The sequence below is a fragment of the Rhipicephalus microplus genome, unplaced genomic scaffold, assembly GCF_043290135.1.
Source record: "Rhipicephalus microplus isolate Deutch F79 unplaced genomic scaffold, USDA_Rmic scaffold_42, whole genome shotgun sequence".
Lineage (NCBI taxonomy): Eukaryota > Metazoa > Arthropoda > Arachnida > Ixodida > Ixodidae > Rhipicephalus > Rhipicephalus microplus.
Genome location: NW_027464615.1, coordinates 3,228,277 through 3,372,455, shown reverse-complemented (window position 1 = coordinate 3,372,455; position 144,179 = coordinate 3,228,277). Strand labels below are relative to the sequence as shown.

The window sequence follows — 144,179 nt, the reverse complement described above, 5'->3', positions numbered from 1 at the left end:
CGAACGACATTGTTGTTCGACAATTTTTCACAATTTTGACGTTGCGAAAAGTGTATACGCGTTTATTCGTTCAGATATCCCTGTTGTGATCGCGCTGATGGAACCTGCAACATCTGAGTGGAGCAAATTGCGAACTTTTGGTGTCTGATCTTAACTGTGACGCAAGCGCTACTTAATGGGAAGGTAAATGATTGTGTTCCGTTGAAGAAGCAGCTGCATGATGCTTACAGCGCAAGTAATGACGACGGCATGGTGTTTGCAAACCATCGCTATGGTAAACTTTTGGTCCTGTGCAGCCGTGACGGTGCGGCACTCACTAGTGGCCGTTTACTGTGGAAAATTCACCACGCAGGCTCGGCACAAATTAATTCGGAGTGACGTTTAGGTTCATAGGTTCTCGTTACGCAATTTTCTGTAGCACGCACAGGATTACGCAAAGCATCGTTGACACACGCACGATCAGCTGACACCACTTCCCTTCACAATCCGGCAAAAAGTGAGGTAGCAGACACTCAGCAGTTCCTATAATTTATGAAAAGACTTAAGTTTGATATACATTCATTTGACGATCAAGAGTTTATCCAGTGAAAGCGGCACGGGGAGTATATCCGTGCGTCCTACCTTTTTCTATTGAGTTCATGGCTTAACCATACCTCCGCAGCCATTTTGAATTGCACGTCGCGCCACCTGTAGGCCGTGGGCATTGCAAATAGTCGCCGCATGGTGATGTGTTTTGGTAATTTTCTTAGCTTGTGCGTCCCTTTCTGGGAGCACTTCGGAAGTTGAGCGTTAGTACAAAAAAATTGAAAGCGAGACCTGTGAGCAGTGGATACTGCTGCGTCAGTAGCTTTTCCACATTGAAAGGCATTGCATCTAAAAGACCTCTAAGAAAGCAGTGATGCTATCACTCACACACTTGTGCTACTAAGTGGCTCTATTCAGTATACCATCGCAACATTCTTGCTTTGAAGAGTCAAGGTATATGCCTTAGCTCGAAGTTACGTTTTTTTATTGTGTGGCATATTTTGTCAAACTTTACCATTACCTAGGGGCAGTTAATACTGAAAGTATATTCTCAAAAACAACTTTGTAGAAGAACTGTGATAATAATGTATTTAAATTGTCGCATTAATAAATATGCGACTGAATAATTCAATAGCGGTGCTTGCGAATCAAGGATGGTGTCAGTGATTGAGCAGACACACAATTATACGTCAACAAAACAAGGCTATATAATGTTGACATGTTTATATCCTTCATAAATGATGCACTTGACGTGCCGCGAAAGTGGCCGCAATGTTTTACCAGAGGTAACAAGGCATGTTGGATAACAATGTGGTAGCAGTTACTTGTCGATTTGTATCATCATAAAATTCTGACAAATATGGGTCATGTTTCACGAGTGCAATTTTTACTTCTGGAAAACGGAGTGTGCAGAAATTCATTTAATTATCATCAGGCATAAATACTTGTAATCTCTACTTCAGGAGGTATTTGAAACTGCCATAATACACGCTTTTTTTCACAGCTAACGTTCATATCGACAAGATTTTATTACCACGTAAATGTAGCGCGAAAAGGTCACGGAAGAACAAACGTGCCTGTGTCTTTTTTGTGCTACATTTACGCCGTATACATCATGGATCAGTACCAACTCACTCGCGTCTTCATTCTGCGACAGGATGTGTTATACATATTCCTAATATTCTTTTCTTTAGATATCGTCTTAAACTGTTGAACACGATTGTTGTCTGGATGATCGACTGTGGTGTCTTTCACTCTGATGTCATAATAAGTTCCTGTAATAAAAAAAATGTCGAAGAATCAACCTCATTATAACCTCGGTTGTGCGATCGCAGCTGTTTCGCAGCATGTTTAAACACATGGTTGTAACTTCTTCTGTGAGATGACGAATCGCCCTAGTACCTCGTTAACATGCCCTTTGAAGAAGTTATTGTGTACTGAATTTAGATCTGGCCCGATATTTAAAACTTACGTTTGGCTCATAATCATATATTTATTTTGGTGATAACATGCCAGAAGTTCGTTCGTGCAATAAAACCACCACTTCTCAAAGCACGTGCAAGTGTATTTTTGTTGTAAACTGCCAAATGATTAGGCAAGCGTTTTGATATAATAGGCGCGGGTTCAATGTGCGATTTGAAGAGTCTGTATTCTCAAGTGATGTCTTCATGAAAACCGTCGACTAACTGTGTTAGCTATTGTGTCACTGTCTGAATTAGAGCACTACTCTAAGCCTCATTCTCGTACTTTAGGAGTGAGATCATTTGAGGGGCGAGTTGTGTGCACCTGAACAGACGCACTTCAGTAAAAACAATCGATGGTTACTGAATATTGCGAACCTCCACGCATCTACAGGCTCTCGAATATAGAATCAGTGGACAACGTGAAGTACCGCCTCCACATTGACCTTAGGTGTGAACACTTTGTTTACCTTGCACGGTTCGATCAGCGTATTAGTGGCGGGACAGTGGCAACGCTTCTTGCTACGTGTGTGTAGACGCTTTGTGAATAATTTTAAATGTGCAGTTCTTAATACGCGAATCCTCTATGTAACTTGACGTCGCGAATAATCACAAGGCCCCTTACTTGAAAGAACAAAGCCTTTCGTGAAAAGAGAAAGCAATATTTTAACAAAGCATAGCATGCGTACTTAGAATGAAAATTTCAATGCGAATTTTAGGACATGCACTCATACAAGAAAATTAATATCAAGGGATAGCAAACGGAGGCAAGGAAGCTGAATTGTTAAGTTGGGTACACTGAGGAAGAGAGAAATAAACATTCAATTACAAATAAAATTTTGAATGGGACCTGAGAACTCTGGAAGCCCAATAATGTTTGCGGGGCTAGCTTGACGAGAGCATGCAGTTATTCTGAGTCCTCGCTCGACAAGGTCGTTTTTAGCTATCAAACAGCGCACATGCGGAGAGAAGGGGAAGGTGAAGTGCCTTTTATTATTGGTTTAGCGTCGGAGCCGTGTACTATTGTTTTGTGTGGCTGTGGTAGACCATAATTGGTTCATTGGCTAGTACCAGTAAGACTAATATGTAACCTTCGTGTAGCATTGTCTTCACAGTGTTCTTCTGACGTCTTTAATTTCTGTGGTGTTCCGGTAGCAGTCTCAGAATAAAGAAAATCAATTTTTCGTCTGAGTTTCCTTATATTTATGAATTCAATCTCATTCTGTAATCAAAGTAACAAACACGGGGGGAGAAGAAACGGCTCTTTCACGTTATTCTAAGGGCTTGAGTGATGTCAAAAGCAGCTGCAACATAATCTTTAAAGCCCACGAGTTGGACGGTGCTCCCATTGTTTAGTGGTGCCTTATCCGGCATGTGGTTTTGATGTTTTTCGAGTAGTTTAGCAGGGTAGCTTCAGAGGAAATCGTTTTTGTCCAACGGAACAAGAGAACCATCATTATCATAAACGAATATATGCCACAAGATGAGTGAAAATGGCACCACACATGACTGCTTCGCTAATAATGGAGAAGGTAACAGTTCGCACTAATACAAATGACTACAAAGCAACAATGACGAGCCGCAGTTGCCGAGTACATACAAGAATATTGTACTACTTATGAGAAATAAAACTGCGTATGCGAAGAGACCTCAAAGTGATGGTAGGCCTGCGTCAACGAGACGGACCCGTAGTCCTATGAGACGTGTGAATGCTTAATTTCAGCGCGAGTGTGTGTCTATGCAGTTTCGACATTTGTGTTGTGTCTGTTGTATAACTCTAACCTCCCTGTGCTGAGAATTAACTCAAAAACTACTAAGCACCCACTAGCTGAAGCCTAGAAACTACCTCGAAGCATGCAATGAACCATCTGCATCACCGGTATAGGGGCAAGAGACAAGCTAGAAGCAACCAGATTAGTCTTCAAAACCGCCCACTTTCGCTGTTTTATGCTTTGCTAGACTTGTTGCAGCTCAGCAGTCGTTTTCTATAGAAATGAAATTTGAAACGTAAAACAAATCTTTTCGATACGCTGGACGTTGATAAACTGTATGTTTTCGAGAAGGGCCTAATAGGGTCGACGCTATAATGGTATTGTGGTGCCTTATCTCCTCATATTCCACCAATGAATTCACCATTACTCCGGCAATTGTTACGAGTAACCTCAGATGGCGAAGGTTGCATTGAAGCCATAGCGTGAATGTGCAGAGATTCTCCTGAGCGAGTATGCAAGGGTGAGTTATGTGACTGTTTCCCGACAGTTTATGGTAAAATTTGCCAGATGGGTTAGGTACAAAACCACCCTTTGCCTCAAATATCAAAACAGTAATGATGGAAATGAAAATTTTCTTCTTAAAAAACAAAAAACAGAGATAATGAACAAAAATAAACAAAATGAAGCAGAATTCATGATACTACGTCATGAATCAAATTAAAGGCAAGCGTAAGTGACGTTTAGAATTTCCATCACCGTCTTTTCCCTAGTTAGCAGCGTTTCAATGTGATACCTAAAGTTGGTAAAATACACCATGCTTGAGCTTTAAGATTACCACTATGCTCCTCCAAGTGTTGCTTGTAAAAAAAGGAGGAATTCACTGGACAAACGTTGCGTCAGATATACCTTTAGGAAGCATGAATGAACGAACCAGACTGGTACATGACATCTATTTGCCTAATAAGGAGTTGACATATGCAACTGACCATTATGTGTTGGTTATTTATCATGAAACATTAAAAGTTAAAACAATACGTCTCCTATACCTTTTATTCTCAATACATGTTGCCGGAGAAACGCAAGTGCCTTCACCACATCTTTTTTGGAGCATGGTTTGCGTGTTTACTTTTATTGAGACGTTTACAGCACATTCATAATAAGTACAAAAGGTGCATACTGCGCTCATTGGTGAACAGCGTTAACGTTGAATATACCACATGTATTATTTTTTTACGGGAAGAGTAGCTGGTCCATTGAGTCCAAAGATGTGCCTGGAATAAAAAAAAAGAAACATACCTGATAAAAAAACCGCTAATTTACGTATTCCGTATCCTAAGCTTGCTTTTGTACGCTTCTGGATAAATGGATCGTCCGGTAATCTCCTACTGTCTGGCGTGAATGGATTCACATATATGCTGCTAAATCTCCCAATTCAACTCCTCCACTTTATCCTTCACTGTCATTTGTTTGACCGCGATTGACATCTCTTGGTATCTGTAATACGTTCAAACAAGCCATTACCCATCTGTACACAATGATGCCCTACGTCAACGTCAATTTGTCTTTTTTTTCTTTTGTAAACGCCGTCTGCCAAAGAACGTCAGATTTTCTTTATGAAGTAGAAACCATTGAAAAGCACCCTTTCGCAAGGAGCGCCATATAAGATTGGTTAGTGCTCCTCGCCTTCGTCTTCTTCGCCTCTTCCAGCTCACCATAATGAGTGTTTACGACACAATTCTGCCATACCTAGGTTTGCTATCTATTTGCACACAAATGCGTAGAAGTAGCTGCAGTGCATGTAGCACTCGTCTCATAGCCACGCGCTCTGTTTTTTAAGAAAACTGCCAGATAGCGCTCATGTCTCCCGTGTGACGTGACTTGATGCGACTGTTCGCCTTCGCTGCACGCTGGGGGCACTCTAATGCATCACCTCCAGAATACTAATCACAGATTTCTCGTGGAGAACGTCAAATAAGTGTTTTGTTCACTCTCTTTACACGCAAGACTATCGTCTTTCAATGACATTTCAGATTAACATGCAAATACGGGGCCAATGTTTTCTTTCTAGCCTTCAGTGTACTCTTCTACGAGTCCTATGACCTCCTCACCATTGCTTTTTTTAAACACGTGGGAAGTTAGCCTTAAGCGTCGTCGAGTCATCTCAAGATTTCTATCTCTTTGAATACACGCTGCTATCTTGACCTGTGCAGACGCAAATGGACAAAACGAATTGAAATCAGTTTATCGCACACGATATTTATACCAGACAAAGCAGAATGAGCACAGACTGCATGACAAAGCATTGTAAGGGAAAATAAAAAACATATATTTTGTATACCGAGACCTTATTTCATCATGACGTAACGTGAACTAATGGCTGGTACCGTGAAGTGTACAGTCAAAGCAGGAAATGACTGGAGATAATAACGCGGTCGTTTTTTCTCATTTTTATTATTCCTCCCACCAGTGACAATTACTTCCTTCGTTTGATTTTCAATCTAAGGATTTTTCTTTGAAATATGACTCTTTACTTCAGCCTTGCCCAACCGCGGTGGTCTAGTGGCTAAAGTATTCGGCTGCTGACCCGCAGCTCACGGGTTCGAATCCCGGCAGCGGCGGCTGCATTTCCAATGGAGGCGGAAATGTTGTAGGCCCGTGTGTTTAAATTTGGGTGCACGTTAAAGAACCCCAGGTGGCCGAAATTTCCAGAGTCCTCCACTACGGCGTCTCTCATAATCTTATGGTGGTTTTGGGACGTTAAACCCCACATATCAATTATTCAGCCAAAACGTAATTGAATACCAGTTTGCCACAGCATCTATCAAAGCGCTGGTTGCATACCAACTTTTACAAACTATACGACTCCAATTTTTTTATTTATAACATAGCTCAGAACCCAGTCTGTCGTATACAACCCTTTTTTGAGCGTATTTCATCTATTTCAGTTTTTTGGCGTTCACCTTAGGTTTTGGGACAACCCTGAATGGCTCTTGACAGTGCAGTTCGAAAGACAGCAAAGAATGTAGCTCCGTGCTCGGGCCAATAAGTAATCAACTAGTTCTCATAACAAGCCCCTAGTATTAAGGCGGACTAGGCCCTTAATTAGTTGGCCGAGCGTTAGTTGTTTCAGGATTGTCTGTACCATATAAGATCAAGGCGAATGAACATGATAGGGTCAAAGAAGTTGTCTAGCAGAAACTCTGCGGTCGACGCTGGTGTCTCGTAGGTGTTCGTGATTGATAAATGGAGAAAAATGCAAATAAAATGCCTGATAGTAATTTTAGACTTGACTGTGAGTCGAAGCAAGGCCTGCGTGGCAATAAGTCGTTTATCACATGATGGTGTTTTTTTTTTTGCCTTCTACACAAACTAGATGTAAAAAAAAAAGATTGTCACATAATTGTGTTTTCGGAAATAGAAAAGAAACCATGGCTTAGTATGTACGTACCCACACAACCAGAAAGACTAGACACACCCACAGTAGTGCACTAGCCCCAACTTTTGGCAAAACAAAATTCTATAGATACAGCTTATTCCCAATAAGTGTGTCCGAACAGAATGCTCTGTTCTCCACTGCTGTTGATGCCCATAATTTTGTATGAGTACTAGAACATCTATATTATGAAGCATAATTGTACTTGACGTTTTCTTGTGTTCACGTTTCTGTCACTGTTTTTAAAATATTTTTGTTGTGATTGCCATGTTTTATTTTTTACTTCATTTTCGATTATTGTACATCCATATATATGACGGATTGCAGTATTTTGCAATATAAAAATGAAATTGTGTGCTATTGCTTCAGAAAAAAACGTCATATCAAGACCATGTAGTGGGAAGACTCCCTTTATCGCATCTTATATTATGTTGTGAAAGCATCGCATCGTGTCCTGCATAGAAACGTCGAAATTAAAGATGTGGTTGTTTGAAAGGCCTGCTCAAAGCGCTCAAACACGCTCCTCTGCAAAAGCATAAACAAATTTACCAGAGACGTAATTTCACGTGCTGTTTTGCGTACGTCTAATGGGTACTTTACAATGGCTTTTGCACTACGCGTTTCAGGAAAAGTTGAAAAAGACAGTACTAATCAGACGTTTTTTTTTTCCTCACGACACATATGATGCGTCAACTAACAACGTAAAGTAGGCTAGGAATCTAGAGGGCATGGGGTCCAATAACGTTATCACGTTTACTCCTTAAGGCACAGCTCAAGCCTTCCCCATTGTTTTTGAGCAGCTGATTGCTCACTTCTTATCTTACGTATAAGTAGTGGTTAGTTGGCTTAAGTGTTTGTAGTGACGTCAGAAAAAGGATCAAAGAAAGATCACGGTCATATATGACACTTTAACAATCATTCATGAAACACAGTCTCTGTTTGTAAACAATTGAAAGATAATAAGCAGTACTTCAGCAACTAATGAGTCAATGAAACTTTAGCTTCACTTTTTGTGCACGAAATGTAAATGTTTTTCGAGTAAACCTAAAAGATTGTGACAGTACGTTACCTTGTAATTGGGCTAACATTATTGTGTCATACACTCCGCAGGTACCAGTCTTCTTAAACTGTCCAAGTTTGGGCCTGTTTTTATTCTCACATCAGCACACGTGATCAAAAAGTTGAAGGAATTTCAAAAGATTACGTGGTGAAATTCCTAAAATAGCTCCGGTTGAAGAAGGTGTATTTCTGGCTTGTTAACCAAACGACATCCACTTCACAAAAGTTAGACGTGAGAATGGTTGTGTTTACTATCCATATGTTTGCGCCCTCGGCATGAAACTGCAAAAGAAGCAACCCTATTGCCTTGCATGGAGAACAGGTGAGCGCAGTGTCGTACTTGTGTACTAACCAAACACAGAACCGTGAATACATCACTGACAATGATAGATGGTATAACCAGTACATGGTAAAAATGTTTCCAAAACCCAACGTCACGTAAAACTACTACTCGTCACCACACTAATTAGGCTTAAGCTTGACTATGCGTCTTCTGTTTGGGGTCCTGTCAAAAAAATTTGACAGATCCCACGTGTCTCTGAATAGACGTTATGTGAAGTATGCAGAGGAAAAGTGAACGTGTTGCAATTTTTTTATTGAGCGACACGTCATGAAATGACGCTAAATATATGTACATATGTTGCACGCACAGACATATGTTGAATAGTTGCAGAGGTATATAAGACCAGTGGTTTGAACTTGCGCAACGATGCTAACTAGAACATGCGTATTAGCAACACAAGAAGCTTATACGAAGCACTGATGCTCACGAGGTAGCTGGCCCTGGAAATTGCTATATAAATAAACTTGATAGCATCGTAACTAACCACGATTCCCGTTAACCCGGCATGACACCTGTATCAAAAGTGATATCTCAGGTTTATGAAGTTCATTACGCAGCGGAGCGACCACTGTTGACGTTTCAAAAAATTAGCGTCTATTAGAAATGTAGCTCCGCGACCTCGTGTAAGCTCTGTGGTAAAATGTTTCAATGCTACGCCAAATGCTTAAGTTCGATTCCACCTGGAACTCCGACATTTTTATTCTTTGCATTCGTCCGGTTGACACTACCGATGTCTGGTATTTCTTAACGCTCGTGTGTTAAAATTACCCATGTGTGTTCTCGTCGTTCCTGGGTAGATACTAAGTGTTAAACACCTGTGGCACATACCCGCATACCAGTGGCACAAACGCCACCGTGGGTATGTGCCACTGTCTGGCGGGAAGTGCTTGAGGACGTACGCGACAGCAATGTGAAATTATTCACAATGCTGTCGCGTACACAATGTTCACAATGTTTAATTTTGAGTACAACATGCGTCTAAAGGCTCAACGGCGTGTTCCCGGTCATGAGAAATCGGCAGCATTTACGCGTTCTTCCAGATTCTATGCCACGCATCAAGTGCTGGGTGATGATGAGCGCGCAGCGATGACGTTGACAACTTTGGCGTCGTCATCATGATGTCTACTTAATGTACCTTCAAAGAGCGACGACGCCTGGCTGCCTGACAGCTGCTTTAGTGAAGCCGTTGCCAGGCAGCTAGGCGTCGCAGCCCGCAACAAAGCAATTCAAACCATTGCCTGGCAAACGGCTTCGCTTGCTTTGTTTTGCTTTGTTCGTGCGCTGCGTTCAAGGGAATTTCGCTTTTTTTGTTGTGGCTCCTGTGGTGATTTGTCATGAAGTCGTGAGCGCGAGTGTGAATATCTGAAGCTATGGTCATCGCGAACAAGTAACACGCATGCACTATTTGTATCTCTTACCAGCAAGCGTGCCCAAGCGGGCGTCTCCAGCTGCTTCTTCGTTGCGAGGTCAGGCGTTGATTTCAGGATCACTGCTCAGAAGAAGATCAAACCGAGAAGGATTTGCCATGCCACGAATTGGTGCAATTCCATATTCCTCAGCATTTACATCCTAAATTGTCCGACGCTGATGGTATCGGCGACGATAATGGTGGTGGCGAAGACATGACTCTTCACACGCACGCCGAGCAGACGGAATGTCAAGGGAAACTCCCGTCACTATTTCGTATGGCCCCGTTATCAGGTAGCTCGGGACCGCGGGAGGGCCCGAGCCATCTTTAGTAGACTTTGCACCCGTTTCAAGCAGCGTTCGGTACTGGTCATGCGAAACAATATTACAATTGGTACCTCCATTGCATTGTTGGCACCGAATCGTTTCTAAGAGATCGATAACTACGCGTTAACGCAAAAAAAATGTGATAAACATAAAGTATGTCACAGGCGTTTTAAGAAAAACCAACGTGGCCTCGCGTTTATAGACATTTCGTGCAATAAATATTTGAATCCTGTGCGGACTGCGGGTCTCCCTGCCTAATAGGAGTATCTTATCTCTCATTGTCCATAAGGATCGATTAGACATGTTCAAGTAAAAAACACCGGTCCATCGCTGCGTTGTTTGCGCAACCCCATGTTTCTCTCCTGCAATATGCTGAGTTGTGTGCCAGCGTCCACGGGGCCGCCAGTGTAAGAGTTAGCGCCCGCTGCTTCACATCTACCCATGGTTCCCAAAACGCGCCAACGGCTTCATCATGACTATCTGCGCAATATGCGAACGCTGAACAAGAAGCGTAAATGTTGCTTCGAAAAGTAAAGCATACCATGTGTATTATGTTTAGTTTGTCCAACATCACAACAAATCAGAGCGCAAGAACAAGGATGTTGGAAAAGCGCCGTAATATTTAGCTTACTTGCGTTCTTATAGGGTACTTGAAAACAATCACGACCCAAGCACTCCGTATATATGGGTAACGAGCGAACGAACGAAGCTGCAGAGTTTGGTCATAGGAGGTCAGAGACGTCGAAACCGATGACGCTTGAGCAACCCCCGCCGAAACGCTTCCCCGGGAAACGCATATCTGCCATTGCCACGTTGACGCTGCCCGGCATGCTACGCTGCTTCTTCGGCTGCCAGTTGAGTTTGCATTCGGCTCAGAAGCCTGCCGCAAATGATATAATGTTTCCGCGTAGTCACTGGTTCTTCAGGAAGCAAGTGTCGCGACTTCTCTTAAAATTTTTTAATGCTACAGACCTCGCATGTGACTGGCGATGAGTGAATTTTTTGCTTATATGGGGCAGAGAGATAAGGGCACCGGCACAATACTGAATGTGGAATTGCAAAGACGCCGCCGGCTTAAGCAGGTTTATGTCGCGCTAAGAGTGACCTTTTAAGAGCGTACCCATGTTTAGTTACAAAAATAAATGAAATACCGTTAGTTAAAACTAGCAAAGAAGAAACTGGGAGGGGCAATCGCCTGCCAATCACGCAAGGCTAATTGTGCCAGCTGCCTACAATATCCTAATCTTAATATTCAGGCAACAGTTACTGCTTATGCTTCGCCACTCGGGCCTCTTCATGTAACACCGCTGGGGTGCCACCTCTCTGCCGGGCTACACATATATGAAACAGTACATGCGGAAGGGCGTGTACAGATTCCAGAAGTTTGCGTGCCCTCTTTTGGCAAACATCACCTGAGATGACCGCAGTGGCCTACGCCTCGCCCGGGTATACGCATTGGTCCATCATTAGAGCCACAATTTCGTAGTTTTCTACGGGAATGATTCCGTGCCGCACCATGGTCGTTGGCACACCTCCGTGGTCGTCCATCAAAACACTGCATAAATGGACTCTCCTTCCACGGACATAATATGCACGCGGAGGAGATCTTCATCGCATTAGTCACCAATGACCAAGACTCTAAGGTGATATTACGGACTCAGGGGTGCTTGACACAATATTGAACAGGGTTACATTCTGTACTTGGCCTAACAAGTTCGTCAAAACAGTGAATACCTGTGTTTGCCCGCTTACTGAACGATTGTATGGGCTCCGGCTCACACAGGTGTCTGTGGTAATGAGGTGGCTGAGGCCGCTGCATGCGTGCTCACTCTCTGGGCCCTGTCATCATCCACTACCAAACCGGACCTTGATGTGAATCACACCTCCGTCTTTAAATAGATCATAAACTATTATTGCAATTTCACCATTGCATCAAATCGAAACGCTGTATACGCACCGAATGAACTCTTTCCCCTTTACAGCAAAACTATATTGAGTATAATAGTTCTAAAGCACTTCAACTTCGCTTGCATGGAGAATTGGCTACACTGTGACTAACATTGCTGGGACATTTTACACATTGTGTAAGCGTACCACAATCACACAACTTACAGACAGACGGATGGACGGATGGACAGACTTCTGTAACTTCTGTAACTGTGATTAACTGTCTGCTACTTCTGTAAATAAATGTTTGTCTTCTCACCATCATCACCTTAATCTCTTCGCAGTTGCATCCTAGTTACTCGAAATAATTCCCCTATGTCTCTTTGGCTCCCTTTTTTTGGTTTTCATGGACCTTCTGGCTAAGAAAAAATAAGCCCTCAAAATTCTCCTTTCTTTGTGCTGGCATCGTATATTCGAGTGTGTGCTTTTGTATGGCGGTGTTCTGGTCAGAGACTTGTTTCTTACACATTGGTATTAAGACTTACCTTGACATTTTGGAAGGGGTAATAATTTAGTTATTAGGCATTATTCTTATCAGTACATTCACTGGTATCATGCCCGCTAATAATGGGATTCATTTGAATGAGACATAATTTTTCAGAATAGTCAGTTGGTACTTGAGGGCAAAGTTGTAAATGGTTATTGCGGTGAGAGCTTCGAGTGCTTCATACGGGACGGCCTTCAAAAAACATGCCATGCAGTGAAGACACTTACTAGACCTGCTAAGCGTGACCAGCAGCAGTGGTAAGCAGTCTGGCCATGGCTGTCGCATTTCAATTGAGGCAAAATAATTGAGGGCCCTATGCCTACCTTTAGGAGTACCATAAAGAATTAATCAGATTACAGTTTCAGAGCCCTCCATTACAGCGTACAATTTGGTTAGATTGTGCTTTTGTAACGTCCAACGCCAACTAATATCAGTAATAAATTTCAAATGTGACTTTACAAAACAAGCCTCAGGAGAACACCAAGCTGCAATAGTGCGCCTTGCAGTGAAGCGTTCGACCAGTGCTTGGAAACTGTTCACAAGAAAAAACCTCGTCAATGCGTCATATTGGGCATAATATTACCCGCAATAATTGTAGGCAAAAGCATTGAACTAACCCGACGTCACCCTACGCGAAGCGCGCAAGGAATGCGTGGCATAAAATTTACAAGCCTTTAGAGAGGACTCAGCCCTTATTTATCATCATCGTCAACCACGTTGTCCGCAAAGCTATGAGGTATAATTTCTCCCTCTTGTGGTATAGGATCGAGACCTGCCAAATTTCTTTAGTGTGTATATGTGCAAAATATAATGCTATTAGGTAGATTATGAGTCACTAGCCTTACTGGTAAAAAGAGTGTAGATGTGAGACCACTAAACCACCGAAACGTAGAAACTGAATGTGAACAGGTCTCTGTCCTGTCCAGGTTCGACTGAGATTGACACCAGGATAGCATGCTGATCAAGTAAAGTTTCAGCGCCAGATGGTGCAGCGTGTACCCTCGTCACATTCTACAGAGTGTACAGACATATTGCCCGGAAATTAAGACGCGTCCTGGACGTTCCCGATAATTGCAAGGAAAGCGTCTTGCAGCAAGTCTGCAAATAGATAGCGGGCCGTTCATAGTGTCCCGGTATTTCAATGATACACACAAAGAACAGTCGTCTCCTTCGGATGACTGGGAGAAAGATAAGCGCTTAGCGTGTTCGTTCATTGAAATGTGATGTTTTATCTCGTCGTTTGTAAGGTTGTCTTCGTTTACTCACCTAATGCCGCTGACTCGGGTAAGATTCTGAGAAGCAGGAAAATCGGCACATCCTACACAGCACCTTAAGAGTGCAGATTTTCCAATTTCGTATAGTGTTTGACTCTAATAGATAATATGTTTAGAAGAATTACTTCAGGGAAGCCTCACGCGGTGGCTCCTGTCAGCAATTTGCCGTTGAAGGCAAATATACTTATTACCTAAATAAAAAGACACCGTTATTAGTAACGTTGGACTGGCTGCTGTGCTGAATAAAATACAGCAGCACAACATACGTTACACGATTGACATAATATAAGAAGTCAGTTTTGTATAAAAATTAAGACAAAAAATAGTGACAGCAATGACAACCAATCACAATGCCATGCAATTGCTAGTGCCGCAACAACACATCCCTTAGCTACTAATACTGCCATGGCTCTTATTCAAGTGTGCCGCGTATTACGGCGCCGTAATCAGCAAATGAAGCCACCATCACAGCCCTAACAATGTCAGTTATTATTATTTCTGTAATACAGATGTACTGTGAGTTTTCATTACATCACACACCATTTAGACCATCATGATATTTCGTACTAAAGAAACAAGAGAGGCTTCAAAGCAGACGACATAATTTCGTGTGATGCTGCCTTGCGTCATAGTGTCTTGTGCTTAGGCCTGCTTCAAAGATATTGTAAATACGCCTTGTTCTCTTGCGTGCCTTCAAATAGCATATTGGTGGAGGTGCGGTTAGCAACGCATGACGGATCAGCGGATCTGTGACCACTTCAAACTTTCGAGCAACCTTCCTTTTAAAACAGGTTATATCGTCAAAGAACTGAATACTACAGCAGTATATTTTGCACATTTTGTAACCGTGAAACTGATGGTAGAGTTGGTATTTGTAGTTGTTTTTGTGTATGGATATTCTACGTTGCCCGTTTCTGGATAACAATGGTTTGCCGAAGCTACCACCCGATCTTAACTTGGTGACGTCTGGGTCCTCTTTATTTGCCAAAGTATGAAAAAAGTCAAACTAAAGCACTATGATGACGGTGCATAGAAGAAAAGGAGTTATGATTTCCGTAGCCGCATTCTTCAATTTGCTTTTGATAAGCAGAGCTTCACTAAAATTTCAATAAGGATGTCACTTTTCTAAGCATCTTATACTGTGAAAGATTGTTTGATTGATTGATATCTGGGGTTTAACGTCCCAAAACCACCATATGAATATGAGAGACACCGTAGTGGAGAGCTTCGAAAATTTCGACCACCTGGGGTTCTTAGACGTGCACCCAAATCCGGGCACACGGGCCTACAACATTTCCGCCTCCATCAGAAATGCAGCCGTCGCAGCCGGGATTCAATCCCGCGACCTGCGGGTCAGCAGCCGAGTACCTTAGCCACTATAGACCACCGTGGTGGCGCTGTACTGTGAAAGAGCTATAAGTATACGTTACGTTGTGTTTAAAAGAAATAATGCAAATTTACAGCACCAAGTTTGTCCCCACTGTCTACGTCGGTGTATAATATAGATTCTAAGAATGTTCTACAAACAAAACCTAAATATTTTAGAAAAATGAACAATAATTTATGCTGGATAAGACACCTAAATAATGCTCGAGTACAGCATTCTAAGTGCACATACTACCTGAGCTTGTTCTCGTTATCCGTTTTGAGAGACCTGAGATTTCATAGACAGTGAGGGTAAGTTCATTTAACACATTTTCATCTTTTTCGACAGTGAAAGCTACATTAAATCTAAAGAAACACTGTCTGCAACTTCGTGAAAGTATGTAACACCAAATTAAATTCTGTAAATGTAATGCTATGTATTTACATGAAAATTTGTTATAGTGAGAGTTTTTTGTTATGCACTTCGATCAGGGCTTGGCGAACATACTGTAGAATAATATTGCGACACGATACAAGATACTCAGGCAAGATGTACTGGCGATACAAATACAAGATACGACCACGACAATAGTATCAGATATGCCTTTGCTAATCGTATCTTAAGATACTTTATTACAATCGCAAATTCGTTGTTATAGGCCCCATAATGTCGTACCGACCGCACATACAGAGACAGTGTGCTTAAAACTTTCTTAAATGTTGCCCATTTCTGTTGATTTGTATAATATTGTAACAGACTAGTAAAAGGTAGAGAAGAGAAGCAGAGGAAGACGAAGAGTCTTGGCACGATCGCAGTGCGCTGCCGCAAACGACTATCGTTCACCTCCTGTAAATAAAACCATTTTATCACAGCTTGCTGTCACAGTTGTGGTGGAGGTGCAGGGTAATCGACACCCGAAGACGGAGGGTGAACCGCATGTTCTTCGACGGAGCCGTCGCATTGCTGGCCTTCTGCCGAATCCATCTGGTCTGGACATGTCCCACAACGCAATTGAACACCGAACCCTCTCGACTTCTGCGCCGACCAGTTCGGCTCCACAACTGGGAGATGCTCGTCCCTTTGCCGGCAGACCAGATGAAGACGTCGAGGCTTGGCTCATCCATTACAAATGGGTGAGCACCGCTAACAAATGGGATGTTGCTTATCAGCTTTTGTGCGTCGCGTTCTTTCTGACGGATACTGCGTTAATGAGGTACAAGAATCGGGTGGAAACGCTAACGACGCGGGACAGATTTGTTTCTGAAATCAAAGAGCATTTCGGCGACCCAACAACGATAAGGAAAAGATCTGAACAGACGCTAATGCAACGCGCTCAAGTGCCAGGTAAAACTTGCACGACCTACATTGAGGAAGTCATAAAGCTATGTAGGACCATTGACTCCGGAATGTCTGAGGAAGACAAACTCGGGCACATTATAAAAGCAATCGCCGAGGATGTTTACAGTTTCCTCATCGCGAAAGACACCTTGACATCTGTCACCGATGTCATTCGTCATTGCCGCACATTTGAGCAACTAAAGACGAGGCTCATCACGCCGAAGTGTGGCAGGCTACCCAATGTGACGACGATCGCCGGTATAGACAGCAACAAGGCGCTTGATCTTGCGTCAACAATCCGGCAAATAGTACGTGAAGAATTCGGCCTGTACGCGCAAGTGGCAAACCACCAAAGCACTCATCCCCCTACCGGCTACCAGAGTTCGAGCGAAACGTTGCTTAATTCTCCTCGCACCGAGTGGTGGATGGCTTTGAGGATTCTGATGCCACACCTCAGTATCAGCCACGTCTATACGATAGAGGCCCTGCCTATGACGCACGATCAAGACGAGCAAAGCCACATTCTTATACTCAGGGCTCTCAGCCGGATTACGTCCCGGTGCGTCAAGTAGAGTACCCACCCTATTACCAAAATGTAACTTACGACGAATACAATGAATTCAAGAGAGTGGCGAAAACCAATTCTTCGCGTGATAACGAACTTCCTCGCTGACAGCAGCGGCCCAGGATTCGTTCCATTGAATATAGTATAAACCGTGACCCTCCCGTGTGCTACAACTGTGGTTTCACTGGACATATCGCTCGGTATTGCCGCCAAAAACGCCGCCAATCACGAAGGACACCAGCCATGTCGTCGCCACCAAGACCTGGTGCTTCATATGACCTGCGGACAACTGACTTGTTTCCAAGGGACCGTTTTCCGTGCGAGACCAGACGCAGTGATTCGCCAGCATCCGAGCGGAGTTTGACACCACCATCACCGTTCTCATCGCTCGCCGTCTTCTCTGCGTCGTTCTTCTTCGCCGCTGGGAAACTAGCATCCGCGGTCAATGGAGGTGAGGTCACCGGACGGTCTATTCAAGATATACCTCTGCCTATTGTTATGATCAAAACAAAGTGAATGTGTTGACTGATGGAATACCGACGATGGCGTTAGTTGACACTGGGGCGACTGTGTCTGTGATGAGCCTCCCCTTCAGAAACTGCTTAGGTCGCAAAGTTTTTGTTTTCATGGGACGATACAATCACCTTTCGTGGTGTAGGTGGCGAGTGGCTTAATCCTCTTGGTGTATGCGTTGTCAGTGTTTCATTAGCTGGAAAAGTATTTGTATCATATTTCTGGTTCTATCTCGTTGTTCGCGCGATGTCATTCTTGGTATCGACTTTCTGGAGCAATGCGGTGCTTCCGTTGACTGTGGTAGTGGGGAAATATCACTAAACAATTTGTTTCTACTGTCGCTTTTTGAAGAAGACGACCGTGGTGAAGACAGTAACACACTTAGTGTGATTGATCAAGTGATAGCATCATCTTGTTGCCTGACACCCGTTCGAGTCTCTTCCACAGCGATTGATGATGCTTGTGTTGACCTCGCAGTGGGGCCTCTACGCAAGAACTGTTTTAAGAAGGACATACTTGTGCCTTGTTCTGTTGTGTGCATGACAAAAGGAGTAGCAACATGTGGGCGCTGAACTGTTCTGCCACGCCAATTGTGCTTCCTCGCGGGATGAAGATAGCTCTCTTTGATGAATCCTCATGCAACTCGAAAGCAGCAATAGCTACGGACCTCCCCCCCTCTTCCTCTACTTGTGATATTCGCCATAATTAAGATCTAATGCTCGCTATGATCAGCAAGACTCTCAGTACGACGGAACGGCAAGCGCTGGTGCAAGTCCTTTCCCGGCATGTTGCTGCTTTCAACTTCAAACATAGAGATGCACCCCTTCAGTTACCCTCGTCCCGCGCTCGTCACAGAATAGACACTGGCTCTGCACACCCCATTCGCCAAAAGCTCTACCGAGTGTCATCCTCTGAGCGCAAAGTTATCGCTGAACAAGTAATGGACATGCTGAACAAAGGGGTCGTGCAAGAGTCGTCCAGCCCGTGGGCAGCCCCAGTAATTCTTGTCAGAAAAAAGGATGGTTCCTGGAGATTCTGCGTAGATTACAGGCGTCTAAACACTGTGACGAAGAAAGATGTATATCCCTTACCGCGAATATGACATCATAGATTGCTTGCATGCTGCTTCCTATTTTTCAACGCTTGATTTGCGGTCAGGTTATTGGCAAATACCTATGGAACCCGGCGACGAAGAAAAGACTGCTTTCATAACTTCGGATGGCTTATTTGAATTTAATGTCATGCCTTTTGGCCTTTGCAATGCTCCAGCCACATTTGAAAGATTTATGGACACAGTATTACGTGGTCTAAAATGAGAGATATGCATGTGCTACCTTGATGATGTTGTGATCTTTTGCCGTACGTTTGAGGAACATAACAACCGTCTCAGTCTTGTTCTCGACTGCATCGAAAAAGCTGGGCTGGTTCTGAATTCTAAAAAAATGTCGCTTTGGCGAACGTCAAACTCTCGTGCTAGGGCACTTGGTCGACAAGGATGGCGTCAGACCCGATCCTCGCAAGATAGAAGCAGTGAGCTCTTTTAAATCACCTTAGTCCGCACGAGAACCTTCCTCATTGGTCGGCTTATGCTCATATTTTTGTCGTTTCGTTCTACGATTTGTGGAGATCGTGTATTCGCTGACAAACGTCTTGCGACAGGATGCAACCTCCAACTGGACACCAGGGTGTGACGCCGCATTCTCACAACTTAAGTTTGTACTAACGTCAGCACCACTGTTGCATCACATCGATACATCTTGCCCGACTGAGGTTCACACGGACGCTAGTGGTATCGGTGTAGGCGCGGTGCTTGTAGAACGTCACAACGGCGCAGAGCATGTCGTGGCATATGCCAGCCGTTGCCTGAGCAAATCTGAACGCAATTACACAGTTACGGAACAGGAATGTCTGGCAGCTGTTTTCGCCGTACAGAAGTTTCGTTGTTATCTTTACGGGAGGCCATTTAAGATAGTTACCGATCACCATTCATTATGCTGGCTGGTCGGTTTGTGTGACCCCTCTGGCCGCCTCGCACGTTGGGCGCTGCGACTTCAGGAATACGACTTTACGGTGTCGTACAAGAGTGGCCGTCGTCACACTGACGCAGACTGCCTCTCCCGGATTCCTCTTGCGACTACTGACTGCGATGCTGAGAATTTTGACGACTGCCTCGCTGCTGTTACAAGCACGTTCCCCAACGCGGCTGATTTCCAGAGAGAACAACGCAACGATCTCAACTTGGATTCTCTTTTTGCCACCGCACGTGCCTCCCAACACAGCGGTCGCTTTACTGTCCGAGACAAGTTGCTCTATAAAACTAACTACTCCAGACCTGGAGCACGTTTTCTTCAAGTTGTCCCCGAGAGCCTTCGCTCCGATGTTCTACGTGCCATGCATGACGATGCGACGTCCGGTCACTTCGGCTTCATACGAACGCTGAACCGCACGCAGGAACGCTTTTACTGGCCCAAGATGTACGAAACGACGTAGCGTTACGTCGCTAGCTGCGAGACGTGCCAACGTCACAAGCGCCCGGCCACCGCTACACCAGGTCCTTTCAGCCGTTAACACCACCCAGCACACCTTTTGCACAAGTAGGAATTGACATTGTGGGTCCATTTCCGTTATCTAACAATAAGAAGCGTTGCATAATCGTTTGCGTAGATCATCTTATGCGGTATGCCGAAACCGCAGCTATTCCCTCTTCTACCGCTGCATACGTGGTGGACTTCTTGCTTCACTCCGTGGTCCTTCGCCATGGCGCACCGCGTGTTATTATCAGCGACCGTGGCCGCCAGTTCATTGCCAATGCCGTTAAAGAATTACTACGCATGTGCATGACACATTTCCACCATTCCAAACCGTAACACCCGCAGACGAATGACCTCGTTCAACGGACAGCCCCGCCGCGGTGGTCTAGTGGCTAAGGTACTCCGCTGCTGACCCGCAGGGCGCGAGTTCGAATCCCGGCTGCGGCGGCTGCATTTCCGATGGAGGCGGAAATGTTGTAGGCCCGTGTGCTCAGATTTGGGTGCACGTTAAAGAACCCCAGGTGGTCTAAATTTCCGGAGCCCTCCACTACGGCGTCTCTCATAATCATATAGTGGTTTTGGGACGTTAAACCCCACATGTCATCATCATCATCGTTCAACGGACAAACAAAACGCTGACCAACATGCTTGCCATGTACGTTTCTTCCAATCCCAAAACTGGGATGAAGTGCTGCCTTTTATCACGTATGCGTACAACACGGCAAAACATGAAAGAACGAACTTCAGGCCATTTTATCTGTTGTACGCCAGGTTGCCACTAAGCCCTCTAGACACTTTCTTACCCTTCATTCTACACAATGACGACTCTATATCAAACTCCCTGTGCCTCGCGGAAGAAGCCTGTCGAATCGCTCGTCTTCGTACTCTGGCCTCTCAACGTCGCTCGAAGGAACGATACGACGACCGTTACGAACCGGTTTTATTCAAAAAAGGTGACTTGGTGTTACTTTGGACACCGCAACGCAAGCGTAGATTGCGTCAAAAGCTTCTGTCAGGATATTCAGGCCCATTTATAGTTTTGGAGCGTCTAAGCCAGCTCACTTACGTAATAGCTCGTCTTTTGTCCAATGGTCGACGATCGAGCAGAACGCAGCTTACTCACGTTGCTCGCCTAAAACCTTTCTACCCTGCTTGTGTATCATAACTCGCCCTACGGGCTTCGTCTGCTTGCGGGGGAATGTAACAGACTAGTAAAAGGTAGAGAGGAGAAGCAGAGGAAGACGAAGAGTCTTGGAACGATCGCAGTGTGCTGCCGCAAACGACTGTCGTTCACCTCCTGTAAATAAAACCATCTTATCACAGCTCGCTGTTACAATGTATTTGTTGGTATCACAAAGGCTTTGTCCTTTTTTATGAAGCTCCACCAGTTTACTAAATCAAGATGACATTAGGATTTATTTTAGCCGCTTAATAGGACAGCTCTTAGATCCTTCGCCGACAATGGATCGGCATAAAATTTCTGTGACTGTGACACCTCTAACATGAGCACTCACCCACTCAAAGTTGGTAAACCTGCCTTCCTCGTTGGTCTTGTCTACATGACTGGATGCCTTTGGGTCCCCATCTGAGGGATTAGGGGGCCGCAACCGGACTGGGCAGGGTAGGTTGGTCTGAGCTGTTTGTCATGATGGGCAGAAGTGTTTTGTTTTGCCGCTTTAGGTGACCTATAACCTTTACATTTTGTTAGGATTCATAAAACGAAAATTAACAAATGAAATGGGAAAGAATATTCTAAGAACTTCCAGCTAAGGCATTCGGGTGACAGCGAAATAGCGGACTGTGCACCAGCAAAAAAAGTGTTGTATTGGTGATGGTTTCCTACGATGACTAGACAAATAAATACGGGAATACCACGCAGAGCACCGGTAAAAGGTGCCGGCGACCACCAGCTCAGCGATGCGAGCAATCTGAGAATATTTGAGAAAACCAAGCCAGCCGAGCGTTGGTGATAGTGCTAATCGAATGCTTGTGTTTTTGACCCCGGTGATTAAAATAATACTGAAAAAAGCGTAGTATGAATCATGGCTTCGGTAAATTCAGTACGTTTGATAGGCTGTAGATGAACTTGCTGCCAATAATATTCATTGAGATTGAAGAAATACGTCACTCAATAAAAAGCGCGTATTACATTACCTTGTCAATGTGGTGTGCATGTTAATTAATATTAGTAGCATACAAGGTATTTTTACGTACACATTTACTTATTTATTTAGTTATTTATTTATTGTTATGGTTTGGGCGCATACAGGGGTATCTGAGGGGTGCGAATAATAAAAAAAAATCCAGCTTATTCAAAGAGTGAGTGATGATAACTGGGGCGAGCATCTGTCCATCCATCCATCCGTCCGTCCATTTGTCTGTCTGTCTGTCTGTCTGTCTGTCTGTCTGTCTGTCTGTCTGTCTGTCTGTCTGTCTGCCTGCCTGCCTGCCTGTCTGCCTGCCTGCCTGCCTGTCTGCCTGTCTGTCTGTCTGTCTGTCTGTCTGTCTGTCTGTCTGTCTGTCCGTCCGTCCATCCGTCCATCTGTCCGTCCGCCCGTCCATCCGTCCGCACTTCAACTCTACGAAATAATCAAGTATAGGAAAACCACTAACGCAATCTAGTGATGTTATTTCCAAGGACACCTACACACAACGCCATTTGCTACAGCAATTATTAAAGCTAACTAGAAGTGGCCACATGCTACTACTACTACTACTACTACTACTACAGAGAAGGGAATGACACACATCCTAAGGAGCTTATCCCCTATAACGGACATTCGCAGTGAAATTCAAACATATACGGCGCGCAAAAAATGAATAAGAATGCATGTTCAATCATAACTAATTTATTACACCCTGAAAAAATAAAAGGTTAGTGGAGCCTTCACGTCTCCTCAATGCGAAGAAAAGGTAGTTATACTTGGCACTGGTTTTTGCTGTTTGGTAGAAATGAGTCTGAAAAAAAAAACGTTAGTGTGGCAGAGTGGAATAAAAACTCTATACTGATGACCTAGACGTGACATTATATATGGAAGTTCTGACAATAACTTCTGTTTAGGCGAATTATTTTGGTGACGGTGTTTGAAAAATACACATAAGAGAAATATTTTTAAGCTGCAAATATCCGATATCATTAGTGAAAGGCTTGCTGTGCTTCGATTGCATTAGTGAAAGGCTATAGCTGCGCAGTAACAGATGGAAATAATGGGACGTCGTGACTGATAATAGGCTAACTCATTTGTAGTTAATTTTTTTACTCGTGCCTTAGATATATTATGTTTCATTGTTGTTATGTACACTGATGCCAGTTACTCACGCAGCTCTTGCGATACCAGATGCAGGACACGCATAAAGGGAGGCCGTATGTGGCTACTTTGCGCCAAACTGACTACTTTTTTATTTGTTAGCGACAAAAGTTTCTATTTGTCGTCTTGGCTATTTTGCAGCTACATTCAATCTTCTTGTTTTGAATATTCAAAATGTTTTTATTCATTCAGCAAAAGTAACGCCTTTGCCAATTATACCACTCCTGTTCACTTTGTCTAAATTAGGCAATAATATGAAAGGATGTCACTATGTTGGCTACTTTTTCTTGAAGTCTGGCGCACTTTTAAGTGCGCCCCACGAAAACTCTGCTCACGTATACTGGTAAACATCCTTTCGGTATCACAGGCCACACTCTCGCACTGGCCGCCATACGTGACAAAGCTCGCACATAGCTTCTGTTTGAGCAAGCCGAGAGGCCAGTCTTAATTCATCATTCACAATGACTGCTCTGCGCTGCCTGCCAGGTAGTATTTTTAGCCTTGATTTATACGCTACTCCTGGTGTAAACGTTTGCCGCAGGCCTCGCGTTTACTGGCAATGTCTTTGAATGCATTTTTGACAATCACACAAGGGGTTTTACTACACTCTATCCCACACATTTCTAAATAGGCCAACACAAATCTGCCACAATGTGACTTTTTTGCTACACCATAAACACCATTCTGATTGTGATGTACCGCGAACCTGCAAAGCTCTAGACCTTAGCAGCAGTCGCAATCTACGGGCCATTCTTTAAATAGGCATGATATCCTTGTTTCATCGTTCCATCGCATCCATAACGTCTATTTATTTTGAGCGAAAATGCTGGTGTGCAAAGCATTTGTCAGGCTTTTACGTACCATAGGCGATGGCATTTCATCGCCGTATGCAGCCGTTGAAAACGCTGACGCACTGAGAAGCGAGTCTCTGAACACGTGGCTGCTCATTTCGGCACGTCTCAAAGGCGTTTCTGGTTAACCTCCCTGCCTTTCCCTCATTTTATTCTCTCTCTCTCTCTCTCTCTCTCTCTCTCTCTCTCTCAAAGGCGTTTCAGAGCCCTCCATATTGGTAGCGCTTGGCGCTCTTACTTGGTTTTATTTATAATTGTTTGGTGTCTTTTTTCAAAATGCCTGGAAGGGAACAACAGTTAGCATGTGCTTTACCAGAAAAGTGGAATCAGCTTTTTGGGAGCGCCGTCTACCATGTAACAAAAGGCTCTTGGTGCTAAAGTAACTACAAAAACTTAGCTTTATTGATTATAGTTAACTAGTAACACTCTATAAAGACACAACAAACCCTGCATAATGACAAACCACTAGTTGTTGACTTTATTCGATTGCGGTGACGTACTTTCCTTTAACGTTAAATTCCAGTTATATGACACAGCTTGTAAATTTTGTGCTGTTAGCGTGTGCCCTGACAAGAACGATTATATGTCGTTGTAATGGGGTCTCCTGCCGCCACACGTTGATATTGAATGACGCAACCTAGGTTTGGAGACTGAATCGTTGACTGCTTCACACGCATATCATAGTAGGGCCCTGAAAATGAAAAAGAAAGATGCGTCAAAATATATAAAAAACATTCAATCTCCTTTTAAGGCTTGTTCGAAGTTTTTGCCAAAAGGACCACAAAGCTTCGAGCGAAAAATCGTCCTGATCCTATAGATAGTGGCATTAGCCAGGAGACTTATGGATTCTCTGAAAGCACCACGACTAGGTGGGCTGCAACAATAAGTACATATACAGTTAAACATAATTTATTCACGCACGAATGAATGTTTGCGTTTCACAAATAGATTTTGTATCCTCAACTATAGTTGAGGATATATATATCATGAAGGCACAATATGTAGACAAGTTATGACAGCGTTCTTTTATAACAAATGCTCGCTCTTTTAGCACGCTTTGAAGAGCGGCGCGGGCCGCTATTACTCAGCGCCGTGCTTACACTGTGGTTTCACCGTTTGTGGACGCTTTGCGTACATTGTTCATCGGTAAACGGCATAATGGGAAACGGCGAGAGAAACAGAGTAACAGAGATCACGAGATACGCAAGGTAAAGTATCGAAAGATATATTCAAAAAAATGAAATGAAGTGAGAGCAAGAGAGAAAGTTGAAACGATGAAGCAACAAGTACAGGTATATAGATACAGAAATCGAAGATAGAGAAAGAAAGATACACCAGCGCCGCTGCTGCCTGTTGCCTTGCGGACTCATCTGGAGATGGGCTCCATGCTTCGTTACGTACAGTGCTGAAATTTCATGTCTATAACGACGAAGCGTCACACGCCGAACAGCACAAGCGACATCTGCAGTCGCAAATACTCCCCATCTGAGCATACGCGGCACCAGTGATGTGCCTGCCTTGCAATACTGATCTCTGTTTATCACCGCGGATGCAACAACCAATGCTTTGGCCGCCGAAAGTGCTCTGAATGATTTAGCGAAAAAAAAGCAAGCAATAGAAAATGAAGTGAACCCATCTTGCGCTGATGCTATATCACGAAGCGAAAATAAGCTTTGAGTAAAAAAGGCGCCTATCCGGAATGATGCTGGTTTCGCTTATTCCTTTAAATTCTATATTGTTGACAGCGCTTCGACGTCCAAAGCAGTCATCGCGACCACGGTGATAGTGAAGGGTAGAAACTGAAGTGCGGGCTCATCATTGACAACGCCCATTCTCAGATGTGGTGTATTTGCGACTGCAGTTGTCGCTCGCGCTGTTCTGAGCACGACGCTCCGTCGTTATAGACATGATAGTTGAGCACTCTACGTTTTTCAAGGCGATACTGAGACAGGCCTAGAGCGCAAGACGCCAATAAATACAGCAACAATGTGATGTAGTTCCCTGAAGTGTTTTCTAGCGCTCATCTGGAGCATGAAAACTTGCCCACTCAGTCAGAATTCTAGCGGAGGTGACATCCTAAAATATTGTGTTGAACTTGTTCTGGCGCTACCGAAGCAGACGAGGCAGCCGCTGTGACCGCGTGATCTTGCCTACGATGTCAAGCCGACGGTGACAACGTCTTTTACATTGGTGGGCTTCACGGCCAGTGTCCGTATCCCTGTCATGCCCGCAGCACTTACTTCACTTTGAGGTGACAGATAGCACAAAAAACGCTTAGTTTCCTAATGCGGCTGCGCTGCATTGTGCCAGAGTTTTGTAAGCTAACGTAAGATTGGATAAAAATAACTGTTAACCATCTTCCATAAAAACATCGAAATTGTTTTTATTTGCAGCATTGTTGCCCGCTCGACGCAAAACAGCGTTTCTCTCTCTCTCTCTTTCTGTGTGTGTGTGTGTGTGTGAATTGTTTCACATACTCTTTAACTATGGTGTCATGCCAGGTGGCTTTAGATGCACCTTGTTTGTTTGTTATTTGCACATGAGAGTGTTTCAGCCCCGTATCAACCTAGACTCTAGTGACCTGATTTATTTCACGCGAATGGCGTCTCTAAAGTGCGCATGAATCGATGTTAAAGAAAACCAGAATATGGTGTCGCTAATTAGGATGACCTGAAAGTCGAATCCATGACATGAAATTGCTTTGCGCTCAGTTTTGCATGAGCTCAAATTCACGAACTATGCGTCATATTATTTCAGAAAATAATTTTTCCGAAATACATTGGAACACGTTGCCGCGTTTTCTTCTTGGTGAAAATCTCGCACGCACACGCTGCCACGGAAACCAGCTGCTACCTTTACAAAACATTGCTTCTATGGACTCCTTTGTGCGGCTCTTTTGTATCGTTTGAAGCATCTGTCTCGCCCTTTAGTTTTTTTTTTAGTGTGAATACACTTTATAAGCGACCCCGAACCATCCACCGCCGTCGGTGGCGTCCGCAGTCTTCTCTCTACCTTTAAAAGAAAGAGGAGTTGGCGGGCCGCAGCGCGACGCTCTACCGAATAAGCCACGGACGCGACGCTGAAATCGGTGTCAGTAACGTGCCTTATATCTTTAACGCCGCTGCGCGCGTCACCCTCCCCCTTCGCTCGCTCCTCTGCCCTCCTCGATCGCTGCAGCTGCGCGCGCACCCCTTTCTCTCGCGCGCCCGCCTTCTCTCTCAGTCTCCCGTCGAGAGCGGGTCGTGCGATGGATGTCCCGGAGGCAACGCTACCATCAACAACGAATGCAGTAAAACCGAATGCCAGCACTGCACCCGTCGTTGGAGGTGACGGTACCACGGTGGTTTCGCCGACGTTGGAAGACGAGGCGGCGCTGCGAAGGGCTTGTGAGACCGAAAGTAAGCGAGCGAAGCGTTCAGCGGATGCCGAACTGCGTGCTCGCGAAGCCGAGTGCAAGCGAGCGAAGCGTGCAGAGGATGCCGAACTTCGCGCTCGCGAGGCCGAGGACAAGCGGGCGAAGCGTGCAGCGGATGATGAAGTGCGCGCTCGCGAGGCCGAGATGAGGCGTCAGCATCGAGCCGCGAACGCGGCCCAAGAAGCGGAACGACAACGCAAGCGTCAGGCGGAGAAGGGCGATGAAGGCCAGCGTCAAGACGCCGCTCGCAAACGCCAACGGCGAGTGGACGTTCCCGAAGCCGTTCGAGCCAGTGAACGTGCCGCGCGAGAGAGGGTGCGAGCCCTGGACTTTGCTTGTCTGGACGCGCGTTTCAAACGCGACTTTGTGGATCGCAGCTTCGGTCACAGCTGCGCCGTGTGTGACCGGCTGTGGTTCGATAACAACCTGAGCTGCATTTCCGGCGTGAGGAAGGAGACCAACAGGTTGAACGCGTTGCGGGTTCTTTGGAACGAGTTCGGAAGACGGTCGGGCAAACACCAATGCGACGACATGGATGCGCAAGACCCGCGGCTGGCTCCCTTCGGTGCGTTCTGTCTCTCGAGTTTCCGACCACTATCAACGGTGGCTTCATAGACTTGGCGTTCAGTAGGAACTGTACGGTCCGCTCCGTCTTGCCGGATCCGCTCACCGTACATTTCTCGGATCACAAAGCGCTGGTACTAACCGTGAGCTACAACGATAACTCGAATACGTGCTAATCTGTAGTTTAGTTTGTGTGTGTGTGTGTGTGTGTGTGTGACGCGCTCGCGATGTGTGCATTTAATGCATCGTACGAAAATCGTGAAGTGTAAATAAATAACACTTCGTATATAATGTATCTGTGTACAAATGCTTCATGACAAACAACACTTAAATTCATTAATTACACTTCAATCATCATCATCAGTAATAAAACTCGCAAGCATTTCCCCGAGGGTGAACATGGTTAAGTGCGAATGCTTGGGGTGATGCTTTGAGGTGGAGTAAAGTTAAAATCCGTTGGCGTTCGCCAGTGAGTTAACGTAAACTCCCCCGTGTGATCAAATTGCGATTCCCAGGAACCAATACACCATAAAGGCACCATAGTGTGAATTATAAATATAATAGTGCGAATTAATAAATACCCCTCATAGCATCACCCCGTGCATTCGCACTTAACTATGTTCACCCTCGGGGAAATGCATGGGAGTTTTTCTTTCTTGAATACGAGAATGCAACATGTTCGCCGGGACCTGCGCCATTGCTGAACCCTTTTCTTCTCTCCGAAGTAAATGTAGCTTCATTTCATCTTAATTTCACTCTGAAGCTCTCGATATGTGCGAAAAAGTATGGAAGTGATGAATTGCATATTTGACGTTTTAACACGCGCTCTGCTTTACATACTACTAGGATGGAGAAGTGTAGCTAAAAGTTATCATATAATGACGCAATAAGGAGGCAAGCTAGGGCAACACACACATCAATGAATTAAGAAAGTTTTGTAAGCCACAGATATTTATGACAGCAACCTAATTCTGCACGTTATAAGAGATGTCACCCTAAAAACATGTAACTACTTTCGCTCATTCGTATTTGTAGAAAGCGTATCTGTGTGCGTGTAGTAACACGTTCGCCGAACGCGTTTGTCAATGCATTAACGTGTTTGTTGAAGCAAGTTTTGAATTTTAAGAAACATTGTTTTGATTTCATACCTTGACCGCCAGGTAGCAGTATTACATAGAAGATGCCACAGGTGTAGTTTTGGAATGAATAGAGCAGTGTTTCAAGTGATGTATTCATTGTAGAGCGTGCTGGAAAAGAAGAGAACAGATTCTTGATGTGTAAACTATTGTTACGAAGTGAAAGGAGATGAAGGAAATAATCAGCTGACAGGCGCGCGAGTGTGCCGATCAGCCATTGTGATTCTCGCTTGAGGTTGTTACTCTCTAATTGCGTTTATACAGAAGTCACTGACCCCGTAACATATTGGTGGAGGTGCTGGGTAACGATCAGGCAACGGAGCTCCGCAGCGGACACCGCATCGGTTTTCCATCCATGGCCAATGTTGAGCCCTCCGCGTCAACGTCAGCATCTCCGACGAACACGGCGTCGCAACCATACGTTTTGACGCCACTCAAGGATCCCGGTACATTTTGCGGGACCGATGGCGTCGACTTGGACGATTAGTTGGCCATGTTCGAACGAGTGAGTGTGCCGAACAGATGGGATCCCACACTTCAGTTGGCTAATGTGCTGCTTCACTTGAGAGGCACGACGAATGTGTGGTACGAAAACAACGAAGAACTCACAAGCTGGGACCAATGCAAAGAAAAGATGCGAGAGGTGTTTGGCGAAACCGCCAGTTGTAAGATTGCCGCCAAAAATTCATTGGCCTGCCGTGCCCGATCCCCAACGGAATCATACCTCGCATACATTTAAGACGTGCTGGCCCTCTGCCGAAAGGCCTAAAGCGACATGACAGTGGACAAGGTAGGGCATTATTTGAAAGGAATTGCCGGCGACGCGTTCAATCTCCTGCTGTGCAAGAACTGTTCCACCGTGGACGCGATCATCAAAGAGTGTTACCAGTTTGAGCAAGTAAAACGTCGCTGCATTCTGCAAACATTCGCCCGACTTCCAAACACTGCTTCAACATCGACTTGCGAGCACCAGTCCGCACCACAACGACCGTCGCTGCCGGAAGACCTGACACGCATGGTTCGTCGTGAAATTGAAGCAATGGCGCCTCGGCGTTCGATTCGCGCAGTACCGATACCACTCCTGTTACTGTTCCTCTTGTTCAAGCCATCGTGCGCCAGGAGCTTGAAAACATCGGAGTGCGTTCTGTGTGCCATGTCACCACCCACAGAGTCCGCGAACGCCCTTTCGCGATGCCCTCCTCTGACCGACGGTTTTTTCCACGTACTCTAAACCCGGCTGAGTGGCGAACTGCAGATGACCACCCTATATGTTTCAAGTGCCAACACGGTGGACATATTGCTTGTTACTGCCGCAATATATGGTCCTCGGCATCTCGAACAACGATCAATATTACCCGTTTCCACGGTACCTCCACACATTTTCATATGCCGAAGAGTCTCATGCCATTGACCATTCTCGGAACACATGGTACAGCCGCTCGCCTTCACCACGTGGGTAGCAGTCTTGTTCGCCGCAAATACGTCGTCCATCGCCCCGTTCGCCGCAGCCACGGCGCTTCTCGTCCCCCGTGGCTTCCGGCCGCATTGTCTCGGAAAACTGAGAAACGCAGCCCCCGGAGGTGATGCTGCATTGACGACTTCCGCAGCAAATCCTCTCTGCGCTCCTACCAGACGAAGTGTAATAGACGTTGACGTAGATGACGCACCTATACAAGTACTTGTAGACACCGGCGCGAGCATTTCGGTCATGAGTTCAAGCCTACGTACACGTTTAAAAAAAGTTCTGACACCAGCGACTGCACAAAGGCTCCGTGTGTCCGATGGCGGCATGCCGACGGTTCTCGGTTTCTGCGCTGTCCACTTCAGTATAAAGAACCACACTGCTTCTGTCATTTTAGCCGTGATTGACCACTGCCCTTATCACGTTATCCTAGGCCAGGACTTCTTGTCGAATCACTCTGCTCTTATCGATTGTGCTACCGGCGTCCTTCAGCTAGAACTGCCTCGGATTGTCGCTGAACGCCACACAGCCCCGCCGCGCCTGTGCTCTTTTCAGGATGTGCACTGTCAACTCAGGCAGCCACCTACGTCATTTTGACCCCAGTGCCACAGGTTCCTGATGATCAATATGTTCTCCTTCCTCTCGCCGACGTCCTCTTAGAGCGCAACATCGCCATTCCCCAAACGCTTGTGGCTGTCACTGACAACTGTACCTCGCTCCCACTTCTCAACTTCAGTATTTACTACCAAGTGCTTCCTCGTGGCATGTTCTTGGCTAGCGTATCCTATGCTGACGAATTCGAAATAGTGGCTCTCACCACTAAGAATGATTTACTTGAGTCTCCTGTAGCTAACAGCATCTGTTCTCTGCCGAGTCATTTCTCGAAGATGATTGCACCCGACCTCAATCCTGCGCAAGCCAACGACATCTATCGCCTTCTCGCGTCGTATACCGACATTTTTGATTTCGACGACAGACCTCTGCGGCAAACATCTACCGTTGAGCACCGTTTAAACACTGGTGACGCCAGTCCCATTTGCCGACGCTCCTATTGTGTCTTTCACACCGAGCACGGAGTTATCCAAGCGGAAGTTGACAAAATGCTCAACAAAGGTGTCACAGAACCATTAAGTAGTCCTTGGGCTTCCCCTGTTGTCCTTGTGAAAAAAAAGACGGTAACTAGCGCTTCTGCGTTGACTATCGCCACCTTAACAAGATCACGCAAAAAGACGTATACCCGCTACCACGCATCGATGACGCGTTGGACTGCCTGCACGGCGCTACGTACTTCTCGTCTATTGCTTCTAGGTCCGGCTACTGGCAGATTTCTGTCGATGAGATGGACCACGACAAGACGGCCTTCATTATACCGGATAATTTATACCAGTTTAAGGTGATGGCTTTTGGACTATGTAACGCCCCTGCCACATTCGAATGATTGATAGACTCTCTCTTGCGTGGTTATAAGTTTTCTATTGTCTCTGCTACCTAAACGATGTGATAGTCTTTTTATCTACTTTCGATAGCCACCTGACTCGTCTCACTGCAATTCTCACAGTCTTCAGAACAGCTGGGCTACAAATAAACTGTCCAGCCGACGCTCAAGGCGTCGTCCCATCGCCGCTGTCGTCCCACTTTGCCACTGTCAGATTACCATTCTGGACCATCTTGTAAACGCCGATGGCGTCCAACCAGATTCTGCAAAGATCAGCGCCATCCGTAGCTTTCCGGTGCCCTGTTCTTCATCTGACGTCTGGAGATTCTTTGGCTTATGTTACTACTTTTGTCGTTTTGTGAAAAACTTCGCCGACGTTGCCAAGCCACTCACAGATCTGCTGAAGAAGGATATTACATTCTCATGGGGCCCTGAGCAAGCTCATGTGTTCACCGCTCTCACCGGCTGCTTAACTACGTCCCCCCTACTTGCCCACTTTAATCCTTCTGCTGCCACAGAAGTTTGCACCAACGCCAGTGGCCACGGTCTTGGCGCAGTTCTCGCTCAGTGGCACCACGGCAGACAGTGCGTGATAGCTTACGCCAGTCGCCTGCTTTCTCCTCCTGAGAGGAATTATTTCATCACTGAGAGAGAGTGTTTAGCCTTAGTTTGGGCAGTCGCCAAGTTCCAGCCATATTTATATGCTCGCATGTTTTCCGTTTTTACGGACTGCCACGCCCTCTGCTGGCTGACTTCTCTGAAGGATCCGACTTGACGTCTGGGTCGCTGGACTTTGAGGCTTCAGGACTTTTCGTTTAGCGTCAGCTACAAGTCTGGCCATTTGCACAAGGACGCAGACTGTCTTTCTCGTCATCTGGTGGACCCTGCTGAATCCGTTGCGACGGACCTGTAGAGCAGCGTGATAGCGTTTACTGATATCAGCGATATGCGCATTGAACAACGACGGGATGAGTCAGTGCGCACTATCATCGACGCCATCCAGTCTGACAGCCATGATGCCGAATCCCGTATGTTCGTGCTAAATGACGGCATCCTCTACCGCCGCAACGTCAGCACTGAAGGCCCTGAGCTTCTGCTTGTCATTCCCCGTAATCTACCGCCTGCCATACTTGAACAACTTCAAGACGCACAAACAGCGGGACACCTAGGTGTTTTCCGCACATACGACCGCGTGCTACGTTGGTTCTTCTGGCCAGGACTGTACCTTACCGTGCGTCAATATGTAGCCACTTGCGACCTCTGCCAGCGCTGGAAAAGATCTTTTTTGCTGCCAGCTAGGCATCTTCACGCAATCGAAGTCCCTTCTGAACCATTTTATCGCGTGGGACTCGACCTTCTTGGCCCTTTTCCGGCGATGACACTGGAAAATAAATGGATCGCCGTCGCCACAGATTATGCGACCTGTTACGCGATAACAAAGGCCATGCCAACCAGTTCCGCCCCTGACGTCACAGATTTGATTCTTCATGACGTCATCTTACACCACGGTACACCCTGACAGCTGCTTATGGACCGCGGCCGCTCTTTCTTGTCCAAAGTTGTCGACGACCTCTTTCGATCGTGTGCCACAGCGCATAAGCTATCTACCGCCTACCACCCACAAACTAATGGCCTCACTGAACGTCTCAACCACACGCTCACAGAGATGCTTTTGACGTACGTCTCCGAAGATCATCGTGACTGGGACACCACGTTGGCGAATGCGACTTTCGCAGATAATTCAGCTCGACATGACAAGTCGGGATTCTCACCTTATCTTTTGTCTGGTCGCGACTCCATACTGTCATTTGAAACCACCTTACCTCTCAAGCCATCTGCTTGCAAGTACGCTTGCGAAGCCATTGATCGGGCTCACATGGCTCGTCAAGTTGCCCAGTCTCGTCTCACCAGGTCACAGGGTATGCAAAAAGGCCGCTACGACCACCGGCATCGTAATATAACGTTTGCCTCAGGTGACCACGAGCTCCTCTCGTCATCGTGTCGCCTTGTAGGTCTCTCCGAAAAAGTTTTGACTTGATACGCAGTACCCTACTTAGTCTTACGTCAAGTTAGCGACGTCAACTACGAGATAGCTCCATTTCACTCCAATACGTCACCAAGTTTGTCACTTGCTGATATTGTTTATGTTTCGCGCATGAAACCCTACTTCTGTCGCACTTCTTCAGATTCGCGCCGATCCGGCGCTCCAACGCCCGGGGGTCCTGTTATGAAGTAAAGGAAGATGAAGGACAGAATCAGCTGACAGGCGCGCGAGTGTGCCAATCAGCCATTGTGGTTCTCGTCTGAGGTTGTTCCTCAGCAATTGCGTTTATACAGAAGTCACTGACCCCGTGACATTATTCCAAGTTTACTCACTTGATTATTAGCTGATGAACAACTTTAGAATTTATGGAAGAAGGGCAACACCTCACAAGAAACAAAACTCTCACTTACTTGCATGCTATAGGGACCTATAGCGGAAGCGAAATATGCCATAAGTGGGACTCATCTGATTAGGAGATGTTCAGACGCAAATGCAACTCCTTCTTTCTTGTGGCTTCAGGTACATCATGCAACCTCTTAATCAACGCCGAGATGCTGTACCTATGCCTAAACGTATTGTGGAAAGGGGAGGCAGCGCTGTGCAGATGCGCATTGCTTGCACATGACTTTTCTTCAAAAGAGCTGATACGATTTGCTTTGATTTACATAGATTACTTTCCTATGAGGCGGTCTTTCATTGAGCATAGATAATGTTATTCAACAATATTTGCAGCTTGGGCCATGTTCAGCATCTGGTAATCATAGGCTGAGGCATAGCCTATTATTACTAACTGGGTGTATTACTCTTGGTAATCCAATCATCGTGTTATAACATTTCTTATATTTGTTTTGGCAGCGCTGAGTTGCGCTGTATGTGAATCTGTTATGATGTGCACCATCATGCCATTGGCCATCATATGAGGGTATCAGCCCCTCATGATTGCGGTGAATTGTTGATACCAAACTGCAAGTGGAGGTGTTTGCGACATCACCTGCCTAATCGTGACGTTCGTCTTACGCAGTCGCTTACAGGGCATTAGCATGAATTGTAGTCTGTGTAAGTTGTTAATGGTGGCTGTGTTTAGTTGATAAGATATTATCATCATCGCTGACAAGTGTGTGCCAACTTCGTCCTGTTCCTCATCACCTTCCTATTGTTCCTCTTCTGCTTTGATACCAGAAGACAAGGGTCATTTTTTTTTCTTTGGCGACTGATGCAATACCTTCCTTGGTGAGAAAATTGGTACAGAAAGAGTAAAAGAAAGAAAAAAAGTGCACACAAAAAATTTTCAGCGAAAAAAATATATTTTTTGATGTCGGATTGGAACCTGCACACCATATTTAGAAGGGGAGCCTCATAACCACCCAGGTGTTCAGTCACCTTTTTTTTCTTCATTTCCTTGCATATCAAGACTGTTCACATTTTACATATTTACATATTGGTCAAAATAGAAGTGTGTCACAAAATACACCCACAGAACTCATTGAGGCACTGTCAGCTCTTAGCTGACTGTTGATCAATACTTGGGCATTCGTAACAATTGCTCAATGTGCCCAATCCAGTCTGGTACATCCTCTTGGCCCCTCAGCACTTCAAGAAAATGGCACACAGATTCACAAAATTATTGACGCAGAGACAGCACTTCTACAACCGCGTTTTCAAAGGCACATCGGGTATTTCTATATACTGTGCAGGCCCAGAAGCAAGATTAGATCCTAAGGTACTTGTGCCTCGTTTTTAACCGAAACAAAACGGCCCCGCCGTGGTGGTCTAGTGGCTAAGGTACTCGGTTGCTGACCCGCAGGGTGCGGGTTCGAATCCCGGCTGCGGCGGCTGCATTTCCGATGGAGGCCGAATTGTTGTAGGCCCGTGTACTAAGATTTGGGTGCACATGAAAGAACCCCAGGTGGTCTAAATTTCCGGAGCCCTCAACTACAGCGTCTCTCATAATCATATAGTGGTTTTGGGACGTTAAAACCCCACATATCTATCTATCCGAAAGAAAACGGATGCTGTGTAGACTTAACGGTAATTCTTTTTTCAAGGTTCTGTTCGATATGTCCCAGAAAAATACCTCTATATTATATAAACACGTTCTCAATTGTTTCTGGTTTAATACACTAGTGGCAATGAGTACTCAATGCCACGAATATTTTCTATCCTGCAACAACGTTTTAACGGGTAAGGTACCAGCGTGTAAGTTAAAAAAAAAGTTTTGACCCCTGGCGCTACAAGCATTTTCCTAACTCGTTTCAGAGCACCCTGTCCTAGGCTGGCACAACACTGGTGACGGTACAATGGCACAGGTGCTAAAACATTGACAAGATATCTCTATACAGTTCTTTACGTGGTACTTCAGCTGGATATTCCAACGAAAATCTCACTGACAAAAAGTGGAGGGACAAAACAACTGCCTTTAAAAACCCTTGTATTGGTCCTTGCACATTTGATGACGATACGAAAAATCCCGGCAGCACTCTAGATAACCTCAGTTGTACAAGAGTTCTCAAGAAAGGGTCATCTACATAACGCGAAAAAAGAGACGATTGACAAGTTGTCTTATATACAAATGAACTAATTCATGTCCACCATCTCTAACTTTTCTGAAGAGGTTTGTGCAGCTTCATCTTTCTCAGACAGAGCTCCAAATGAAAATTGCAAATGCTCTGTGTATTTTCTGTACACTTAATCTACTGCAGTGCAAAAGCATCATTACGATAACAGCTTGCTCACCAGACGCAATTTGCGCGTTGTAGGCTGTGCGAATATTGAAATACCCGAACCTTTCCATTTTTCTACATCATTGCGCAATGTCTGTGTTTCTTTTTACGGTTCACTATCGTGATAGAACTCCAGAGGCACTCCTAAATACATAACCGGTGTTTCCTGCCATTTAATGTTTAGAAATATTCTTCGCTTCACGTCCCATTCCCCGTGCCAGAAGCCAAAGCACTTATCCCAGTTCACGGCTCTACCACTCACACGGCAAAAAGTTTTCACGGAATTACAGCATGTATTACACTCTCATAATTTGTACAGAAAACTGTAATGTTGTCTGCGTATGCATTGAAGCTAACTTCAGGTTCAAGCAATTTAAAGCCGTTTATTGCAGTGCTGTTAATTACACTAAAACAGAAAGAATTAATAAAATAGCAAAAAGCAGGAGCGATAGTGGGCACCCCTTTCTCACTGACCGCAGCACAGGTATACGCTCTCCCGCAGTTCTATTTCTCACCCATCTCGTCGTGCATCCTGTGTAAGCCATGCGCACTCCGTCGTTAATCAACTCCTTATGTTAATGTGCTCAAGTGATAAAAGGAGCAAGACATGCAGCACGCGATAAAGTGCCTTTTCGAGGTCAATTTGAAGCATGGCAACATTGAGATGCATAGCGTCACGACTTTCTAAGATTGACCACGCTATGTTTATGTTGGTCTTTATTTGTCTTCCCTTTATGCCACAAGTTTGATGAGACCCAACCAGTTTTGTCATTACTGTTTAAATTTTTCTGGTCAATGTTTTTATCAATATTTTATAGTCAACATTACTTAGGCTAATTGGTCTATATCCAGTAACACGTAATAACTTCGAAGAATCATCTGTTTTAGGTATTAAGACCGTGTGGGCTGACAAAAACAATGGTGCAAAGTGTTTACATTTAAAAGCTTCGTTAAATACCCCCTTAAAAATTTGAGAAATTACGTGTTTGAATTTCTTGTATACTGCAGCACTCAGGCCTTAAGGTACTGGAGACTTACAATTTTTCAACTCATCAATTTCTTTTTCAACTTCTCGCTCTGTTATTGACAATTCTAAAATTTCTTTCCTTTCGTCATTCGGTCTTGGCATTAATGAAATGAAACGACTAATAAACGATCTGCGTGTACACTGGCTGGTGTGGATAACTCTTTGTAATAGTAAGAAAAGGCACCGGCTCTGCTTCTTTTGTATGGTACCTTGTTTCTTTATATTCTTTTTTTATTTCACTTTTACAGGCATGTCTCTTCTCAGCACCAAGAGTTCGTTTTGTTGGCGTTTCTCCCACTACCAAGTTTTCTGCTAGAGATCAAATCAATGCTCCACGATAACGTTCTTGGTCTATCAGCTCTAGCTTCTGTTAGTGCTGTTTATCTCCTCTGAAAATGTACCGGCCTGAGTACATTCTTTCGCAACTAACTGTAAAAAGATTTCACGCAAGCGCACTTCAAGTTCTTTTTCAGCATGTCTCAGAATACTGGCTCTCTCAAGTGCTTTCAGTTTGATGGTCTGTTTAAATAGTTCGCTTTTATATCCTCAGGATTCGATGGTTCTGTTTGCTAAGTATGCTATGCCCTTTAAAAATGCTATTAAGCTCTTCCTTTAATAGCTTTACATTAAATTTCTAGAGGTCCCAAGAGAAATGTATGATATTCGTTTTATGTTTACCCACTGAATATGAAACCAAACAATAATCACTAAACGTAACAGGCGTAACTCTGTATTTATGGCACGAGGGAAGATTTCAGAAAACACGTATACTCTGTCAAGTCTAGCGTGGCTTGAACGCTGAAAGTGGGTAAACGTTACCACTTTTCCACTGCAAAGAAATTCACCCACGTCCTCTGCCTGAACCTTCACCATCATATCGATTATAATGGCAGTGCTTGAATCTCTGTATGGCCTGAAACTTGATTTATCTATACTTGAACAAACAAAGTTCATACCCTGGCCAAAATATGTTTTAGTTAACATTTCAAAAATATTCCTTTCGATCTTGAATCACAGTGGGTGCGTACACACAGATCACTCTCAATTTTTCTCTTGGTAGGGATAAATCACATAATAAAACGACCAACCTCGCAGGTATTTATGGACTCCACATTCGCATTAGGGCTCTGCCGATTCAACAACGGGCACCCTGCAGACGTACCCACCATGTGACAAACGCACACATCAAACAGTTTCGTGAAATGCTGCATCATTCGCTCAGCATGCTCTTCATTCTCTACTTTAGTTTTCTGTACAGCGACAACTTTTAGATCTTGTTCTATAATCAGGCGGTAAGGCTCGTTTTGCCGCCATTCGGCAGAAACCCCACGAACATTTAGCGTCGCCAATATAATTGTCGCCATCGTGATGAGAAGAATCCGAGCTAACGAAGCTTACTTTACCAACACCTAACTCTCAGTCCAGCCGATGCTCAAGGCGTCGTCCCATTGCCGCTGTGTGAAAGCGACGATGAACGCAAGCGGCCAGCACCCCAAAACTTTTTGGAACCAGCCAGTCGCCACTCGCCACTCCCCTTGAACTTCCTGGGTCGGACGCTGCAGGGACGCTGCGCCTCCCTTATTCAGGCGTCACTTTACTGGCGTAGTTTTGACTGTTTCTATTTCCAAATTAGCGTCAGGCCGATGACGAGTTCAGGCTTGTGTTGGGTTTCTGCCCGAGTTGAATGGCGTTGCGTTGGAGGGCCCATACCCCTATTTTCATCTGTGTCTTGCTTAGGTGATGTCACCATCTCTCTCTCGCTGGTCGCCACTACATGAAACGCCTCCACCGCTGCCTCTGACGCCGTGGCCCTCTATAGCCGCTTCCTCTTCCTCCATCAGCAATTCAGTGTGGTCGGCATTTGTTGCTCGACTTGCTGCACTGGCGTAGAAACAAGTACAGCCTATCTCCTCGTGCCCAAAAGCGCGACAACCAGCGCACCTGGGCACCCTGAAGTCACGACAAATGTGTCCAGTGTTCCGGCAACGCAGGCACAGCGGCGCTCTTACTGGCACGACCCCCAGTGCCATGCCACTCCTGAGACGCATCTGGTGGGGTTTGCGATCCGTAGTAATGCCTTCCTTTCGTAAATACCACACTTCATAAACGCGAAAATACACGCGACAGCGACGAACGATGCTACGAGCGACGAAACAGGGCGTTCGCGCGAGGTTTCCTGGGGTAGTTTTCGCGCAATCGCTCGGTTCTCCAGATTTGGAAACCATCGCCCTTCGCACGGAAGTGCTGTGCTTAAAGAACCAGAACAGGATGTACATGACTGACATACTGCCGGTTCTCTTCATGTGCCGCTAAATCACCACCTCCTCTCACTCTCCTTTCCGTCCGAGTCACGCGTGCCCACCGAAGAAATAGCATAATATTTATGCATGTTCACATAAAAAATAGCAGCATATCCACGGAGTGAATGATGGAGAATTGGGCGAAGCATTCGTCCGTCCATACGTTCGTCTGTGTGACCGTCCATGCGTCCGTTCGTGCGCCCGTTCCTGCGTTTGTTCATGCATCCACCCCAGCGTCCGTTCATTCGTCCATCCATGCATCTGTTTGTGTGTCCGTTTGTCCATCTATTCAACACTCCAAGTCCCACCATCTCGCATCTTTTTATCATAAATTCCCCATATAGAAGCACCGCCATTCAGGGGACTATCCAAGGACTAAACGAGAGGTGGCACACGCACACTTTCTTACAGCTTGCGCTTCGGGTCTACTTCCCACCTTCAATTACCTTAAGTTCATGGTACATACTAGTTCACTGCATTCATGGCACTGCGGCCCAATGCTCGCTAAACATTTCTAAAACCAAGGAGGTTACGCCCAGCGAGTATATCGTAGCAGCCTTTTCCTGTCAGATAGTGCTCAATGTACATGCCAGTGGCTGCCAAAGTGAAGTGAGAGACAGGAGGATTCAGCTTTTAATTTCTTACAGCTTGCGCTTCGTATCTGCTTCACCCCCTTAACCACCTCGAATTCATTCATGGTATATACTAGTTCATTGCATTCTCGGCACGGCGGCTCAACGCTCGCTAAACCTTTCTAGAACTAAGGAGGTTACAGCCAGCGAGTATAATGTAGCAACCCTTTCTTGTCCGATAGTGCTCAATGTATACGACAATGGCTGCTAATGGGGATCGCAGCATGCGTGTTGACTAAAAGCCGAATGCTCCTGTCTCTCATTCCCCATTAGCAGCCATTGGCATGTACATTGAGCATATTTTTTATCGTTAAACAACGCACAGAAGAAATCTCTCACCGGCACCACCTTGGAGGTCAAATGTTATACCTATTTCGGGTATGTGCCACTGGTGGTTACGTACTACGAGGTACGCACAAGCCATGCCATAAGGAACTTCGCTTCTAAAAACTGCTGCAAGGCATTTATAAACACTTTCCGTTCCATTACGCAACAATATATGTTATTTTTGAATAACATACTGCTCCCTACGCACTTTTCTTGGTACGAGTAGACGGCCTCAAGCAAGCAACGGTGGAGTTCGCTTGCCGAAGCCGTCGCGTGATTGAGGTTTGCCTGCGCTAGTGACTGTTCACGCGAAGGCAATCTACGTCGCGTCGCTCGTCGCTGTCGCGAGCATTTTCGCGTTTATGAGGTTCGGCCTTAATAGCTGAACGAATCTTGTGGTTGACTCAACTCCTTCGAAGCCTTTGTCTATCCACTTGCTGCTGATGACTTCTTTAACTTCGCCGTACTTCCGGAAAGCACGACGTACAATCTCTCTTTCTCGTCCAAGGCTACCCAATGCAACTTGAGACGAACCTCTTGCTTCTTTGGGTCGACTTCTCTGGGTCGACTCTTAACGGTACCAGGTACTTGAAACGGCTGACCCCATCCGCAGCGGCCACCAATGTTGCTCAAAATTTAGCGTTAATGCTTGTGCTAATAGGAAGTTTTAGAATACCGTTTGCAAGCTCTGCGGGCGTTGCGGGCGTAGCAGGCGCCATATAAAATTTAGAGTAGCGTTTGCCCAGCTGCTAACCGCAACGCACGATCGCAGCGACACCGTAGCCTCGAAACCAGCGCTTGCGGGACACATGCGGGCCGCCATCACCGCCCGTAGCCTCGAAACCAGCGCTTGCGGGCCACATGCTGGCCGCCATTACCACACGCAATTTTGAATTTTTTTGCATACGGTCCACAAACGCTAACGCCGACTCGCGTTACGACGCATGCGCAGTGGCAGCGACTGCACTACAAGGGCTCGCGGTGCGCTATTCTAAATCTCCCTATTGAAAAGTAATTATTGCGCATGCCTGGGGCACCATAACAACACGCATATATTGTGCATGTGCGTTTTTTACAAGAAAAGGCACACATAAGTAATTTTAGGGACTATAGCACTCATCACGTTGCACTGACTATGCAACGCTTGCACGAAAAGGTGAGTGTTTCTAACACTTTGCTAAGACGAGGCGGCGGTGGCCTCAACCCGTCGCCTTGCGTTCTACACCTTATCACCTCTCAGACGGGTGCGCACATCCGTCTCTGAGCCACGCGCTTCGATTTGCACGAAAACTGTCAGATGGCACTCATGTGTCACGTGTGTCGGGACTTGATGCGCTCGTTCGCCTCCGCTGCGTGCTCGATGAGCACTAACGCAGCGCCTCCAGAATAACCATCACCAATTTTCTTGCACAGAACATCAAATAAAAGTTTTGTTCAATCTCTCCACACGCAAGACTATCGTCTTTCGACGACATTCGAAGATCAACATGCAGATAAGGAGCCTATTTTTGGGTCCATATCGAAAATCACAAGTATAGGATTTTCGGTAAAAACAGATGGTTCTCTGTGCTGTATGATTGCATTTACTTGTGTACACTTGCATAGCTTTTTCCTGGTGTGCGGGGTTGGCTGCCTTGGAGTAGCCGGACTCGGCCATGCAGGAGCTTCACCTGGTAGTTTGTCGAACGTGGGTCTGGTGGCCGACATTAGCTGTGTCTCTGTGGTCGCTTCCTGTTGCTGTCGAGGCTCGGTTCGTGTTTTTGACAATTGCAAGTCCTGTGGACGTAGTGAGCAGTGTTTTGGTAGCCAGAGTTAGTTCCCTGCAGTGATGCGGCTTGGTGTAACATTTCCTCAGCAATAGTTCTGGTGGGCGGCGGAGACTGTTTCGGCAAGGTCGCCGATCTTTTACAAAGCACTGGCCTTTCTCCAGCCACTCTTTCAAAAGCATGGGACGAAATGGTGGATCCGCTAACGCTACTTGCAGCACCAAATGCGGTCGTCTGTGCGTCTTGCAGAATGTCATGGGTTGTGTCGCTTTCCTAGTAAATGACTGCGTCAATGGGTCAAGTCCCCTAGCTGTTCAGCGACAACGCTTCTGCTTCTTCAGCATTGCAATTTTGGGGATCCTTGAGGTTACTGAAGCAGCTCTGCACGTACACACACGAAATGTTCATCCAAAGTTGTTCTAATAGAAGTTTCATGCTGCCTGCAAAAGTCTTTGATCGAATTGATGTCAGACTCCTCAAAGAGCTTAGTTCATTTAGAGAGTGTTCTCTGAAGAAGCTGGAAACAATGCGGCGACCGGTCTGTGGATCTGTCTCTATCTTGTCAGGGAGGAACTTTGCGAAATACACGGCCACGTGCACTTGATAACATGGTAGAACGTCTAGTAATATGGAGGCTGGTACCTCAGCATCTGCCGGATGACCTGACGACTCTGAGTCCACCGGAATGCGTTCATCTGGGCCTGTCGCAAGGAGTTTCGCAAAGCTAGCCGGAAGAGACCCACTGGACGCAGGTGCACTGTCGTGCCACTGCTCTGGGACAGTAGAAATGCCTGTGGAAGGCACAGTTACCTTGTCGCGATGGTGCCCTTGACCTTGGTCACAGAGGAATGGCAGGATGGTAGTTGCCAGCGTTGAATCCTTCGGATCAGCAGTATTACAGAAAGACGGGCTCATTGGTTTCAGATTGCACTTTTCGTTGGCTCCATCCTCCGAGGTCGAGTTGCACCGGCAGAAGGCACAAGGATTCGGACCGAAAGTAGCCATGAGCTTGGCGCTCTACTCCACCCATGACTGCTGCTTCAAGCCCTCATACTGGTGTCACGCCACTGCACCTTCCAGGACACGGTTTACAGCAACTGACTGTTTCTGAGGCTCCGTCCAAGCCTCACGCACTTTCAGTGCGTTCACGGTTGCCACCCAACTGTCTCGGGCACGTGGGCAGCTAAGAGATGGTAGAGGAAGACGAGGTACAGAATAGAACAGCTCGCCCAGGATCGTGTGTGGTCTGTTTCATTTATTCCTTAAAATATATATTTAATTTTATTTTAAATGCTGTGCAGCCAATACAGGCTGTTACTGGGTAGGATTGGCATATACAATGAAATGAAATACAATACTTGACAGAACTAAAATTAAACACTTTAATATTAGTACTTATAACTCACAAATATATTTATGAAAAATACAGCTCCAGATTTTGTTCACAACTATCCATGTTTTAAATTTCATTAAAAACGTCCGAACAGAAGTCGTTCTGTTCAGCTATTCTTCGAACAAGAAATTAGTATTTAGGCACACCCACACTCGAGTTACAGGGAAACAATACATCGTAGTGATTGGTCCAACGAAAATTTCTTCCAGGTGAAAGCAGATACATTGAGGAGTCCAAATTAAATTTAACTGGTAAGAGCTGATCAAATAATTTGAAGCGGGCAATTTTTCGTCTGACGTTCGGTGTTTCTACTCGTGCTCTTGTTAGCAGGACTGTTGTGGATAGCATTCATTGATAAGATGAGCGAATAAATCTTGCAGCGACTTTCTCAACGCGTTCATGTTCATTGAAATGGGGGTGTTGGTGAGGTTCATGAATTACACTAGCGAATTCCGGAGCTGGGCATATGATCTAAGCTTAAGGTTACACGCTCGAGCTAGCAGCCGACAGTTTTCATCCTAAAGATACAAGTTTGAGTTGTGCTGTTTTGCAAAATCTTATCATTGTATTCCTTTCATCGGATTGTCAGTGATAGTCCCAGCGAGACATGTAATTTTTTGCGCGTGTTGAATGTCTTTGCCATCGAAACTGTACTTCAACTTTTAGAGAGATTTATTATTTGAAAATGTTGCGATAAGACTTCTCAAAATTGATCTTCGTACCCCCCCCCCCCCCCCCGCTATTCGACGCATTTAGTAGAGTTCCGCCCACGGGAAGATGTGGATGGCATTTTAAAATCTCTTGGAGAACTTCGAAGACCATAAGTGGACCTATCTATCTATCTATCTATCTATCTATCTATCTATCTATCTATCTATCTATCTATCTATCTATCTATCTATCTATCAATCAATCTATCACTATCTATCTATCTATCTATCTATCTATCTATCTGTTTGTCTGTCTGTCTGTCTGTCTGTCGGTCTGTCTGTCTGTCTAGCCACCTACGACTTTAAGCTCGCCTGGCCGTTTCCATGATGGTATCTATACCAAAATTGGTATGACATAACATGAATGTATGGCAAGAATAAGTGACTAGTCATGAGATGAAAATCAAGAAATGTATGTCATAAATTTCATGATTTACATTACATGGTTTTGCTGCTCTTGCGGTGGTTTTGTTTGCATTACATATTGCAAAACCAGTGTGGTATGACATGACGGCATGGCGAACATATATGACAGAACCTGACGTGGAAATTATGACATGCATGTCATGTAAGTCAAGACGGCACGCCACGCTCAAGGTACACTCGTGGTTGTTTCGCTAGCTTCACAAGTGCCGAATTTGGTACTACAAGACATGAATAGATGACGAAGGTATATTACTGGTGCAAACATGATAATTATGGGATGCGCTCCCGGAAAAGGGGCCAACATACGTATAAGCGTATTACGCCGAGTAGCTGGCACAACATGCAGGTAACAGTCTCCTCACTACTGCAAGTGCACAACGCTCTAAGAAAACTAAAGACTGCATATTTAGCACCAATTCTTTGGGATTTATTGCAAAATACAGAGGAGTGCCTTCGGAGACTACTGGCAAGGGGGTTAAGGGTAGTTCCCCAAACAACAACAAGTTCTCTCGGAATTGCCGAAGCTCGTCACCCACCATTCTTCCCAATACGAACTGTCGAAACTTGTCGCCATATTTTACGTATTACAACTCGGCACGAGTCACATCCTATAAACCTAGCACACACAGGAAGAAATAAATGTAAGGTACACAAAACTGAGCAGGAATAAAAAGCATCATATTTTTTTTTGCTTGAGCGCTGGCAAGACCAAAAATACAGTTGTCGATTGAGAGGACAGTATCTAAAGAGTACATGTTCGTGACAGACGGTTCTTGCAGTGTAAACTTCTCTTCAGCTTTTGTGATCCCATACTTGGCTATAGAGCAGACATATAAAGTATGTCCACTGACTCTTCTACTGCTGCGGAGATGTTCGCAATTCTATCTGCACTACGCTTCATAACATGCGAAAAAAGGCAGAAAAATTGGTCATCTTTAGCGATTGAAAGGTCGCTCTAGCGTCAATGCCAAGTGAGAAAAACATCTTTTAGAACCTTCTCCTGTTATACAAGACTTTAAGATAATGCGCGAATCCAAGAAAAGTGAACCATGTGATCAATTTTTAATAGATTCCAGGCCACTGCAACATTTCAGGAAACACTGCAGCAGACGCCGCGGCCAATAGGGCCCACAATAACGCAAGGAGAATTGTTCTGCACATTTCACACACTGAATTGCGTTTACTTCTCAGACAGCTATTTTGTAGCATCACCAAAGCCAAATGATTCGACGAAAAACTTAAATGTTCAAACTTATACTTGATAGACCCTTGCATAAAACTAAGCATTCCATCATAGTTTAGAGAAAATAGAAGATTTGAAACACTGGTACACCGCCTACGGCTTGGTGCGGCATTTAGGTTACAATTTTTACACAAGATAAAGCGTGTGCCTAGTACAGAGTGCTCCTGTGGCCACCCTGACGTAGATGTATTTCACCTTCTTATGGAGTGCGTGAAATATAGAACACAAAGAAAAGTATTAAGAGGAAGCTCCGCGGCGGTGGCCTATTGGCTACGGTACTCGACTGCTGACCCGCAGGTCGCGGGGTCGAGTCCCGGTAGAAGCGGCTGCATTTACGATTAAGGCGGAAATGTTGTAGGCCCATGTGCTCAGATTTGGGTGTACGTTAAAGAACCGCAGATGGTCGAAATTTCCGGAGCCCTCCACTATGGCGTCTCTAATAATCACATGGTGGTTTCGGGACGTTAAACTTCACATGCCGATCAAGTATTACGAAGAAGTTTGCAACTTTGACGAAAGTGCTAGGTCCATGGTCACCTGCAGGTCTTCAGAAAGGAGCACTTGTTGCCTTCAAGACGTTCCCTGAGAAATAAAATAGCTTATAAGAATATAAACTTTATGCGGTGTCGTCTTCATGCAAAACAAAGTATGTAAAATTTATATAGCGTGTTTATTATTGTATCATCTTTCTCACTGTAAACTCACTTTGTATGCAAAAATTGTGTACAGCCGTCAGCACCTTTACCACGAACGCTCCGCCACGTGTTCTGCGACAGTTTTCATTGACGCTGACCCCACGTACGTTTTGGTTCTGTTGCGAAGGTGCTAACCCTAAATGCCGACAAATTATCCAAGCCTATACTGAGGTAATATTTCGGCAAAAGTGCCCAGCACTTCGCGGCTGGCATCAATCAAGCTAGCTCTGGCCACGCATCAAAATGTTCTTGTTAAAGGTGCTGACGGCTGTATATCTGTATCTAGTGTGAATTCACCTTGTATTTGGGAATTGTGTACATATGTATCTACTAGGTGAATATGGACTGCCATGTGAGGAAAACTGACCTTGTGTGTGGACCTTGTTGCCACCTGGAATTGTGAGCCGGCAAGCCCTAACGAGCCAAAAAAGGCAAGGAGAACGAAGAAGTGTGGTTAGCGCCTCGTTTGAAGATACACACTCGTGTCTTTCTGTCCCGCTGTTCCTGTCTTGTCTCTACGGCTCTTGGTGCGTGACAAACTGGTGGGCGTGCTGAGTAATCTATGCACCGTACCCCTCCACATAGCAGGAATACAAGCGTCGCACCGGTGGTCACTCCTGTGCATCGCGCCAGCAGAAGAATCCGAGGCCAATCCCCTGAGTTTGGACTGCTCGGAAACAACATGGCAGCTCCGACCAGCCCTACCAACACCAACCCAACCGGTACGAACGGCGCAACGCCGCTTCATTGCACCTTACCCACACCGCGAACGCCAAATCCCTTTCATGGGACTGCACTTGAAGATGTGGAAGATTGGCTTGTTCATTACGAGTTCGTTGCCGTGCACAACCAGTGGGACGACGCAAACAAACCGCGGCACGTCTATTTCAGTCTTTTTGGTGGCGCACGTGTCTGCTATGAGAACCGGGCAGGTATTCTTGCACCATGGGAAGACTTCAAACGCCGACTTCTTGGGACATATGCCAGCCCTGACCGCCGGGAGAGAGCTGAGCGCGATCTGCAGTCCTGCATACAACTGCCGAACGAAGGGGTTGCGATATATGTTGAGAAAAAGACGCCCCTTTTCTACCGAGCTGACCCCGGCATGCCAAAAGAAAAGAAGGTACGGTACGTCATGCGTGGGGTGAAAGAGCAGGTTTTCGGTAGGTATGTACGTAGTCCACCCAAGACTGTGTCCGAATTTCTCACGGAAGCCATCACCATCGAAAGCACTCTTAGACACCGGGCCCCGTCTTACGAACGGCACGTCAACGCTTCAACTACGGACTACTTAGGAGCTTTCGGTGGCCAAATGGATTTCTTCCGAGAGCTCATACGTTCAGTCATCCGCGAAGAAGTCCAGAAGCTGTCAGGCTCTCACAGCTCACTGCCTTCTCGTTGTCCAGCGTTGTCCGAGATGAAGTCCAGCATGCCTTAAGAGAACCACCTTGCATGCGGCATTATCAACCACCCGGTGACTTCTCCTACATGTCGTATGCTCAAGCTTTGCGGCAACCTGTTACACCTGCGATTCCGCATCCCACAGTGGCCCCAGCCATGCTGCAAGATGGTCCAAGCGGCACCATATTACAGCGCACTTCGCCTGATCTCGCGGAAATCGGACGTCTGGCGTGCGCCAGATCGACGTCCTCTCTGATTCCACTGTGGTGAGGCTGGGCACGTGTACCGGCCGTGTCCTTCCCGACAAGTTGAACTACGTGGATTTTCGATGAACTCACCACCACCCAGGTTCGGTCAGCGGCCCCCTGAAATTGAAGAGTATGTGGCTCAACAGCGCGGAACTTCGTCATCCTTGCACCAGTCACGCTCCCCGTCACCGCGGCGATTTTCTCCTAATCGCCGCACCTATTTGAGCGTGGTGCAGGATCGGTCACCCAGTCTACGCCGGAAAACTAACCACAGCGACCTTCGGGTGTGAGGTCGCTCATACTGGACAAGCTCAAGGCCTCCTACCGACGCTTCCGCAAACTGACGATTCCCCGACGACGATGACACCAGCTGATTCCGCAAAGATTTCATTAGACATTCCAGTGCTACCCGACGGTCGCAAAGTCAGTGCTTTATTAACACTGGTGCGTATTTTTCAATAATAAGTGAAAAACAGGCTGCTCTCCTAGAGAAAGTGACGATGCCTTGGAACCTTAGGCCAATTCGTACTGCTGGCGGGCACATCGTCATGCCACTTGGCGTTTGCACAGCACGAATACAGATTCGTGGTTCTACCTTCGTTGTCAGCTTGAGCAATGTCCGTCAGTGTTCTCGAGACCTGATCATTGGCATGGACTTCCTGAGGAATCACGGTGCTATCTACGACATTCGACAACGCCGCGTCACGTTCTTAACAAAAAGCGCCACACCAGAGCATAATGCCAGCCACAATCGAGTATTTCTGCGGGTAATTGACGATTCTGTGACGATACCACCGCGCTCAAGTGTTATGATTCAAGTGGCGTGTAACAAATCGAACATGGTGAAACGGTGGCGAAGAGCAATCTATCTTTACTCTTTTCCCAAGGTGTCTGCGTAGCACAAAGCCTAGTAGACCTACAGGCTGGCCACTGCGAGGTACTTGTTACGAACTTCAGCTACGAGCGCCGACACCTTTTCCATGGTACTGTCATCACCTATGCCTACCCAGTAACCAATGTGACCGAGTGTTTTGCTTCTGAGGCAACCGATAATGCGGAAGCACCTCTCTAGGGTGTCGATAAAAATCCAACGCTTTCTGGCGAAAACAAACGAAGGCTTAACAACCTGTTGATGAACTTCCACGCCTGTTTTGCACGTTCATTGGGAATGCGTCAAACATCGATTACCAAACACCGTATTATCACCTACGGCAACGCGCACCCTATACGGCAACAGCCTTACCGCGTTTCACCAACCGAACGACGCGCGACTCAAAAGCAAGTGAAGAAAATGCTTCAAGACAGTGTAATACAGCCATAAAGCAGCCCTTGGTAATCGCCAGTGGTCTTTGTAAAAAAATGTTGGTACAATTTGCTTTTGTGTCGATTATAGGAAGCTGAATAACGTCACAAAGAAAGACGTGTACCCGATGCCTGGAGTGGACGATTTTCTTGACAGGCTGATGTGAGCGAAGTACTTTTTCTCAATCGACCTCAAAAGTGGTTATTGGCAAATTGAAGTCAATGAACGTGACCGCGAAAAAAAACGGCGTTTGTAACTCCTGACGGCCTGTATGAATTCTGAGTGCTCTCATTGGGCCTTTGTTCCGCTCCGGCCACATTGCAACAAATGATGGATACCATTCTCGCTGACCTAAAGTGAAAAAGTTTCCTCGTCAATCTAGATGATGTCGTTGTCTTTTCAAAAACGTTTGAGCAACACCTTCGTGGCATTCGGAGTGTTTTTGAAGCCATACGATCCGCTGATCTTACCCTCGAGCCTGAGAAGTGCCATTTCGGCTACAATGAACTGAAGTTCTTGGGCCGCGTTGTGATCGCTGCAGGCGTTCGGCCCGATCCCGAGAAGACTGCCGCTGTGGCCTCTTTTCAAGCTCCGACAGACAAAAAATGTCTTCGGCAATTTCTAGGGCTCTGTGCGTACTATCGTCGCTCTATTGAAAACTTCTCTAAGGTTGCGGAGCCTCTCATCAGAATTACGCGTGACGACACCCCATTTCAGGGGACTGACGAACAAGCGACTGCCTTTGCAGAACTGCAACACCGATCGTCTTCCCCTCCTGTACTCGGTCATTTCAATGAGGACGCTGACACAAAGGTGCACACTGACGCAAGCAACATTGGTCTCGGAGCTATCCTGATGCAAACACAAGATGGGATCGTACGTGTGGTTGCCTACGTGAGCCGCACTCTATCACTTGCCGAAACTAACTATTCAACGTCAGTGAAGGAATGTTCCGCGGAATTATGGGCGATTACAAAGTTGCCTTATCTCTATGGGCGCACATTCAATGTTGTGACTGATCACCACGCTTTATGTTGGTTGGCTAACCTCCTAGACTCCTCTGGGCGATTAGCACGATGGAGTCTGAGACTTCAGGAGTTCGATGTCGCCATCGTATAAAAGTCGGCTAGAAAGCATGAAGACGCCGACACGCTATCACGAGCACCTCTGGAATCCGACCATACAGCTGTAGAAGACGACAGCGCCTTCCTGGGGACTCTCAGTGGGGCGGACCTCCTCAGTAAGCAGTGGGGCGGACCTCCTCAGTACATCGATTATTCAGAAGGCAGCACCGCGTATGTTCCTCGTCCACTTTCCCGTACGTTGCCGTCATTTTGCTTACGGCACGGCCAAGGAAAACACCGGTGTTGGCAGCAGATCTTATCTTCTAGTCCTCTCTCGAGACCTTCGTGATGACATCCTATTATCCTGCTACGATGAGCCGACATGCTGCCATCTAGGATACTCACGGACGCTCGACCGGGTTCGACAGCTATATTTCTAGCCAAAACTCGCAGCTTGAGTCAAGCGCATTGTGAAAAGATGCCGCGAATATCAGCGTCGAAAGTCACCACCTGTGAAACCTACAGGCCTCTTACAACCCATCGACCCACCGCGTACGCCGTTTGACCAAGTTGGGATGGACCTCCTTTGACCGTTTCCTTTTTCTTACTCCGGAAAGAAGTGGATCATCGTGGCAATTGATTACTTGACGCGTTACGCTGAAATGAAGCCATTGCCACGCTGTACAGCATCTGAAGTCGCCCAGTTTTTCATGCACCACAGTGTGCTTTGTTACGGCGTCCCGTCATTCATCATCACAGACCGAGGAACAGCGTTTACGGCAAAACTGTTGGACGACATCTTCAAGCTCAGTTACACGAACGACCGCAAGACAACCGCATACAACCCCCAGAGTGACGGCTTAACAGAAACGCTGAAAAAAACGCTGGCGAACATGATTTCTATGTACGTGAATGTGCAGCATAAAACGTGGGACGAAATTCTGCCATACGTAACGTTTGCGTACGACAGCGCAACCCAGGAAACGACAAGGTTTACACCGTTCCGCCTCGTTTACGGTCGAGACGTGCAAACCATGCTAGACGCTATGATTCCTTGTGACATCGACCAGCAAGAGCTACTAACTCCTGATGTCGACGAATACATTCAGCGTGCAGAGGAAGCACGTCAATCAGCTCGCGTGCACAGAAGATCGCAGCATTGTGAAGACGCCCGAAGGTACAATATGCACCATCGACAAGCCTCCTATCAACTTGGCGACCAAGTGTACGTTTGGACACCTGTTAGACGGCGAGGTCTGAGAGAAAAACTCCTGAGCAAGTACTTCGGACCCTAGAATATATTACGGCGGTAGAACGAGGTCGACTACGAAGTTATTCCAGACGGAGGCTCGGTAACGACCCAACGCCACTCACCACGAACAAAGATTGTCTATGTCGTCCGCCTAAAACCTATAATACGCGGTGATATTCCCCTTATTGTGCCCGGGCAGTGAACATTTTTCATTTTCTTTTTTTTACATTGTCCGTTGGGTCTCGAACGAACTGTGAACTCTGTTATTGGTTTTTTCTCTTATGACCAACCTCAGACAATTTTTTTCGCACCTGCATATGCCCTGTGTACTATAGGTACCATTTCTCTCTTTTTTTTTATTATCGGCCCTGCCGTCCCCTTATCTATAAGCATCGGGTCAATTCTCTGATGGGAGGGGGAAAATGCCACCTATAGTTGTGAGCCCGCAAGCCCTAGCGAGCCAAAAAGGGCAAAGAGAACGAAGGAGAAGTGTGGTTAGCGCCTCATTGGAAGATACACGCTCGTGTCTTTCTGCCCCGCTGTTCCTGGTCTTGTCTCTACGGCTCTTGGTGCGTGACAATATGAACCTATAATTCTGCATTTACACCGACCTGTGAAGTTTCGTTAATGTTTACATTGACACTGCACTCTGAAAAAATTGGCCCCGTATCTGCATTTTATCTGCAAATGACGCCAAAAGACGATAGTCTTGCGTGCGGAGAGCGTGAAAAAAATATTTATTTGATGTTCTGCGCAAGAAAATCGGTGAATGGTATTCTGAAGGCACAGTGTTGTTAGAGTGCCTCGAGCGTGCAGTAGAGGCGCACGAGTGCATCAAGTCACGTCACACGTGAGACATAAGCACCATCTGGCAGTTTCTTTTAAAAAACAGAGCGCGTGGCCCTGAGACGGGTGTACGCGTCCATCTCAGAGGTGATAAAATGTACTACGCAAGGCGACGGGTAGGTGCCACTACAGTCTCGTTTTAGCAAAGCTTTCGAAACGCCCGTCTTTCCGTGCAAGGGTTGCATGGTCAGCGCACTGTGATAAGCGCTACGGCCCTTAAAATTACTTATGTATGCCTTTTCTAGTAGAAGACTGACATACAAAATATATACTTGTTATGGTGCCCGAGACATGCGCAATAATTGCTTTTTAATTGACAATTGCGCAAGCATGAACGCTCAACCTTGAGCAACGTAGATGGGCGCTGCGGATGGGGTCAGCCTTTTCAAGTACACGATGCCGTTAAGATTGGACAAACAGACAAATGTACAGACAGACAGACCAAACTTTTTGCATCGAAGGTCCCCAAGAAAGACTATGGTCTTTAAAAGGAAGCGAGAGTGGAGAAACGAGCTTCGTTACTCCATCGGCGCAGCGACTTTCTCCCTTTCGGTCACTTTACTCGTCATGCCCTCTCGCGGCAAGGGCCAAAGGAGCAACGTTACTCTTTCAGTGTTGAAGTTTCTCCTCAATCACGGGGGTCTTGCCCACGAGCATGTGCACGCTGAGCCTAGACAGCCGCGGCCAGTCGCGAGCGATTACTTTTACCTGAGATTGATGCAGTCAATGCAGGAGTGACATTTTTTGTTTTATTGGTGTAGAGCAAAAGCCTCTTTTTATCACCAGGCACTCGAACGAGGCTCCGTGCACTACCGTGTGTGTTTCGTGTTGTTACACAAATACAAGGAGCTCTGCTTCCCAAGCAGTCTTGCTTCATCGATTACCTTAGACTGTACACAAATAATGAATTTTTTCCGGTGTCGACATACTTCGTAAGCATACGCATTTTTTGTTTCGCACGGCACCAATAGCACTCATGAATTCAATGAGGCGCATAAAAAAGCATCACACTTAATTTTTCATCATTCTAGGAAACCTGATGCATTGTGCAGTCCATGCGTGAAAGTACGATCATATACAAGTGATGAAGTTATACGTGCCGCTATCGCCATATAAATGTTCTTTGCATTCCCCCCCCCCCCCCTTCAAATACGACCTTCGTGGCCGGAAGTCGCACCTGCGTTCTCCAGCTGTCACACGACACACAATGAGGCTATGCTACCACGGTAGCTGAAAGGACAAAGGGAAACAGGAGGCGAAGTTTCACCGAGCGTTTATTTGCCAGACTAGGTTACAACCATCAGAAACGTTTTAAACTTCATCATAACTTCACTTTTGTGAAAAGTAAACTAATGACATCTGTCAGTTAAACGAAATTCTCAATCGCATGCGTTTCGAATTGCCCATGCCAGCACTGAGAGGTAAGAAATATAAACGCGTGCAGTGTGCCTTTCTCGTTCATAATTCTCCTGTGTCGTGAGAAACTGAACACAAAATGCACTTCTATTAACAGCTGTGCACCGCACGTATACGTACTGACACTCACTCACCTTTGTGAAAAAAGTATTCCAAATCCAGAGTAATAGTAACCACTAACGCCACAGTACTAACAACAAAATTCTGGCACGCACTATGACTGCAAGTTGACACGCGAGGCGAATAGCGAGATGCATCTAGAGCAGAAAAGTATGTAAGCACACATGCTTTAACGTTATAGTATATTTGTGCATTGCAGCGCTAGTTTTTCCACTGAAGTAATCAAGCTGCCGCGACGCCAACAGTCACTGCCATCGCTCACGAAATAATACCGGTGGGTGCGAGGTCATCTCTTATGTCTCTCACAAGACCCGCGTTGTAACGTACGTGTACACTACTAAGATGGTCGTTACCGCATCAAAAACATTGTCATTGAAGGGCTAGCGGTGTACTGTATCCATGACTCGCGGTAACACTTGTGGTACGCAAGTAAAAGGAATATATGCAAATGTTAACACGACACAACGGAACCAGGTAGACACGACCACAGAACACCTACCACGACGGAGGAAAAGTCTCGCCTGCATGCTGCGCCCTCTCTGAGTAACAAGTGCAAGAATACAAAAAAGACACGACTTCCGAAATTGCAAGCGCGTGGCAAGCGTTCGCGTTCTCGGAGGCTTCAAGAAAAAAAAGTAACTGTGGCAGTGTTGGAGAGATAGCCCAGCGTTCGGAATGCCATTGGCATTCTATGCATGTCTTGGGGTAATTGTTTTTGCAAAAATCTGATAAGCTCTAGTAATTATTCCGTTCATCATTGTGCAACCATTTGTAAACTACCGTTTGTCTAAGCATCAGATAACACATTTTTACATGTGGGCATGTTATGGTATGGCCACAAAACCTAAAAAAGTTGACCAGAACTTACTTGTAACTTTCTCCATTATGTTCAGTCAAAATTCTTTGCTATATAAGCTTGTGCGCTTTCGTAGTAGAGTGTGAGTAAACACGTTTAGATGTGTGCCGCTGTTGAGAATTGTTCATTGGACTACAGTGTCTAGAAATATACTGCCTAGTGTGCTGAGCGCGGGCTAGGAGATCGCCCCGCAGCTGATGACTGCCGGCGGCACACACATGGTGCGCTGCTGTGCGAGTGGGTGCATTTGCATTCAATGCTTGCGCTCCGCAAGCGCTGCAAAGCTTTCAGGAGGCCAAGCCGCGCGAGGCCAACTAATATTTTCCTGCATTTTTGGAGTGGTTTTTACGTTGTGCTTCATTGTAAAGAACTACTCGATTGCTTTCACAGTAATGGCGTTTTGCAATACCCAATGAAGATTACATCATGGCATACATTTCGCCATCCGCTACTGCCCGGAAAAACAGGAGGCAGACCCCACGTATCTTGAAAATCAATGCTATTCAAGGTGACACTGTTGTATTTTTTATTCGGTGAAACATTATGAAGGGCGCTAACTAAATGCGAGAAATTGGATAGTCAACACTGGAACTACCATTGGCGTTTCCCGAACATTTGGCTCTTCTTGCAAAGTATTTCGAAGACCTGGCGTGGCTCTGTGGTAGAATACTTGGTTTCCACCCAGATTGCTTGGATACGATTCCTCGGTTAGGACACAAGCGTTTATTATTGGCATTCGTAGGGTCAATGTTGCCAATGCCAGCTTAATGCTCACGCGTTAAAAAAGATGTGGCGAGAAGGGTATGATGGCGTACGTGACGGGATTGTGAAATTATTAATGCCAGGACCAGCAAGTCATATTCAAGAAACCATCTTATCCGCCCACACTAATTTTGGTTTAACCTAAGTTAAGGGGATGGGGGTGATCGTGAGGGCACCAAGACGTAGGCAATTTGATAGATAGATAGCCAGATGGACAGACAGACAGACAGACAGACAGATACACGGACGGACAGACAGACGGACGGACGGGTAGACAGACGGACAGAAGGACAGAAAGACAGACGGACAGACGGACGTATGGACAGACAGATGGACGGACGGACAGACAGACAGACACACAGATGGACGGTCGGAAAGGCGGATGAACAGATGGACGGGTAGACGGACGGATGGACAGACACATAGAGACAGACAGACAAACAAACAAACAGACAGACAGACAGACAGACAGACAGACAGACAGACAGACATACAGATGGTCGAATCGACGGACGAACAGACATATGGACGGATGGACGGACGAACAGACGGACAACAAGTGGAGGACCGACGGACGGAGGGATTGACAGATAGACAGACAGACAGACATACGGACAGACAGGCAGAGAGACGGACAGACATACGGACAGACAGACAGGCAGACAGACAAACAGCCAGACAGACAGATAGATAGATAGATAGATAGATAGATAGATAGATAGATAGATAGATAGGTGCTCGAAGTGGTTGCGGTATGCAAAGAAATTAATTTCAAAACCATTGACAGTATAGCCACCAGAGATATTTTTTAAAATGTGCTTTTTTCTTGAGAGCATGAATTATCACAGAAGACCCAAAAAACCTTCACCTCTTAGCCAGCATTCCATTAGGCTTCAAGTGAAAAAAAAAAGAATGGTAACGTAACAATGAACATTGTGACACTCTCCGCATATGATACTCAAAACCTTGTTGGAAAGGGAATCCGGCTTTGAACAGGGAGAAAAATTGTGTGTATGAAATTCAAACTGGTATTTTCAATTTTTTAGATAAATATTGATATTTGAAATTATGACTAAACGGCCATTATGTTCCCGACACCGTTCGCCCTAATCCAAAAAGATAGTTCGATGGAGTGCTTTTTCAATGGAGTGTTCGATGGAGTGTTTTTGGAGTGCGATGGAGATAGTTCGGTGTCATAACGCTTTTCTCACACGACAGCCTTCAGATTCAGTCTTCTGTCTGCCCTCTTGATCCTACTTTTTCATTCAGGAAACTGTGCTGGATCCTGTTGCGAAGCGCGCCTCCGACGACGTTACAAAGGGCGCCACGAATCTCACCGCTGCAACCACTGTTTCGAAAAACGGCGACGCCAACACGGTCCCGAAGGCGCCACTGCTTCGAACTCCGCCGGGAAGGTCACCAGCCGTTTGGTAGCAAAGTTTTCTCAGCTCGTGACCGCTTCTGTGCAGAGCTGATAGACGAGCGGATGAGACGATGGTGAGTTAAACAAGGTTTATGTACAGCGTATATACAGAGGCGTTACAAATTTGGCACTGGGGCCGACAGCTTAGAGACCCGAAGAGCCGAACTCTCCTCTCTAACACATACGTATCCTCTCACATAGGTCTACTCCCCGTGACTCGCCGCAGGGCTTCTTTTATATGCACCGGGGGATTCTTTGAGTAACCAAATGTCCAACCAGAAGCGCCGCTGGTCGTGAGGTCAGAATCCTCCTATGGGGTCGCCGCTGGGCCGTGTAAGCGAATCGAAAGCCGCTGCGCTGCACGTGGCTGCACCAAAGGACGAGTGACGTCGCCACGCATTGCGTCAGACTCGCCAGACAGGAAGGCGCCTGCGCTCTGGCTGACGTGACTCACTTTATGTGCGCGGCAGAAAGGCACCACCGCGTGATGACGCCGTTGAGTTGTTCGCGTCAGGTGGGCTCGCGTGCTGGCCTTGACACAGATTGCCTTTTTCAGAGGCATGAACGTTCGCTGTGGAGTCGCATGCATAACAGCACCGCCGCCGCCAGACAATGCGCCGGAAAGACGAGCTGCTTTCACGTGACTCGGATTTCATGCGCGCTCATTCGCCTGGTCTCTCCAGGTTCGCCTCCTGGGCCATCGGGAGAATGCAGCTCCAGACTCTGTTCCAGGAACACATCCCATTCTTGAGGACGGATCCCAGCTCCACTGGCTTGTCGCCCCAACTTGTCGGCCAGCTTCGCTCGTCTCTTCTGACCATCTTTGGTCTCAGCACTTGTCGATGGTTCTGCAACTTGTCAAGAACGGTTTGACAACAGACAACACACGACACAAGCAAGTGGCCTAGGTCACCCGACAGAACACCAGACAAAGTATAGTACAACATATACCTAGCTACGTGTCTATCGGGATTTCGTTCCCTCTACATCAAGAGGCACATGTGGGACACAAGACTCTTGAAATGAGAACTCATTTTTTTACACGTACAGCAACGTAACGAGTTAAGATACAACATAAAGTTGGCTCCTTGAGCTCACTCTGGACGAGAGCGCTCAGCTCAGGTCTTGATGAGGTAAAAATTTTGCCCCGAATCGCCAGCGAGAAACCAAAAGGTGGAGAAGGTACTAGCTACAATGCACGACTCAATGCGCCTGAATTAGCGTTTAGCTTTCCCTTTTTTTAGCGAACATCTAAGTTGTGCTGTTGGAGTATCATGCTCCACCTCAGTAACCGGCTACTTTTAGGTGAACATACCCAAGTGGTACTAAGGGCTGCCCGTACTTGCGACGTTGCATATCTGTGTAACTACAATATGGGAGTCCAGACTTCTCATAAAAAGAAAAATTCCTTCTCAGGTCCTCCTTCTGGACTTCACTTAACTTAGGCTCTAGGTTCAACTGCTCCTAGATTACCTCTGATCCCCTTTCAATTAGATCACTAAAACTCAAAATTTCTGCTCCCTCTTCCTCTGGAGCATGCAACAGCAGATTTACGACCACTTGACGTTGCACGTATCGTTTCATCAAGTTACTATGGTAAATTTTCTTCGGCCGCCTTCCTAATTTCTCTTCATAATTAGTATCAGAAAGCTTCGACATTACTTTGGTGGGCCCTTCCCTATGAATCTCAAGCTTGTTCCTTTTGAACGGCCACAGCAGCATTACCTGACTACCAACTTCAAAAGCACGGTTCTTCGCCGATTGGTCGTACTATTCCTTCGACAACACTTGTTCAGCCTTCATGTGGCTTTCCACAAGATCTTTCGTGTTTCCAAGCCTCTGAAAGAGGTCTAGAACATACGCAGCTACATTAGAGTCCTCATCGAAACCCTCCCAGGACTCGCGCAGCATCCGCAATGGTGTTCTCAAACTCCTGCCTTAGACAAGCTATGCAGGGCTAAAACCAGTGCTCTCATCAGGAGCTGATCTCAAAGCGAACATAGCGGGAGGAATACACGCTTCTCAGTCGCATTTGTGCTTGGTGCAAAGAGCTCTCAGTATCCGTTTCAGAACGGAACGCATACGCGCTACCGGATTACATTGCGGGTGATGAATCGAGCTGTGCACTACTTTTATTCCGCATTTATTCATAAAGGTAGAGGTAAGGAAGCCGGTGAAGACGCTACCACTGTCGCATTGAATTTCAGAAGGAAATCTGACGCGGGCAAATATAAATAGCAGTGCATCCACGACATGAGGGGAATTGAGCTCCTTAAGTGGTATCACTTCCGGAAATTTTGTTGCTACCCAGAGAGCCGTGAGGGTGTACAGACAAGCTTGCCTTGACTCTGGCAGTGGCCCGACGATATCAATTACTAGGCGCTGAAAAGGCTCTGTGATAATTGGCGCAAGTTTCATGGGTGCCTTCCACTTGTCCGTGGATTTCCCCGCTTTCTGACAAGTGTCGCATGATCGTACAGTCTTCAATATCCTTCCAGCATTTCGGCCAATAAAACTCAAGGGAAACTCTAGCCTTGGTCTTTTTTATGCCGAGATGCCCTGCCCATGCGTTTTTATGCGCCAGTTCCAATAGTTGGCGACGATACTTTTGTGGCACCAACAGCTGCTCATAGTTGCGACCTTGCGCATTTGTGTAGCTCCGATACAAAAGCCCTGCTTTCTCAAAAAAAGAAACATTCTCTTTTTTCCGAAGTTTACGCTTTCCATTAGCGCTTTTATGGAGAGGTCCTCACGCTGCTCTCGAATGAGCGTTTCTCAATCAACCCTCGACAGCTCACTCCAACTGTCCGCTACAGGCGAGAGCGTTGCACCTCACTCTCTCTGACTCAATCGCGCCATGGCGTCTCACCCTGCTACGGAAACCGCACCGGTCGCTTCGGCGACGGGCCGCTCGAGTGACTGCTCACATGACTAAAACGGAAAATTTTCTCTCTGAGGTTCCGTCGACTCGCCGCCAAGGTCACTTGAAGGTTCACAGCATTGAACAAGATCAAGCTCCTGCGAAAGCTTCCATGCTTGTGATCGCGTGAGGGCCACGTACGCTAAATTGGAGAAGAACAATTTATCCTGCCCTTTGAGAAGCTGCTCTGAGTTGTTAGAGAAAGGATATGGAAAACAATCGGGAAGCGCGGCAGACACAGCTGCTTCGGTGCGAAGCCTACCAAACAGGCCTTCAATGACAACTGTAGTGATTGGTAAGCAAGCACTCAGCTCCTCGGCGACTTGCCTGATCCACGCACATTCTCCTGTAAAATCATCCGGAGACAATGAAGGATGAACAACGAGCATAATTGCCACTGAGTCTCGAAGTGCTCGACACGTTTTCCCATTCACACTAATTTCTTGAAGATAGGTCTCTGACAACCGCATTTCCTTTTCCGATTCTCGGATTGTTGCAAAAGGCCACTTTTGCTTACAGTTTATCGCGATGTGCCCTTCCTTTTTGCAGTTGTAGCAGATTAGCGGCTTCCGTGATTCAAACGCCCGTGTGGTATCAGTGGGTTGTTTAGGAACCTCACTCATTTTCTCCGCTTCCGTTTGCCCTTCCCCTACAGTGTCCTTCGTAAGAGACGGGTCCTTCTTGAAATTACGGTGCGGAGTGGGTTTCTGTTGATCAAGTTTCTTTGAAAAGCCCTCTTTCCTTTCATCTTTTTCAACGCGCACTGCCCTGCTATGCAACTTTCGGTGAGTAAAATACCCCTTAGCTAACTCTGCTGCCTTGTTTAGCGGTACTTCACCAAGTTTGTCCTGCAGCCAAAGTTTGACATCCTCCTCGATGCAGCGGTAGAATTGCTCCAATGCAATGCATTCTACCACTTTATCGCGGTCGTCATAAACACCTTCGCCCTTGAGCCATTCAAATAAATCGGCTTTAAGACGAATTACGAAGTCAACGTGTGACTTATTTCCCTTTTTAGCATACCGGAACCTTTGCCTGAAAGCCTCGGGTAACAACTTATAACGTCTCAAGAGCACTTCTTTAACCTCGTCATAGCTCTCAAACGCTTCCCTCGGCAAGCAAGTTATCGCATCGGACTCTTCGCCGGGAAGAAGAGCTAACAGGTTCTGCGCCCAAAGAGACCGCTCCAAAGCATTTCTCTCGCAGACGTGTTCAAACTTGACGAGATACTTCGCCATGTTCTCGCCTACTACGAACGGTGGCAGTTGGTCCCGAATTCTATAACCGCTGACCTGAATCGTCGGAGAAGCTACGCTATGCGCTTGCGAACACTGTAGGATTGCCAATTCTATTCGTTTAAACTCGAGGCGGACCTGTCTCTCGGCCTCCTCGCGATCGCGACGTTCGCACCTTTCAGCTTCTTCACGTTCGCGAGCTTCTACTTCTCGCCTTTCAGCCTCGTCGCGGCGTGCTTTGATATCCTCCCAGGCCTCATCGACTTCCTCAGCCGACACTCCTTCATTCTTCATGATCTCAAGCATCGCTTGCTTTCGTTTCGCACGGCCCAAAGTAATGCCGAGTTCCTCACAAATTTCGATGAACTCCTTCACTTCTCCATCGTTCACCATCGTTCACGCTAGCCTCTTGCTGTTTGCCTCTGTTAAGAATTTACTTGCCGTACCCACTATAGGTCTACTAGCAAAACTCGCAAGCAATTTTTAGCACTTCCGTGTTTACCCCCTCCGCATTACCTTTGCTTTCAAAGCACTCTGACTTAGCTTGAAACGATCAAAGCTCACTCAAATTTTTCACACAGCCCTTCTCTAAGCTACTATAACCTCAGCTTGAGTAGTCTGGTGAACTGAGGGGATAACATCGGGCACTCACCGCATCGATGTCGCTGACGCCGGCCGATCCCACTGCTGCCACCACTGTTGCGAAGCGCGCCTCCGACGACGTTACGAAGGCCGCCACGAATCCCACCACTGCCACCACTGTTGCGAAGCGCGCCTCCGACGACGTTACGAAGGGCGCCATGAATCTCACCACTGCAGCTACTGTTTCGAAAGACGGCGACGCCAACACGGTCCCGGAGGCGCCAGTGCTTCGACCTCCACCGGGAAGGTCACCAGCCGTTTGGTAGCGTAGGTTTCTCAGCTCGTGACTGCTTCTGCGCAGAGCTGATAGACGAGCGGACGAGACGACGGTGAGTTAAACAAGGTTTATGTACAGCGGATATACAGAGGCGTTACAAATTCGGCACTGGGGCCGACAGCTTAGAGACCCGAAGAGCCGAGCTGTCCTCTCTAACACATAGGTCTCCTCTCACATAGGTCTACTCCTTTCGACGCGCCGCAGGGCTTCTTTTATATGCACTGGGGGATTCTTAGAGTAACCACTTGTCCAACCATAAGCGCCGCCGGTCGTGAGGTTAGAATCCCCCAATGGGGTCGCCGCTGGGCCGCTTCAGCGAATTTGACGCCGCTGCGCTGCACGTGGCTGCACCCAAGGGCGAGTGACGTCGCCACGCATTGTGTCATACTCGCCAGACAAGAAGGCGCCGGCTCACTGGCTGACGTGACTCACTGCATGTGCGCGGCAGAAAGGCACCACCGCGTGATGACGCCGCTGAGTTGTTCGCGTTAGGCGGGCTCGCGTGCTGGCCTTGACACAGATTGCCTTTTTCACAGGCATGGGCGTTCGCTGTGGACTCGCAGGCATAACAATCTGTTAGTGCGGGCCACAAGAAACCTTTACCTCGTCCAACTGACAACTTTTTTTACACAGCGGCAGAATACACGTCCTATCTTTGTATTGCCACTTAGCTTTTACCATCTCAGGGTGTTGCAGCGTACATATGGCACCGTCGAACTTCACAGTATATCAGGTTGCAGCTGTCACACACTGATTTTAAACGTGGCGAGGTTCCGGAAGCAACATGACGAGAGGAATTTCGCGCGTTCGTACACCCTCTCGACACGCAGTGCCGCTTGTGGTATATGAGTGCGGTCATCACATGCGAGCCACCCTCTCTCGTACGGATTGCGCGCGCTCATCACACTAGCCAGTATTTTTCTAGACACTGTAGTTGTACTCTTGTTCACTGAGTTCACTGTATATGAATACTGTGTGTAGTATAAGTCTTTCTGTGCATGTGTAGCTATATGCAGTGCATCAGCATAGAGTAGGCGTCTTTTGTCAGTAAGTAATTCATGAATGGGCGGAGTCGCGAACTATCCGCAAGGGAGCCATGATGGTGGGTATGACAACATACATCGCCACAGGCAACCTTTTTTTCAGTAGAGTTTAGTCCCTCCAAATGGCGCCAGCTACCACCTGTTCGGACTGGTTCGGACTTGCAGGATTCACACTGGCACGGTTTGGTTCGGACCAGTTCGGTTCGGACTGGCTTTACGGTTCGGACCAGTCCGGACTGGCACGGTGGATGAACGTGTTTTTTGAGCGCTCCCGATCGACTTCACAGATAAGTGGTTTTGCACGTTTTAAGCTTGCCTTTATAATAACTAAGGCAGCACTTAAAATTTTTGTAGTACTTGTTACATTATACGGCTTTTCCAGGGGTCAGTCGCCAGGTATTTACTAGTTTGTGCGTGTGTGTATTTCTTCCTTTGTGTTTTTTCTTGCCAACCCGTAAGGGAGGTGCACGTACATTGAACACGCAAACTTTTGCAGTAGAGCTTAGATTTTCTCTTTTTTGTAGGGCAGAGATTGTGTTTTGTAATTATAGAGTAAGACAAGTCATAAGGACAATTGATGTCATAAAGACATGATTAAAAAGCTGTAAAGTGTTCAGGATGCAGGGTGAGTTTGAAAATGAACCCAAGAGCAGAAGAAATAGGAGAGGAGGCTGACGCGAAGTGCAAGAATTGTGAGGTCAAGGAAAAAATGGAGAAAACGATGGTTGCCCAGAGTGAACTGCTGTTAAGAGTCTCCAAGCTGGAGACTGCGTTGGCGACCGAGCAAGAAAGAACGAGGACAATTGGAGAAAGGCTGAAGTCCGCCGAGGAAGCACTAGCCAAGGTAAAGAAAGGAGTGGCTGACGAAGAGAACAGTAGGGCACCGGCAATTTGAACGGCGGTGAAGAAAGAGCAAGTAAGTTCTGAAAAAACAGATTCAGCCGGTTCAATTGTCACAAGGCCCAGCTTCAGCGAAGTAATGGTGGGGCTGGGCGGGGACAAAGTTGCCAACTTCACAGGTGCAAGTAACCTCCAGGTGCAGGACGCTCCAGCTGAAAAGTCACAGCATGTGATAATCGCCGGGGACTCGAATTTAAATCCATGCGCAGAAGCAATCAAAGAGAGGGTAAGAGGTGACAACAGGGTTGCAGTAGGGACCTTCCCAAGACGCAAGCTGGCAGCAGTCATGGGGGAAACGAGAGCAAAACTGAAAACTACAGCTGATAGACGAAACCTCGTGATAATTTCAGGCAGTTCAAACGATGTCCTAAATGAAGATATGGCAGGACTTGCGACCACATTGGCGAAAGGGGTCGATGACATGCACGCCCTTTCTCCTCAGGTACAGGTAGTGTTATATGCACGATACGAGAGGGACCAGTGCATGACGGCAACCTGCAAAGAACGGTTGAAAACGCAAACCAAGTGATATGGCGGATGAGTCAAGAGAAAGGCTTTGTGGTGGTAGAAATAAACAGAGAGGTGCATAGGTGGAGTGGTTTTCAACGAGACAGAATTCACTTCGATGGATGGCTAGGTCATGCGGTGGGTTGGCGACTTGTAGGACGTGCAGTAGCGTTTTTTGGGGGGCACGCCGGCCCCTCGGGGTGGAGGAAAGCTAGTAACGAGGAAAACAACGAGGGAGACTCTTTGACATGTGGTATGGACAGATACGATTCCAAAGGGGCACCAGTATTTAAGATAGGTAGAATCCGGTGCAGAAATAGATGTAGCCACGAGCGCCGAGCCAATTCAGATGTAGAGTATAATAACAAGCAGGTTGGCAGGAACAGGCTGATGTGGGAAGAGATAGAGGAAGTGCTAAGGAAGGAGAGGCATATAGTATACGGTTTTGTAGAAACACATCTTAGGGACAGAGAACAACCTCATAACCACCCGGACTACGCGCGGGAATATTTTGATAGAACAGAGAGCAACGGAAAGGAAGCGGTATTGGGGCATTGATACATAAAATTACAGACTGGCAAAGGGTAAAGCAGGAATGCAAGGAACATTTATGGCTAAAAGGGAAAGTGGCAGAGCCAATGACACTCCTTGGTTTCGTGTACTTGTGGACGGAAGCAAAGACCAGTGAGGAAAACCAGGCAATTGTAGAGTGCATACCAAAGAACATAAGGAGTTAGGAGGTGAGTGCGAGATACTTATACTAGGAGATATGAATGCGAACATAGAAGATATAGGTGGATATACCAACCCAACAGGCAAAATCATCATGTATATGTGTCAAAGGCATAATTTGATCATTTGGAACAGTACCGAGAAGGGTGAAGGACAAATAATACGGGAGGTAGGAAAGCTGCAGTCGACAATAGATTACGCACTGATGTCACATAGGATGTATGATAAGCTCAGGGGAATGCACATAGATTAAGATGGCTCCAAGCGTCTGGGTAGTGATCACAAAGGAATCAAGCCAAGTTTCGGAAGAGCAGTGAAAGTGGGAAGGAGACAAGATGAGGAACTGCGGGAAAATTTTTATTCTGAAAGTCAAATAGAAATAGCTACTAAACAAAGTGAGAAAGTAATCATTGACGACAACAAAAGAGTGTGGACCAACACGAATTTGATTAGACTTCTTGAGCTAGAGCTTGCTAAGGCATGTGACAAGTCACCCCGGAAAAAACACAAACCCAAGAGTTGGTGGGATCAGGAAGTTAAAAGAGCCATGGCAAAACGTCGGGAAGCCTCTAGGGAACGCAGACATGCTAAGCAGTGGGGTGAACCGACAAATGATGTTCAAAGAAAGTGATAAATATTTCTAAGCAGTAGAAGGGATGCATCCCTTTTGATCAATGAAAAGATTGGGAAGAAATGCAGCTGCGAAATTTTGGAACCATAAGAAATGAAACGAGCCTAGAGCAGAGATTTATAACTACAGCTCAAAGTGTTAGGCTAGAAATAGACAAAGGTATTCACTATATAAGAACAAGAGTGACAAAATATTTTAACAAATTTTTCCTACAATTTCAAGTAGAATAAACACATTGACATAACTGTGACCAAGACAGGCCGGATGCTATACTTCATACGCAGAAATTTTAGGCAAGCTTTACAGACCGTGAAACAAACCCTTTATCTCATGTATGTAAGACTTATTTTAGAGTATGCTTTCGTAATCTGGGATCCCCATCAGCAATACTTGATTGACGCATTGAAAAAAGTTCAAAACCAAGAAGCCAGATTTGTTAGCTACAACTCTAATTCCTTTGCAAGCAACACAGAAATGAAACGAGCATTGAAATGGGAGACACTGATGGTAAGGTAGCACAAACACAGGCTTAAATTTCTTCATTGTATATATTTTAATGGAAATGCCATTAACCCTCTTGATTATCGGTTCACACTAACGTACGTCTCTAATCGTCAAGACCATCCACGAAAAATATTAGAATACCGTTACAAAACCCACTCTTTTGGTAGTTCTTTTTTCGTAAAAACAATACAGGAATGGATCCGTCTACCAAATGATCTCGTCAATGAAACTGATAATGAAACTTTTTTTCTTCCTTGTAAAAACCCCTACAATATCACTGCCACTAAGAATGGTTTGCTGTCGCGAAGCGTGTGCGTGTTTTCAAATGCATGACTGTGACGTTGTTTTCACTCACCAATATCCGAGTGTTTTTTTTCTCTTAAAATATTTTGAGTGCTGTTTTATTTGTTGAATCTATAGTTTCGATTGAAAAATATGTAGTCAAATTATTACGTGTACCTCCCCTTTGTAATTCCTCACGGCGATGTAGGTGAAATGTAAATAAATAAATGAATAAAACAAAGAAGTGCTTTTTGCCTCACAACAGACAAGGGTGAATCAAGTGGTGCAATGGCTCCATTTTCACAACGACAGTGGGAAAGGGCTGAGAAGAGGGTTCCTAGTAGTATATCAACAGGCCCAGATGGCATTCCAATATGCTGATAAAGACATTAGGTCCGAAGTCTAAGCTTCTTTCAGAGAGGCAGTGAGCAAAATAATAATCGATGGTGGAGTCCCCGATGAATGGAATTTTAGCAGGAGGAGCATGATATATGAAGGAAAGGGGGGCAAAGCTGATATAAACAACTACCGTTCTATAACAGTGACATCAGTGGTCTACAGGCTGGCGAGGCAGATTATGAAGAAAAGACTGCAGGCATGAATACAGGATGAGAGAGTGCTGGGGGAACTGCAGAATGGGTTTCGGAAACACAGGAGGTTTACAGACAATCGGTTCTCACTGACGCAGTGCATTGAAATAGCAAAAAAGGAGCACAGACCCCTCTGGCTAGCATTTTTGGATATCAAGGGAGCGTACGATAGCGTTGTTCAAGAGGAATTGTGGGAAATACTGGACACACTAGTGTTCAAAGATGGAGTCACTAATCCTTGAAAGGATATCTATAAAGGTAACAAGGCAGGTGTAAAGTGGGAAGAACAGGTATATAAGCCTGCAGAGCTAAAACGAGGGCTTAGGCAGGGGTGTCCTCTGTCACCCTTGTTATTCATGATGTACCTACAACGATTAGAGGCCGAATTAGTGGGAAGAGAACTGGGCTTCCACTTTTCTTTCGTCAAACAAGGAAAACTCATTGAACAGGAACTATCAGCATTGATGTACGCAGATGATATAGTGCTAATGGCCGACAACAAGAAAGATTTGCAGAGATTGATGGAGATCTGCGGTAATGAGGGAGATAGGTTAGATTTCAGATTCAGTAAGAAAAAATCAGCAGTCATAATTGTTAATCATAATGAATGTAGTGAGCTTAGAATACAGGAGGTGATGCTAGAGATAACAAATAAATACAAATATCTGAGCGTATCGATAAGCAATGGGGCCGAGTACCTAAGGGAACACGAGATATACGTGACGACTATAGGTAACGGGAAGGCAGCGGTGATGAAAAACAGGGCACTGTGGAAATAAAGTAGGTATGATGTTGTGAGAGGAATATCAAAAGGGGTCATGGTTCCTAGTTTGACGTTGAGCAATGCGGTCTTGTGCATGAGATCAGAAGTTCAACCAAGAATAGAAATTAAGCAACGTGAAATAGGTAGGCTTGCTTCAAGAGCTCACGGTAATACACCAAATAAGGTAGTACAAGGTGATATGGGATGGACATCAATTGAGGGCAGGGAAGCTGGCAGCAAGATAAAATTTGAGAAGCGATTGAGAGAAATGGGGGACGAGTGTTGGGCTAGGAAAGTATCCAGCTACTTGTATATAAAGAATGTCGATACAAAATGGAGGAAGCGAACTAGAAAATTGACTCGTAAATACTTAAAAAAACAGCAGGGGCCAAACCAAAATTATTTATCGGTTAAGAAGATGGTGAAGGTAGCTGAGACCAATATGTGGAGAATTAGCATGATTAAGAAGTCCGCACAAGAGATCTATCGAACTTTTAAGCACGAAATTGCTAAGGAAACTATCTATAATAATACTCGGTGTAGTTCTCTAGTGTTTGAGGCCAGGACGGGAGTATTGCAAACCAACACATATCGGGCCAATTACGAAGGGGTAGACACGGTAACCATTGCGTGTGGAGAGGAAGAGGAAAGTGCCGAACACTTGATAATGTTCTGGGAAGGGCTTCTTTCTATAGTTCAGGATGATGGCATAGAGTTTTTCAAAGCACTGGGGTTTAGGGACAGTGAGGGCAAATTAGACTTTAAGTGGGTAGAAATAACTAGAAGAAAGCTATTTGATTGGGGGCTAAAGTCAAGGCACGAGGAAAAATTAAACCCTTCAATGCAAAGTACGAGTCCTCAACCTCAATATTTACAGAAAAGAAAGAAATAAATCTAGTTTGTGGCTTGGTGGCGTTAGCCACCGCCCGATCTAAAGGGCATATTCATATCAATCCATTCATCCATCCATGCACGGCTCTGACCATAGCCTCCTATATAACTTTTGTGCCCGCGCATTGGCGCTGAATACATAGGCGCCATTCATCCCTCATAGTTCCGGTGCTTGCCGTTAGAAGACGCACCGATCCTATAACAGCTAAGGTCCCTAGATGAAACAAGTTTCCAAGGTAGCGACACCTTTCCCCTTCCTTTTCGCCTATGTTCCTGAAGCGCCCCCTAGAAGGTTTAAAACTTTCATCCAAAAGCTAATGTTTGGGTTTTGTTGCTACGGTGAATAGATGTAAATGAAACAAAATGGAACGAAATAAGACGTAGAATAAACAGTTACCTTTATGAACATAAACGGCACGACACAAGAGCAAGCGGGATGTGCGTTACTCAACCGGCAACGTTGTGCAGTTTTATACTTTACACCACTAGCCATGGCGTCTCGCGGAGTACATTTTAGTTTCACGGCCGCGGTATTTCGTCCAGTTCTAACTAGTCCACTTCTCCGATTGTGTTTTGTTCGTGCTGTGACACAGTTAACATGCTTCTTGCTGGATCTTGTAAGTGGCCACAGGGGGTGACGTTCTGTCGATTGATTACAACCAGCTTGTGCACACGTAAGAAAAAAAAACTACGACCAGACTGGTACGAACACTCGTCCAGCAGCACTGCGATGACGTTTTTTTTAAATGTGCCCATTTGGACAATTGTGATGCCAAGGGATTCTGATGCGGTGCTGGGAACTTCCTGAAAAGTGAGAGTTCTACTGGTGAGGTGTTTCGAAGCAGCGCGTTTCGGCTCAAGCGAGAACTGGTCCAGAGTGAAATGTTTCTGAAGGTGCGTTGATTACAACCTACAGCTGCTCTGTACACGTGCGTACCCACATGTATTTGTACCAACTGGCATGCACTAGACACGCATTAAACGCGCGCCTGGCGTTTCAATAAAAACCTACAAGTGAACTCGCTTCGCAGATCCGCGTCGACATACGTCGGCGGAGTTGCACGAAAGCATTCGCGTGAAATGGTTCATAGTTGCACTTCATAGTGCGCTTCATCTCGGAAAGCACGAGGTAAGTTGAAGAGAGCGAAACCATTTTCTGTTGTTTACGGCAACGCAGCATTGCTGAAAAACGCAGATGTTACATTGAACGAGCATGGCGAAACAATCTTGGTCGACTTAGCGCACACCGAAACGCTCTTCCTCTTTAGTTTATGTTCTGGCTACGATTTTGTCTTTGGTCACGGCGACAATCCGGCTGGAGCCATATGCGCATGCGTACTCGTTTTGAACCTTTTGCATAATAATAAATAACACCACCAGCCATTTGCAAGATCACGTGCAAGTAATGCACCAATTACAGACGCGGATGGCAGAGAAAAAGAGGAGTAATTGAGAGAGTGAGGAGGACGGCTCGAGAACAATGAGTGACGCTACCTTGTTTCATCTAGGGACCTTAATAACAGCAGACGACGCGGCCTATGCACACTTGCGTTTATGAAGGGCTAGAAACCATTTTCATTGCATTGGATTATGTGTATACGTTAAGAAGTTCACACACATAAAATTTTCAACAGAAGCACTGTATGCAGAACGCAATGCGAGCTTTTAAATTTCATTTTGCGCTCAAAGCTTGAGCACTTTTCGAGACAACGGTTTGTCATGAAAATCTTTCGCCAAGTCGTGTTTGTCAGACGCACTCGTCGCGTAGTTCACAAAACGTGGGCAGAGAAATTTCACGCACAAAGTCCAAAAGTTTTTCATGGTGACCTGGCGTCGAGGACTTGAGTTTGTTACGTTTCTGTAGGATTTCCGCGGCGTTTTCAACGGTCGCCTTCAGTGGCTGGTTCATCTTTGTTGCTCTTGCGAGGAAAGCTTCTGCGTAATTCTTAAGAGAATGGAGAACCATTACCAGCTCAGTAGACAGATGGAGGAGTTCACCTCTTTTCTGGTGCCTAATTAAGGCATCCGATGGCGCAGAGGTGTTTCATTTAGTCACCGGAGTGAATAATTTATCACAGGAAATGGTTTCGTGGACTGCTCTTACAATATAGCCACCAACCATTGCTAGCGCAGCAACATCTGGCGTTCGGAGCTACGTCTTCTCCCTGTCGCGACTCTCCTCGAGGGTCATGGTTGCCTCTGCTAGAAATGCTTCGCCGTCATTCTGCGCTGCTCTTGCCAATCGGTGTGGGAGTGCTGATGAGTAGCAGCTGCTGTCTGCTGTCATCACGTTGCAGCTGCTAGACGTGCAGGTTATGCCAGTCCTCAGTGCTTTCTCCATTCCAGAAAAAACTGTGCCCTCACGTCTGTCGGGTCGTTCGAGCCTGCAGATTTCCTCAACCACCCAAAGAAGGCCTGTATTGGTTCAGAGGAAATCTTCCTAGTCAGAACAAAACTGAAGCGTGTGGCCGTGAGAAGGTGCCGAGCGCACTCCACGTTTAAGATGGTTGTTATAAGCAAGCCCTCGTACGTTTCCTTCGTCAGAAAATTTTTGACCGGGCTCTGCTGCTTGATTTCGGCCAGGTAGTCAAATTATGTTTCAAATCAACATAGTCGTTCATCCTCTTCAGATTCGTACTGCTTGCAGTCCGGGTTGTACTGGTGGACATGCTGGGTGCAGTTGTTAACATCCATGAGGGTGAACCAACAGTACAAGGTGTCCATGAATACGACGGTGGGACCCACGTGGGCGAAGCTTGCGTCACATGCATGACCTGCCTGGTCTTTCAAGAGTTTCAGGGCCGTGGTTACAGGTGGCGAAACGCTTTGCACTGCCCTTCTGACGTTCATTTTTTTCCATGCTCGTCGGATGTACGTGCTTTTTGTCGAGAACCACACTGGCTTGATAATACTGCGCTGTTGCATTTCGTAAAGGTCATTCAGGTACTGGGCGTTTATTACTGCACCCTTTCCGATATCGCGCGACAGAAACTGTGAGCGTACGTTTTTGATTAAATGACACTGATCTTAAGCGAGAAAAGTTTGCCGTTTCGATTTGTCGGATGTGGTATGCAGTGCTTCAGGTTACCCCCACACAGCAGTTGGAACGCCTTCAAGTTAATACGATGGTTGTCGGTAATGATCCGCATGATTCTAAAGCCTATACTCCCAACTTCTTTCAGTACCTTCGTCATGATCTGGTGAAGGTTTTCACCGGTCCAGTTTCTAGTAAAAAATAGGCTACGGGATCTTATATCTCGTTGACAAGGCACCTAAAATGACGCAAACCAGCGAGTTTGCAGGAACTGGCTCTTATGGCTTGCCCGGTTGCTTTTGCGGTAAGCAGTCACCATAGTCTACTTTGCCAACGAAAGCATCTCTCTGCTTAAGATAGAGTATAGCGCTGCTTGATCGTCATTTCGTCCACAATGAGCGAGCACGTCTTTGACTGAGCACTCGTGTGTGAAGCGAGCTCAGCTGAGAGCTTCCGCTTAATCAAGTCTGTGACGGCTACTTCTTTGCGTCACGAACCGAGGAAGCACTCTAGCGTGCTTCGACAGGGTAGATGGAGTAGGCCTGAGCTCTTTATGTGATTGTATGCTCTCGCTGAGAGGTTACAATAGATCACTGCGGTGGAGGACTGTAACTTCTTACGTCGGTTTCACCTTCTGAAAAATTTTGACCTGTTCCGGCTGTATTGAGGCAGCCAACTCATTTTCATTTGCCTGCTCGACAACCTGCAGAAACGCTGGGACATATCAGTCTTCTTTAAGTTTCTGAAGCTCCCTTGTATATTTATCAACAGTTCTTTTGAGCCTTTCATTTAGCGCCCTCAGTTCGCGTTCCTTACGCCTTCACTTCCGTCTTTCGATAGTTGGCAAAGAAATGCATGAAGCTACTTGCACTGCTACAACCACCTTAACCGTTCCCGGATGAAGCCTTGGTCATTCCTGCTGCAGGAGTTGAGCACTTCTTCAACAAGTAGGGCGTTCGAAGTGCACGACTGGTCATTTCGTAAGTCCGTAAACACATGTGGTGGGCCACCACCGAATGCTCTTTTTTTTCTTGTTGGCTTGCCAGTTATGACAGCTACAGCCTGCTTCCTGGTGGCTGCATCGCTCCTTTCGGTTTGTTTGCAAGGTTGCAAATATGACGGGTACTTGTTGAAGACGCTGGGCACAAAGCATTTTTTCAGTCTTCGCGTCGTGCACCCTTATTTAAAGTCAGACGGGACGAAGAGTCGGCTGCAAACGGTAGAATAGCAAGATGTGCTGCTCGGGGTCCAGTTGTCTCTCGAGATTACCTCAAGCCTTTTTTCGCGAAGTTCTTGGTCATTCGAAATTCCCTAAATAGGTACTTCGGTTTCTTTCCAGCCACTCCAAGATTTACAGTATGGTACACAGCAGTACGGCATTGTGGAGCGTCTGCAGTGCAGTCAAACTCCTGACCATGCATGAACAGCCGCCTTTTTAAAATAGTGCTGAATATAACAAAATACCGCGTTTAGGCACGATTCCTTGAAGCAAGCGGATTTTCTAACAATGTTACACTTTTAACAAGGAACGTACCAGCAATCGGCCATAAGTTGAAATAAAGTGAGCTTTATACAGGTACGGCTGTCTCAGCGAGCGCTGCAGTTATTGAAGCTCTTGGGGGACACGGGCCATGCCAGGAAAAACATCAAGGACAAGCAGAGTTTTGCATTGAGCATGGCAGAGCGAATTTGCGCGTGACGGGAAAACCGCGGCGTAGCGGTGTGCGCCGGCTGCTGTAGCAAGTGCGGCACGAGCTGGATGGTTGGATGGATGTATGGATGGATTGTATGAATAGATAGATGAATTGATGTGGCTGTGCCCTTTAGCTAGGGCGGCGGCTAACGCCACCTAGCAGAAGTACTTAGTAATATGGGATGTGAGCACCCCTGGCGGGGCGCCTAGGTGCAAAATGAGAGTATCGGGGGACGGCGCTGAGGGACCGACCGCTCAGGCACAAAAGGTATAGAGAAAGCTATGCTCCGACCCTCTCACATCCCCAGATACTTATATAAAGTTGAACATCTATCTATCAAAACTGCACCACTGAGTCGGCATGGTTTCGCTGTGATATAATCTACGTTTTGGAGGCACATCTCGAGACCTGCGGCCTGTTGGGACTCCGGGTCCTGCCGGTCTCGTTTTCGGTAGCTGGCCCCGTCGCAGGATCCATCGTCCGACAATTCAGCGAGAAGAAGCGCCCGAACGATCGACAGAGATTTATTTACATGTTGAGAAGTGATCAACTGATCCAAAGAGAGAAGAGAGAGAGACATACAAAACGTCTTCGGCATTTTATACCGCAGCGTTGCCAACACTAGGCGCACTGTCCGCATCGTCAGCCAATACGGTGGCCCCCGCACCTTGGCCACGAGGGAGGGGAAATACACCTCACAACACATGGAGGGGCACAACCTAACACGATGCCCAAATATGGTCACGACGCCCTAAAGATGCCCAAACATGGTCATGAACGCACAGGAGATTCCGGAATTCTCCCGGCGATGGGGTGGAGCCTGAATGGGGAGGTGGGGGTCGACGACACAGTCGGTTAGGAGCCAGTTCACCCCGCAACTCCTCTTGCTTGGTTCCCTAGCGCGAAACCAGTGCGTTGACCTTTGTTCTCGCTTGGCTGCAAGGTCGTCCCAGGTGCAGGCTATCCCGGCAATTCGCCGATGATCTTTCAGAGGGGTTCGCAAACCTTCGGAGAATCCCAATGCTGGGGCCGGTCGTAACAGTCACTTTGTTCTCGCTTGGCTACAAGGCCGTCTCAGGTGCAGGCTATCCTGGGAATGCGTCCACGACCTCCCAGAGGGGTTCGCAAACCTTCGGAGAATCCCAATGCTGGGGCTGGTCGTAACAGGCCCCGTACACGCGTGAATGACATTTTTACTCTATGTAAATCTGTGAGCGATAAATACAGCAAGCATAGCATGCACTCTTCAGTTGAGAACTCTGCAGTATACGTGTCTTTTAAAGAGAACTTTGCCTCGCTGGCCAAACAAAATTGTTTGCTCCGTCGTTACCTTTTGCAATGTTTTCATCCCCACAAATTCATCAGCTTGTTTTTGAATTCATTCGTGCGATATCAAGCTCAGCGGGACCATTTTTTGTAACTGTCAGAGCCGTGTACTCCTTATCAGTCGAAAATCGATGCAGTTGCTAAGCCTACTCGCTTCGCTAACCTGTGGTCAGCCATCATGGTTTTGATAGGAAGGAACATGTTGCTCCGTGGCAAGAGGAGCAACGTTTTTCTGTTTAAATACGAATATTGGGGACATCGCCGTTTCTCCCTAAATGGAGAGAACGTTACTCCATTTTTGCAAGAGTGCGTATGTTGTACAAACTCGCATTTGGTGCCACTATTGTTGATTTTACAGTATATCTTTCCTACTAAAATAAAAGCGGTACCCGGTGCCACCTTAAGGGCACCAACCTCTCCTTTTTCACAACTTTATTAAAAAAAACATGCCTACAAGTCGTGCTGATGAGGCGTTTGCTGCCGTTTAGCCAGCTTCACATGTAACAAGTTTCGCATTGCGTGACGTGAACGGGCAACGAAGGTAAATTACACGTCCAAACACGATAATCATGACATGCGTGTCATGTCTAACATGACTACATGCTACTCTCACAGCGCACTCGTGGTCGTTTCGCTCGCTTAACATATACCAAACTTGTTCTTACGTGACGTGGATAGATGACGAAGGTATAAGACTGGTGCAGACCTATCACGACATGCGTGTCATGAACGTGTCAACATACCAAGTTTATGATGCACTCGTGGCCGTTTTGCTATCTTCCCATAAAAATTCTGTATTACGTGATGGGAATGGACGATAAAGGTAATTGACACGTTCAAGCATGATAGTCATGACATGCGTGTCATATTAAACATGACTAAACGCTACGCTCACAGCGCGCTCACGGCCGTTTCACTAATCTCACATATACAAAATATGGTATCATGTGACTTCACTAGATGAAGATGGTAAATGACACGTCAAACATGATAATCGTGAAATGGAAGCCATGTATGTAGTGCATAATTTACGTGCGCTTCAAAACGTTGTGTTGATTTTAAAGTGTCATGTCGATCGTGCTCATTCGTGCTTAGCATATAATCACTTCCCACTGTACGGGAGATTCGCCAATTTTTTACAGCGAAAGCTTTTTTATGATCACAACTTGGATCACGCGCAGCGCCACAGTTGGCTGCCACCACCGCCACTGATATCCGTAACCACATCGCACGAAATTCAAAAAAAAAGAAAACAAGTACTGACACAGTGCGCCTCGACACAGTACCGACACAGTGCGCTGGGTGCCTGCACAGTATTCTACCACTGAGCCACACTGGTTTTCTTTGCTTTATTACCTGTTTATAGGTGCGTACATCAAACCACAAGCACAACAAAAACAAGCAGTAATAGTCCGACAGAAATTCAAATTACCTAAGTGCTGCCAAGGACTTTTCCCTCGACAACCACTCAGGTAAAATCTCCTGAGTTTTCTGCAGTTCAACAAACTTGGCCATACATTCACGGAAATACATTCGTGCAGGCCATGCATCCTGATCGCGATAGAAACCTGCCGAACGGGCCCGCCATAAACAGTGAAGTCCACATAGCATAATCTAATCAAAAGGCATTCCCTCTTCGTCCACTATTGGCAGAAATGTTATACCATTTGAATTTAAAGGTAATTCTTTCCGTAACGTCCTTTGAAGTACATCCCAAAAATATACTCCCCACCAACAATGTAAGAAAACATGGTCAATAGTTTCCGGTTTTTCACAGATAAGGCAATTTGTCCCCCAAGGTGAGTAAAAACCACGGTCTGCTTCAAATGTCCTGACAGACAATGTACCTGTGCAGCTTGAAAAAGAGAGACTACGCGGCAGGAGCCACTTGCATTCTCTGCACTCGTTTAAGCACTTTTTTCCCTTCAACTCCAGCGTACATGGCACGGTACAGGGGTTCAGGTAAAACATCACATACATCTTTGTACAACTTCTTTGAGTCACTGAAAACAAATATTCATTGGAAAATTTAACAGATAAAAACCATACACTTCGAATAACCTCCTTAAGATACCCGCGCACAGCACTGGTCATGTCATTCGTGCTAACCACATATCCAGGTAAAGCCCGCATCAGTCTCATTTGGCACCCTGTACGTAAGAAAGGGTCCCTTGTGTAGCGAAAAAAAAGAACCTATTTACGACTTGGCGTATGAAAAGATGTGTTACACCCAACCCTCCGTGTTTCACTTTTCGAAACAGATTAGGTCGGCTGCATCTCTCCCAGTTCGAAGCCCACACGAACACTGCAAGGATGCGGTGGAGCTTCTGTATCTTTGCCCTTGAACAATGAATTACTTTCATCACTTAAGAAAGTTTTTAGGCAAAGAAAAGATTGCAGGCAGTCGCCCTAGAAAACACCGACAGATGATTTCCGTTGCACCTATTGGCTTTCGTCCGCATTTCTTTCGCTTGTTCTTGCCAGTAGTTCTCAATATCTTTATAAAATTCCAGTGGCACCCCAAGGTACTTGACAGGTGTGGTTACCTATTGAACTTTGGCAAAATAGTCTGGTCCTGACGACCACTCACCATGCCGGAAACCCAGACACTTTCTTCAGTTTACTAGACTGCCAGTTGCGTTGCCGAACGTTTTAACCACACTGATGGTAGCGGTAACACTATCTTGATCGATACAACAAACAGCCCCATCGTCGGCATATGCCAAACTTTTAACTTCAGATTCTTGTAACCTAAAGCCACGAATGCAACTTTTTTGAGTTATTGCTAAGCACAACAATTTCATATATAAACTGAAAAGTAGGGGACTCAGCGGGCAGCCCTGATGGACAGAACGCTTTATGTTAATTGCATCTCCGAGCGTCTTATTGATTACCAGTCGGCTCATGCGATTCCGGTACTGCATAGATACTCCATCTCTGATTAGAAAACCAATGTTGATATGGTCAAGGATGGCAAGCAGAAGGTTGTGGGAAACACAATCAAAGCTTCCTCGAGATCGATCTGTAGAATGGCTACCCCTACTTGATTGGCATCGCTACACTCGAGCACGCAGCGCATCTTGTGTATATTGGTCACAATGGAGCGTCCCATAATCGCACATGTTTGGTGAGGCCCTACCAATTCTTTGATTACCCCTTGAAGTCGCCGTGCTAGTAATTTCATTAAAATTTTGTAATCACACTTAGTGATATAGGTCTATACGAAGAAACTAATTTTAACTTCTCCGAGTGTTCTGTCTTAGGTATCAAAACTGTATGTGTTTCACTAAAGGATCTAGGGAGGCCATTAAGTTTATAAGCTTGATTGAAGACATGTGCAAGTACTTGGGATAAGTCCTTTTTAAACTCCTCATAGAAAGAAACACAAAGCCCGCCCGCCCCGGAGATTTACGAGGATTCATTTTATCTATAGCCCTTTCAGCCACTAGGCTAAGGCGGGCTTTATTTCGGCAAAGTAATCGCTATAATATGACTCATAAAGTGTTTTAAAGCAGCGAAAGAACAACCAGCCGTCACACAATGCTAATAAAGTAACTAGTGGGCCGTCCAATGTTCCAACACTGGACGACAATAGCTTGTTCTTGTTCAGCTAATAAATGTGGCGCATACCCACTCAGGCATAGTTCCTCATTGTCGTCAGCCACTACATGAACCATTGTCACAAAATTCCTCGCTAGTGTTTAGCAGATGCCATGTTTCTCAGAAGATTGATGAAATATAGCATATCGAACGCTGGCCTACTACCCCCAAATTTTTATTATTATTGCCGCAGTGGGCATCAAGCAAGTTAGTGTTGAGAAGAGGCTCTTAAAGGCCCCTTTTCAAGCTTTGGCGTTGACTGTGCTGGGCCTGCTGCGCAGGCCTGGCGTGTTTGTTTTTTCAAATGCGAAGCATTTCTTAGCGAACTTCGGGGACTTTGAGCGTATCTATCTATCTATCTATCTATCTATCTATCTATCTATCTATCTATCTATCTATCTATCTATCTATCTATCTATCTATCTATCTATCTATCTATCTATCTATCTATCTAGCCGCTTACGTTTGGGTGCTCTCGTGGTCACCCTCTCGACTTGGCGTGCACCAAAATTAGCATGGGAGGTTAAGATGGTTTGACGAATACGGCGCGCTGGTCAAAACTTTAATAATGTCACAATCCCGTCGCGTAGGTCGTCAAATACTTCCCGCCAGACAGTGGCATATACACACGGGTGGGTATGTGCCGCTGGTATGTGGGTATGTGCAACAGGTGACTGACACTAAGTATCTACCCCGAAAGGACGAGAACATACATGGGCGATTTCAACGCACAAGCATTAAGGAATACTCGACACCGGTAGCGTCGACCTGACGATTGCAAAAATTAATTGTCAGGGTCCCAGCAAGAATCGAACGCAATCATTATACGTGGCCATGAAGCATTTTACTACAGAGCTACGCCAATTCTGGGAATTATGTAAAGAGACGCTATCCTTCGTGAAACGTCAATAGTGGTTGCAGTGCTGCCTTGCCTATTATAAAAACGTAGCAGTGCCAGGGCTAGCATCCTCGCGAGCATCAGCGCTTCAGTAGTGGTTGCAGTGCTGCCTTCCCTATTGCCACGTTCCATTTCTCAAGTTTTGTTATCGCCCAAAACACTACAAATTCTCAGCGAAAAATGCACGTGCCCTTTTCGAGAAGCTTCCTGACTTTAGTAGGCCATTTTGATAAGATCACGCTCACTCTGCGAACTGTACAGATTATTTTGAAACCTACGCCACCGCCAGCGATAACGCTAGAACATTCGATGGCAAGAGTATAACTGCCGACACACATACCACGGTTGCCAGTACCGACAGATGGGACTGCGTGGCTTCGACGTCAATGCACCGCGTCCACAGCCAGGAGAACGACCACGTGACATCGCCGACTACCTGACAGGAACTCAATGGATACCACGAACTCCTTCCCGTTCGCCGTCGCCCAGCTGGCGCATGTCACCGCACCCCCGGCAGTACTCTGGCCCAACGCGCGGCCGGTCTCCTAGACCGTATCCGGGAAACTAAGGGCAGCAACCGATGGAGGTGCGGTTGCTGTGCGACGAACTACCGAAGATCCTCCGACGACGACGACGCCGCGACGGAGCTTTCCGAACACAACGCCAACCAGGCAAAGCCCTGACGGCGAAGCTCACTTTTCGAAGGTGGCCTGACGACGCAACATGGAAGCAACAGAGCAGGCCGACGCAGCCGTGACCCGACGCCACGCCCTAACTGTAATGCGAGACGGCGAACTAGCAACCTCGACGTTCTTATCGACGGCCACAGTGTGACCGCTCTCGTCGATACTGGAGCCGACTATTCCGTCATCAGTGGGTCTTTCGCCGTGAAGTTAAAGAAAGTTAGGACAAATTGGGAAGGCCCTGAAATCCGCACAGCCGGAGGTCATCTCGTAACGCCTGCAGGAATCTGCACAGCGAGAGTCACCATCAACGGCCGTATTTATCCTACAAACTTCGTAGTCCTACAGCGTTGCTAGAGAGATGTCATCCTTGGCATGAACTTCTTATGCCTCCATGGCGCTGTCATCAACCTAAGAACTAAGTCGATAACGTTATCCACTGAAGAAGCACTACCGCCGCGCACGCCGTCAGGACACCATGCCTTGAATGTGCTGGAAGAACAAGTCACCATTCCGCCTGGCTCCAGCGTCATTATTTCAGTCGGCGCTCATAAATCACCTGACTTGGAAGGCGTCGTTGAAGGCAGTCAGCATCTGTTGGTCACACGAAATATTTGCGTCGCAAGAGGCATTGCAGAGCTGCGGGGAGGCAAAGCAACGGTTATGCTCACAAATTTCAGTGATGAGTAGAACATGTGAACAAAGGAACAACGGCCGCATATATCGAAGAAATTGTGGATGCCACCAGTGCTTTCGCCCTCGCCGATTCTGCGGAACCTGCTCAGAGTATCCAAGCCCCTCCCATAGCTTTCAACGTCAATCCCAGACTTCCAAATCATAAGCAAGAACAGCTCAAGGCCCTGCTCCTGCAATACGAAGATTGATTTTCATCGTCATCAAAAATTCGGCAGACCCCAATCACGAAACATCGCATCATAACCGAAGAAAATGCCAGACCACTCCGTCAGAGTCCATACAGGGTTTCGACGCGAGAACGTGAGGCCATGAAGAGAGAAGTTGATGAAATGCCGCGAGATGACATCATCCAGACGTCCAAGAGTCCATGGGCGTCCCCTGTGGTGTTAGTGAAGAAAAAAGGATGGGACCCTACGTTTCTGCGTCGAATATCGCTGCCTGAACAAAATCACAAGAAAGGACGTGTATCCTTTCCCTAGAATAGACGACGCAATTGATCGCCTCCATAACGCCAAGTACTTTTCGTCAATGGACCTCAAGACTGGCTATTGGCAAATTGAAGTCGACGAAAGATACCGAGAGAAGACGGCGTTTATAACACCGGATGGTTTCTTCGAGTTTAAGGTGATGCCCTTCGGTCCTTGCTCAGCGGCTGCAACTTTTCAACACATTATGGATACAGTACTGGCAGGATTGAAGTGGCAGACTTGCCTTGTGTACTTGAACGACGTCGTCGTATTTTCCTCGAGTTTCCACGAGCATCTTCGGCGCCTTGAAGCTCAAGACGTCCGGAATCACACTAAAGCTAAAAAAGTGCAGAATTGCGTACGAGGAGGTCTTGTTTCTAGGGCACGTTATTAGCAAATCTGGAGTTCGTCCCGATCAACTGAAAACAGCCGCCATTGCCGACTTCCTGCCGCCCACTGACAAGAAGGCAGTGCACCGATTTCTGGGCCTGTGCGCTTATTATAGGCGGTTCATGAAAAACTTCACCCGCATCGCCGATCCTCTCACTAACCTTACCAAGGCTGACGTGGAGTTCAAGTTGGAAACGCCACAGGAACACGCTTTCCAGGAGCTTAAACATCGCCTCCAGACGCCTCCGTTACTTGCCCATTTCGATGAATTCGCCGAAACAGAAATACACACTGACGCAAGCAGCGTAGGTCTTGACGCCGTTCTTGTGCAGAGGGCTGACGGACTTAAGAGGGTTAATAATTACGTCAGCCGATCACTATCAAAGCAGAAGCCAATTATTCCACAACAGAAAAGGAGGGCCTCGTCAGCATCTAAGCTACGTCGAAATTTCGCCACAACCTCTACGGCAGGCCCTTCAAAGTTGTGAGCGACCACCACGCCTCGTGTTGGCTAGCCACCTTGAAGGACTCTTCAGGTCGCCTCGCACGATGGAGCCTGAGATTTCAAGAATATTACATTACCGTCGTTTACAAGTCCGGCAAGAAACACTCTGACACCGACTGTCTCTCTCGTGCACCTGTCGACCAACCACCACCCGACGACCCAGATGACGACTACTTCTTGGAAACGATAACTACCCACGACTTCGCTGAACGAGAGCGGGCCGACCCGGCACTTAATGCCCTAATAGAAGACCTCGAAGGCAGGACCGCCGAAGTCCCAAAGGTATTCAAGCGCGAACTTGCGTCGTTCTTCCTGCGAAACAATCTTCTCCAAAAGAAAAACTTTTCATCGCTTAGAGCCAAGCACCTCCTTGTGGTGCCTTCAGCTCTGTGACCAGAACTGCTGCAGGCCCTGCACAACGATTCGACAACAGGGCACCTCGGTGTTTCTCGCACGCTCGCGAGGGTACAAGAAAGGTAGTATTGACCACGTATTACCACCGACGTCACTCGGTATGTGAGGACATGCCGGGACTGTCAACGATGCAAGACACCACCGACAAGGCCGGCGAGACTTCCTCAGCCAATTGAACCACCTCACCGACCTTTCCAGCAGATTGGTATGGACCTACTAAGGCCGTTCCCGACGTCGGCTTTTGGAAACAAATGGATCGTCGTAGCTACCGACTACATCACCCGCTACGCCGAGACAAAAGCCCTGCCAAAAGGCAGTGCATCCGAGGTAGCTAAGTTCTTCATCGAAAATATCGTCCTACGTCAAGGCGCCCCGGAGGTCCTTATCACCGACAGAGTAACGGCATTTACTGCTGACCTAACTCAAGCGATCTTGGCATACAGCCAGACAAACCACCGCCAGACGACAGCGTACCACCCACAAACCAACGGCCTCCCCGAGCGGCTAAACAAGACAATCGCCGATATGCTGGCAATGTACATCGATGTCGAACACAAGACGTGGGATGCCATTCTTCCGTACGTGACCTTCGCATACAACACGGTGGTGCAGGAGACGACGCAGATATCTCTATACAAATTGGTCTACGGAAGGAGCCCGGCAACAACGCTCGAGGCCATGTTACCCAAAGTCAACGACGAAGAAAACCTCGATGTGAGTGAGTGCCTTCAACGCGCCGAAGAAGCCCGACGACTCGCGCGTCTCCGTATCATGAATCAACAGACGACCGATGGCCGCCGATACAATCTGCGATGACGATTCGTGGAATACCAGCCCGGTGAACGTGCTTGAGTATGGACGACGATACGCCGACGTGGACTAAGTGAAAAGCTTCTGCGACGGTACTTCGGACCGCACAGTGTGGTTCGACGTTGCGGTCCACTTGATTACGAGGTTGTTCCCGACGGCATCTTGAACTCTCAACGACTCCGATCGTGACCTGAAGTCGTCCATGTCGCGCGCGTCAAGCCGTTTCATGCGCGTTAACATACTGAAACAGTGTTTTTTGTATTATTATTGTATCGTATTTTATTGATTGTACTTTTATGCATTATTGTTGTACCTTCATTTTAGTTAAAGCGTCGGGACGATGCCTTTCTCAGAGGAAGGCAATACCACGTTCCATTTCTCAAGTTTTGTTATCGCCCCAAAGCACTCCACAATTCTCAGCGCAAAATGCGCGTGCAGTTTTCGAGAAGCTTCCAGTCTTTAGTAGGTCATTTTGATAAGATCACGCCCACTCTGCGAACTGTACAGATTATTCGGGAACCTACGCCACCGCCAGCGATAACGCTAGAACATTCGATGGCAAGAGTGTAAATGCTGACGTACTTCGCCGCTTGTCAGTAGTTGGTCTACAGCCGACGCTCCGTTCACTGCTATCTGCGCAAGACTGCTACTGTAATCGAACTTTCTGTTTACCGGGCACAAGTTCGCCCAAATAAACAGTTAAATCCCAACATAAAGTCTCCTGTCTTCGGCCACGTCACGACGCCGTGACACTATTATATAAACGTAGCAGTGTCCAGGGCCAGCATGCTCGCGAGCATCAGCACTGGTGTTTCTAGTGAGCATGTTTCAGTTGGCATCGTTGCGCAAGTGCAGACAACTTGTTATATAAACATATGCAACTCTTCAGCAGATGTCTTTGCGTGCGACATTTGTACAGACATTTAGCGTCGTTTCATGACGTGTCGCTTCATGAAAACATGGAAACACGGTCACCTTCCCTCCGCATACTTCGCATAACGTGAATTCTCAGGTACGTGGAATCTGCTGAATTTTTTTTGTTTTTACACAGCTGTGATGAGCAGTCCAGAGAAAAGGTGCAAAATGTTGACACATGTCGCAAACGTCACCTGTCATCCCATCTTTGTCTCTCTCTCTCACACACACACACACGCAAGCACACACACTTAAATATATATTGTTACGGATGTGATGGGTTTATTTACATTGAAAAATGTCAGCGCTCTACCGTCACTGCCGAATCACCATCGCTCCAGCGCGTCCAATCTCTTCTTCTTCCTCGCTTTTTCAGTCCGCGTTACATTTCCCTCCGGGCCAGACGAAGCTCACCGAGCGAGTAGAAGCGATCGGTTGTTGTAGGGCTTCAATCGGGCAATGTGAACAATTTGCGTCTTGCGTGAACGCCGGTTCTGAGCTGTCACTCTCGCGACAGCGTAAGTGATGTCACTTAAGCACTGAGTAATGACAAACGGTCCTGAGTACTTAGAAAGAAACTTCTGGCAAAGTCCCTTTTTTCGAACAGGCGTCCACAGCCAGACCAAATCACCTGTAGCGAAAGTCACGGGCGGGTGTTTTGCGTCGTAACGGTCTTTCGCGCGAGCGTGGGCGGAAAGAGTTCGGAGCCGAGCAAGTCGACGAGCTTCTTCGGCGCGGCACAAAGTCTGCGCGACACTGGCGTTTTCGTTCGTCGAAAATGGAAGTATGGTGTGAAGGAAACTTTGCGGATGACGAGCATAGAAAAGAAAGAAAGGCGTATAACCTGTGAATTCGTGTTTCGCGGTATTAAAGGCATATGTAACAAAAGGTAATACGGCATCCCAGTTCTTGTGATCCGCTGCGACGTACATTGAAAGCATGTTGATGATGGTACGATTGGTGCACTCAGTGAGGCCGTTGGTCTGAGGGTGGTATGGCGTGGAATGGCGATACTGACACCCACAAAGCCGTAGCAACTCTTCGACAACGTCAGCGGTAAACTGACGGCCGCGATCACTATCACCACACGAGGGGTCCCATGACGAAGTATGATCGAGTGTAGAAGAAACCATGACACATCAGATGATGTGGCTGAAGCAACCGCCATCGTTTCAGTATACCGCGTCAGGTAATCTACGCACACAATAATCCAGCGGCGGCCGGTGGTAGACTTGGGGAAAGGGCCCAGTAAATCTATGCCGACTTTTTCGAATGGTGATGTCGGTGGCTTAACCGGCTGCAGTGGGCCGGCCGATGGTGTGGTAGGTTGTTTGTGGCGTTGGCAGACATCACAACTTGCGACGTAGTGCTTGGTGGTCTTCCAGAGTCGTGGCCAGTAAAAACGTTGTCGGATACGGTGAAGCGTTCGGGCAAATCCAAGGTGCCCAGACGTGATGTCATCGTGCATGGCTTGGAATACCGCAAGACGCACAGGCATTCTGGCACGACGAGTAGTAGTGTGGAACCATGGCTGGAGTAATTCTTGCGATATAGTAGGGCGTCATGAATCACGAATGGCGTGGCGCGTTTAGAGCTACGAGCCACATCAATCATTGGTTTCAGCGAAGGGTCACGCTGTTGTTCGTGACGAAAGACATCCAAATTTTGGGAAGTTGGATGAGATTGCGGCCAGGTAGTTGTCAAAATCATCATCATCAGCATCAACAGTTGGAGATGGAAGACGAGATAAGCAGTCGGCATCTGCGTGACATCGACCGCTCTTGTAGGTCACAGAATAATTATATTCTTGAAGCCGTAAGGCCCAGCGAGCCAACCGACCAGCTGGGTCACGTAGTCCGACAAGCCAACAAAGCGAATGATGATCTGTGACGATCTTGAACTGCCGGCCGTACAAATAAGGTCTGAACTTTTGGACGGCGAAAACAACTGCAAGACATTCCAGTTCGGTGACCGTATAATTCCTCTCCGCCTTAGTCAAAGTACGACTTGCATACGCCACGACGTGCTGCCGGCTATCGTGATATTGAACTAGCACGGCACCAACTCCGATACCACTAGCATCTGTTTGCAGTTCCGTGAGTGCCTCCGGGTAGAAATGGCGCAAGAGGGGCCCAGAAGTAAGCAAATACTTCAGCTGCTCGAAAGCAGCCTCACACTCAATGGTCCATCGAAATGGAGTGTTTTTGCGGAGCAACTTTTTCAGGGGATGAGCAAGCTGGGCGAAGTCTTTGATAAACCGACGAAAATAAGAACACAGGCCCACGAAGCTACGGAGATCCTTCAAAGACGTCGGTTGCTTGAAGTCTCGGACAGCACTGATTTTGTGCGGGTCTGGTCGTATACCGTCCTTGTCAACTAGATATCCAAGCACAAGGACTTGACGCTCACCAAAATGACACTTCTTTGCGTTTAAAACGAGACCAGATTGTTTGACGCAGTCTAGAACAACGCTAAGCCGATGGTTCTGTTCGTGGAATGTCTTGCCAAAAATAATTACATCATCGAGATAACACATACATATCTCCCATTTGAGACCGCGAAGGATGGAGTCCATGAATCGCTCGAAGGTAGATGGGGCATTGCATAAGCCAAACAGCATAACGTTGAATTCAAATAACCCATCAGGCGGGACAAAAGCAGTCTTCTGTTTGTCAGACGGATGCATTGGTATTTGCCAGCATCCAGACCTTAGGTCGACAGACGAAAAGTATGCGGCCGAGGGCAGACAATCAACAGCATCGTCGATGCGTGGTAGCGGATACACGTCTTTCTTTGTGACGGCGTTGAGACGGCGGTAGTCTACACAGAATCGCCAAGAGTTGTCTTTCTTTTTTACCAATATAACAGGAGCTGCCCAGGGACTGCTTGACTTTTGAATACCGCCTTTCTGCAGCATGTCGTTGACCTGATCGGCTATCACTTGCCTCTCTGACGGGGATACGCGATAGGGTTTCTGGCGTATCGGTGTAGCATCTCCCGTGTGGATGCGGTGGTGCATACGGGATTCGGGCAACATGGAACAACGCTTGTTTTGAGCGAAATCAAAGACTCCCGCGTAGCGTGTAAGTACCTCCTCAAGGACATTCTGCTCGGAAAAAGGCAACGACTTGTTGTTCATACGTTTAATCTCGGCTGAGTAGTTGGGCGCAGTATGACTGATAGCTGGAGACTCTGAGACCATTCTCACGTCAATTGTGGCCTGCTCCTCGAACGTACCCAGTTTGAATCCGGCTAGTAGAACAACAGGCTCTGAGGCTGCGTTGAGTGCCCACAAGCAAGCATGTCCGTCGATGGCTGTTAGGACAGACCGTGGGACCAGCACATTCTTCTTAATGGCGTTTGCATGATCAGGCTCCACAAGTCCAGTGCAGGGTCCTGAGCGGACATGAGAAGAGCATACGGGTACAAACACTGCTGTCTGACCAGGGATCGCCACATCTTCAGACAACGAAAGAGCATCGATGGGCAGAGTCGGAAAATCGTCAACTATTGCAGCGGGCAACGTACTTTGTAGAAGAATCTCTCCAGTTCCACAGTCAAGCGTAGCACCGCATTCATGAAGGAGGTCTATCCCTAAATTGATGTCATGAGTTGCGCGAGCCAGTACGGTGAATTCAACTCGGAAATTTTGTCCACCAAACGTGAGTACAACTGAACAAATACCAACAGGGCATAACGTTTCGCCTCCAACTCCACGAAAAGTTTCTTTACTATTCCACGCGAACATAACTTTGTGACCCAAGAAACGATGTTTGAAACGAAGGCTCATAACCGAAACAGCAGCACCAGTGTCTACAAGAGCAAGAGTATCTACACCGTCTATACACACACGCACTTTCTTCATCAACATCACAGCAGAAGGAGGAATTGGCGAAACTGACCGTCCCGCGACCGCACCTCCATCGGTCGCACCAGTTAGTTTCCCAGCTGATGCGGGGAAGGTGACCGACGACGCGGAGACGGCGACCAGCGGGACCGTGTCGGAGGCGGCGTCAGGCTTCTCTCGAAGGCAGGGGACTCGCTGCGAAATTCGTTAGGCCATTGCTGTCGGGGACGGTGGTCGGCCGAGTGAGAAGTCCAGGTTTCGTGCATACGAGGCAGGTGCGTCGAAAAACGTGGCGGCACAGGCGTTTCGTACATACGAGCCGGATACGTCGAAAAACGTGGCGGTGCAGGCGGCCGCCTGGGACAGAAGCGCGAAATATGCCCTGGGAGACCACATGTGTAACAAACGGGGACTTGTCGACTTACGTTAGCCGGAGCTGAGGTGGCAGAAGTACGCGGAGACGGGTCGTGCTCCGCAGGAACATTTTGTGATGAAGCATAGTAATCTTCTGGTAGAGGCCTGGTTGACGACGGTCGGGGGTCCGCAGCGGCACGTCGAGATGATGACATCCGGTAGTGGCCACGACCCGTCGGGGAAAACGGAAGCCGCGGGGTAAAATCTGCAGTTTCTGTGCGTGGTCGGTTTTCGACGTGACGCTCTCGCATCCAGTAGGGAGGTGGTTCGGGGCACGCGGCGAACGAGCATTGGTGGTGAACGTCACCTGCTTGAAGTCGTACGAGCTCTTCTCGAACTACCCGACGTACGAGGTAGGAAATGTCTTCGCAGGTGGCGACGTCCATACTTGCGACAGTGGGAACATTGTCCAAGCGCCCGAACTTGGGTAAAATTCTTCGGGTCTTCAACGCCTCGAGTGCGCGACACTGCTGCCTGAAAATTGAAGGAGTGTTCAAGTTTTCTTTTGTTATCGAAAAATTGTACACGTCCTCGGCGATGCCTTTCAACAAATGACCGACTTTGTCTTCGTCGGACATATTTGCGTTGACGATTCCGCAAAGCTTCAACACTTCTTCAATGTAGGTTGTGCACGTCTCGCCGGGCAACTGAGCCCTACGTGACAGCATTTGCTCAGCTTTCTTTTTCATGGAACTAGTGTCCCCAAAGCAGGCCTTCAGTTCCTTAACAAATATATCCCAAGTGGGGAGGACATGTTCATGGTTTTCAAACCAAAGCAAGGCTGTCCCAGCAAGGAAGAATACTACGTTCACGAGCTTCGCCGGTGTGCCCCATTCGTAGTAGCGGCTCACTCTGTCGAAGTGTTTTAGCCAAGCGTCCACGTCTTCGTCAGTTTTACCTGAGAAAATTCGTGGCTCAGGTGCCCAGTAGTCTGGTTGTCGAGGTCGACGGCCACCTTGTGCCGTGTCGGTGGCACTGGTGGATGCAGCAGCGTAGGACGTCGATGGAATTGCTGTGTCGTCGTTCATGCTGATGTTGTCCGGAGGTAGGCCAGCTAAGCGTCTGCTTCTTCGAAGAACTTCTGCTGCGGGGTCCAAGATGGCAAGTTACCCAGAACCGCTCCACCAAAGCTGTTACGGATGTGATGGGTTTATTTACAATGAAAAATGTCAGCGCTCTACCGTCACTGCCGAATCACCATCGCTCGAGCGCGTCCAATCTCTTCTTCTTCCTCGCTCTTTCAGTCCGCGTTACAATATATATATATATATATATATATATATATATATATATATATATATATATATATATATATATATATATATATTCATCATTTTAGCTCTCGTTGAACACATGTGTGCATTAGGCAAAAAAGCAGAGTATCATCAAAAGAGTGCTGCAGTGATAGTGAATAGATGCAGTGAGATGTATATTCGCAGATCTTGAAAAATCCAATGAAATCCAGTTGTTTTAGTTTAAATTTTTAAAACTTTTTGAAGAATAAAGTTATCCATTTATGTATATACTTACGAAAACGTCACAGGCCCCGAATAACTATAGGCAGAGCCGGGCATAAGGTGCAATTACTCACAAAACGAATGTTTTAATACACGGATAGATAACTGCTCAAAAAACAAAAAATTAGCGAATTAACAAATGATAAAGATTTACGAAGCTTCATTGTGATATATGACTACATGCCAAAGGTAAATAGTTTTTTCTAAAATAACACAATGGGGACATTCACATCATAACCTTTACGTTGCATGAATAGATGCCACTGGCTTAAACTGATCATTTGCCTAATGTTTATGAAATCTGCCTCTCATGTCAGCTCAATATGATATTTAACGAAAGATTACCATAGCTCTTTTGGAAAGAACAAAGATACTTTACAGATAAAAAAAACATAGCTACTGTTGTAGCGGCTTACCGTTTAGTGGATGTACGACCATGGCATTATATATCATGTTATTATTCTTGTTTTTATCATCCATTGTAAACAATCCTTGTAAGTAATCTTGTTCCCTGATTTGAAGGTATTCTTAATACAAGTTGCACAAAATATCACTGGATAACATTTTGAGACTTACATGGTAGGTCCGAAGAAGTATATTCTTGAAAAGTTTGCATAGTCAGGAGTTGTTTTGTTTACGAAATCCAGTTCACAATATTTCTTTGTATGCATTGTCGTGTTTACTATCCATATAGTTGAAAATTCACTGTAAAACTGGCAAGAAAAGAGTGCCACTTTGTCATAGATTGTAAATACTTTTAGTTGGTATTATTTATGACTCTCAAGTCAAATAGAGTATATTAGCAACCATTGCAGCGATTTCCATCGTAGGTTTCGTGTTACGTGCTTCTCTCATGAACGGAACTGATATTTATATACAAAAACATGAGATCGTGAAGAACATTTCTTGATTAACAATTTTTCTGTATTTCATGCCATTGCGAATTCCCTTAATTAACGGCAGAAATTCAGTGGTGAGAGTATGTTACATCTTCCATTAGTATACGAAACTAAGCGACAAAAGCTAGTGTCTATATGAACTGCTCAAGCGTATCTAATGCACTTCATTCACATTTTTGCGAATATGTGCAACATATGGGCATATCGACCCTTACACATAACCACGATGATGTACGTACAGGTGGCCAACTTAGGGTTCGGAAATAACCACTGCTGCAGTTGCGCTGGTTTATGAAGCACATGTTGGATTCTTAGGAATGTTTTTTTATATTTGGATTTGGACGTCCCAATACCATTACAATATTAAGAGATACACCGTGGTGGAAGGTTTCGAAAACTTTGACCACCTGAAGTTTTTTAACGTGCACTCATACCTGAGCACCGGGCCCACAGCGCTTTCGCATCCATCGAAAATGCAGCTGCCGCAGCCGTGATTACAACTCGCGACGTGTTGGTTAGCAGCCGAGTGCCTTAGCCACAAGACCACCGTTGTGAGTATTAGGAATGTTACGCCGCTCGACTTCAGCAGTACACCATATTTCGGCAGTTGGGTCACTTTCGTCACTTTGTAAAGAAAAAAATACCTTTCTTGCGAACGTGTAGAGACAGATGCTCTTCCTCTTTAGTACCTTTCTATTATTCGTGAAGAATGCTTGAAATAAAGGTCTGTCAAGTACTCAGATACGGATATATAATGGTTTACAAGCTATAAATTGCTGATGTGAATGACTGCTGGTACAATATAACTTTATATTATAGTTATTGTGGTTGCCTACCTAATGCTTTGATATATTTACGAGAGACGCCATTGTGGAAAGCTCTCTTTTTTGTCCCTCTTGGTTTTTACCCTGCACTGAAATCAGCAGTCAGCGATACACAAGTTTTCGCGTTCATCGAAGTGCGGCTGCAGCAACCGGGAGTCGATCCCACAATCATCGGACGGCCATTGAGCAGTGTACCAACTACATCTGTGTGGCGGGTCATGTGAAGCAAGATCGCTCCTTCATCGACCAGTCATGACCAGGTGTGTGTGTTGCATAGGCTTGGCCTAGTTGTTTCATGGTTTTTCGAGCAGAGGCACTATATTTGTTTTTTTTACGTAACTTAGGACACTTCTGTGCTATGCGACATCGTAAAGACCCGTCATTTTTGGAAGCTCTTACAAGCACTGATTACTTACACTAAACTTGTCAGAAAGTTCAATTTGCATGTATGCGTAAACCTCCTAGTAGGTTTTTCACCGCGAAAGCTGTTATGAGAGCACTCGACTCACGCGTGGCGCTGAAGTTGTCCGCCGCTGCCACCGCTGCCCCTGCCGGCGTCCGTAACCACCATCGCAAGAACTAAGGAAAAAAAGACAGTACCAAAGACACAATGTGGCTCGGACCCGGTTTCGCTGCGCGCCAGCTCAGTATTCCACTACTGAGTCATGCCGGTGCTGCGGATTTCATGGCAAACTTGTCTCGGCAAGCTTGATGTCGGGAAATAAATCGCGTTAATATGAGTATTAGGGGTTTCAGACCAGCAAAACAACAACCAAGCGTCACACAATGTGACGCGCGAAACGAAAGGGTCGTCCAATGCTTCATTTTTTTACAAAATATTGTTCTTGATCACCTAATAACTGTGGCACATACCCACTTCAGGCATAATTCCTTGCAAAACTCTTGCGAAATTTCTTGCAAGTTTTTAGCGAATACTATGGTTCTCATAAGGAATGCCAACCTATTACCCAGAAATTCTTATGAATACTGTAGTGGGTACCCAGCTAGTGTGCTTGCAGCAGTTACCCAATGAGTGTCTCGAAGAAGGCTCTGAAAGGCTGCTCTTCTACCTCACGTTGCGACTGTGTCATGCCTTTTGTGTAGGCCTGGCGTTTTTTTTTTTCTGAATAACAAATATTCAGTGCTTCATCGTACGTTTGTGGACTTTTTAGGGAATACACGTACTTAATTTTCAGGTGCCGAGTCGAATGTTTCCAGTTTTACACTTTTTCCTTCAATATATATGTATTAAAATGCATTATCTCATGTTATGACAGTGGTTCTATCTAACAAATTACAGAATTTTTTGCTCTTCTAGATTCATCTTTAGCATGTTACGTGCGATAATGTACACAAACACCAGAAAACATGCAGTAATAAACAAATATCAATAAACCATTTTGATGAGATATCTTGAATGGTCATTCATACATGTTATCAGGTGCCTTGGGCACCAATGTGGATAATACGTCCAAAACAGGTTACGCTCGATGCATTAAGGCGTAGTAAACGAGCATGGGCCACCAACAAAACAAACTAAAATTACTCAATTTGCGTAATTTGGTACACCCACCAAAAGGCACGTGCTTCCAGCTTAAAGATCTACTCATGGCAATATCTTTAACAATTGTTTTACATTGTGATCAAATTAATTTGCAGAGTGCGTGAGATGAGCGGCAATGTTTATTCCATGTGAGCATTCTGACGCTGAAATTACATTATAGTAGTTCACGTGAAAGAAAAATGTGACTTTCTTCTTTTAGTTTTCCATCTGGTGAATATATAAATTGTATTTATTGACGTCATGCAAAACACAAATGAAAAAAGGCGCCCATGTAGACATCTCAGGTAGCATCGATGAGTGTGGGCGTGCTCGCATCAACTCCGTATATTATTGTGCTTACCCACTGTTGAAATCATATCAACATCACCGCGTTATTAGGATACAATCATTCAAGTGCGAGCGACATGCTGGCCGTAAGGTTTTTAACACACCAACCAGGTTTCTTCAACCGGGCCATCGCTCGAGTATGCCAACCCACTACGCTGAGTACTAGAGCACAGCGCGAAACCTCGGCATAAGCGTAGCCCGGAGACAATCGCGGATGAGAGAAGACTGCGACCTGAAGCTAGCTAAGGACACTGTTCACACTATCAATGAATCACACTTTGAAGTGATCCAGACACCGTAACTCCAACGCGTTCTGCTGTGAACACGGAAGAAGACTTCCTCGCACCTGGCGGGGAAATTGATTGGCGATGGTGACAGCAACACTCATGAAAATGTGACAACTAGAAATATAAAAATGAACAGCTCTAAACAGAACTACGCAGCGCACAGTCACTTGTCAGATCGTCAGTTGGACAAGTATGTCAGGATAACGAACGTTTAGAAAATCCCCGGTTGCGCTCCTATGCAAACCATGCAAAAATTTTTCAGTTGAACCTTTTAGTTGAACGAACTTCGAAATGGTGAGTAATTCTGTTGAACAAACGTTCTCTGTGAAGCCGCCTCAATTATGAGATCAGTTAGTGGAGTTTTGTACTTCGCAGCACAGGTGTGAGTGATACGTCACGCACTCAAATAGATCACGCAACCTGTGACGTGCCGGATGCAACCATCGTACTACATTGTGGCTTTCAGGAAGCACCAACTAGCCAAGAACAAGTCCTTCTGTAGCCTCCTTATCAGTTGTCGCACAAAATTGCATATACACCCTACACGGCCGTGACACTGCGGCCATGCGAGAGACTAAAAGAAGCCACGTACGCTTCAGTACCTGCGTACAGCTGTCAGACATGGAAATTGTTTCGATGTTTCCTCTAAAACCGAAACAAGAGTAGGAAAAGTTGTCATGGCTGAGGTAGGTTCAAATCCTGTAGCTATGGCTGACGTTCGTTTCTAGACCATGCGACATCTACAAGTCCTGCCGAGTCACTGCACGAATAAGTAGACTCTCTGTACAGCTTAGTCTTTTTTTGTCATTAATGTGCCAGTACAAATGTATATTACATAAATATTTCAAAAGAAATCACATTTCACACGCTTGACTTCATTCCTGCTGCACCCCACGCCATGCCATATTCTAGTGAATATTCAGACTAGTGATCTTTTGAGTTACTTATGTGAACTATTCCCGTGGATTCCTTCAAGCTCCCTCATTTCGAGGGTTCACTGTTCAGGCATACAACAAGCATGCGATAGCCTAAAAGTGCTCGTTTCGCAGGGATTTTGCTGCTGGTGTCGATGGTGGCGTCTTTTGTTCTGAGCAATGAAGCAGCATTGACCACTGGTTGATTCATCGATATGGAGGGTTTAACGTCTCAAATCCACCATATGAGTACGAGAGACGCCGTAGTGCAAAGCTCCGGAAATTTCGGTCACCTGGGGTTATTTAAAGAGCCCCCGAGTCTGAGCACACAAGCCCAAAGCATTTTTGCCTCCATGGAAAATGCAGCCGCCACAGCCGGAATTAGATCTTGTGACTTGCGTGTCGGTGGCCGAGTACCTCAGCCACTAGACCACTACGGTGGGGCAGCGTTAGCCATGAGAGACAATTCATGTTAAATACAAATAAATCTAGGAGCCTCAGGGCGTTTCAGCTTTGTATTTTTTTTGCGGCCCAGTTTCTTCTCCACCGAAAACGAGTATTGGGCAGGCTAGTGAGAGAGAAGACAAAAGTGTGTTTGTTTGTGTGTTTGTTTGTGCATGTGTGTGTGTGTGCGTCGCGCGCACGTGTGTGCGCATGCATGCGCGGGCGTACGGATATCCCTATCGCGTTTTATTCCCAAAGACAAAGCATGCAGGTAGGAATTTACAATGGAAATTTATGCGTGGAGCAGCTAAGGGGACCGGGATGTCACAGACTGTGATTGTATGCAGTCATCCGCGCTTGGCGTAACACAGGCAAAACCGTATAGCATGGCCATTCGAGCGCGAGGTCACGCCAGAGAGAAGTATTCTCAGTCTTGTTCTTCGAGCGACTTTATTGAGGTTCGAACGCATGCCAAACCGTAAATAACATAGACATATCAGAGCACACTCGTGCGGTGAGCTTTCTTCGTTTTGTTATTGAAGTGCCTCAATGGTGAGAAGTGCGGAGCGCTTTGGAACTTGTTGTCAGATGCTGCCACATCCTCTCGTCGCTTGGCGTACCGCTCCTCAATTCGCGTAGCGCAGAGAAAATCACGTATAAGAATGTGAAAAGAAGCATGTGAGAAATAAAAACAGCGCAGAAAGAAAATAGGTACAAAGGAAAACATAAATAAATAATGCCGCATGCCCTCTTTTTTCTCATATCGTATAGCGTGAGCAACACTGGCTGAGGATCCACACGCCCTTTTTTCTCTCAATTCTTTTATCTTGAGCAACACTGGCCGAGGTTCAGAAATACACAGGAATTACGGTAAGCAGTGCTGTGCAAGCGCGACGAGCTGTAAATAATTTTGCCTTGTCGGTCTGAATATTCTAGAGCAGTGACGTCGGCGACGCGGCCGACGTATTCTTATGATACCCCGTAGCTAGTGCACATCGAAGCACTCTGCTTTCTTTTCGGTTGTCACGTCTGCGGAATGCCACCTAGATAATTTCAAGCCTGCTTACTGTTTCTCGAGCGGCCTCTGACGTCACTTCATTCCGACTGCCGCCTTTCGCTGCACAAACGTGCCTGCGCGCTTGCTCCTAGAATGACCTGCTCTCGTCGCTCGGCAGACATTGATTGCCAAGCCTGACGAACATTTTCATGGTGTGCTGGTGTGCGTGTTGCCGACTCGAGAAGACCATGTTTTTTGTGTCTGTGAATAACTACAGCATGTGATGCGCTTTGTATGCTGGATGTCGGCAATGTGAGCGACTGCAAATCCGAACAGTTGGGCGATGCTGCGTGGCGAATCGCCGCAGATAAGGGACTGAAGTTGCGAGTGCTCTCGTTTAGTTCCCAAGGACAACAGAAGAATGAAATGAGAGTGTTTCATTCGTCAAGCTGACGTCGAGCTGCCGTTTTCTTCACCACCCGAAGGTACGTGTGTTTATCTTACATATTTCTCTTCTGAATGAAAGTGTCATGTGTGCTTCTGACTTGTTAGCTTCTGACTTCTTAGTGCCTAGCTTCATTGATATGTGAGGTTTAACGTCCCAAAACCACTACATGATTATGAGAGACGCCGTAGTGGAGGGCTCCGGAAATTTAGACCACCTGGGGTTCTTTAACGTGCACCCAAATCTGAGCACACAGGCCTACAACATTTCCGCCTCCATCGGAAATGCAGCCGCCGCAGCCGGGATTCGAACCCGCGCCCTGCGGGGCCTAGCTTCATGGTGGGTATCTTCGCACGTGGGCATTGTGGGCAATGAAGAAGCGGATCGCCTTGCTTTGTCATGCAACCATGATGACTGTGCCTGTCCGGGAATTCCGTGTACAATTAACAATGCTCGTCAGCTTATAGGCCGACACTTCCTAACGCAGCACCCGGAACAGCGTGTGGCGAACGCATTGTTCCGTCCCCCTGTTCGTGGCCGTTGCTCATCGTTCCAGAGCGCTGTTGTACAAACTAAGGGTCGGCTCTGTGCTGGTGTGTGAACGATTACACCGTTAAGGGCGTGTGGACAGTTCATTGTGCGCAGCTTGTGGTTCCTGCGAAACTTGAGCATCTCGTAGTTCACTGTCCCACATTTGCTACGCAGCGGGCTTCGCTGATTAAGGAATATAAATTCCCAGAATTTAAGTGCACAACCCCAGACGACTGCCTCTTTCCGAAAGGTTGTGCTTACGACGCGACCAGGTCCACCGATCTCTCCCTAAATTTATGAACCAAACGAACTTGGCCATCCGGTTAGAGATAGTTTTTATTATTTTTATTAGTTTTTTTTACCTATAACGTCTAAATCTTCATTTTTTCTTTACTTTCTTCTCTTTTTTCCTCTTTCTCCCCTGTTATTTTTGTTTCCTGTTTCTTGCCTCTTCCCGAAAGAGTGAGCAGGCCGTGTGCCCCTTCAGGTGGCAGATGCCAGCTTGCTCTCTCCTTCTTTCCTCTGTGCCCCTGTGTATCTGTGCATGCAACTCAAATAAACAATAAATAGGCTCTGGCATGAAGAAATAAAGGCGCGTGACATTACGTTTACAGAAGTGGCGTTTTTCCTCCAGGGTCGGTAAACAGTTTGCCAATGGTGATTAGCGCAATGGACTTCTTGTATTACTTCTGTTCACTGATATACCTTTTTTTGTGCTGAAGAAGATACTTCTGGCAGCAGCACACACTCTCCTTATAACTACATGTCTATGACGACAGATGTTCGAAAGAATACAAATAGAATTGCAGAAACTCTGCAAATGAGTTGGCACAGTTTCTGGGCATGCTCTAGATTATGTGTGTGTGCGTGTAAATAAATACTCAATAACATTTACAATAATTATTTCGTCACATTCTTGGTTCATCAAATGTTGCTCTTATAGCCCGATCACACGTCTGATAGCGCATAATCTCACATTCTCCTTCAAGAAATGGATCAGAAATAAATTTTCAAACATTTTCAAGCGTAGTGCATTTACTTAAACTGGAGTATTTTTGACGAAAAAGGCAAAATAAAATTGTTAAACTTGTAAAAATTGCCGCAGACGTTTTATCTTTTAATGGGAGATGATTGTGTTACGTCATGCAAATGTGTCACCGCACGACGGAAGTCGCCGTATAATCACACCTGTCCATCTTTCTTGACTACGGGCACAACGGGTGTGGTCCATTTGGCAGATTTCACCGGTGATGACACCCCTTCGTTTTCCAGCCGATCTAACTCTGCCGACACCATTCGTTTGAGCGCATACGGCACCGTCCAAGCCTTACAAAACCGGGGTCTTGCGCCTCCTTTGCCAGTCAGGTGTACCTGAGGACCACCCTGAGTGTACCTGAGGGCCACCAGGTGTACTGGTGGCCCTCGGAGCAAACCGAAATCCGAAGCAAATACACCACTGTTCTTTGCTAGCATAGTTTTAAGCATTCTGTCCGCCTTTTCCGCTTGCACAAATGCCACGTCGTTTCCAGTGACTACCGGCCCACCTGTCGTATTGAAGCTACGGATAGTGTCACGGCCGCTAAGTATTGTTCCCGGACAGTCAACGACAAAGAGTTCGGCCTGAATAGTCTTGCCACTCATGGTCGCATTGAGTTGCAATTTTCGTTCGATAGGAAGTGGGCCCCCGAAACACGACAGCTTTAACTTTGTGACCTGCAAACGTGGCCATTTACCTCGATGTCGTGCGAACACTGACCGAGGAATAACGCTGAAAGGTGATTTCGTGTCTACCAACACTGTTAGGGGCAGTCCGTTCCAACTTATCTTGTGAAAGATGGGCTTGTTGTGCGCACTGTTCGTCACTTGAAGTGCAATCAGCGTGTACAACGCTCCAGATTCATCCGAACTCTCTTGTGGGTTATGCGAAAGGGCGTCCACTTGCTGATTCCGAACAGCGTCTTCATCCGACGCTTTACACACTCGCGCTTGTTTCCGGCATCGATGGCACACTGTTTGCAGATGATCTTCTTAATGCGAAGATGCTTACAGCGAGCTAGCCTGCCTGCTTTTTCAGCATTTGTGCGGGTGAAGCGTGACTGAACGAAATTTGTTGTGTCGGCCACAAATGCTGCGCGTTTTCCGAAAGGGCCTCAGCAACACTTACGAAGTGTTCAGCTTCTTTCAAAGTCAAGGAACTGCTGGTTTACAAAAGAAGTCATCATCGTCTCGAACATCACATAAAATGGGGTCCCGCAGCATGCGTTGAAACATGTCGCAGAAACTTCAGTCGCCTGCCATACGGAGAAGGGCTACCACGAAATCTCATACTCGTTCATCTTCTGCCTGTTTACGCGTGAATAATCGGTAGCTGGCTACAGTTTTGTTGACCTGCTGCTCGTAGTGGCTCCGCAGATGCTTTGTGACTTCGCTGTAGCTGATGTCGTTCACGCTTTTGGGGTGGCATTGTCCCTGAAGTATTTCAAAGCGTTATTGGACAGAGGCGCCGCCAGCACGGCTCGTCATTGTGCCGCATACGTAATTTATTCCGCTTGAACGTATGCTTCGAAACTTACCTTGTAGTCGGTCTAGCTTTTTTCTTCGGCTTAGTAACCAAGTATGCTCAAGGCGTTTTATTTTGCATGTCTCACTTTTTATGTCCCAGGCGATTACGTCATGGCATGATTGGTGACACGCTTGTATTTTGTAGCATAATTGATTCACAGTGTCCCGTACGTGCGCTCGCCCGGGCAAAACTAGTGACGTCATGGCGGCAGTGAGTAGACCTGAGAATACTTTTTCAGCTGGTGTTAGTGTGTCGCGGCGCTACATCTATATAGCGTGGCGTTTTCCAGTGTGGTGTAGTCACGCAGAAGGACAATATAGTTACTGCTTCGCGGCACAGAAGAGCAGAGATGAGTTACTCGTTGGATCCGCAAGTAGCTGCCTGGCAATTAGCGGTTGATCCTAAGATGAACTGGCAGAAGATCGCTAAATGTGGCATTGAGAGAACAGAGCGAATTCCTGTCCCCACAAGGTTGAATGACATGCCTGATCATTTTAGCAGTAGCAACAAAGTCCTGTCGATGACGTTTAGGCTAACCAATTGACTGACCCTATACGGTAAAACTTAGCGAAAGCGCCAGTGCCGGCTTTAGTTGATATTAGAAGCTGGTGTTGCGATTAGGCGCGAACATAAACAATATAGTTTGTTGTAGAACTTACGTGGCTGCTAGCGATAACCTCGTGATTGTAAGGCTTATTTGGTTGGATGTATATGAGAACTCTCAAGCACTTTGATAAGGTGCTGCACGTTCGTTTGGTAGCAATCGAGCAGTCTACCTTCGGTTAGTTTTTTAGGGTCGTCTAACTCCCTCTCGGAGTGCCCCTCACCTCTTTGACGACAATGTGAAAGCGTAGCGCGATCTGTCCAGAAGACGGATCGCGTAACACATGCTGACAACCACGTTATGAGCCGGGTACCTCGTGAACACGTCTCACGTGGTTGCCGGCAGCTGACAGCACCAAAATTTCTGGCGCGCATTTCAGAAGGCGACATCGCCCGGCGAGTAATAATTCGTGCACGTGCATAAATGTGATGATCCTCCCAATCGGAGAAGGCATCGTTAATCTTTCACCTCTGTTTAGCGTAGATAGCGTACTTCTCGTCGGGGCGAAGTGAACTTCACAAACGTAAAGGATGGCTCCACTTAAAACGAGGAATGAGAGGCATACACATCATGTTTCTGTACATTCATAGTTACATATAAAATATTCTTACTTTGCTGAGCGAATAGTTTCTCACTGACGATGTTTGTGACTGCATGCCTAAGGGCACGATTTTTATGTTAAGCTCTATATTTAAGGCAGCCCTGACGCACTGATAAATTTTAGTCATCATTTCTTTACATTACTGCATGCATTCAAACGTGCTTGCGATACGCAATTATTTTTGTAAGTTATGCTGTACGTTAGCAACTCTATTTCACACGCGTTATTTCTAGAAGACTTTTTCAAACCCTAATTGGTTGACAGTTTTGTAGTGTTCCTACTTAAAAGAACGGAACAGCATTATAGCCTCAGTATGGAACTGGCGTCCATTTTAATCTGTTTTATTCTTCACTTCATCGTTCGTTTCTTTCCTGCCCTGGATCTAGTGCTCTTTTTCTTCTGTCCCGAGGCTCTTACTGCTTCAAGTTTCACTGTGACTTTTCATTGCAATAAAGTACTCCAATCGTACTGGCGCTATTGTGCGAGCTTCGAGGGGAAGGTAATGATTGTTTAGAAATAGTCACTTGGTGTCAATGGAAATTGTGCCTGGGGCCAGAATAAATCTACTCACATAGTAATACCTTGTTCGCTGAGTATACGCACTCGAAAACCTCAATACGCAAAAATAAAAACGCAAAATGTTCTTGTCTTTGATTCTGCTCCCTGAATCATTAGCGCTGTGGCGAGGTGTATTTCGTTGTTTGCAAGCATGCAGCTATCATTTCTGTTTAGGGTCAACAGATTCAGAACTGTACAAAACATTTCACCGCTCAACATGGATATATCATGTATACACTGTTTTAGCTAGTACGTGCGTTCATGTTAGCAGCATTTACGCAGGCGAGAACAGATAAAGCCTCGTACCACATAAAATGTCGAGTCGCGCGATCGGTTCACCATTAACAAACTCCGGTTTTCTCCATAGCATAGTGCACTACAATAAAACAGAACGCGTGTGCTTTAACAAGAATTACCAGCAAATGCGACGCGCGCGCTTACTTACACTGTACTGTGCACCATCGGTGCCGGTCGGTTGTCTGTTTCGGGCATTATAATGCGAGTCGCTGCAAATTCACTGCTTGCATAAACTCTGCGTTCATTCACGTTTCTGGTATGGCATCACAACGCATCAGGAACTACCGCTTCCTCTAGGGGTGCAATCACAAACTTGAGACGTCTCTCACGCAAAGTAAGATACTGGGCAAGCGCGACCTTACTGCACCCGACTAGAAGCGGAGGAAACGTATAATTGCGAATCGTTCCGCCGGGAGAAGAACGAGTATAGTGTTACAGGTTGAACTTTACCAGCTGACATGTATTGTCGCTGAAGTTCTCGTTTCTTTCATTCAGTGTCACTGCCCGAGCTTTGCTGAGCACGTTGCTTCGTAGCAATGAGACGTTACTTCCTCGAAATACGCTCGCTACATAAATTAGTGGTAGCTCGTGTTCTATAATCACCCTTTTATAAGACTCGAAGCCAGCGGCGAAACGCCGGAAGGCAACGCTTGTTGAATATTGCTGAAGAGGTGACGCTTACACTGCGCACACGCGACAACTGGCGAAAAGGCTACAGCGGTAAAAGAAAGAAAAAAAGGTTTCCGGTTGTAGTTCTGCACTGCCTGAATACGACTCATGTCCCGAAAGAACATCGAAGACTGATTGGAGCATGATACATTTAGGGAAACAACGATTCCTCACAACGAAATTTGTCTTAACGTGTTTAACTTGCCAAGACGCCAAGAGTTGCAAGATGATAAGACTAGACAACGTTTGCTAATGACGCCGTTGAAAGCAGAAGCTAACTACAGCTTTCCGTCAGTTAGTAAGCGCTAAATGAAGTTCAGACCTCTCTGACCAGAAATGGTTTCCTGCCTGGTCTATTCTAAGTATCAGGAGGAAGTTCGCTGCAGGACATATGCACTTTTAGAAAAGCACGTTGAAGCTAGAGGACTCACCAAGTTTTTGGTGCCTTGGTCCGCTTTTCATTCATGTGTTAGAACAATGCACTCTAAAACTTCAGAAGCCACAACTGTGATTATCACAAGACCACTGCTCTTTACGCGTTTCAATCTTCATGTCAGTCTAATAGGGGAAACACTATTCTAATGACATGTGTCTCTTTGCTGCGTGAAACGTTGCTTTGTATATTCTTACTTTGTTAAAATAACGGTTACTTTGTATATTCCTAATTTTCCATGACATGTCCACCCATGTTTTTTTATTTTAAGAATTTCTTGTTGTTCGTTATGTCGCCAGTTGCAGAAATCACTTGGCTTGCCTTTCAAGTCAAAGTTATTGCAAATAAATCAAGTGAATATATATATATATATATATATATATATATATATATATATATATATATATATATTGTGGCAAAGCCTTCGAACAGTGGGTCGTCCTCTCGAGTGCCTTCTAGTGGGTCGCCCTTTTATAAGAAGAAGAGCAGCTCGTGCAGAGAGTCGGTCCCCGCATTGACTGTCGCTGTCGGGAATCATCAACGAGTGTCCGCCAATAAAAGTCTTAACAATTTGGTGGAGAGTGCTGTCCCCTTCAAACATCTTTGGTTCGCATTCGATGCCCTTCGAGCTTCGATCCCGTACCGTGCCTTCTACCATGCACCAGGACGCCGCTCAGCAAACGCTCCCTCCTACACCGACGCCATGTCCCGGTGTCCCCCGCATCCGCGACCCTCCTGTCTTCACCGGCGCGGATGGCACCGACGTCGAGGACTGGCTTGCCATGTACGAACGTGTGAGCGTCCCCAATCATTGGGATGAGGCAGCTAAACTCGGTAACCTGTTCTTCTACCTTGCGGGTGTGGCCGGAATGTGGTACAATAACCACGCATCTGATTTCCCGACTTGGTCCGCTTTTAAAACCGCTGTCGTTGACGTGTTCGGCCGCCCTGCCGTTCGTAAACTGCAAGCCGAACAGCGTTTACGTGAACGAGCACAGCAGACTGGCGAGTCCTTCACAAGTTACATCGAGGACATCCTTGACTTGTGCAGGAAAGTCGACCTGAACATGTCAGAGGCTGACAAAATCACGAATGTTCTAAAAGGCATTGCCGACGATGCCTTCACCATGCTTCTGGCCAAGAACCCTCATACTGTGGCAGAAATCATTACATTATGCCAAAGTTACGACGAGCTGCGGCGGCTGCGCTTGATGACCCGTCGATCGCCACCACGTGATGCTGGTCTCACGGCTTTGTCAGCGGTTCCTGACCACACAACCTTGCTCGCCGAAATCAAGTTATTCGTGCGTGAGGAAGTTGCCAGCCAGGTCTCTTTACTGGCTTTTGCTCCACCGCAACATGCTCAGCAGCCATCAAGTACACTAGCACCTCCGCTCCGCCGAGCCATTCAGCAGGAAATCGCGCAGGTCGTTCCAGAATACCACCAGCCGCCTCCTGTATCTGCGCCACTCAGCTATGCCCAAGTTGTCTCCAGGCCACCCCCACCGATTTCTGTGGATTGCCCTGTAAGTTACACCGAAACCACCGCGAGGCCCCAAGCCTTCGGAGAAACTGTGTCGCCTACATACGCCGACGTCACCCACGTGCCCCGAGTGCCGCCCACCATGCACTCATATCAGCAGCCGGCTCGCCCAACGCGTTCTGCGACATGAATGGGACCCGCGAACAGATGGCGCACTGCTGACAATCGCCTCATCTGTTTTGCTTGCGGTCGCGTCGGTCATGTAGCACGCTATTGCAATCGTGTGCAGCAACCGCAGGTCGCCTCAAACTTTCCCAGCCAATCAAGCCGCTCTTATGACCAACCGCCACCTATGTCACCGTCGTCCCGCCCCGCTCCGTCTACCCGCCGTTCACCATCTCCGCGACGTCGCTCACTGTCGCCGATGCGGCCACGTCCACTCGAGGGCGACCAGGAAAACTAGTCGTCGCAGTCCACGAGGCAAGGGCTGCGACGCTGTCGAACTGCGGAAGCCTTCAGGAAAGCCCATCGAACGTGATAGACATACTTGTGGATGGCGTTCGTGCATCTGCCCTTGTAGATACTGGAGCCGCCGTATCCGTCATGGACGCAAAACTTAGCCGATTACTGCGCAAAGTGACCTCGCCACTCTCCGGGCTCTCCCTCCGTACAGCCAGCGCCCAAAGCATTCACCCTACGGCGATGTGCACAGCCCGCCTTATGATTCAGGACGTGATGTATGCGGTCGAATTCGTTATAATTCCTTCATGCTCTCACAACGTCATCCTAGGATGGGATTTTCTCTCCCGCCATGACGCCGTCATTCATTGCGCACCAGCAGAAATAGAACTCACCCAATTCTCTTCTTTGACGCCGGCCGACAGTCCATCTGCCGCAAGCAAGTTACTCGTCAGAGGTGACACCCAAGTGCCTGCAACTCGTCCGCGACGGTGTCGGTCTACTGCGCAAGCCTTTCTGACACTGCTGCACTCCTCTCGCCATCTCATCGTGTTTTCATCAGAAAAGGCTTGCTGGTTCCTTTCGCGACCGTGCAACTCACTCACGGCAGCACCACTATTTTTGCAGTGAACTCATCCCCGTACAGTGTTACGTTGGTGCGAGGGGAATGTCTCGGCAGCGTGGAACCCATCGAAGACGCGCAAGTTATGGATCAACCCGATGACATGCACTGCTCAAGTTCCTGTACGCTTAGTGCTGTTTCGACATCTGCTTCATCATCCGATGATGTATTCGGTCCCTCCGTTCCCGACAACCTTACGCCAGGCCAGCGTTCCCAGCTTCTGGGCCTGTTGGAAGAATTCCGGTCTTCTTTTGATGTCGCCCAACCTTTCCTCGGCCGCACATCCACCATTACGCATCGCATCGACACAGGCACACAGCCACCACTGAGACAGCGTCCATATCGTGTATCTCCCACAGAACGCCGTGTAATCAACAAGCAAGTCGACGACACGCTTCGCCGCGATGTTATTCGCCCCTCTAGCAGCCCCTGGGCATCTCCTGTGGTTCTCGTCACGAAGAAGGACGGTTCTGTGCGGTTCTTTGTGGACTACCGACGCCTCAACAAGATCACTCGTAACGACGTGTACCCACTACCGCAGGTAGATGACGCTATTGACAGCCTGCAAGGAGCAGAATTTTTTTCATCCCTCGATTTGCGCTCAGGGTACTGGCAAGTACCTATGGCTGAGGACGCTCGACCGAAGACCGCTTTTGTCACCCCCGACGGCTTGTACGAATTCAACGTCATGCCGTTTGGGCTGTGCGACGCGCCCGCCACCTTTGAGCGCATGATGGATACTGTTCTGCGTGACCTGAAATGGCACACGTGCCTGTGCTACCTCGATGACGTCGTCGTTTTCGCTCCGGACTTCTCGACGCATCTTCAGCGCCTACGGCATGTTTTAACGCGTCTGAGTGACGCCAGTCTGCAACTGAACCTAAAGAAGTGCAGATTTGCAGCTCGGCAGCTAACAATACTCGGCTACTTTGTGTCCAAAGACGGAATTCTCCCTGATCCAGCTAAGCTTCGGGCCGTGTCCGAGTTCCCCAAGCCGACATCCGTCAAGGAACTGCGCAGTTTCGTAGGGCTGTGTTCCTACTTTCGGCGCTTCATTCGAAACTTCGCGACTATCATATCGCCGCTGACGAAGCTCCTTGGAAGTAACGGGCCTCTCCATTCGTGGTCATCACAGTGTGACGACGCTTTCACAACGCTCCGTCGTTTGTTGACGTCGCCTCCCATACTCCGCCACTACGACCCTACGGCCCCTACAGAGGTACACACGGATGTCAGTGGTGTCGGCCTTGGCGCTGTCCTTGCGCAGCGCAAACCAGGGTTCCCAGAATATGTCGTGGCGTATGCAAGCCGTACGCTTACTAAGGCCGAGACTAATTACACCGTCACCGAGAAGGAATGTTTGGCAATCGTCTGGGCCGTTACGAAGTTCCGACCTTATTTGTATGGTCGCCCAATTGATGTCGTCACCGACTATCACGCACTATGCTGGTTGTCATCATTGAAAGATCCCTCAGGCCGTCTCGCCCGGTGGGCACTTCACCTGCAAGACTATGATATCCGCGTGCTGTACCGCAGTGGAAGGCAACAAGCTGACGCCGACGCCCTGTCACGCTCTCCCTTGCCTGACGATAACGCCCACAACTCCGCGTTTCACCTTGCCATTTCTTCCATTAGCATTCATACCATTGCTACTGAACAGCGCAAGGATCAATGGATCGCCTCACTGATCGACTTGCTGGCTGATCCATCCACTCCATCCACTCGCGCGTTGCGTCGTCAAGCCCACCATTTCGCCATTCACGACGACCTCCTTCACAGGCGCAATTACAACGGTGACGGCCGCCAGTGGCTACTAGTCATACCTCGCAGTATGCGCTGTGACATATGCGAGTTTTTTCATTCCGATCCGCAATGTGCGCACTCCGGGGTATTGAAGACTTACCACCGCATTCGCCAACGGTACTTTTGGCGCGGCATGTACCGCTACGTGCAGAAATTCGTTCGCTCCTGCATAGATTGTCAGTGCCGAAAAGCTTCAACGCACCTATCACCGGCAGGTCTGCAACCTCTACCTTGCCCTGCCAGGCCCTTTGGGCGCGTTGGCATCGATTTGTATGGGCCACTTCCACTGACGTCGGCTGGTAACCGCTAGGTCATTGTCGCTGTGGACCACCTCACGCGATACGCCAAAACGGCCGCTCTCCCCGCGGCTACAGCGAGCGATGTGGCCTCCTTTCTGCTCCAACGATTCATTTTGCGACACGGTCCACCCCAGGAGCTGCTCAGTGACCGAGGCCGCGTCTTCCTGTCTGACGCCGTTGAAGCCATTCTTAAAGAGTGCAACATTGTTCACCGCAAAACTGCTGCTTACCACCCGCAGACAAATGGCCTCACTGAACGCTTCAACCGTACGCTCGGCGACATGCTCTCCAAGTACGTCGCCGCCGATCACACAAATTGGGATTCCATTCTACCCTTCGTCACCTACGCATATAACACCGCCCCTCAGAGCACTACTGGCTTTTCACCTTTCTTTTTATTATATGGAAGGCACCCGTCGCACACCATCGACACGATACTTCCGTACAGGCCAGATCCGTCTGAGTGGGCGCCTATTTCTGCTACAGCCAAGCTTGCTGAAGAGTGTCGAGAGGTTGCAAAGACCTTTACTGCGCACGATCAAGAGCGGCAAAAAAGCATTCGCGCTGACGCCAGCGCTACTGCGCCCACGTTCCTCCCTGGAGCGCTCGTTTGGCTCTCGATCCCTACCACTGCAACTGGCCTATCTTCAACTTCAAAACTATTGCCCAAATACGAAGGCCCCTACCGTGTCGTCAAACGCACTTCTCCTGTCAACTACTTGATTGAACCAATCGAACCATCTTCGGACATGCGCCGTCGAGGACGCGACATTGTTAACGTGGAGCGCCTCAAGGCCTACCACGACGCGCTCATTGTAACCACGTGTTAGGGCGCCAGGCGGCTCCCTTTTTGTACCCGGGGTAGTTGTGGCAAAGCCTTCGAACAGTGGGTCGTCCGTCCTCTCGAGTGCCTTCTAGTGGGTCGCCCTTTTATAAGAAGAAGAGCAGCTCGTGCAGAGAGTTGGTCCCCACATTGACTGTCGCTGTCGTGAATCATCAACGAGTGTCCGCCAATAAACGTCTTAACAATATATATATATATATATATATATATATATATATATATATATAAGGGTAAGAAGTGTATACCTAAAGGCTCGTTTTTTCGTGTTCTAGCACAATATTAATGAGATCTAACAGACAGTAATGCGAAGGAATGTACAGGGGAAGTTATTGGAACCAATGGATTGTAAATAAGAAGACAGAAATGTGGATGAAAAAATAACCAGCCGTGAGCAGGAATCGAACCTACGACCTTCGAATAACGCGTTTGATGATATATATATATATACACGAAAACAAAAGTGATGCTGGGTCCGGGTAAGATTATCCGTAGGGAAGAAGACGCACGTACGAAGTGATTTTATTGACGTTTCGGCCGCGGGTCCGACCTTCATCAGAATACAGTTTATGGCACGAGTGCTGTTTATATACATGTGCATATCAATAAGATACAAATATGAAACCCGGCATGAAAGGCGATGTATGGGCCTATATATATGCAAGCCACACAATTTGAAGGTCACCTGATACACGAGTAAAAAGATATAGTTTCCATGCGCGAGCTTGTGGTGAGCACGTTGTTTACAAATAAAAGATAAAACACATAAAAGATAAAGCACATACATGAAGAGTAGTCTGACCTGTAATAGCAAGGGGGAAAAGAAGAAAAAATAATAACATAAAAAAATCACAACGACGTTACAAAGCTTACAATGCGTTACAATGCGTTTTATCTTTTATTTGTAAACAACGTGCACGCCACGTGCTCGTGCATGGAAACAATATTTTTTTACTCGTGTATCAGGTGCCCTTCAAATTGTGTGACTTGCATATATATATATATCTATATATATATATGCCCATATATCGCCTTTCATGCCGGGTTTCATATTTGTATCTTATTGATATGCACAAGTATGTAAACAGCACTCGTGCCATAAACTGTATTCTGATGAAGGCCGGACCCGCGGTCGAAACGTCAATAAAATCACTTCGTACGTGCGTATTATTCCCTACGAATATATATATATATATATATATATATATATATATATATATATATATATATATATATATATATATAACATACAATAATGCCAAGAAATGTATATGGGAAATTATTAGACACAACTATATAGTCAGGGTGAAGAAAGAACATTGGGCAAAAAGAATTTCGCCATGAGCAGGAAGTCAACCTGAGACCTTCGAATAATGCGTTTGATGCTCTACCACAGAGCTACTATGGCGGCTATCCCACCAGCCACTTCACTGGGATTATATGTGAATTAAAACATAGGAGTGTCAGTCAGCGCGATACGGTAGCCATGCCGAAGAGTGTGGCACACTCTTCATGATCCTGATTAACGTCACGTAGTATCTGAACATATTACGAGCTGGTAGCTGACCAACACTCCCTCGTATACAACCTAACGGTATCAAGCCTGGCAGACTTGGTGCTATTAAATTATATATACATATATATATATATATATCTTTGTGTCTGTATGTACGTGTGTATATATCTGTGTGAATGTATGTATAATTTGTGTTGAAGGATTGCTGTTTCTTGGTGATGTAGTCAGGTAAACTAGCTTTGTGTTCGGCCCGATCCCTAAAAACGTGCCGCCGTGGCACAGTTCCCGGTACTGTATGATAAGCTAGCTGTCAAACGCTTTGTGGGCCTTTGCATCTACTATCAATGATTTATCGCCGACTTCGTACGAATTGCGTCACCGTTAGTTCGCCTCACTGAAGACAGTGCCACCTTTGAGTGGAACAACGAACAGCAAGCAGCGTTAAGTGACCTTTGTCGACGTCTTTAAACACCGTCACTGCTTGCCCACCTCGACGAGGAAGCGCCAGCAATTCTTCACACTGACGCAAGCAATGTAGGTCTCGGAGCTGTGCTTGTGTAGTGGTAAGAAGGCACGGAACGAGTGATCACCTACACAAGCAGGACGCTGACATGCACCGAGGCCAAGTATTCAACAACTGAAACAGAATGGCCATTGTTTGGGCAGTTATGAAATTTCGCCCGCATTTATATGGCCGTCCATTCAAACTTATTTGCGACCGTGGTTCACTGTGTTGGTTAACTAATTTAAGTAATCCGACCGACCAATAAGCGCGTTGGAGTCTGAGGTTACAAGAGTTTGATATGACTGTCATTCACAAGTCTGCAAAACGACATGCGGACGCCGAAATCCTGTCTCGACCACCAGCACAGTTGATCTCTCATTGTGACAAAGATGATATAGCATTCCTTGGTGTTCTCGACATGTCCACGACTGCCCAAAAACAAAGGGGCGACCCTCAGTTGCTTGATGTGATAAATTACGTGGATGGACGTTCTTCGACTGCACCCAGAGTTTTTTAAGACCATTATCTTCGTTTAGTTTACGCAACGACGTCCTCTACAATAATACTCTTCATGCATTGGAGCTTCCTGATTGCGCGTAACCTTTCATGTAACCCTTCGAATTCAAGTGCTCATGCATGTCGCAAACAGCCGACGTCTGGTCATTTTGGCTAAACTTGCAAATTGCCAAGAGTGCAGCAGGGATACTACTGTCCACGACTAATACCAGCTGTCAAGCAGCACATTTGAGCTTTCCTAGATTGCCAGTGGCGGAAGTCACCTCCGACAAAACCAGTCGGTAAGCTGCAGCACAGTCAGATCTCTCGTACACTGCTAGACCTAGTGTGAATGAATATTTCGGGACTCTTTTCTACTTGTACTGCAGGAAACCGCTGGCTTATCGTTGCAAAAGACTATCTAACCAGGGACCCCGAAACAAAGGCTATGCCTCAGAGCACCACTGCAGAGGTGGTGAGATTTTTTTATATGAAATACTGTGCTGCGCCATGATGCCCCAATTATCGTGATTACAGACCACGCAACAGAATTCACCGCAGCTCTTTTAGACCAAGTACTGATGCTAAGTGGAACGACTCACCGAGAGACAACTGCCTACCACCCAATAAACTTACAGATCGCCTCAACAAGACGATTGAAGACATGGTGTCGATGTGCGTGGATGTCAAACATAAAAATGCGGACAAATTTGACCCTATATCACGTTATAGCATGCAATACAGCTAAACAAGAAGCAACTCGCATGACTCCATTCAGCATGTTTGATGAAAGGGAGGTATGAACAGTGCTGGATTCAATGCTTCTACACGAATAGGATACCACCGACAAAGGCGCCGACGTGTTCACTGAAGCGCGGAAGAAGCTAAGGAGCTCGCACGCTTACGGATGCGCCAACAACTATACTACGAGGCAGGGCACTACAACGCCTTCTGTAGAGGAGCAACTTACAAAAGCGGTGACAGAGTGTTTTTGTGCGGTTTGGACAACCGCACAAAAACGTGGACTGTCTCAGAAGCTGCTAAGACGATATTTTAGACCATACTGTATGACGTCACCAATAAGGTTGTCCCCAAAAATCCACACTACACGAGGCGTCGCCAGCACCAGCCTGAACTTTCATCCTTTCACTGTTTATTCGGACGAGAACAAATATTGCCTAGGTGGAAGGGACTAAAGGCAGATTACCTACGCCTGACTTAGGACCCTTCATCGATACATATGCTCAGGTGCAGTGGAACAAAGACACAAATTTCATTTTTCTTCTGAATGAGGGGACAGAAAAATCAAAATAAAAAAAATAAAACACCTGTCGAAACATATGTTTTAAAATAGCACAATACAGCCATCCCCAATTTGCAGTAGCAAGATAAAAAATATAAGAAAAACTGAAACGTTGAGAAATTTCTGGCAAAATTTTAAGCAACATAACGAAATATATTGAAAAGAAAGTATGCGAGCAACTTTCATCAAATAGACTAATATATAAAAGCCAAAAAAGAACTATTTATAATAATTATAACAAATACAGCTCCTTACAAACAAGGAAGTACATCCCAACTTTTTTCTTCCCACAGCACTTAGTATTACATTCTTCCAAAAGTTCACGGTCATAGCTAATTTTGTGAAGTAGAGAAGGTTGTAGCGTACACGCCCCACGGAGGCACGTAAAGAAGACACCTACACTCCTTGAAGTTTGGGACAAGACTAGTTTATTTTCCAAGAAAAACAGGCTTCGAAAGCGACAACCAACAGGGGCGTGGCTGCGTATCTTTCGCCGCCTTCCTGAGATAACGTGAGGCATGTTGGCCGCGTCTGCGCCGTGCGCCTCGGCATACGAATTGGAATGCACACACAAATAAAATTATCGTGATCACCGGCGTCATCGCCCGCTACAAGGGCCCCCCTCCCCCCTAGACCGCGTTGCCTGGAAAAAAAACGAGCAAATGTGCGAGTTAGTCCATGAGGTGAGCCGGTTTCATGCAATCAAGACAAAAGACGTCTTCTCTGTCGCGAACACGAATGGTCAAAGTTTTGTGTGACCGTGAAAGCACACGAAAGGGCCCGTCGTACGCCGGAGTCAACGGCGCTTTCACTGTGTCACGTCGCACGAACACATGGGTTGCCTCCTTCATGTCTGGGAAAGAAAACACTCTTTGGTTGCGGCTGAAGCATGGCGCGCTGGGTTGCAGGTGCTCCAACCAGGAATGTAGCCTTCCATATGTTCTGAAGGCGTCGGCGTAGTGCTTGGTTTCTCACCGAAGAATTCTTCCGGTAGTCGGATTGTAGAGCCGTACAGCATTTCTGCTGCACAGAATCCGAGGTCTTCTTTTATTGCCGTACGCTGGCCCAGAAGAACGAGAGTGAGCTTCTCCACCCAGTGCTCTCTATCCAATTGGGCCGTTAAAGATGCCTTCAGTTGATGGTGTACCTGCTCCACCATTCCATTGCTCGCTGGATGGTAAGATGTGGTGTACTGTAGCCGTGTTGCCAGAAGCCTTGCCAGTGCAGAGAATAGGTTGCTCTGAAATTGTCGTCCACGATCGGTCGTTATGCGGAGTGGGCAGCGCTAGCGTGAAACCAATGTGGCCACAAACGTCTGTGCGACGTTCCCGGCTGCGATGTCCGGAATCGGCGTCGCCTTGGGCCACCGTGAGTAGTGGTCGACACAAGTGAGCAGGTATCTGTAACCCTGGGAAGGAGGAAGAGGTCCCACCAAGTCCAAGTGCACGTGGTCGAAATGACACTCTGGTGGCCGAAATTCTTGGAGCGCTGAGCGCGTGTAACGAGTCACCTTGACTGCTTGACATGTTCGGCACGTCTTCGCCCCACGTCGAACGTCGGCGTTGATTCCGGGCCACAAAAAGCGGTCAGTGACTATCCTCTGCGTCGCGCAGATTCCTGGGTGGCTGAGGTCGTGAAGGCTGTCAAACACGTCACGCTGAAACTGCACGGGGACGATGGGTCTTGGAGATTTTGGCGATGTGTCGCATCTGACTATAGTTGTTGTGTATTGTAGCGGGATCTCTTCGAGCACCAGTGACAGTAAATTCTGCCTCATCTTGGTTAGCTCGGGGTCTTCCCGCTGGGCGGCGGCTAATGTCTCAATGTCGACGGACGCTGAAACGGTGTCGATACGGGAGAGTGCGTCGGCTGCTTGGTTTTCGCTCCCCGCTATGTGGCAAATGTCCGAGGAAAATTCGGAAATGAAAGAAAGTTGGCGCAGTTCTCTTTCCGAATATGAGGAATTGTTGTTCTTGAACGCACACGTCAGCGGCTTGTGGCCCCGCAAAATGTGGAAAACGCGGCCTTCTAGGAATAAACGGAAATGCTTTACGGAGAAATAAATGGCCAGCATCTTTCTTCCAAAGGTGCTGTAGCACACTTCCGCCTGTTTCAGACATTTAGAAAAGAAACCTATCGGTTTCCAGTCCTTGCCGTCGTATTGTTGCAACAATACTCCCACTGCCGTCGTTGAAGCGTCAAACATGAGCCGCGTTGGCGCGTCGGAAAGCGGGTGCATCAGAAGTGTTGCGGAGGCAACCTGAGTTTTGACGTCCTGGAAGGCTTTTTCGTGCTCCGCTGACCAGTGAAACTCGGGCGTTTTCTTGCCGTCCCGGCGCAGCAAGTCAGTTAGCGGCTGTAGAATGTGTGCACAGGATGAGATGAAGCACCTATAGAAGTTCATTAGCCCGAGAAACTCTCGCAACTTGCGGAAAGAGGTAGGCGTGGGGAATTCCCTGACTGCTTGCACCCGTAATTCGAGTGGCAAGATGCTTCGCGGGCTGATTTGATGACCTAGGAAATCTAGTGGTTAAACACCAATGATGCATTTTTGGGGCTTCAAAACCAGACCGTGCTCGTCAAGACGCTCGAAGCAGAGGCTCAGGTGATTTTCATGTTCCTCGGGCGTTTTGCTGGTGATAAAAATGTCGTCTAAAAAGACAAAAACAAAGAGCAGTCCGTGAGTGACCTCAGTCATGAAACGCTGGAAAGTTTGTGCCGCGTTCTTCAGTCCGTACGGCATACGAACAAATTCAAAGAGGCCGAAAGGCGTTGTCAAGGCCGTCTTTGGGCTGTCGCTTGGTTCTACTGGAATATGGTGATAAGCGGCTATCAGATCCAGCTTAGTGAAGATGGTCGTTGCCGCGAGGCGAGCGCTGAAACCATGGATGTGGGGGAGAGGATATTGGTCTGCCGTTGTCACAGTATTGAGTGCCAGATAATCAGCACAAGGCTGCCTGTGATGTTATTGGGGCAGGACCGCTCCAGAAAGAATCAGACAGCACGCCAGTGCACAAACACACGTCCAACTTCTATTGTACCCTTCACACATGGACAACCCACACATTACGAAGTTCCTAACACAAAAAACACGCGGCTAAACTAAATGAATAAGTAGAACGTTCGGCCTACAGTTCAGGTCGTCGGGGTAGTAGCCTGGGCCGTCGTTGATGCCCCGTCGGCAACATTCAGTGGCGAGAGTCGACGTTGGGCGGCGTCGTCACCTGCAGTGACGAAGTCGGGAGACGCAGGGTCGCCGCGTCGAACTCCAGTGGCTCAGCGCCACTGTCGACGAACTGGAGCCGACGACTCACGTGTTCCGGCGGCAGGGAGTTGTGCCCTTGAGCACCTGTAGTCCGCCTCGGAAACCCACGCCAGCCCTCCTGGAACAGCGGCGCAAGGGCAGGTTCAGGCACCCGGCGCCAGCTCTCCACGACCAGCGGGACAAGGACAGGTTCAGGAACCTGGCGCCAGCTCTCCTAGACCGGTCGTCTAGCGGAGGCTGAGCTGTCCACTCGGCTAGTACGAGTGTCGCGACGTGGCCTGGGTCGTACCTATGGGCCAGACGCCCAACGAGGTAGTCCTGCCTCGAACGACGTACCTCTCGCACTGCCGAAGGCACGGGTCACGCACGCTCGAGGCCGCGCCTCACGAGCTGTCGTCTTCCTCGTAGGCACCGCCCGGCACATACACGCACACATCACATCCTCTTCGCCACCGCACGGCACACTATTGTCGTTTTTTTTAGTTTCTGTTTCGCGCCCGCGCAGCACATATTATGACATCATTTGCAACTATTCTACTACAAGGGCGCGGGGCGAACGAATGGTCACTGCACTGCACGGTCACTGCACGGTCCCTGCACTGCACTGCATTGTCTTAGGGGTCGCATGTACATAGTAGCAGAATGTTCACAGAAGGCTGCTTACAGTTCGGTTGGAAAACTACCGTACAAGTAGGGTTGCTATGTCGCAACTAGGAGTCAACTATTCACGACTGAGGGCTAGTAGTATTAAGAACCACGTTGCTACCTAAACGGCAGTTATGCGCGACTCAAGTAGTCGGCTCCAACATTGTCACAACCTTTGATGTAATGAACTGTGAATGAGTACTCCTGCATAAGGAGACTCCACCTCAACACTCTGTTGTTCACGTGTTTGGCGGAATTTAAATACTGTAATGGTTGGTGGTCTGACTGAATGACAAAAGGTTTGCCATAGAGGTAAATATGAAATTTTTGCACTGCCCAAACAAGTGCAAGGCATTCCCGTTCTATTGTTGAATAGTGGGTTTCTCGGGGCAATAAATTACGACTTGCGTAAGCAACTGGATGCAGCACCTGGCCCTTTCCCATCTAGAGCAATACTGCGCCCAGGCTTGTATTGGAGGCATCCGTACGAAGAACGAACTCCTTCGAGAGGTCGGGAGCGAGGAGGATGGGAGCATCACCGAGCTTCTTCTTGAGGGCTGTAAACGCTTCCTCTTGATGTGCGCCCCATGAAACAGTGTGGCTTTGTCCCTTTCTTGTAAGGTCCGTCAGCGGCTTGGTCAGTTCGGCGTAGTTAGGTATAAACTTCCTGTAATAGCCGGTCAAGCCAAGAAACGACTGCACTGCTTTCTTGGTTGTAGGTCGTTTTGCGGCAAGAATCTTGTCTAGCGTTTTGAGAAGCGGTTCAACTGTAGTCTCCCCGATTCGATGTCCCAAGAAGCATATGCTTCGCTCTCCTATCTCACATTTACTTGGTTTTATGGTGAGGTGAGCTTGGTTAATTCGTTCAAAAACTTGTCTGAGGGTGTCGATGTGCTCTTGCCAAGTATCGGTCGCAATGATGACATCGTCGAAATAATGGTGAACGTTGTCAACACCACCCAGTACTGATCTCATAAGGCGCGCGAATACTGCTGGCGCCGTTTTAATGCCAAAAGGCATGTAGAGGAAGTGATAGAGCCCAGACATGCTGGAGAAAGCAGTTTTTTCACGACTGTTTGGATCCATCGGTACTTGCCAGTATCCTTTCGTGAAATCAAATTTGGAGAAAAACTGCTTTTGTCCAACAAGTGCAAGAACTACATCGATGCGTGGTATTGGCTCGCAGTCGGGGACCAGAATCTTGTTCAATTCTCTGAAGTCTATGCACAACCTAATCGTGTTGTCCGGTTTCTTCACCACGACAATGGGAGCGTGGTACGGCGACTGCGACCGCTCAATATTACCGAGTTTCAGCATCTCTTGCACTTCCTTTTCTACTCTTTCTTGCAAGGCAAGGGGGATGGGGTACTGCGGAACATGCACAGGCTTATTGGAGGTCAGACGTAGCGAACACTCCACGAGTGCTGTTTTCCCTGGTAAGTCAGAAAAAATGTCCGCATACTCTTGGAAAAGTGCTTGCACATTCTGAACTTGTTCAGCAGTGAGGTGTGGTGATAGCTTGACATCAGTGCTGAACTGCGTGCGATACAAGCTCAATATGGGCATTTGTTTGACTTCGTCTTCTTCTTCGGGGAGATTTTCGTGGAGCTCTGCAACAACTGACACCTGTTGTGGTTCCGTCACTTCGCGCTCTTCGTATTTTTTGAGCATGTTGATATGAAAAATCTTGTTTTTCCCAAACACATCGATGACGTAGTCGACATCATTTTTCCGTTCGATGACTTGGAACGGCCCTTTCCACTGCATTAACAGCTTGTTGGAGTCAGTCGGGAGCAGAATTAAAACCTTGTTGCCTGGGCATAATTTTCTAGGGCGACTTTTCCTGTCATAATAGGTTTTCTGCTTCACACGAGCCTTCTCCAGCTGTTCATGGGCTATCTTGCAAGTCTCCTCTAGGCGATTGCGCAAATCAAAGACGTAGGTGTAAGTCGTCCGCGTTTCTGCGTCTAGCCCCTCATTTGTCCACAGTTCTCCCAGCACGGTTAGCGGTCCTCGGACGTGGCGGCCGTAAATGAGCTGAAACGGAGAGAACCCGAGGCTTGTCTGTGGAACTTCCCTATATGCAAAGAGTAGCGGAGCTAGGTACCTGTCCCAAGATCGAGGTCTCTCTTGGCACATTCTCTTTACCATTGTCTTCAGGGTGCCATTAAATTTCTCCACGAGACCGTTCGCCATCGCATGATATGGGGTTGTCTTTAGCATCTTCACGGAGAGAAGCCTGCTAACCTCGTTCATTAATTCTGAGGTAAAACTTGCCCCTTGGTCGGTGACGATTTCCTTTGGCAAGCCGATGCGGGAAAAAATCTCGATGAGTGCTTCCGCAATGTGAACTGCATCGATTGCGGGCAATGCTACAGCGTCAGGGTAGCGAGTCGCAAAATCGATAAGTGTCAGAACATATCGGTTCCCACGGTCCGATCTTGGTGAAAATGGGCCGATTAAATCAACCGCGACCCTTTCAGAAGGTGTCCGGATAAGAGGCATGTTGCCTAGTGGTGCGACTCCAACTTTTCTTTTAGGGGTAGTTCTCTGGCACTTGTCGCAAGACTTGACAAAGCGCTTTACGTCTCCGTTCAGGTCAGGCCAATAAAATTCTTCTAGGACACGATCAGTAGTTCTTTTGATGCCTTGGTGTCCCGCCATGATACTGCCATGAGCAATGTCCAGTATGCCTACCCGGAACGCTTTCGGAGTGACCAGCTGTTTAAACGTCCTGCCAGTGGCAAGGCGGTAGCGTCGATAAAGCAATCCTTTATCTTCGATGAAATCGTAACAGTGGCCCTTTCCCGATTTGAACTCTTTATTCACTTTAGCAAAGACAGCTTTGAGTGTCGGGTCATTTCGCTGTTCCTCGGCGAGTTGGGCTCTGGTAACCTCAGGTAAGAGCGTTGTTGACACGTACAAAGGCCTGATATTTTCTTGACCTTGTTGATTGGCTTTGGTTTTTGCCACGCTTGAAGAAGCAGATCTTGAGGTGACAGGTGACTTGGTCGGGTGTGCTTGCGCAGGTAACTCATCCACCTGGGTATGAGTCGCCTGCTTCCAGTCAGAATCTGGATCGTATGGTCCTCTGACGCCTGGAAGATTTCCCAGCACAAGGTCATAGAGGGGTTCATCCATACAAGCCACTTTCAGCATCCCTGTGAAGTACGGCGTGTTGACTTGTACAATAGCTTCCGGGAGATGGCTAGTTGACCTGTCTAGGAGAACGACACTGATTTTCTTGCCTGTCAGGCACACATCAGGAACGAGCTCCCGTCGGACGATTGCCGTGTTGCATCCCGTATCGCGTAAGACTCGAACCTCTCTTCCTAGCAGCAGACCTTCGACCACTGGCATCCCGTCGGCCAGGAAACGTATTGTACCCTGCACGTTCTTGTCGTCGTGGTGACTTGAGCAAGGAATCTTCCCTCCTGGACGCTTGGCTGTTTTTCTAGCACCAGCCCGGGCAGAGTCAGGTTCGCTAAATGCGCACGAAGAACTCGGTTTGTTGTTCCCATGCTGGTTTCGGCAAGTTTCTGTGACATGTCCCGTTTTACCGCACAACTTGCATTTCAGCATCTGCTTAGGTGGATTGCGGCAGTCAGGAGCCAAATGTCCGAAACGATGACACAGGATACACTTGAGTTGCGGTTTCCGCGACGCTTCGGTAGGCTTTCCACTGGATTCTTTCGCGGGGTCAGGACCTTTTCCTATATTAGTCAAATTCTGCGCCTCAAGGAAGCGATCCGTCAAATTAGCGAGTTCATCTAGTGACTTGCACTCTCGCTCTTTTAAGAAAACAACCAGCTTTGGATGGCAACAACGCAAGAATTGCTCAGAGATTACGTGATCCCTTAGACCTTCATAGGTTTGGGATACGTTTGCCATGTCTATCCAATGGTCGAAATAACTGGTAATTCTTGCTGCTAACTGTCGTCCAGTTTCACCATCTGCTGCTCGTGCTTTCCGAAACTTATCTTGGTAGCCTTGAGCCGTAAACTGAAATCTCTGCAGTAGCGCTTTCTTTACTTTTTGGTAGTCCAGCGAATCAGCGGCAGTCATTCGGCCTATCACGGTTAACGCGTCACCCGTTAGGCACAGGCTAACAGCGAGACCCCATTTTTCTTGCGGCCAATCCTGTCCTGTGGCTATGCCCCGCCGCGGTGGTCTAGTGGCTAAGGTACTCGGCTGCTGACCCGCAGGGCGCGGGTTCGAATCCCGGCTGCGGCGGCTGCATTTCCGATGGAGGCGGAAATGTTGTAGGCCCGTGTGCTCAGATTTGGGTGCACGTTAAAGAACCCCAGGTGGTCTAAATTTCCGGAGCCCTCCACTACGGCGTCTCTCATAATCATAGAGTGGTTTTGGGACGTTAAACCCCACATATCAATCAATCAATCAATCAATCAATGTCCTGTGGCTACGCGCTCGAATCGCTGCAGATACGCGTGCAGATCATCGCGTTTCTCGTCAAATACAGGCAGTAACTTCTGCGGATTGAGGGGTGAGGAGGTGCTGGGCGCAATCAAAGCGTCATTAGCTGCTACAGGCATATTCTGAGCTCCTTCCTGAAGCTTTAGCTTAAGCTGCAGAATTTCACGCTGCCTCTTGTCAGCTTCTTTGGCTGCCTCTCGCTCTGCAGCTCTCTCATCCCTTAGCTTAGCCTGTTGGGCCTCAATCCACTTGTTTAGCTCTGCACCCGAGAACCCTAGTTGGAGCCCTATAGCGGCGAGTTTTTCCAAGTCCATGGTGCAGTCTGAACGTGTGTCTGCCTCGAGCGAAACTGTCTTCTTTCCCTGGTTTAACGAGCGGATCCTGGCAGGCTCGCCAGTTTGTGATGTTATTGGGGCAGGACCGCTCCAGAAAGAATCAGACAGCACGCCAGTGCACAAACACACGTCCAACTTCTATTGTACCCTTCACACATGGACAACCCACACATTATGAAGTTCCTAACACAAAAAACACGCGGCTAAACTAAATGAATAAGTAGAACGTTCGGCCTACAGTTCAGGTCGTCGGGGTAGTAGCCTGGGCCGTCGTTGATGCCCCGTCGGCAACATTCAGTGGCGAAGTCGACGTTGGGCGGCGTCGTCACCTGCAGTGACGAAGTCGGGAGACGCAGGGTCGCCGCGTCGAACTCCAGTGGCTCAGCGCCACTGTCGACGAACTGGAGCCGACGACTCACGTGTTCCGGCGGCAGGGAGTTGTGCCCTTGAGCACCTGTAGTCCGCCTCGGAAACCCACGCCAGCCCTCCTGGAACAGCGGCGCAAGGGCAGGTTCAGGCACCCGGCGCCAGCTCTCCACGACCAGCGGGACAAGGACAGGTTCAGGAACCTGGCGCCAGCTCTCCTAGACCGGTCGTCTAGCGGAGGCTGAGCTGTCCACTCGGCTAGTACGAGTGTCGCGACGTGGCCTGGGTCGTACCTATGGGCCAGACGCCCAACGAGGTAGTCCTGCCTCGAACGACGTACCTCTCGCACTGCCGAAGGCACGGGTCACGCACGCTCGAGGCCGCGCCTCACGAGCTGTCGTCTTCCTCGTAGGCACCGCCCGGCACATACACGCACACATCACATCCTCTTCGCCACCGCACGGCACACTATTGTCGTTTTTTTTAGTTTCTGTTTCGCGCCCGCGCAGCACATAATATGACACTGCCATCCACCAGTCTCTTGTTTTGGCACCATGTGCAGCGCGGAAGACCAGTTGCTAGAAGGTCGAATAATGCCTAGTTGGAGGATGTGGTCGAACTCACGGCGGGCGACTTCGTGTCTTTGTTCAGTGAGTCTCCTAGGTCTAGCGGTGACGGGCGGTCTCGAGGTGACAATGTGATGCGTCACCTTGTGTTTCAAATGCAGTTCAGTGTTCCGAAGTTTGGTCATTTCAGGGAATTCAGCGAAAATATTTTGAAAGTTTGACTCTGGGTTGAAGGTGCCAATTCCGCATGAGGACAGGTCAGACTTCAGTCCGATAACTGCGAGCGAAGGGACGTTATCCTTGAGACGACAATCGCAAACGCTGACGTGAAGATTGAAATGGCTCTGAAAGTCCGCACCCAGGATGGCAATTCTAATGTCGGCCACAAAGAAGAGCCATTGATATGTACGCCTGATTCCGATGTGTATCCTCATTGACTGGGCTCCATATGATGCAATAGCAGTACTATTGACTGAAATTAGGCTCGAAATAGACTTGCCGCCCCGGAGATGTTGAGCTGCTGCTGGTAGGATAGATAGCTCCGCTCCGGTATCGACAAGGAGGCGTGTACTGGTGATGTGGTCGACAACGAAGATGAGGCGGCTTGAACGATGGCCCGTGTCGCTTTCCGCCGTTAGCGACTGGCTGGTGCGTTTCCCGTCCATGAGCATGGATGGGTGCAGCGATTGGCTTGCTCTCTAAAACGACGGTGGTACCAGCAGATGTTCTGCTCTACCTCGCTTGAGTGTCCACGGTGCTGCGGGCTTCAAGCACGGGACGGCGAGCGATGCCGTGCAGGCCGGTGTTTGTCGGACAGGGCGAGGTTTTCAACTATGCCCTCTAAGCGACCTAACCGGTCTGCATGCTCGGGCTTTCCCGTTGCAGCAATAGACATTTTCGGTGGCTCAGTGCAGTCGGTGATGCGGTCGGCGAATTAAGCCAGACGTTCGAGAGTCACGTCATCCGAGCCAGCGAGTATCATCCGTGTTGACTGTGGCAGTCTCTGCAAAAACAACTCGCGAAGCAATGAATGTTGACGCTACTCTGACGCTTGTTGGCCCAGCAGCTGACGCATTCGGTGGAGTAGATGTGAGGAACGCTGGTCACCAAGCTCTTCATGACACAGGAGTTGTTGCAGCCTGCTCTGTTTGGACACCACAAGACGTTTCAGGACGGTGCTTTTTAGTTCGTCGTAGGGCTTCTCCGATGGAGAGGAGGCGAGCACATCGTCTACAGCGTCAGCGATGTCAGATGGCAGTGCTAAAACGACGTGCAGGTATTTCGACTGTTGCGATGTCATGCGTTGAAGGTCGAAGCGGGCCTCGATTTGGCTGAACCACACCCCGGAGTTTTTGGGCCAGAAATGAGGAAGCTTTAACTTCGAGACGTTGGTTGTGGGTGAGCTTAAAGTGCCTTCCTCGCCTGACATGGCTGTTGTTTTTCCCAACGTCCAGGTCACCACTTTGTAGCATACTCGGCCCATGGAGGCATGAAAAGAAGGCACCTACACTCCTTGAAGTTCGGGACAAGACTAGCTTATTTTCCAAGAAAAACAGGCTTCGAAAGCGACAACCAACGGGGCATGGTTGCGTATCTTACGCGGCCCTCCAGAGGTAACGTGAGGCATGTTGGCCGCGTCTGTGCTGTGCGCCTCGGCATACAAATTGGTATGCGCACACAAAAACATATCGTGATCACTGGCGTCATCGCCCACTACAAGGTATTTGATATGATCAAGTTTGCTTACCATAGGTTACGACGAATAAAGGCAGTCGAAAAGAACCAAAGCGTACATTATAGGGAGTATCGATGGGTACCAATGTTCTATATAAGTGCTAACGGTGTTTCATATTTCATTATTGACATATATGCTTAGTTTAAGATTGTATATTCGGTAGACAGTAAGTATCTGTAGTGCGTATGAAGCCGTATTTGAGGGACTTAACGAACGTTTCAAAAGAAATATGGTGGTTCTGAATCAACATTGGGGCGATGCTCCTATAAGGAGGGGCAAGTGACACGTGTGTATGTGATGGTGATGGTAGAAACATTTTATTGCAGAAAATGTACCAGAATGTTGCGGCATATCGCAGCATTGAGTGGCAAGACCCTTTTCCAGCATGGCGATGGAGATGGCCGCTGCTCGAGCGCGCCTCACCAAGGAGCATTGAGCATCCAAGGTTGAGCAGCCGAGCAGGTACTCCTCCCAAACCTCTCTAGTTGGGATAGGGAAAGGGAGTGAAAAAAGAAGGTGTTTAGTAGGGCACGAAGTAACGACATAGTAGGGGTTGGCCAGGACCTAGCAGGTCGAGCAGGTGCCGCTGAGTTCCGGCAAAAAATGCCTGGTCACCGCCGGACTGAGATAGGTGTTCATCTAGAGGTGGAGTAATATTCGCTCGTTCGCTTTCTACAGACCACTTGCGGGGTAATAGGCAAGAATTTCGCGAAAGCGCGCCAGATTTTTAATGCCAGATTCTGACTCGGGCCATTGAGGGGTAACGGCCCGGATGAGTGAAGTGCAGGCAGGGGCATTCGCTGCCTCGTTGCCAGGCAGACCCGAGTGGCCTGGGGTCGATACTACACGAATGGGGTGAAGGTTAAAGCGCCAAGAAGCTGTCCGAAGTAGGTGAGCTGCCAGCGAGGTGATGGATGGGAACAGGCTGAGCGCAAAACCATCAGGATGATGCGTCAGGTGGAATGTGAGGCTGCCAAAGCAATGGCAACCTCCTCAGCTTGCGTCACAGTGTTGGCTCTAAAGGAGAGGTCATCAACGTGCTTTGCCGTTGTAATCACGGCAGCCGTGCAGAGACCTGAGGGTCTGAGACGTCTACGTAGAAAACGCCAGGGTGTTCGGAGTGTCACTCTTAAGGGCCGCGGAACGCGCTAGTCTACGGCCGGGGTGTAGCTCGGAGTTCGTGTTGCGGGGCATTGGTTCCACTTATATGATTTGCGGCTAAACTTCCGGTATGGGTGACGGAGTGTCTTTATCGGAGATCGCGTTGAGCCCGAGTCTGTGTAGTATACGTCGTCCTGTGGGCATCTGTGAAAGACGAATAAGTTGGCTAACACGATGAGCTTTCCGCAGCTCTTCAAAGGAGTTACGTACCCCCTGTGCCAAGAATCGGCTGTTGTAGGTGGCAATGGGAAGGTCGAGTGTACTTTTGTATACTAAACGAAGGAGGACATCGAGATAGTGCTCGTGGTGACGACGCAGGCGAAGGTAAGTTGAGGCATACAGGACGCGACTGGTCACAACACATGGGCCAACCATATGGACTGTGTCCCGCGCAGGCCACCATGCATGGTAGATACCCGCTGTATCATACTGCTCACCTGTTCGTTAGTGATCGGAGGCTTCCTATTGTGTCCTTGGGATCTATAGATGAAGTGGTGTGTAGCCCAAGAACTCGAATTTCCTCGACTGATGAAACGGGACCAGACGAACGCAAAGCCTGGGGTGGAGGAGGACGCAAAGCCTGGGGTGGAGAGCGGTGTTCCTCGTCGGGAAGGTTAGCCAAAAGTGACACTGCGATGCCATCCTGCCCAGGGGCCGTGCCCCGTCGCATTTTCGCCAGTGCAGCCCATATATTCAAAAGCGTTTATGGCGCATCGAGCTCAACGTTAGGTGGGCTGGAATACGTATATTCCGGGCCTATTGGGTCAGTTGTACGACAGATGTATCGGTCGCACAGTTCAAACGCGAGTTGATCTGTAGTGCCCTGATAGGCATGCAGAGCCCGGCGGAGCAGACGTTGCGTTTCAGCCCGAGTGCTGGAAGAATCCAGAAGGCTACGAATAGCCGCCAGGTGCCCTAAGAGCTCATCTGGTTCGCCGCTTTTATGCAGGTGTCAGCACCATTTGAATCTGCAAGCTGCGCACAGTATACCGCAGCCTCTACAGTGGGCGCCTCAATGCGAGCGCGAAGTTTCGAATTGAGTTTGTCACGTTTCCAGCTCTTTATAAGCCCGCAGCCAGCGTTACAGTGACGTAAAAGGCGCGGGTCAATTGGAGGAGTCAAATTAAAGGTTTTGAGGGTGCGAGTGCTGGCCCGCTGCATATGAAGGACATAGAATGCCCCCATCGCGTATTCGCCCGAGCTGAGGATCATAGAAAATGACTGCATTCTAAATTCAGTCCAGTCTGTGAGACAGGCCATGCCCCAGTAATGGCACATTTTCTGCCCCAGTGTGAACGAAATGCGAAGCAAAAAGGGGTCACTTCCCAAAGTCTCGCCCAAGTTTTCCTATGCAGCATTGCGAATGTTACGAGTCAGGGAGAGGTTGGGGCACGTGTCGCGTGTGGCCGAATCGCCGGCTGTGCTGAATCCGTAAGCACTGTGAGGCTAAGCGAGGAGATGAGCTCTTTAAGTTGTGAGGGCTGGGGGCGTAGAAGTCCCCGACAATCACCAGGGGTTGTCGGTCTGCCGTGTGCAGCGCCTTATGAAACAGATTCGTAAAGGAGTCCTTCGCAAGACGAGGGGGACAAAGCGCGTTTATTATGTGAATTGTATGTGGTTGGCTCTCCGTTGAGACAGCACTGAAGTCTGACAATAATCGTATAGGAGATGCAGATCCAGATCGACCTGTGTCGTCGTGTTCACCTTTTGCACAAGAAGGCATGCAGTGGTGCCTCCCAGAGAGGAGCAGTATCCAGAAAGAGTTGGTGTCGCGCCACATTCCTGAAGTGCCAACACGGCCGGCTGAAAGCCAAGTGAGTGGAGGCAGAAGGGAAGGTGTGGGTGCTTTCGCCTGTTCTCAAAATATCTAGAGTTCCACTGTATGATCTCAAATTTTTATGACAAACTTGAAAGAGATGTACGGTTAGTAGCCATCATGATTATCCCAAGTTTTATATTTCGCCTGTTATGTCTTGCTCGGAGCCTTGAGAAGCAGGGAGGGGTACGGAGGCAGGATTTTCCGACGGCGAAGTGGTGATAGCCACCTTACGACTACGTCGGGGAGGTGAACCCGTACTGCAAACCGAAGAGGAGCATGAACGTGGTTCTTTGGATTGACACTGAGTGATTACCCAGGCTTGAATGGCCTGAGTGATGTCTACTACTATGCGTTAGACAGAGACGTTATCAATGAGGTGACTGATCAACGCTTCCACGCGCGTAAGGCGATCCTCCATGCGAGTGACGCGTTCTTCACTGGGATAAATTGGGTTAGTCGGCAAGCGATCTTCAGGTGCTGCATTAGCTACTGGAGCTTGCGGAGTAGGTGCGTCAGCTACTGGAGCCGAGGGGTTATTCGGAGTGCGCGTGTCGATAGGGCTAGGCTTGGAGGTTGCCGGCAGAGCCGCCTGGACAAGGGCGGCAGTAACGAGGGGCTTTGCAGAGCCTTGTTGTCAGGGAGCAAGTTGCTTAGTTAAGAGTGAGAGCTGTTTTGTTCGGAATTCATTTTGCTTTTGAAGCTACGTAACCTGCTGGCGAAGGGTCACACGTTCAAGTAAAAAAGAATTGACAGCAGGGGGACAAAGAGACTTAGATGCAGAAACCCCTGCCGAACAGCTCACCTGAGTGGCCGCCAGCGGTTCGAAGAGCAGCGAGAATGCTTGAGTGTTGGCCGGTTCTGAAGGAGCAGTCTGCTTCAGGCGGGTGCCTTCATTCTGTTGTGACGAAGATGAGGTGGGCTCTCGATGCGATGTTGAGGGAGACTTGGGTTTCCGGTATTTTGCAGCACAGCCACTAGTCCCAGTCTCGTGGGTGCCATGGCAGAAAAGGCACTTGGTGTGGCAATCATGTTCAGTAAGGCTTACGGGATCAAGAGTGCCCCACTTGGTACATTGTGTCGGACAAAGGTGAGGGCAATCTGGCGGCCGATGGCCGATAGTGCCGCACCTAGTGCAAGCCGGAACGGTTTTCTTCTAAGGGCTCATAAACGTGGCCATGCAGTGGTAGAAGAGGAAGCGGGGCAACTTCGTGCCCTCAAAAGTCACCACCACCGCGGCGGAGTCTCCAAGTTTTCAGACAGCGAGGACGGTTCCCCGAGGCAAGTCCAGTTCCGATTTTATCTTTTCCGTGCTTTCAGCAGCGTTGTTGGTGATGAAACACCTGCACGTATCCCCTGATGCCTTGTTGTGGCCTCAGACAGGCAGCTGTCGATCCCCCAGTTGCAGCTGGAAATAACGGAGGAGATTCTCTGCCATAGCCAGCACGGTAATACTGCAGACCAAGATGTTTTGCTCCCAGATCGGCCACACTTGGACTAGTGTGGTGGTATGGTCACTCAGCTAGCTCCGGATTGCGTCGCCAGTGCCATCAGCCGGGACACATATGAGCAGCGTGATGGAAACGCGTAGTTTTATGACCATGATGTAGTCATCTCAAGAGAGACGAGGCATCTGGCATGAACGCCACTTGCGTTGCTTCATCGGCAGTGATGAGGGAGCAGAGGTAGCTGCACCACTGGTGAGTTGGGGCACCAGTGTTCTCTGCACAAATGGAGATTGAAGGCCAGCTGTGGCGTCTCGCTGTTGCTGGGACCCAGACTTGAATTGCGCTTGCTTGCGTTTCCATATTCGCGCCATGGCCTCGAGCTATTTGTCTTCTGGCGGCATACATTTTCCAGCAGAAGAAATGTCTATGAACACTACTTGCGTTGAGACAGTGTCGTAGGCAGTGACCGCGTTGGCAGCCGCCATCACTGGGCAGAGAGCCGCCCCAAAGGGCTCCCCTAGCGAGGCGGCGTAGGCGCCGGAGTGAAAATTGTCCTAATGTGCCAAAGCTGGGCACACCTGAACAGGACAAATGTATAAGTGAATCGTAGGCCTTGTTGGTGATGAGAAACCGTGAATTGAGGGGTGTAGAGGTGGTGATCCACAGAAATCGAAGAATGTCCATGGAGCCGATGTGGAGTGCGTCCGTCACCATTGAGCGCTCACAGCGCCCCTGTATGTGAAGAGATTGTGGATTCGAATGTTTTGCGAATCCCCGCTAGTAGGACAGGAGGTTTTAGGTGCGAAGCTCCTTAAAGCGGCCTTCGTTCGTCCCTCATCATAATCGTAGTGCGTAAACAGTCTTACGTTTTGACCTGCATCGTGGTGCCTGTGGGTGATTTCTCCTGTGTGTTGTTGAACAATAAAAAAATTCGCAGCGTGCGCGTTAACTAAAAGGCGAATTCTCCTGTCTCTCATTTCCCATTAGCAGCCATTGACGTGTACATTGAGCACTATCTGACAAGAAAGGGTTGCTACGCTATACTCGCTGCGCGTAACCTCCTTAGTTTTAGAAAGGTTCAGCGAGCGTTGAGCTTCAGTGCCATGAATGCAGTGAACTAGTGAATAACATGAACTCGAGGTGGTTAAAAGTGGGAAGTAGACATGAAGCGCAAGCCGTAAAAAAGTGTGCGTGTACCACCTCTCGTTTAGTCCTTGAAATGTCCAGTGGATGGCGGTGCTCTATATGTGGAATATATGATGAAAAGATGCGAGATGATGGTACTTGGAGTGTTGACTAGATGTACAAATGGACACACAAACAGATGCATGGACGGAAGCATGAATGGCTGCACGGACAGATGGACGCAAGGACGGACGCATGAATGGCTGCACGGACAGATGGACGCATGGACGGACGCACGGATGGACGTGCGGTTGCACGAACAGACGCACGCACGGACGATCACACAGACGAACACTTGGACAGACGGAAGCAAGAACGAAAGGACGGACGGATGCTTCGCCCCACTCTCCATCATTCATCCGGTGGATATGCTGCCTTTTTAGGAGTTGACGACGAAGCCAGAGTCTTGCTGTACAGCTTCCTTCCTTCCTTCCTTCCTTCCTTCCTTCCTTCCTTCCTTCCTTCCTTCCTTCCTTCCTTCCTTCCTTCCTTCCTTCCTTCCTTCCTTCCCTCCTTCCTTTCTTCCTTTCTTTCTTCCTTCCTTCCTTCCTTCCTTCCTTCTTTCCTTCCTTAGTTCCTTCCTTCCTTCCTTTTTTCCTTCCTTCCTTCCTTCCTTCTTTCCTTTCTTTTGTCTTTTTGCTATCTATCTATCCATCTCTCTATCAATCGCTATGCTGTCGGCGCTGGCTCTCTGACTTAGTACATAGTAACATCTGCATGACCCTATGCCAGTGTTTCTTGAGCGCGATTAGGTCACATCAGTGATTTGAAATACTTGTCGTATATGCCATGAAATCTTTTCCCCTGTTCTCCTTTGGCTTATAACCACTCACCATGGGCCATGCAATGACGGGTATGCAGCGAGAGTAATTCACAGTGAATTGGGCGCCAGGCACACCATTCCAACAGCAAAGCACGAGCATTCTACATGAAGCTATCTCTGAAGAATACAAGCCCTTGGTAGATGCAGATAGTTTCCGAAGCGTGAACTGCCAAACTGAAGTCGGCTACCTAATTGGATCTCACCGATTGAAAAAACTGATGCTAAAGGACAGCGAAGTTTGAAGTAATACCGATAACAGAGCCTCAATCATCATTAACTCAAGGATGGGATGAGCTCTTCAGAGATCATCATCCGTCAAGAGACAAGGCGGCCAGCACACCAGCAGTCTTACCTGCGTCCTACGAACAATCATCTACGACAAAGGAGACCTCTCTTGCCCCTCATAACGAGCTTATGAATGCGATACTGGTAGTATTTCAATAAAGATAGTTCTGAAACAAGACATCATCATAAAAGCGTTCAGTGAAGCCATATATTTTTGAAATAGCCGCGCTGAAGTTACGTGACCAAATACACCAGGGGTTGGCAACTTAATTGGTCATACGCAAAGTCACCATTTCCCATAAAGGGCTACTCACCAGGCCCCATAACAACTTTCAGTTAGACCGTGGAAGTTGTTGGGTGTCCGATGTGGAACATTTTGCCACGTTTGTTTTTTCAATTGCTTCATTAAAAGCTAGAAAAACTCTTTTTTTATTTTTTGAATCGGCTTAAAATGCCCCGCCGCGGTGCTCTAGTGGCTAAGGTACTCGGCTACTGACCTGCAGGTCGCAGGATCGAATCCCGGCTGCGGTGGCTGCATTTTCGATGGAGGCGGAAATGTTGTAAGCCCGTTTGCTCAGATTTGGGCGCACGTCAAAGAACCCCAGGTGGTCAAAACTTCCGGAGCCCTCCACTACATCTCTCATAATCATATGGTGATTTCGGGACGTTAATCTCTATATATCAATCAATCAATCAATGTTTTCACCCAAAAACTCTTTTCACAATTTGCTCTCCTATCAGCTGGATCCTATCCCTCAAGTAGTGAATGTGAAATATCTGGGGGTGATCTATGGCCAAATAATGTCTGGGAAGACACACATTGAGTACATTGCAGCAAATGGGGTCGTGCGGTGGGAATATTAAGCAAGATCAGTAACAGTCAGTTAGGTATGCGGAAAAATACTCTTATCTCAGTGTATTGTATGTATATTCGCCCGGTGCTTGAGTTTCGGTGCTTGGTATACGCGGGGGCACCTGCCTACAAGATGCACCCTTTGGTAGTCTTAGAGAGACAAGCCAATTGAGACTACGCTTCGGTCCCCGAAGTTTGTTCAATCAAGATCTTGTATCTGGAATCTAGGCTTCCCTCACTTGCTAATTGTTTTAAATTGTTTGCTACACAGGCATTTCTCCGGCTGTATGAATCGCTGGTAAGATGCCTAGAAACAGTTTTTAATGACCGTCCTGCTGGACAATACTGGTCTAGATGCCGTATACCCCAAAAGTTTGGTTATATAGCACATTCTAGATAATTTAGACGTTAAAGTAATGCTATTTCTTTAATCAGTATTATTAAAATGCTAATAAATTACAGTTTGATAATATATTTCCGAAAAATTCAAATTGATGCCGTTCAGTTTTAGAAGGTATATTAGGAGATTGCCTGCAGATACGCCAACACAAGCAGTCATAGCAACTGATGTGTCACAAACAGAACAAAATGTGGAATGGGTATTTTTCCTCCTGCCCTAGACTGGTCCTTTTCGCTTCGCCTTCCAGATTGTGTGTCCATAGTTGAAGCAGTATTTTTCGCGATTACTATAGCTCTCCGTAAAATAACTGCTTCAGTAAGGTCCGCAGTAATATCAACGGATTCACTATCAGTGTGTGCCTCCCTTACTGTAGATGAGAACTCGCATGCTCAGAGTCCTTTCAAAGCATTGGTTTCCTCGCATCTACATCTGATCAAATCGGTCTGGGTTTTAGGACATAAGGGCATTTATATGAATGAAATGGCAGATGCACTGGCAAAGTCACCTTTATATGAGCCTGTTATTGAGGTATTACTGGCATCAAAACTCTGAATAGGCGCTAAATAAACGAGAAAACTGCTGTTACAGGAATTTCCTACACCTTCCCTTAAAGCCACACCAGAATTAAAGCACTTGTTATACAACTGGAGTAGCAAATGGAAGTCGCAATCACCAGACGGCGCTGTCAAATTCCACAGCTAAATTTCTATCAACACAAAGCTGGTCTGGCAGCCTCCTCCTATTGTCCTGCTTGTGGAATAAATGAGTCAACTGAGCACTACCTCATTCATTGTAACTCTCTGAATTACCTAAATACACTTCAGGTGCCGTTTGCCACCTTCTCGGAATTAATTTAAATGCTCAAAATGTGCTTTCTTTCGGGGCTTTGTCTCTTGGCCACAGCGACGAGAAGATTGCTGACGCAGTGCAGGAGTTCGTCAAAAGGTTAAAGATGTTTAAGTGTTAAAATCATTCTTCGGTAGATTTTGACGTTTCCAAATTTACATTAGATAAAATGCGCTGCTTTATTGCATTACACTACAGATTATTTACAATTCAACCAGTAAATTCGTCCTGTAGCATCTTTCCTTTATTTCTCGTAAATAGATCAATTTTAACCTGTTCATAAAGAAGAAATTCATGAAAAGAGTTCGGTTCTTGGCCAATCCCCCAGCATGAATATGCGCCACATCGTCTAGGTTCTTGACTTGATTTGACTTGAGCTGATCTTTTTATCTTGCTGTCGCTGGGCTTCACTGTGGGTTTGTTGGCTATGTGTTGAGTGGACTTAGTTCTGAGTGTTACTTTACAGTCTCTAGTTGATTTTATTTCCTCTTCCATTTACACTTATCTTTCATGCTGATGTTGACCAATTGTCCTGGCCAGGCGCGGTCTGTCTGGTCAGCGTCACTGTCAACTAACGAATTGCTGTTAGTTATTTTTTAGCAGTGGAATCAGCAACAACCCTGTCGCACTAGTGCCTACAAATGAAGGTTTCATCAGGCTCGTGAACCCCCAGGCTTAACCAAAAAAACAAAAAAAAACTGAAAGCTACCTCGAACAGCTTTCAGACCATCACCGACATGCACCAATTTGGACGAGGTCACATGGGTGTAGGTCGCCGAACCCGACCTATAGGCGCCAGATGTGCTTCAGCGTACCTCGTTCGGGTCAACCCCAGTGGGTGTTTTCATTCCGCCTCACCGCTTCACCTTTCGTGTGCTTAAGGCCTCGTAAGGGGCGTCTATTCCCTAGACAGGCTTTCGGGAGCAGGCATAATTTTTGTTTACCGTTACAGTCGCCTGATTAATAACGATAAGATAACAACAGAATCTGTCATTGCTACAGTTGTGGACACCACTTGCCCATCAGAAATAAGGCTCTGGCCTCTTAAGTTTCGCGTGGAGCCTCTCGCTTCTCGTCCAGTACAATGTAAAAACTGCTGCAGATTCGTAAATATATATAGTGCGGGAGGATGCAAGTCATATCTTCGTTGCCGCGTCCGCGGCGAAAGCCACTCCTCAAGTCGATGCTCAGCAACATCAGAAAAGTGCTGCCTTTTTTGAGGAAGTCACTCCGCAGGCCATTTCGAATGCTCTGCTTGCTCTCAGTAAATACAAATCCTAGAGATTATTGACTGCCACTGCTGTTCGCGAAGGGAAGCTATATATAGTTAAAAACAGGGCTTTTGGCTGATCCGGTGCAGCAGTACGCCACATTTCTAGTCTTGACTCCGACATTTCACAAACCACTGAATCTTCTGTCGAAAAGGCAACGGCTTAGGCATTGGATAAATTATTAGTTAACCTCAGTGACTGTTTAATGCAAATCTTTTAAGCAATAAAATTTAAGCAATGAAATTTAAGCAACTTTTAAGCAAAGAAATTCTCCGAAAACAGCGTTCTGAAGTTGTGTTGAATTTGTTTTCGTGGATGCTACTGTCGCGTTTTCTACTACGCCATCGCTAGGGTGCACTAAAAAGCTATGTGCAGAACATAGTAATCGGGAATATTTTGATCCGTGTAACTAAACAAATAACATCCTAAAGAAAGGAAACCCTGGCAAGTTGTACTGGAAGATAGTTAATTGGCTGAATTTCGGATGGTACTAAGCGTGTTATCACTTCAACAAAAACTATGAACGTATACCTTTGTGATGTCAGGAACATCCTGTGGCTGCAAATTGGCGATTTGGCTATGTAGCAAGATCACATGGGCAGCAAAATATAGGGCATTAAAGAGAGTGTTAACTGAGGTCATTTTATTTTTGATCCCACTCCGAGAGCAGGCTCTAAAAGTATTCAGGTGTTCTACACGCATCGTTTTATACAAGGCAGAAGTAAACAATAATTTCTTTCCGAAAGATTTGGTACATGTGTTATATCGCAACAATACTCCTATTGAATTTCTACTATGAGTATATATTGCTATACAATGGTAATATGCAGAGTCTCAAAGTACAAAATGAGATGTAAAACTGGTTCACACTTGCATACACAGTAAAGCATGCCCGGGCAGCTTTAAAGTATTTATATAGCAGCCCACAAAACTTTTTCGCATCAACCACAATGCGAATGATAAACTTTATTTTTGCTGATTTGTGATAACACACCTTGCAGGACTTGTCCGAGAGAAACAAAATATGTGGTATGGGCTGCTATTCATTGAATGCAATGCATAAAAGGGATTCTCACAAAGTATAGAAGCAGCAGGAATTTTTTATCAGAGGAAAGAAAATATTGCAATAGCTCTGCACTAGTGCGGCCATTCTTGAAAAAAGTAAAAAGATAGGCGGCGTTCTTTTTTTTCCTTCATTCATTTGTGAAGTTACTTCTCATGACCCAAAGGGGTTTTATCGTAGGAAATTCCGAAAAATTTGTGTATTAGACATTGTGAAAGGCATTTGCACAGCAGCTCTTGCGCATCCTACGAAAGTGCACGTCTCTCTTTTTTTCTCTCTCTTGCTCTTCCATGGATATTTCTGTGTATTTTGATTTCAATTGCTATTTTTTTCTGTCACTCTCAAGCATTTATTACTCTCTCTCGCCCAAAAAATCTTTTTTTTTCAATTTCCTGATATACTTTGCCACTCTCTCTTTTTCTCTCTTACTTTCTTTACTTCCCCTAATATAATTTTGTGTTTTGCTCTAGTGTTCTTTCTCTCTCCTTCTTTCTTCAACTTTTTTTCTTTCCTGTTACATTCTGTTTGTCTTGTTCTTGTTTGTATTTTTCTCAACTCCTCTTCTTTCTCTATACGTCACGGTACTATGGTGTCATGACGTAAAAGCCACGCTATGCTCTGCTAGCATCCCTGGATAGCTGACTGGTTACCGCGGTCAATTTTTCATCGTGAGTGCAGAGACTTGAGATAGCTTCGCCGAATTGCGGCCCCGCCCATTAAAATTATTGCAGCCCCCGATAGAGAAATCGGCGCACGTGTTGTCAGTTAGCGCAAATACAATATAAAATACAACACTGAGGATTGGCCAAGTGGTTAAAAACGTCGTTTTGCAGATTTTTAAAATTTTCTCATTAGAATCTCTTGGTATGATAATTCTGCTGATGTACAGCGAAAATCCCAATTTAATAGTATGTACAATCTTGATTCAGAAAGGCTCCAAAAGTCCATTCTTCGATGGTCATATTGAATACCATTCGCAATCGTAAAAATAGACTGTATGTAAAACCCGAAATGTCTATTTTTACAATATCTCTGTAGTCCATGGAACAGTATTACAGAACTGAGTAAAAAAGCCAAATACAGAGCTAAGGCAGGAGGTATGACGCAGGCATCTGTTTCCTAAGAAGAAACTTGTAACTAGTGGCGGAGAAAGCCTGTGTTCAACAACGGAACAAAAAAAAACAATGGTTCAGGCTCACATGCAGTGTTTGCTTAAGTGAGGAATACCAAAACGTAGGCTGAAGCTGCACGAACAATGGCTAGAAAGCTTATATTTATACCTTCAGCCGAAAAAAATTGCACAGTTTACGATCAGGTAAATGAACTAAGCAAGCACAGCTATTACAACCGCTTTGCTAGCACCCCCATGCAAACGACGCCTCATGAATACTTCCTTGCATTTACCAGAATTGAAAATGGTATCTTTGACGAATGCCAAGACGCGATGATGATTGGCCGAAATGGCTCACTCGAGTGCTCCTGTGCGATTTGCTGGTGATGCGAACACACAAAGACCCTCATAGAAATGAAGAGATGCTTCCCTAAACTCTTTCACGTCGTGTTTTTAATGTCCTCAAGAAAAAAAGCTGTACTTTTTAGATGTAGGGTTGTTCATACGAAAAACTGAAATTTTAATTTCCTCACTAGAAAAGCCAATAATAGGTAGCACCTGCGTGACTAACTGCCGCAAAAATACGATAACTTAGAATATCGTAATATGGGCCATTCCACGCAAACTTTCGCGACCTTGATGTCAACCCGCTGTAATTTGCTTGAACATTTGGGTGCTATTGATCTGAAGCGGGCTCAGATCGCGGCTGTGGCGGCTGCATTTCTGATGAAGGCGGAAATGTTGTAGGCCCGTGTGCTCATATTGTGGTGCACGTTAAAGAACCCCTGGTGGTCGACATTTCCGGAGCCCTCCACTACGTTGTCTCTCATAATCTTATAGTGGTTTTGGGGCGTTAAACTCCACGTATCAATCAATCAATCAATCAATCAATCAATCAATCAATCAATCAATCTGAAAAGAAAAGTTCTCCGCATGAATGCTTCTGCGAAAAAGAAAACGAATTCGACCAACGTACTGCTCATGTGAAATTTTTTGAGAAGCACAATAGCATGGCTCGAAAAACACATTATTGAAGAATCGTTTCTTCCTGAATTGAGTCGTCCCATAATATTTCTTTGCCAAAAGAGAGTAGTATTCACGCCGAAAATATGCAGTGCCATCTCTGAAGAGGCCTAAATAGAAATGGTATACTCTAAGCTGCGTCTCTTTTTGTGGAAAGAAACACTTTGTGAGGGGGTATAATTTGAACGGTGACTATCCATCGTACAATGCGCGATGAATAATTTGTCGTATGTCGCGCAAATCAGTGTGTACAGGTGGTGATTAATTTGCTAACGAGTAAGACTAGGTGATTGTTTAGCTGTTAACTGAACAATAATGTGTCTCTAGTAAAATGCTCTAAATCATTCGTTTATTAGCAACCTACCTTCCACACAGAAAGGACTTGTTTTAGCAAATCATTTTATGTTTTTGCAAACAAAATATTTTTGCAGTTGGCTCCCATATATGTAGGAACCTGTACACACTTTGTTCTCGTAGCAAAGTGCTCGAGAACTAACTGAGGCTTCAACGTACACAATCAGGCAACATGATTAGCTTTTTGACGCAGTTATTTCAACGCATTATCATACAGTATTACAAACGGGGGCCCTGCGTACTTGACTGGATGCGAATGTCTGCTTACCAGGTATAAAGCGTTCTTGCCCTCTATATACAAGTGATATTGTTGAGTTCATTGGGCCGTTATGGGCGATGCCATTCAGAAACTGGAAAATACGCGTTGTCATGAAAAGCATCGCTAGCATGGAGATGGCGGATATTCAGTGAAATTCGCCAACGCAGTCATGTTCAAGCGACATTGACATTAAAAGGACAGTAAAAAGGCAAAATGACTTGAATTTGATTCATAAACTTCACTCTGACAGCTCTAATGTCATATGTCTCACTATTATAAGTTCATTATTAGCGAAGAAAATCAAGATTGAAGTTTCGTATTTAAATTTCGTGCCAAGATATCCGCGTGTGACGTCGGAAATTTTTAATGTTGACTTCAGTATTTTCGTGGCATTGGCTCCATCAATTCTTTTCTGAAACTTCGTATGCTAATTCTATGGCCCCCACAGAACATAATGTGCTTCAGTTTTATTCGCTCGAAGCTACGTAGAACCCACTAGATGCTTTTGAAATGTCTTACGTCGCTGTGCTTGGTACGGGAATATCAAGGCGGCGTCGCCAGCCACATTTTGTTTTTGCAAGTCCTTTTGTTTACTAAGTGGTGTGTCGGGTTAAAAAACTTAATTGCGGGATCGCGAATGTTTACTTAACTGTTAGGCATAAATCGTTTTTTATCTTTAGTGTCCTTTTTAAATAAGCCGTGGCCATTTGCCCCCAACCACCTCATCAGTCTAAAATGCAAAGTGCTGCATTTAAGAAGCTGATAAGAAGTACTGTATAATTTTTCCATAGTCAAACAAGCGGGCAGAAAACCTAATCTACGGTTCCTTATTAATCCCTGGCATTCAGGGCGATTGACTGAAAAAAAAATGTGGAAGACCAGCCTTTTATCGTCAACTGTCAGCAGTAAAATAGTTCTTGCCTTACTCAAAAAAAAAAACCGTACGGTTTATCCGTTGGTGACATTTTTCGGAATTGTTAACTATAGGCAGGAGCCACATTTTTAAAGAGGCTGTAAGAAGCGTTTGTAATAAAGCGAGGCAGTGATGGAGTGCTAACATTTAAGTAACCTATAGCTACAAAGTGTAATATAGGATTACCACGGCTACCATTTTTTTACTTGTGATACCTTCCCACGAAGAAACACTCATTGACGAAATAAACATGAATACGGAACAACTAGCCTGGCTATCAGTTCAGCTTTATAAGAAAATCATAACGCGAGGAGAACTTCTCATCCAGAAAAACTTACAGTGATGCTGTAGTGACTTGGTTACTCATGTGCTATAGTTGATTTGCTTACTGCTTGTGTTTTTTGCGGACACACATGGTTCGAATAATTACAGTGAGCATTTCAGATATGGGAAAACAGGAGCGAAGAATTCAGGTTGTTTTTTTAAATTCCAGTTTATAATATCAATACACGGAAAGTGCAGTCAGAGTGAATGGTGCAAGAGCGGCATTTCTGGAGCGGTATTTAAACACTTTTTTAGCAACTGCACCAAGCACACTTGCAGGATACTCACAGTGCCATAAATCATCATATTGTTTGTCTAGTATGAAGCCATTCACTATGCAAGTGTTCGGAGAACCGGGGTACTCACTACAGACTTGTAAGAAAATATTTTGTTGGTGCTGTGGCTGATGAATTTTTGTTGAAGCTGTGGCTTACGAACGTGAAGAACTATGCTACATGTTTTTGTAAGGGGTAGGAGCATTCACCATACCAGCCGTTACGGAAGTCGTATTGTGTGACGCCCGGCTGTGGTTATAAAACGCTTTATTGCTCGTATCAACGTGATTCGCTACCCAAAATGAATACTGCCTATAGGATCATTTTGTAAGAGAGTTTCAAGCCCGCTATCGCTCAGCGGTAGAGCGCGAACAGGGCTACCTATTTCACAGCATGCTACCATTACATAAAAATCAGTGACGCGAAAGGTTTACAATCAGCATGCAAGTGTTACACAAATCACATTCAACTTTATCGATTAGAAGGAAGTAGCCCACAATTTAAACATCTAGATTAGCGTCATAGAATAAAATGTATGAACTAATCACCTAGAGTATGCACTAGCGACACAATGTCGCTATAGCTTTTACCTCTTAGCGATAAATTTTAAAGGTCCTTCGTTTCTTCGGTGATCGTGAGCCGCTTATAAATTTGTTCATTTCTGCTAAGTATCTTCATGTCTATTGCAAATGCTTTACTTGGGGAATAATACTTGCTCACTTTTCGGATCTTCCTTTTCTCTCACCTGCAGCAATGGCAAGCCAAAAAGTATTGTGTATTTTACAAAGCAAGTAAAAGTTCAAGAAATTACAATAACTTTTTATTGCTACATAGACTTGCCTTTAAGGCATAATTTTTTGTGTGTGCATATGTCTATGAATGCGCGCTGTCAGGCCGGTGTTGTGTGAATAATTTCTCATTTCTTGCCTTGTACTTGAATATCACGGCGTCATATTTATTTATTGCTTGATTGGCTTTGTCGTAGTTGGCCCCAAGATACGTGCAGGGCAATGGTGGCAACAAGCTGCCAACTCCATGACACATGGGCTCCACTGGAAGTTTTGCTCGATGACTTCGAACATGAGTTCATGGAGTGAGTTGTTATTGAGCTCTTCAAACTTTCATTGCAGGCATAAGGTCCCGAATAGTAGCAGCGACGGGCCGGATTCTTGAACACAATCGTCCGATGGCTGAATACGTATTTGTGGAATTGAGTAGGAGTAGTGCATCGCTAGTCGCACGTTTTTGCGTCAGAGATGAGCGATTATTGGTCAGTGCAATGTGACAGTGGCGGTCTTGGTTATGCCGTGGAAGCTTTTTTATTAAACGCGGGTGTCCACGCGTATCACGTGGCTCACCTGGCGGCTTTGCGCAGCTAGCTAAGACTAGCGGGGCGCTTCAGTCGACGTCAGCGATCGCGAAGATTGCCGTTGGCAGGCTTCTGCGCCTGCTATTTGGCGTTTTTAACCGGAAAGAACCGGATGCGGTAATAGCGCTCTTTCCTGAATCACCGTGGCAATAGCGTACCATGTACCAGAGTAACTTCTGTATTAGGTTTGCTAGGCTCACTGGAATTGCGTCAAAGTAAATATCAGCATCCCCGCGAGTATCCATGCTTTTAGAGACTCTGGTGATACGGTTGACTGCTGCCTGCTGGCTGTAGCGTCTCCGCGAGTATCCATGCTTTTAGAGACTCTGGTGATACGGTTGACTGCTGCCTGCTGGCTGCGTTTTTGATGCGGTGAAAGTGTAATTGATTTAGGAGCATGGCATTTCCCAGGTGGTCCATTTTTCCGGCGACCTCTCCTTTAGCTTCTCTCATATTTGTATGACGGTTTTTAGTTATTGTAACTTGAATTATTTTTCTGCTGGTTTTCAGGATCTCGCAACAGTAGCACCAACCACGCTGGTTTAGAGGCTAAGGTACTCGGCTGCTGAGCTGCAGGTCGCGGGACCGAATGGACGCGAAAATACTCGTGGAGGCAAAATCGAATAGAGGTGAAAATGCTCGTGGCCTCTGTGCTTACATTTAGGTGCACCTTAAAAACCCCAGGTGGTCGAAATTTCCGGTTTCTTTTATTTAGATTACTAATGTGTGTCTCGCCATCCCTGAGTACTTGTACCCCCTCAACCACTTGTTGCGCATACCCGCACGATGAGGCCCATGGCATATGAGTATCTACCACATGTGTCGCGAGGTATGACGTAACCAAGACGGGATTTTTAGATTATACATCTCATTACCGGTCAGCTGTAATTGCCAAACCTTCTTATCCTCCAATACTGATTTTGCCCTACCCAAGTTAGAAAGGTGATCAAGAGAGCACTCGGATTTACGCGCCTAGATAGATGATAGATAGAGAGATAGATAGATAGATAGATAGATAGATATAGATAGATATAGATCGATAGATGGATAGATGGATAGTTAGATAGATAGATAGATAGATAGATAGATAGATAGATAGATAGATAGATAGATAGATAGATAGATAGATAGATACGGTCAAAGATGAGGTGCTAATCGCACAGAAAGCGTCGCATTAAAATAACGCTTCTTGGGAGTTCGGTTAAGCAATGCTTGGAAAATACGCATATTTGGGCTCGAACACAATGTGTGCTCTTAAACTTTTTTTAAGCGAGACCAGTCTCACTGTTGTAGAAACAGTCCATAGGTTTCAGGTAGTTGCATTGCTACAAATTAAGTCGGACGGCTACTTTATTACGATAACTATGAAAGTGAACGAAATTTCTGCGTGAAAAAGACAGGTAGCTTGTGAAGACAAATAATGTGGTCTTCCATGAAAGAGAAAAAAAAGAGGGCCAAACCTTCACCACGGGTAAGAGAGTGACTGTCTAAATTTGTAGGGATGGTAGCTGCGATTTTTTATTCGAGCAGCATGAGCTGTGACCCATACGTTCAAACAATAGGCTGTTGCTGTTGTCTCCGTTGACGGTGCCAGTGTTGAGGAATATATGTTGAGGAATATAGGTTGCTAAGCTTTTTTCCCAGCGAGTGCAATTTTTCGGCAACTACTGTCATATAGCGTCGTAATAGATGCTGTTCGAGAAACTTGCTCGAACATTTCCACACAACCTTGATTGGGGTGTTCAACTGCGAATTGCTTCAGCCATAGATCATAGTATGTTCAGGAATAAAAAAAGACGTACAAGACAAGTATTCACAAGAAAAAAGAAATAGAGCGTGCTATGGGGTTGGGATGTACAATGCACCTATAGACCAAAAGCGAACAGCCTCCATTCGTGGCCACGCAGATCGTAGTGAAACAGCCGCCCAGCTTGAAGCGTTTTGAAAGCTTCACCAACAGAGGTGCTCCAATAGGAAGTATTTTATGGTGCCTCGATACCAGCGTCTCCGCTTGAAGGGTTGGGACCTTAGGGATAGTATGGAGGAGATAACTTTTGACCCAGTTATCACCGCCGCTAGTTCGCTAGAAGACGCATTGGTTCTCAATGGCCAGGCAGAAGGCAGTGGCTAGTGTAACGACGGTGCTGAAAGCTCCTTGGTGCTTAAATTGTTAGACAAATTTTAAATACATTGACACGCTGCTGTGGCCAAA

The 144,179-nt window shown here is 46.7% G+C and overlaps 1 protein-coding gene across 1 annotated transcript; it reads right to left on the bottom strand.

Moving 5' to 3' along the window:
* Nucleotides 1-24,898: 24,898 nt before the first annotated feature.
* LOC119167338 (uncharacterized) lies at nt 24,899-135,940 on the bottom strand. Its single transcript, XM_037418803.2, has 5 exons — nt 135,808-135,940; nt 92,136-92,272; nt 91,976-92,070; nt 29,574-29,672; nt 24,899-25,137 (listed from the first exon to the last, which is right to left on the bottom strand). The coding sequence occupies exons 1-5, from the start codon at nt 135,916-135,918 to the stop codon at nt 25,001-25,003; spliced, it is 579 nt and encodes a 192-aa protein (XP_037274700.1). The 5' UTR covers nt 135,919-135,940; the 3' UTR covers nt 24,899-25,000.
* Between the last annotated feature and the right edge of the window lie 8,239 nt (nt 135,941-144,179).

Coding starts and splice junctions, on each gene's coding strand:
- LOC119167338 (XM_037418803.2), bottom strand. CDS start 135,918: ATGACCTCAGTTAACACTCTCTTTAATGCCCTATATTTTGCTGCCCAT. Junction 92,273..135,807: donor ATGTTCCTGACATCACAAAG/GTATACGTTCAT, acceptor TTTTCTTGCCAG/TTTTACAGTGAATTTTCAAC. Junction 29,673..91,975: donor GGTCGTACATCCACTAAACG/GTAAGCCGCTAC, acceptor CTTCTTTTCCAG/CACGCTCTACAATGAATACA.